The following is a 144,179-nucleotide window of genomic DNA, read 5'->3' on the forward strand; positions in this document are numbered from 1 at the left end:
AGACACCCATCCACAGAGAGTGTTAGATATTTTCTTCAAGCTATTGCAATACAGCCTAGGGCAATCTTGAAGAGAAAGCAAGCACCTCCTAGCATTCTCAACATGACAAGCTCCAAGCCCCACAGAAGCCATATTCATCAGCATCTCAAGAATGGAACAGGTACACTTAAAACATTAAAAACATGATTTCATTCAACCCCAAGTCCAGAGAGGCTGGCAAAGTGGCTCAGCAGGTAAAAGCTTGCTATGCAGGCCTGATGTCCTCAGCTCCATTCCAGAACCCAGGATGGAAGGAGAGAACTCACTGTTGGGGGGGGCTTGGGGGTGGTTGTCTTCTCACCTACACACACACACACACACACACACACACACACACACACACACACACTAATAATAATTATAATAATAATAATAATTTTTAAACATTTTAAAAGAAGTTCATAAGTAGATATGATTGGTTTGTAGCTCTTTGGTGTTGCTGCTTTTCAACCTTTCAGAAAGCCATCTTCTTTATGCCAGAATATTTTCCACCCACCTAGTCACAAAATGCCTATAGACACAGCTCCAAATGGTTTTCATATTCCTCTCCCTTACTCTACCTTCTCAGAGTGCCCCCCCTGAATCCTACTTACCAATGGCTTCACCAGTAGTCTCACATCCACTATGAGAGTGATCACCAGTCCATAGTGTTGTCCCATGCTTACTTGTGTTTATGTGTTTATGTTCAGTTGTCACCTCTCCCATGGAGCCAAGTACATAGAAAGAGGGACAAAACCTGAGTTCTCTTGACATCTAAGAGTTTGACTCTGGGTGTTGGAGACCCCACTGGAAACATGGCACAGGTTTCAAGGGGGTGTGAAGGCACCTGAACATTGATCCCATCCCTTTCTCAAGGTAATGGTTGCTCATGTTGCTCATCTTTAGGACAAGACTCATTATAACACTGGAGATAAAGCCACATCCAAGCTCTAGTGTTAATATGGTGATTTCCCTCAGAACATGATGGTAGAATTTAATCCCCACTAAAAGGTATTAAGAGGGTAGAAATTTTAACTTGACTGTAGTGTTTAGAAATGAGGCCATAGGATGGAGATTAGGCATCAATGTATTATAGAAGTTTCCACAACTGAATATGAGAATACATAAAAAGGAGAGGGACCAGAACCAATGCACACCTAGATACAAATGCACACCTATACACATTCCCCGCTTCTGCTCAGGGACTCAGGCAACAAGACCAGTCACCTGATACAACTTGACGTTGTGTCAGAACCATGAATCAAAAGAAACTTCTAGAAAATAGGCAGCCTACAGGGTTGTATCATTAGCCAAAGAAAATGAACTAAAGTAACCCCCAAGTGTGTGTGCTGTTACAATCGGTAAAGATAAGGTCTGCACAAATGCTTTGTAAACTGCTACGTGAGAGGTGCAGGTGCGACTTCTGTTGAGTGACAACAGGACATCTGCTTTTCAGCTTCTGCCATCTGCAGACTCGGGAATATTCACAAGCCAGGAAAAGTGCTACATGACACTGTCATGATGACTACAACTCTCTGGAAAGTTGGCAGATAAAGCACCATTATTGATCACATACACTAAACAGTAAATTGGGTGGCCTGGAGCTCTCAAAAGCATACTGTACTACCTTGAAGCTTGACAATGAAGATTGCTTACAGCCTATCTGACAGTAGAAGCTACTTTAAATATTCTGCCAAAGACAGAAAAGTCACGACTGAATGCCAGCAGGAAAATAATTTGTCAAAATCTCAACAGGAACAATTTTCAGTGTATTAAAACTCTGAGTATTATATGCTTGAGTTACCCTCAGAACAAAACTCTACACATGAATAAACAGATAAACGCAAGGGAGACAGGCCAGAGGGTTGTACAGCCCATTCTCTCCTGGAACTCTGCTAAGACTGGCAAGAAGGTGACCATTACCTCTGTTTCCTGATGAATCAATCCAGCAACTTGGCAGTGACATCAGAGAAAACAATCAACAGCCGGAAGAATGATGTAACCATCCGACGGGTCTGTGAGTTGTAAAACCATCTGTCCTTCTGCCCGGGCATCATTGATTTCTATGTGACACTGCCATAGCCTTGGGGAAATTGCTTTGTGAATTATTAATATGCTGGATGAGGCATGAGAAACTTTGAGGTCAGAATGGGTGTGTAATGACTGAGGGTCAGACTGCCAGTGTGTAGGGATGAACATAAATTGGGTGTCATCGTGATCCTAGGACCTTTGTCCCATCCTAAGGATAATGAGAAGATGTGGAAAAGGAGGACTATACCAAACTGGCCATTCTGCTGGTCATCTGTATGCTCCAAACTCCCCCCTGACTCTTCTCCCTCTAAATAGCCATGTATAGTTTCCCATTTAAATATCAGAACATGTGAGTGACTTACCTTATCACCGTTCTCACCCAGTCATTATGTCTCTTCTACAATGGCTCTCCTCTCCTGAATCCACTTTGATGATGCTAGTACTCTGGAGATGCTGCAATAAAGAAGATAATTGTCACTGCTTAGCTAAATATTATTGGTGTCGTGTATATGGTAGAAAGAGAATAAGAGGCAAAATGAAAGGAGTGAATATGTTGAAAATGAGTGCACGATACAATATAAATCCATCAATAAATGAATAAATAAATGAAACTAGTAATGTCCATTGGCTGAACAATACTCTAGGGTTCCTGAGAAGTTTGAAGCTTAAACTGTGAAGAGGACCCAGAGAGGTGTGATGGCTAGGGGTGCTTATTGAGACACATTAATAGATTTGTATTTTAAAGTGTGGTGGGTGGTGAGATATAAGTATGTTTAAATGTTTAGCTGAAATGATGTGGGAGAAATAATACCCAAGGTTCAAAGGATCATTGGTAAGAAGTGCTCCCATCCGAAGGATGGATGGAAAAGGGGAACCAGAGCAAAGAAAACAAAGGGCTAGACAGGAACAAGACTCATACAGCAAAAGAGTTCATGCTCCGAACCACATATCAACCAGCATGAAGTCTACATGCTCTAGTAATACAATCCACATCCATTCCTTTTCTGTTCCTTGTGGTGGGTTTGAGAGAGCAGAGGACTGCTACCCATGTTTTAAACTTGAGATAATCAGATCATGTGACAATTATTTTAGCTCAGAAGAACCAGACCCTGTAGTCTCATGGCTTCATTTCTAGGGTCCCATTCTTTCTATAACATCTACTTAACAGAGTATTGACATCTATGCTGCCAAGTAATTCAGTGACTTCCAGATTCTGAGCATGCCCATTAAAACAATTACTTTTTTATTCTAATTCAGAATCCTCTTAATATGTATGTAAACAAAAGCAGTTTGTCTATCTTGGGATTCTCTGATACATTTTGTTCAGTTTTAATTTACTTAAATGGAAATGAGACTAAAGAATTCCCCCTGTGAGATTGTTGGGCCAATGAACTTAGATGATGAAGAAGTGAACAAATGCCTACTCATGCCAAGATGGGGCATTGTAAACAGACCAAAGAAATTGTTCTACTCAACTCTAGTTCTGTGAACCAGTGATCATGGATTACTCAAATCAGCTGCATCACCCAAATGTCCACCTGGTATGTGTGATGACATCCCCTGAGTTCCCTGTACCACTTTTAGACACCTTTTTGGAGACTCTCTCCTCTCTAGTCAGTTTCCGGGGGTTTGGGGTTTTTTGTTTTGTTTTGTTTTTGGTTTGTTGTTTTTGGTTTTTCAAGACAGGGTTTCTCCATGCAGTTTTGGTTCTTATCCTGGATCCCACTCTGTAGACCAGGCTGGCCTTGAACTCACAGAGATCTGCCTGGCTCTGCCTCCCAAGTGCTGGGATTAAAGGCATGCCACCACCGCCTGACTCTCTAGTCAGTTTTCCTACATTTACAATGTAGTAAACATTGATTTTGTTTCACAACCTTGGGAAGGGGGCTTGTTAATCTTCTAAGTTTCAGGAGCTTCCTGGGCCTTGTAAGTTTTGTCTATTTCCTGGGCCTTGTAAGAACCATTCCCCTCTTCTTCCAATCAGAACAAGAAACTACACAAAAGAGTCGATTCCCTTTAGTTTCTGCAGAGCCACAGTAATATCTTAATATGCAGAAAATTTCAAGTACTCTAATAATGGGAAAAACTATTGGATTCTATTAATACAGGAAGCCCAGATAATTTTTATGAAAAGTGAAAAGCTTCCATGTTGACAGATGATAGCCAAGGAATTTTAACATATATCAAAAGGGTACACATTTTCATGATGAAATTCTGCTATTTTGTTATTTCTAATTCTTCTCCTATAGCTTTCCAATAAGTTAGTTGGTATGTTCACATGTTTCATGGGAATAAAAGTTCTTCTTGGGATCTGGACATTGAGAATTAAGCCTATATCTTGAATAATAGTTTCAGAGTTCAAGAGGTATTCAGGAAAGATAACTAAAGTCGACTGGATTTTATAATGGGAAGCCCTTTAAACCAGACCTCAGAGGACTTAAGAGTATAATTCAGCATATTGTTTTCAAGGAGGTCTCCCTGACAGCAGAGCAATCCTTAGGGGAAAAAAGCCTTGGCTTTTCTCCAAAATCAGAAACATATGAGACAAGAAGAGACTCCAGAAAACATGGAGACATGTTGGGAAAGTCTGGCATAAATTAACCACAGCCTTACTTGTTCTTTCAGCTTTACTTTCCTGGGAGTCATAATCAGGCAATGGCTGATTCTCCTATTTGCTGCCACTTTTCGATAATGGTGAAACCCCAGGAAGCCAGGAACCTGAAATTCAATCATTTGACTAACTTCAATAAGTAGTTAGCTCCCCTCCTGACAATCCAAGAAATGAATTCATCAACCTGAAGACAAAGCCAGTGAACCTCTGTTTTGTTTTAGTTTTTTTTTAATTCCCTTTGATCAGAAGTTTCCACCTGTGTTCTCATCCTAGCTCACTAACTAACCTATGACTCCCAGAATGAAATACTTTTTCCTCTTGCTATCTCAAGTTTCCAGTCCGCAAAGTCAGAGGACCAGGCCAGATGGCCAGAGGGTTTTACTCCAGCTAGGACTGTAGAGCCCTACACATTTCTCCTCAAATACTTTTGTCCTCTTCTTTCCAAAACCTTGACTTACTCAGGGTCTGTAGATTTGAAACTGACAGTTCCTGCTAAGTATACGGGATTCTTGTCCATTCCTTAAGGATGGTGTACTCTGTTGATTGCCAGAGGGGATAATGGTTGAGCTTACTTTCTCTGAGAAAGGTTGTTTTTAATAAAAATGTTCTTAATCATGAGCTCATCCAAATGTCAAGTAAACCCAGGGTTTTTAAAAATATCTCTCAAGGCTCTTCAACTCTCCAGCTTCTTCATCAAGTTGAGCCATCTTGACATGCTTTGTCTTTGAAACCCTTTCTAACACCTTTTATGCCCATCTGGATATCAGCTTCTTCCTAACCATGAGTAGGGCTTATTTTCCCATTTGCATTCTTCTCAGGAGTCACTTTATCTAATTCACTTGGCAGACACATCCTCCAAGTCCCAAGTCTCTACCGAGTATAATACAGTGTAGCCCCGTGAGGAAGACACTGAATGCTGTAGCCTGAACATCTGTCAGTGGTAACTTTTATGTGGGCAAGCATCATAAAATAGACAAATATATGCATATGTAATAAAAAGCACCTTTAACAGGTGAAAATTTAAAAGAAAATTAAAGAAAAATTGGAAGATTGGGTAACAGAATGAAAGATGTTCTTGGATTTATTAAGCCTTTGTTTTACAAAGGGTATAACTCAAATGATACTGAAAAAACAATGGTATTTGTGACAACGTGGATGAACTGGAAATGACAGTATATTAAGTGAAATAAGCCAGACATAGAAAGACTAATAGCATGTGATCTCATGTTTATGCAAAAGTAGAGCATATAATGGAGGGCACCAGGCTAGTTGGAGAGGATTGAGGACATGCTATTTAGAGGATCCAAAATTTTAGCTGGACAGGAAAAGTAAGTTCAATTTCTGTTAAAGAATTACTTACTAATAATATACTATGTGCCTGAAATTTTTCAGGAAAGTATATTTCAAATGTTATTACAACAAAAATAATTATGGGAGAAAATACATGCATTAAATAGCCCAAGTTAACTGTCATGTGGTGTAATCATATTTCAATACGTTGTATCTGATAAATGTATACAACTTTTGCAAATCAAAAGTATAAAGATAAATTAAAGGATTAAGAAAAAGAAAGAAATGTAAACAATAAATTCACACAATCTGGTAGAGACTTAGGACTCTACCAAGGACAAATGTGTGTGTATAGCTATATATGTATCTGTATAAGCATATATACATAACAAGTTATATACACTAGTGTATATATCATGCATACACTCTTGTATGTCCACATGTATTTGAGTTTGTCATACCAAGACAGAACAGTTTTGCCCCTGCCTTCCTTGTATGGAATTTTATTAAAACAGGAAGTGTCGCTCCCGGAGACAGGCAGAGAGAGAATGTGTCTTTGAAAAGAAGCAAGACTGGAAGGAGAAGTTCTTTGGGAAAGCGACAACTGAGGGTCCTCTGAGGAGGGAGCGCTTGAGATGCTCTGGAAAACCTGAACACCATAGTTCTGTGGCCCACCAGTAGGTGCTGACTTTGCCACATCCCTGAAGCCTAAGCGTGGTGGAGACAACAATTTCTACAGAGAAAAGCCCCTGTGGTCCAGGGCAGAAAGAATCCAGAGGGGCATGCCAGCACTAAACATCTAAACTGTGGGTATCCCAGTGAGAGAGGAAACTGAGAACTTAAACCTTCCTGCCAGTAGAAGAGCTCGAGAGACTTGGAATAAAGTAAACAACTCCAATGCCTGGATTTAGAGACACTGATGTCTCACCGCTGCTGTGTAATATGTGTGATACTGAAATGTTTATACTGTCCAGGGTGGAGATGCTAAAATTAGTTGTTTCTCAGAGAGAACACGGGGATGCAAGACAGGGATGTATTTTATTGCTCATGTATTAACAGAAGGACTTTTGATCAAACTTGGAGTAAATAGATACTATTATTTATATGGTGCATTGCAATATTATTAAGAAAGCAGCAGCAACAAAGCCAAATGAGAAAGTCTCTGTCACCATGCCTAAGATTTTCCTTTAGTACTAAACATAAACAACTCATAGTAGCACTGTCTTGAGAGAATGTTCACCTTGGACAGCCAGCCAAGGGGGAAAAAAGCATTTGTCAGTGATGTATGGCCAAAGGGCTGCCAGTGTGCCTGTGATTGCCAAGAACATGAGCCTGCTGCCTCCAGCTCCCCCTGGTTCCCCTAGTGCTTTGTATGAGTCACAGTAAAGAGTCACCTGGGGTTAGGGAGGGTTAATTCAGTGTGTTCCTGGGTCATGTAGACATGGCTCATCACTTGGGTTCAGCTTTCTCAGCATTGGATTCTTAGGCTTTTCCAAAGCCATGGGAGAAATCAGACCCAAACTTATCTGGGCTCTTTCTATGCTCCAGAGGTCAAAGAATGGGAGCAAGATGAATTGTGTCTGATAAATAAGAGCTTGTAGCATCCATTTCCAGAAAACAAAGGTCCAATGAAGTGCAGACCACTTTTATCATTCAACAGAAGCAAGTTCCAGACAAGGAGATGGGTGGAGTGAGAACCTTTGTCTAGCCGCCACTCTGCGTGGACCTCCCTGCCATACGAATTGAGAAACTACATGCTTTGAAGCCCTGAACCTCAGCTTCCTCATCTATAAAACAGGATGAATGATCATGATCATCAAGATTACTTCCAGATCAGTCAGCAAAATTTTCAGTTTATATCATTGTATAAATATAGTCACCTTATTCTTTTAAGACTGAAAGTAAAAGAAAAAAAGGAGGTTGAAATTGTCTTACGATAAAATGGATCCATTCATCTCTGAAATGACGTATTCCCCCCCATCTTGTTTTGTAAGATTCCTTCTCATTCCCTTTTATATTTTTCACCTTTCTTCATTCTGACCCCTCTAACACCAAATATACATCAGCCCTGGGGTCATGCAGAACCCCTGTGAAGGAACGCTTAAAATATTTATTTTGGCAGAAAATAATGAAAGTGCTATGCTTTCTCTTTGATAGAATACCTGTATTGCAAGTGATTGATGGTCTCTGTTTTTCTAAATTTTTTTGAAAATATTATAGTACAATCATATCATTTCCTCCTCTATTTCCTCCCTCCAAACCCTTCCATATACCTTCTCCTTGCTCTCTTTCAAATTCATGGCCTCTTTTCTCATCAATTGCTATTACATGAATATATGTATATACATATGTATTTTTAAATACAGCCTGCTCAGTCTGTATAATGTCACTTGTATTATGTTTTCAGGGCTGACCATTGTGTATTGGATAGTTAGTTGATGTGCTCTTTTTGGGTAAAACTATTTCTCCTGTTCTCAGCACTTCTTAGTTGCCTGTAGTTCTTTCTGTAGGGTTGAGGGCTTACAGTCCTTCCCTGGGCCACTTTGGCATATCTGTTGCTGACAAGCTTTAACCATTCTAATTAACTTTTCTCTTTTTATAGTAGAGCAAAAAACCAGAAGTAAAAATTTTAACCTTTAAGAATTCTAAGTAATTCAGAAATCATTTCTAAACAAATAAAAAACCAGCAACCTTGGTAGCAGGTGGGTAATAAATATTTTCAACCTCAGTAGAGATGAAGATGACCAGACATGATTCAAGGTAATGGTGTGAGGAAAATCAATATGGACAAAGGTTGACTCAGGGTGGGAATTGGGAATTTCCTGAAAATTTGTTGCCTTAAAAAATATTTACATTTAATATAAGTCTTATTTTCTCCAGTAAACCTAATAATCTTAAGAAAACATTTTTGTAATTTTTTTAATTACTTAACAAAACTTTTCATCTTTTTGCATAGAACTTTGATCTTAATCTTGAAGGAGCAAAAACATGCAGAATCCTCTTGAGTTTGATAGGAATTTTCATTTCTCTCTGACAGAGCTTCTAACAATGCATGGAGAACATTCTTTCCTTCACTCTCCGTGGTTTCTATTTTCCATGCACCTCTCCTGAGCTGAGCAAGATGTCTATGCAAAACAGAGCTGAACAGACACGGGACAGCCTACCTGAGCAAGACAGAGCACTAGGAAAGGCATCTGTTGTTGGGACAAGATGAAATATCTTAGGAGGCAGTTACATGTAGCTTAGAATCCATCTCCTGCACTGCCTATGTGCACTTAGTGTTATGGTTGTGTATTGAAAGCTTGGCCACTGGATGATGGATCCAATTACTGACTAGATCATGAAGACCCAATAGACCCAATCATTGATGGCTTCATAAGATGATGGAATTGTTGGGAAGTGGAGACTAACTGGGGAAAATAGGTGATGGGGATGTACCCTATACCCTGCCTCCCCCATATCTACCTGCCTTTCCCCTCTTCATCCTGTCCACCATGAGGAGAACCACTGTCCTCTACCATGTGCTCCCTACTGTGATGTTCCACTTACCCATGCAGGGATCAAAAAGTCACAGATCCAAGTCTCTAAGGACCAAAACTTCCCCAAGAGTGAGCTAAAGCCAGTCTTTCCTCAGCTTACATTGATTTTCCTGGGCATGCTGTCAAAGGGATACAAAAGTTGTGATGAGCAGTAGCAACTCTGAAGCTCAGACAACCATTTCCTTTGATGGACAACACTTCCGTTTTCAAGGTGCTTCAAGGATCATAAATTCTGTGAGCAATGGGTCTGACACAATATATGGAGGCATGAATTGAAGTCATTGTCCCCTGGCTACTCAGTTCTGAGTTCATTTGCTTTCATCACCACCTCCAGCCTCTGACCAAGGCTGGGGCTGCCTTTTGAAGGCATTTTTAGCCTTACTCTATTTACTATTGGGAGAGGCACACATCGGAGCAGCCAGAAAACAATTTTGTAATGTGGGTTCTTACATTTATGTGGCTTCCAAAGTTGAACCTCTGGTTGCCTGGCTTGTAAATCATGTGCCTTTACCCATTGGACCATCTCACGAGGCCCGAAGGGATGCCTTCAGTTGACACACATAGCAAACATATAAAGGACTTTTAGCTATGCATAGTTTAAAGAACAGTTGGATTCTTACCAACCTTCTAACTTGCCTTTGACTGAAGCCCAGATTACTGCACTGAATCACTGCCTCCCTGTCATTTCTGGCCCCTGTCCTTACCCATCCCCCTCTTCCTTGCCACACCACCGCTTCTCCCATGTACAACACTTTCTTAGAAAGATTTCCCTGGACATCCAGCTCGCCATTGCTGGGCCCAAGAGTTACTTCAGTTGTCACTGACCCCTGACAGCCTGGATACCCTTGCCACCACTGTCCCCTAGCCTCCACAGGCTCTGAACTTCTACTTCCTTCTCAGCCTCACACAAATTGTCAATCAACCAAGTACAGTAAAAGGCTCTGGGTTTAGAAAACCCAGACTTGAGTCTCTTCTATCCCCTTTATTGGCTGTGTTTAGGTTAAACCTTTAAATGCTGCCTTTCCATCCATAAAATAACAACAAAGTGATAATACTAATTATCATCTCTCTTGCTCTGCATACCTGTGCTGAGGATCAGATAAATGTACAGGAAGTCTGGAAATCAGTGAAGTATGCTAAGAAGTCTACCCCATCATTATTTGTCCCTATGGAAAGGACCTACTAAAAGAGTTTATAGTGACTGCCTTGTGCTACAAGGTCATTTAGTAGAGAGACATGCACAATACTAAAGAAAGTCTTTCCAGTATTATCAAGATTCTGGACAGGATGCTTTTGGATGGTGTTTCTCTATTCTCCTTGTTCCTTTGTTATCAGCACATATACTGTGGCCACTGTTTCTCTTGCTTCCACAAAAAAAAAATCTAATTTTATGTAGCAGTAATAACTACAGAAAAAGTCCCACCTCCCTGGCTTATATGTAGAATGAACTGGTGCTTGCTTGCTCCTGCGAAGCAAATCATAGAGCTCTGATGCCTGCCAGTTTGAAAACATAAAATAATGAAGTTAGTTTTAACACTCACCCAAGAGGTGGGACCTGAAGCTCTTAAGTTGGTTCCAGCCATCTGTTAAAGTGGGCACAGAAATCCCCAACTGCATCCCACGGGCCAGCAATAACATCAAGGATATTCCTCTTCAGTGCTGGAAATCTGGAAGAGAGCAATTCACAAATCCATAGATGGGGGGGAAAGCAGATGTGCCCTGTCAAGTCAGGCAATGTGTACAGAGAAAGGAGGAGGTTTAGCATATGTGCAGGTAGGAAATGTCCCCAAATGGTTGTATATCCTCCATCCTGCCAAAAGTTCAGGTTCTGTTTCATAGATTTGCCAATGTCTTATCTTTGGCTTGAAGCTTAACATTTTATAACCATCCCTTACCCCCCCCCCCACATACCTGATTTAGGGTAGGTCTTGTGTCTTTATTTTGAAGTTCTCAAGGATAGGTTTTTCTTTTTGCCACCATTTAACTATTCCAGTTTTCAGTGGTCTTTGGCTAGAAAATCAAATATAATTGCCTAAGACACATTGATAATTACCTAAGACACCTACTTTGCAAGTGGAAAGGAGCGGGGCTTGCCAAACATGGTAGTAGCCCTCCTGTGTACCTACTGGATCATGCAGCCATCATGCTGCTCAGATGCTGAGACAAAGGAGGCCTGAGTGACTGACTGACCACCAGAATTAGGGGCTAGGTAGGAACTTGTCACGTAGCCAGAATGTAGGGAGCAAAGAAGACCATGGTGTGGTGTACCCAGAATGGTACTTTGGGGTAAGCTCAACCAAATCTGAATGTCTGTGCCACTAACTCTTGGCTTTCCAAGTGTTTGTTAAAATTAGTAAATACCAATGAGTGACTAAGTTCCTTTATATCCACTATGCTGGATTTTTCATTGAATGCAGTTATCTTTTAAAATAAGTCATTTGTTGATGAGTGATAGGGTTATGTTGTGAGAACTTCATCTCTAGATGGTTTATGTCAATGTGTGAATGTGATAGAGAACATTAGCACAGCCCTAGATACCATGTAGGTCAATTCCCAACATGTCTCCTGATGTGATCAAGAGAAGCACTAAATATGTACTATGTGGATCCTCCACTGCTGTGACACAGCATGGTGCTTTATAGCAAGCAGTTTGCTATCAGGGGCACACTCTAAAGTAACCATAAAAAACATAACATAGTAAATAAACCAGAAGCACAGACATCCGGGACCACTGCCAAATATTGTGCTTTATGCATAGTTATATTGCTGCAGTATTCTACAACTGATAACACAGATTTGCTTACAGCAGCAGCCCCATAAACACATGGATAATGCTTTGTACTACAAAGTACGAGAGACTCCTAAGTCACTGGGCAATAGGAATTTTTCCATTTTTATTTTAGTCTTAGGGGAATCCCTCTGATACATGCTGAGCACTCTCACTAAAACACCATCAGACTGTGTTGGTTGTGTGGGCATGGCTAACCAGAATATGCTGATCTCAAACAGTACAAACTCAATGTTAGCCAAGCAGCTACTACTTAGCTATATTAAACAGTCAACAGAAAGCATCAAGAAGAGTCAGGACTCTCAGAGTGGTCATATGAAGTCTAGGGGCCTTAACCCAGCATCTACAACAACCACTGTCAGCATCTCCCTCCTCTGGACCATCCTTTCCCACTTCTCTTGAGCTTAAATCTCTCCTACTAGCTTTTCAATTGGGTCTCTCAGTAATTTCTCCTCCTTTTCACATGACTCCTTCTTTTATGTAATATTGTATGTGTATTTTGAGGCAAGGTGATAAGCAGAGAACTCGATGATTGAGGCTAAGTTCAGCCTGAGAAGCCTTGGGAAATGTTCAACTCATCTGTCTCCTCAGAACTCGGTTGGAAGAATCCTGGCATTAAGATGAATTCCTTGACTGCCTTTAGAGAGGTTGCAGGATTCAAAACTGTCTGCCTACACATATACTTTGAGCTATATTTCCACAAATGAAGGCTATTAGAAAGGGGTAGGAAGAAATATCTGAACATAGCTTAACCTGGCAAAGCAGAACAAATTCCAAGTGCTGGAGAAAGGATTGCAGAAAGGTAATGCAGGCAATGGAGCTGACAGCTAGGTGAGGCTCTGGGAAGCAGCCTGCAGGTGGGGCTTCACCGCTGCCCAGGAGCAAAGCCTCTGTCTTCCTCAGAGACCTGGGGTGATGAGAGTGCAAGGAATCCCTAGCCTTGACTTCAGGCATAGTAAGTCTGCCCTCATATACTTTGTATATGGGGCTCAAAGGAAAATATAGTTCACTGTTGACACTCACTTGGACATAAAGGATTAAGACCTTTCACTCCCATCTTGTTGTTCCAAACACAAACTAGAGAAGTGCCTTCAGAAGACAGTAGTCATTTTATCTGAAGTAAGCATCAAAATTTGTCTCTACCATGTGATGTTAATTCAGACAAGACTTTCTGAAATTTTAGGCATCTCATCTATTCCATTTTAAGTTAAATTCTATTAGAAATTCCCCACCACATGAAGACAGTCATTGGGAGAGGTTGCATATGTGGCATCATCTTCAAGCCAAAGACCAAGTTGATAAAAATCGGCTGAAGAGAGTTTCTACGTGAAAAATATGAATCATATATTTCAAGAATCTTACAGGATGTCTTTGACACCTTCAGGAAGCTTGGTATCACAACTTACAGGCATGATATGAGAATAATTTAATTTTTAGTATATACTTGATCACATATTCTTCATTTAGTGGTAGTGTCTGGAACATAGCTGAAGCTATGTATACCTTCTTAGTATGTAATTGTCATGGTCTATGAATTGAAGATGTGCTGTCTTCAGTAGGACTCATGAACCTTGGAACAATAGCTCATTTTGTGTAAAAAGCTAGTTTAAATTTACAGTCTGCCTGAAGGTTAGAGTAAGTACTTTTTTAAATTTTTACAGTTTTAAACCTTTATTGATACAATATTACTACAAATCTCATTTGGGCACCAGTGAGCTGGCTCTGTGAAGAAAATATGTGAGGTGTGCTGTTGCTGGAGAGCTTCTCTCCAGGTTCCCCAAGCCCCGCAGTCCCACAATCCACGTATAAAATAATCACTCAGACGCTTATATCACTTATAAACTGTATGGCCATGGCAGGCTTCTTGCTAACTGTTTTTATATCTTAAATTAACCCATTTTTATAAATCTATACCTTGCCACGTGGCTGGTAGCTTACCAGAGTCTTTACATGCTCTTCCCCTGGCGGTGGCTGCAGTGTCTCTCTCCTCAGCCTTCCGCTTCCCAGAATTCTCCTCTCTCCTTGTCCCACCTACTTCCTGCCTCGTCACCGGCCACCAGTGTTTTATTTATATAGAACAATATCCACAGCACTTGCCCTTTTTTCTTTTTTCTTTTTTTTTAAAAAGGAAGGTTTTAACTTTAACATGGTAAAATTATATATAACAAAACAATTACCGAGGAAGAATTATAGTTACAATATTAAAGAAGATGTCCTATCTATCTTATATTTGTGAGTTTAAGGTTTTATATCTAACTTATCTTTTATCATAACTGAGGAAATTACAACTATCTAGTTTTCAACCACATCAAAGACCTGAGAAGGAACATAATGGTACCTGAGAAATGGTAGATGGATGCAAGCAACTTTCGGGAATCTTGCAAGAGTAGACCAAGACAGCTGGCAGCCTGGACAGTCACCTAATGTTTCTTAGCATTGTTGGTGCATTCAGATTGGCTACAGGCCTAGAATATCTGACAGACCATTTTCAGAAGCAGGAATTTTGAGAGACCATCTTACCCTGTCTTGGCAGAGTACAGTGGTCACTTTCCTTGTGTCCCGCTTGTCCAGAAAGGACAGCATTGCATTTGTACTGTCAGCCATCAAGGCAAGGGCAGTTCTTTGCCCAGTAGGCCATTTTGTGCCAAAAAGACAAACTTCCAAATGGAAATGTCTTAGAAGCCCAACATTCTCTCGGGATCAATTGGTGCAGCCAGGAGCAATTGTGTCTCACATCAACAGAATTTTAAGTTATTTAAATGCCATATTCTCTAGGTCTATGAAGTGTTTGAAGATTACCTATCTATCTGAAATATATCTATGTATACCTAGAAGACTTAACTAACATGGTTACAAATATGATTATCATAAATGACTAATTATTAACCTATTTTTAATTATCCATTACAATTTTAAATGAGTTACATAAACACAATACCTCAAACAAGAATAGAAATATATATATACAGTACAACAAAATTAACTTCAAGTTTGTATCAATAAACTAAAATTTATACCAATGTAAAACATTTTAAGCATAAACTAAAATCTATATCAATGTAAAACATTTTAAACAAGTTGTTCTTTAAAAGTAGGTTGATTAATCTATCCTTTTATCTTATCATCTCTATATCCTCCTATATATCTGTATCATATCCCCTTTTCTTTTTTAGAAAGAGATCACATTTATAATCAACCTATTTTAAATAAAAATATTGGTTTTTCTCTGTCCCACACCAGAGGGCTCTTCTGATTTGGGACACAAGAATCTCTTAACCATTTTTTTTTAAAAGCAATATGTCTGGGTTTAGAGGGGGAGTGAGCCAATTCCACCTCTAAAGCCAGCTTGGTATATTTGGGAATTTGGGCGTAGCATCTCTTACTACTTTCTGCTGGAGGGGGGCGCTGTATCTTATGGGGAAGCAAAGAAAATTTTAAGCCTATGGGGTAGTCCTTGAGGCTGTATTGTGTGAACCAGTTGCCTTGAAACCGCTCTGGATGTTGGATCATCTGGGCCATGGTGTCATCAGAGACCTTTCAGGGGGTCTTGGCTGGTGAAACCTGATGTATCTTAATCTGGAACAAATCCACAGTCTCTGGCTTTCTGTGGAAACAAAAGCAAAACCTCTTTTCCAAAGTAACATATCCTTAAATCTAAATTTTGAAGTCAAGTTACCTTTAAAATATACATATTGGTTTAATTCAACATCTTTTTTGATCAAATGTTTTTTTGCAGTTAAAAATCCCAAAGACAACACAATCCAGATTGTCTGTGTAATATTCATCTTTACGTGGCTTTTTACATTAATTTTTTTGTCTCTTTCAAGCCTATGTATATTTTACACACATTGTAAACGATGTTATCTGAATCAGTCTTTTTGTGAGCCTGTTGCTTTAAACTGCATCCTTCTAAGCCTGAAACAGCGCTATGGCTGCTGGCTCCGCCCACTTCAGCTTCCCAACATGGCGGTGGTACGTTTTCAGCCAGCTCTGGGAGTCATCAAGTCTCAGAAATAGTGGGTCTAAGCTTTTATCAAAGCAGCATGTAGCCCAGAAACCTTTTTTTAAAAAAAATACTAGTAAAGACTAAATCTACTACACAGCATAATGTGCCTCTGGCAGACCCCTCATTCCCGCCACACGCACACGCCAGGAACCCGCCAGTGTTCAAACCTGTGTTTTGCGGCATCTAGCTGCTCATATGAGACAAGAAGCAGGAACCTGGTTTTAGCTCTGTTTAGAATTGGTTATTAAATATTCTCAGGTTTAAGGTGGAAACTCGAGCCGTTGGGCGCCATTTGTTGCTGGAGAGCTTCTCTCCAGGTTCCCCAAGCCCCGCAGTCCCACAATCCTCGTATAAAATAATCACTCAGACGCTTATATCACTTATAAACTGTATGGCCATGGCAGGCTTCTTGCTAACTGTTTTTATATCTTAAATTAACCCATTTTTATAAATCTATACCTTGCCACGTGGCTGGTAGCTTACCAGAGTCTTTACATGCTCTTCCCCTGGCGGTGGCTGCAGTGTCTCTCTCCTCAGCCTTCCGCTTCCCAGAATTCTCCTCTCTCCTTGTCCCACCTACTTCCTGCCTCGTCACCAGCCACCAGTGTTTTATTTATATAGAACAATATCCACAGCAGTGTGCAGGGTAGGCAACATGAGCATGTTCCCAGAACCCATATAAAGAGGGCAGAGAGAACACTCCAAAAAAGATGTGATCTAGTCTTCATGTATCTGTCATGGCCTACATGCCCATAACCACAGCACACATAAAACCAACATACTAATCACATCAATCCTTTAAGTAGCAAGGCCCGAACAATCATATCAATAATTGGGAAGTACAAATATGCCAAGAAATTGGGAAAGGAGAGTCAGAGTTCGAGAAGAAAGTAATACAACAAAAGAACTGGGGTGTCCAGTGTGATGGCTGGCAAGTAATTTATTTTATTTTGATTGCATTTGAATCTTGTAGTTCTCATAAAAGCAATGTGTTATATTTGTAGATTTGTCCTTGTGTCTCCTTTATAATCAGTGCTGCTAGTTCCATTGTGTGATATTATTAAATACATGTACATCTAATCATTAAAGAAAACTGAGTCCTTCCCTTCTCCAACCCTGCCAGGAGCCATCAATTTTGTGGAGAGCTATACTTCGGCATCCTTATCACAATTTTTTTTTTGGTTTTTCAAGACAGGGTTTCTCTGTGTAGCTTTGCGCCTTTCCTGGAGCTCACTTGGTAGCCCAGGCTGGCCTCGAACTCACAGAGATCCACCTACCTCTGCCTCCCGAGTGCTGGGATTAAAGGCGTGCGCCACCACCGGCCCCTTATCACAATTTTTAAGAGTTTTCTTCAATAGTTTCCTGTCTAGGCTGTTAATTTTTAGGGGAGGGAGGCAGGTAGGGTAGAGGTTGTGACAGAAACCTTCTATGTCCCTCCTTTTCAGCCTTGAGTCTGCAGTCATCAATACCACTGCAAAAGTAGCTTCCTTGCCCTTTATAGTCAGCAGGAGCATGACTGTTATAGAGTCATAAAGTCTAAACATTGAAACTAAATTTGAATGGAATTTGGAAAGACTTGTAAACAAAATTAACATGGAAGAACTTGAAAGATAAATAGGTTTGAAATCTGCCCAACACCCCCTTTTCTACCCAACCAGAGACCCATCACTCTACCAAGTGGGACTGGCCACCACCTTGTTCCTGCATTTCCTATGTTTAAAGGGTGAAAGAAAAGCCATGCTTGAGCTGAGGAGATGGCTCAGGTAGGCAAAGAGCTTGATATCCAAGCATGAGGACCTGGATTAGAATCCTCAGTACTCACATTAAAAGACGGGAGCAGTGATGTATGTCTGTAACCCTAGAATGGAGTGAGGAAGACAGCTGATATTGACATCTGACCTCCATGAACACCAACATGCACACATGCAAAAAAGTTTAGTCCTCTCCCCAAGAGATGGGGGGGAGAAAATTGTGTTGTTCACTACTGTAGCTCAAAGCTAGTAACTACCCAGGTGATGGAAAAATAAGAAGAAATTGACCCAATTCTTGTACCATATGCTAAAATTAATGATCTAAGGGACCACAGACTCCATTCTAAAATTAATAAGCTACACAGAAGAGAGATTTTTTTACTCTGGTTCAGCAATAATGTTTTAGATACAACACAACACCCATTATATAAATGAAAAGAGAAATCAGACTTCATCAAAAATGTTAACTTCTGTTCTTTTCATGAATATTAAAGGACTGAGGTATAAGCTATATACTAAGAGAAAATACCAGAAAAGCACGTTTCTGTAGAGTGAATTATATCCAAACCACACAGAAGATTTTTTAAAAAACTAACAATATGAAAAAAGGAATCATAAAATGAAATGATTTGTATACACACATCACACAAGAAAACTTAACAGCAACAAAAAAAAAAGCATGTGCTCAATGTATTTAGCCATCTCCCTTAAGACCAAGGGAAAGTCAGTAAAGAACTCAGATAGGAATCCAAGCTTCCACCAACTCCCCAGATAACAAACAGTTCATTATTCTATTAGCATAATTCTTGGACTTTCAAGACAATCCACAGTCTCAGGAAGATCAGCTGGAGCCTTGGGGTATGGGAGAAGGCAGGTACAAGGGTCAGGCAGGTGCAGTGATGGTAAGATGGCTGAGGAAATCAAGTTTAGAGGGAGAGTGATGATTTTTATCCTCCCAGTATACCTATTTGTCTAAATATTTCAACTTGTATACTTTTAACATGTGCAATTGACTGTGTTTATGACACTTCATACATTTTTAAAAGGCATGTGGCAAAAGTGGGGTTATATCATCCCACCACCCACTTTATAAGACCTATGCAACCTTGGGATGCTTAGTCTTTTGAGTAAGATGAAATATCACTATTCCACTTCAGACAAAATAGTAGACACCTGGCAGGGCTGGAGTAGCTGGCCATACCCAACACTCTACACCCCGATTATCTCTGTTGTCGAGTATACAATTCTCTAAGAGGGATTTTTCAAAGAGATAGATTTCCTCAATTTTAGCTCCTGGCTATCTATTCATACTGTCACGACTTCAGAGGCTCATGAGTGGGAAGTATTTCTAAGACTTCATTATCCATTTGTTGAGGGGGCTGCTCAGTATGTCGACACATGGGCACATGCACATACATGTGTAAATTTCTAGCTGCAAGTCCTACATAAAAATAGCATAATCTTTATCCATGTTTATGTGAATAGGGGGATGAATTCTGTGAGGTGAGAGATATATAGTTATGCAGACCTGACCTTTGTATGTTAGACTCAAAGTTCTCCAAAAGGACAGGTCCTCTCACTGTGTGCCACCACCACTCAATGCGACTTCCAAGCACAGAGGGTCTGGGATGACAGCCAGAGCCTTACTGCCTGCTCCTACTGTTCTCCTTGATCAGCATGGTGGATGGAACATAATGTCTGTCCACGTAGGGATCCTATTTTCCTCTGTTAAAAATAGTGTTCTTCTTCTTTCCATTGGCTCCAAGATAACCTTTGATTTTTCGGTAGGAATAGACAGATGATTCCTGTAGGTATGATGATATGTGTGGTTGTTGTAAGCAGAGTTATTTTGATAGACATTGCCAGACACTGGCTCAGATTTTCTTGCAGCTTCAACTTTGGAGCAAAGGCCATATAGGAAGGAGCTTTTCGGCATCCATTAGATGCTTCTGCATCTTTATGAACACCCCATTATGGCTGCTGCTCCCCTGTATAGGTCAGTTAAATATAACCCTATTTCCCCAAACTGCTCACTCACCACAGCCTTTGACATCTCCTCATGGCCTCTTTGAAACCCCTTTATCCACAAACTCCTCTGGAAGAAAATTGCTTCTCGATACTAAACTTTTTGAAAACTCTAGCCCCAAAAACATTTCAATTCGAATGAGAGTATTAATTCTCTTCATTTCAGGCTATGATCACCAGTTTTTTTTTTTATGTTCTGGAACATGGCCTAGGAAGGCATACCTTCAATGAAGATGCCTCTTCTAAATCCTGAAGGCTGTGAATAGGAGTTTAGGAGAAACCACACCTATGACTCTACACAGCTGGCTGACTGAGTAGAACATCCATGACTCTTAAGTGTTGGAACGTTACAAATCAAGAGCCAAAGTATCTTGCACTTTCTTTAGATCCTTTTATAACCATTCGTGGCCCACCTATGTGTTAATTCTATGATGTGGTGGTAATCTAATTGTATTGAAATATTATTTTGATTTGTACTGAAATATTAATTTGATTGTATGTTAATAAATAAAGTTGTCTGGGGGTCAGAGCTATTAGAGCCATAGCAAGAGTGTGGCGGTGGTGGCACACGCCTTTAATCCCATAGATATCTGTGTGCTCAGGGTCAGAGCTATTAGAGCCATAGCAAGAGTGTGGCGGTGGTGGCATACGCCTTTAATCCCATAAGATCTCTGTGTGTTCAGGGATACAGTCAGCATTGGAGACATATGCCTTTAAGACCTAGGGGGCTGTACATTCAGACAGTGACGAGGCAGTCATGTGTTTGGGTTTATAACCAATGAGAAGGCAGAACAACATACTTTAAAAAAACGAACCGACAGGAGGTAGCTCTCTTTTCGCGAAGCTGGGACAGCAGGAGGAAGGGTGAGATTTTAGCTCTGAGCTCTGACCTCTCGGCTTTCTCTTTTACATTGTTTCTGTGTTTCTTATTTAATAAGACGGTTGGTTACATCTACATCTGGCGCCCAACGTGACAAGAATCCATTAAAAACTGCTTGGCTTGGCGGCAGGTCCGCTTTCCCGCAAGGGCGGCAGGCGGCCCGCGGCGGCGGCGGCGGCGACGGCGGCGGTGGCGGCAGCGGCGGCACACGGCGGCCGGCGGCGATCGGCTTCTTAGTCCGAGCTGCTGGCGTCCTAGTCCGGGTAGCAACTTCTAGCCCGGGCCTAGGTCTGTGAGCAGCTTGCCTAAAGCCGGTGCTACAAACAACTCAGACCTGCCCTGCCTGTAAAGCCAACGCACGTGGTCGGAGCTTAAGGAAGCCAGACCCAAGCCTTGACTCGGCACAAGAGGGAACACGTGGCTGCATTTAAGCTTTAGCCGGCTACGCTTTCTTGTGCGTTCTCTCTTCTCTCTCTCTCTCTCTCTCTCTCTCTCTCTCTCTCTCTCTCTCTGGATTTACACCTGGGACACTAGGTGGCTGCTTTGAAAATCCCCTCGGATTTCTACTGTTCTACGCAGATTTGGTAAGTCATAATATATCAGATATTTTAAAGGAAACTATCTAAAAGAGAATTTTTTTCCACATTAAAAAACAAATGGGTTTTATGTGTACATTGGAAGAAAATTGGTTTTTGTTCGAAATTTTAGGCAGTCTGGCAATGGAACAACTATATAATATTAGTATTGGTGGAATTATGCACCTCATCACTATAATAATCCACATTTTAATATTTAAAAAGATAGTCAATTTAAGTGCCAGGATAACAGCGTTAGAAGAACTTGTTAAACCTGTAAAAATTCAGACAGAAGAAATTAACAGTGAAGTTGTTTCAAGTCGGGATCATAAGGTTGCAGAAAGAAAGCCTGTTTTCACACAGTCACCCTTAATTTATCCTGTAACAGTACAGCAGATGCCTGATCAAATGGCTACACAAAATACTTGGGCTCCAATTGAAATGTTGGACTTAAAAAGGTTTAAGGAGGCAATAGTATCTTATGGCATGCATTCCCCATATGTAAAGCAAATGTTAAACACTTGGTCAACATATAATAGGATAGTACCACAGGACTGGCGGGACCTCGCACAAGGTGTTCTGGAACCCAGCCAGAGACTTCAATTTCTGACTTGGTTTAAGGAGGAGGCTAAAAACATAGAAAAACAGTGGAGGGATAAAGGAGTACAAGTTTGCCAGGATCAGCTTATGGGCGAAGGCCAATATGCTTCAGCACAAGCACAATGTTTATATGATGTCCAAACCCTAATTTTATGTCGAACGGCAGCCTTGAATGCATGGGACAAAGTTGAGGAACCAGGAAAAAAATCTGAGTCATTTACAAAGGTGAAGCAAGGCCCAAAAGAGTCTTTTACAGATTTTTTACAAAGACTGGCTTCAGCAGTAAAGAGAACGGTCTCGGATTCAGAAGCTGGTAAGGCAATAATTGAATCTTTGGCCTTTGAGAATGCGAATGCAGCATGCAAAAGAATAATCAGGCCATTAAGGGCAAGATCTGCACCTATGGAAGATTGGATTAGAGAAACAATTAATGTTGAAGCTGATGAGCATGATGATATGTGGGTAGGAGAAGTAATTTCAAAAGGTTTGAGGAGTGTTAGATGTTTTGGATGTGGAAAGCAAGGACATTTGAAAAGGGACTGTAGACAGGTCATTTCCAGAAACAATGTTTCTTCAAGGAACAATGGCAACAGAATGCCCCTTCCTTCTGGAGTATGCAGAAGGTGTGGTAAGGGAAAACACTGGACCAACGAATGTAGATCAACAAAGGACAGACAGGGTAATCCTTTGCCTCAGTCTTCGGGAAACTCCCAGAGGGGCCTCAGGCAGGCCCCCAGTGCAAATCCAGTTCAAACCTTTCCGGCAGCCATAGAGGAAATGCCTGCTCTGGAGAGCGATTAAATAACCAAATGCCTATTGGAATAAATCATGCTGGTCAGAATGATGAAACAGAGAGAATAGAAAATTCAGGAGAAAACATAAAGAAAATTTTTTGGCAAACTTCTATTAATGAACAAAGACCAAAATTAACGATAAAAATAAATGGTGTTTTGTTGTCTGGTCTGGTAGACACAGGTGCGGACGTTACCATAATTGCACCAGAATTTTGGCATCCAACTTGGCCTCTTCAGGAGGTAAACGTTCAACTATTAGGAATTGGGACATTATCTCAGGTGAAACAGAGTGCAAGATGGCTCGAATGTATAGGTCCAGAAGGACAGAGAGGAAAATTAAAACCATATGTGGCTAACATAACTATGAACCTGTGGGGTCGAGACTTGTTGCAACAATGGAATACTCAGATTAACATCCCTCCAATCTCAGAAACAAATCATAAACTAGCACATGTTACTGAGAGAAATATTAGAAGATATTGTTCTAATGAGTGGTCACCAGCCATCCATATTATACAAGAACAGGGCACAATAACTGATGATCTTCCAAAGACACCAACAGCTCTACCTTTAAAATGGTTAACAGACAAGCCTGTATGGGTCCAGCAATGGCCTTTAACAACAGAGAAACTCCAAGCTTTAGAAGAGCTGGTAGAAGAACAGTTAAATGCTCAGCATATTGAAGAATCAACCAGCCCTTGGAATTCTCCTGTATTTGTTATTAAAAAGAAATCTGGTAAATGGAGAATGGTAACAGACCTTAGGGCAATTAACAAAGTAATTCAGCCAATGGGTTCTCTACAATCTGGGATGCCTTTGCCTACTCTGTTACCAAAAGGATGGCCTCTCATAGTTATTGATTTAAAAGACTGTTTCTTTTCAATACCCTTACAAGAAAAAGACAGAGAAAGATTTGCTTTTACAGTGCCTACTTATAATAATTCTCAACCGGTTAAAAGATTTCAATGGAGGGTCCTCCCACAGGGAATGTTGAATAGCCCAACTCTGTGCCAATATTTTGTACAACAGCCATTGGAAGTGATACGTAAAAAATTTCCTAAATCTATAATTTATCATTATATGGACGATATTTTACTAGCTGACTCAAATGCAGATACTTTAGAAATAATGTTTGAAGAAGTAAAGAAAATTTTGCCTCGCTGGGGATTACAAATTGCTCCTGAAAAGATACAAAGAGGAGATTCTATTAATTATTTAGGATATAAAATAGAGCTACAAAAAATTAGACCCCAAAAGGTGCAAATTCGGAGAGATAGACTACAGACTCTTAATGACTTTCAAAGATTATTTGGAGATATTTCTCATCTACGAACTATTGTTGGGGTAAAAAATGATGAACTGACTAATTTGTTCAAAACCTTAGAAGGTGACAAGGACTTAAATAGTCCAAGAGAATTATCACCTGAAGCTGAGAAAGAATTAGCATTGGTAGAAAAGAAAGTGCATGAAGGACACGTGAATCGTATTGATCCAAAGCTGGATTGCATTTTGGTTATCTTACCTTCTAGGCGTTCTCCTACTGGAATATTAATGCAGAGGGAAGATATTATATTGGAATGGATATTTTTACCAAATAAACCAAATAAAAAATTAAAAACTTATGTGGAAAAAATCTCTGACTTGATTTACAAAGGAAAAATGAGACTTCGTCAATTAGCAGGCATAGACCCAGCAGAAATTGTCGTACCATTAACTAAGGAGGACATTGAAAAATTATGGACAGAAAGTGAACCTTGGCAAAGAGCTTGCAGTAATTTTTTGGGAGAAATTAACAGCAAATATCCCAAAAGCAATAGAATTGATCTTATAAAGAGAGCTGATTGGATCTTGCCTCGAATTGTACGGCAAAAACCCATATCTGGAGTTCGTACATTTTATACAGATGCCAATAAACAAGGAAAGGCAGGTTACAAATCAGAAAATTTAAGTAAAGTGGTTCAAAGTCCGTATAATTCAGTTCAAAAATCAGAATTGTATGCTATTCTGTTGGTATTAATGGATTTTTCAGAACCTCTCAACATAGTAACTGACTCTCAGTATGCTGAAAGAGTGGTGTTACATATTGAGACTGCAGAATTTATCCCTGATGCTTCAGAATTAACTTCACTATTTATTCAATTACAAGATACAATCAGGAAAAGGAATCATCCTTTATATATAACTCACATTCGATCCCATACTGGTCTGCCAGGCCCTCTAGCACAAGGCAATGAAGAGATTGATAAATTATTGATAGGAAATGTGCTGGAGGCCTCAGAATTTCATAAAAAACATCACGTTAATAGTAAAGGTTTAAAAAAGGATTTTTCCATAACCTGGCAACAAGCCAAAGAAATAATAAAGAAATGTCCTACTTGTTCCTTCTACAATCAGACGCCATTACCAGCAGGATGTAACCCAAAGGGTACTCAGAGAAATGAAATCTGGCAGATGGACGTGTTTCACTTTGCAGAATTTGGAAAATTGAAATATGTACACCACACTATCGATACTTATTCAGGATTTCAATGGGCAACTGCTTTGAGTTCTGAAAAAGCTGATTCTGTAATCACTCATTTGCTAGAAGTTATGGCCATTATGGGTATACCTGCACAAATCAAAACTGACAATGCTCCATCATATGTCTCTGTTAAAATGAAACAGTTTTTTGCTTATTACAATATAAAGCATATTACAGGCATACCACATAATCCTACAGGTCAAGCAGTTATAGAAAGATCAAACAGAACTCTAAAGGATATGCTAAATAAACAGAAATGGGTAACAAAAACCCCCAGAAATAGACTGCATAATGCTCTTCTAACTTTGAATTTTCTGAATGCCAATGAGAAAGGAACAACAGCTGCAGAGAGACATTGGATAATAGAAAAAACAACAGAATTAAATCAGCCTATATACTTTAAGGATGTGCTGACCTCAGAATGGAAACCAGGGTATGTATTACATTGGGGACGTGGTTTTGCTTTTGTTTCTACAGGAGAAGATAAGCTGTGGGTACCATCAAAATTGATAAAGGTTCGATTTGAACAAGAGAGACCTCTTAATTAGAGGAGGTGATAGTTCATCAACCAGCATGAACATCCAATTTAAACTAACTTGTATCAATAAAACATGCCTTTTCATTTCATCAGATAATAACTTGCCAAAAAAGGAACATCCCCAAAATTAGTCTTGGGGAAAGGTTTTTGTTTTTGTCTTTTAGGAGAATGAAGGTTAAGGAATCTGAAGAACACTGGACAAATGAGACAACTGAAGAAAAGGGACAAATCATCTATCCCAAGAAACAGAGTGAAACGGTGTATGGGTATATATTATCTAAAAAAAAATTTTATGTCTTCCTAAATGTTTGTTTCTGCTTTTCTCTAAAGATTTAACACTATTGGTCTTCTAACAGTCCCAGTTCAATTAAAATTTAAAGCTGACTTTGGAGTTGGAGAATGGCTCTCTCCTTCTTTAAAATCAAGCATGTTGTTAAAAGGAAAATGCAAACTCCATGTATCATGCCAGAATAAGAGCCATCTTCTGCTATGGTACAGGACAAAAGCAAAATTAATTAAGGGACTATTCTATTACTAATCTCAACTCTTTGATTCTATTCTGATTCTTTAAACTTTTCTCAAAGTATAAATTTTATATCAAAATTTACAAGATTAATATATATATATATACATTTTAAACTTTGTTAAGATATGAATGGTCACATAGAGTACTAACTAATTCTAGAAAAAAGGCTAGCTGCATATATATGTTTTTGTGTTCGAGTCTCTTATCAGTTTTCTGCAGGAAATCACGGCCAGGCCTAACATCAACTGAAGTCTCCAGAAAGAAGATGGGGCCCCACAACAACAACAATTCCACGTGGACAATAATAATATCATTAAGCTGACAAACATCATCCATAGATCAGCTTTGAACTACAAGGTGCTCAGAGCAAATTTGAGATGACTAGCTGAGATGATCCAGTCTCAAAGACTACTTGAATAAGGACTTGAGATAAACCCTGAACTTTGGCATTATACACAGACTGGATAGTGAAGGATATAGTTACCTCTCTTAGAATTTGACAATTAACCTAAAATTTTTCTTTCAGGATAAAGAAAACTTCGCCCATACCCAGCAGGAAGCAATTTTAAGAATACGACGCCCACATTCCCAAAGAGGTGGTGTGGGGCAGGTGGTTTTTTGGTCTTTTTAATGGGTTCTGGGTCTGGGATAATTTTCAGTATTTAGGGGGGTTGGTTACAAGTTATTGTCAAGGGTTAGGAAAAAGGCTAAGCAAAGGAGATTAGATTTAAGGTTCTTGTTTAAAAAAAAAAGAAAGAAAGAAAGAAAGAAAGAAAGAAAGAAAGAAAGAAAGAAAGAAAGAAAGAAAGAAAGAAAGAAAGAAAGAAGGAAAGAAAGAAAAAAAAAAGAAAGAAAAGAGAAAGACAATTACTAGTTTTAAATACTTTACATTGGATTGAATTGTTTTATATTGTACACAAATTTGAAACTGATATTGTTAGAAAATGCTATATGTATATTTCTAATTGTATTTATTCCATCCATTTAACAATGTAATGCAAATTTCTGATCCTTGAATGTTATTATTATCAACTATTAGGATATAAAGAAATGAAAGCTAGTAGTTAGACATTATCATAGAACTTGTAGTCATATTGGATATGTTTTAAAAATTGAGCAGAGATGTTTTAGACAGGTCATCTTCAAACCCTTCAGAGATCTACAGAATATGGCATTTAAAATGTTTTAATAACTTAGAAAATTTTTCTTTTTTGAGACATGTCGGCTCCTGGCAGTACCAATCTACTTTAGAGAAAATATGGGCATTGAAGAAACTGCATATGGAGTCAACTTTCATTCTGGCAAAAGTTAGCCACTGGACAACAAAGTATCCTCGAATCAACAGGACAAAATGGACAGACAGATCACGAAACAAGGGACTACTGATTCTTGCCAAAACAAGTGTGGTTATGGCTTTATCAAAAGGCATCTTCTGAGGCCAGGACAATATGGCCCCATCCCTGAAGTGGCCTTCGCATCCGGAAAAGGTACGGTGCCCTTTTCTTCGAAGGCAGCTTAACAGGCAGAGGGCCGATGGATTCTGTTGTACAATGGAACAGCAGCTGAAAGCTCATGCCTCTCAAAAGTAGACTGGCATTTAATAGAGGGATGTGGAGAAGAAGGGGATGCTGAGATGAAGCCATATATACACAGCCAAGAAGAATGGACAGCTGAATTAAAAAACTGTCAACAATTTCCAGAATTTAAAATCCTGAATCATGACAAGACACTAGTGGAATTCAGGTGTTTCTGGTACGTGGACTGCTCTCACCCAATGTGAGGTTGAACTGTTGACCTTGTGTACATCCTACTTCACAAATGAGTCTGTCAGATACACTAAGCCTATAGGCTGAAGATGATGCCCCAACACTACGGAGAAACCTCAGGTGACTGCCCAGGCAGCTGGCTGTTTCTGTCAACTCAAAAAATTTTTTGGAAGTTGCTTGCATGCACTTCCTGTTTTTATTTTTGTTAGCTAATATTATTCCCTTCTTGGGTCTCTGAGGGAGTTGAAGATTAGTTAGTTATGGTTGAAGATTAGTTAGTTATAGTTGAACATTAATTAGGATAGAAAGTACATTAGATACATCTTGGAATTACCAAAATAGGATAGATAATGGAATTATTTTCTCTGATTCGTCAAATACCTGTTTAGGTATTTATTACTTGTATATATTGTATATAGTTATTGTACTTTTGTATATAGTTTTTCTTTTGTTAGTCATAACCTTTTGCTTTTTTTCTTTTTATTAAAATAGAAAAGGGGAAATGTGGTGGTAATCTAATTGTATTGAAATATTATTTTGATTTGTACTGAAATATTAATTTGATTGTATGTTAATAAATAAAGTTGTCTGGGGGTCAGAGCTATTAGAGCCATAGCAAGAGTGTGGCGGTGGTGGCACACGCCTTTAATCCCATAGATATCTGTGTGTTCATGGTCAGAGCTATTAGAGCCATAGCAAGAGTGTGGCGGTGGTGGCACACGCCTTTAATCCCATAGATATCTGTGTGCTCAGGGTCAGAGCTATTAGAGCCATAGCAAGAGTGTGGCGGTGGTGGCACACGCCTTTAATCCCATAAGATCTCTGTGTGTTCAGGGATACAGTCAGCATTGGAGACATATGCCTTTAAGACCTAGGGGGCTGTACATTCAGACAGTGACGAGGCAGTCATGTGTTTGGGTTTATAACCAATGAGAAGGCAGAACAACATACTTTAAAAAAACGAACCGACAGGAGGTAGCTCTCTTTTCGCGAAGCTGGGACAGCAGGAGGAAGGGTGAGATTTTAGCTCTGAGCTCTGACCTCTCGGCTTTCTCTTTTACATTGTTTCTGTGTTTCTTATTTAATAAGACGGTTGGTTACATCTACACTATGACTATTAGATAACTAGTTTAAGAATCTATTATTAGACCCCTAGCTTCCATTATTCCAAAGTCTAAGAATGCCACCACACACCTTCTGGAGTCTACAGCAGAGATTTCCTGCTTTGCTATAACATGCCTACCTGATGGTTCCACCCATATATTTGAGCAGTGCCTTGATTTAAGATTTTCTTTTGTTCTGTAACTGTAAAATTACACTGTCTTCATTAAATGGTTACAACATGGGGATGTGGCATTGGGTGTAATCTGATCCTGTGTTCCTGGGCTATAGTCACTCATACTCTGGCTCCAGGACAAACTGTTTCTTACTCCAGATGAGGTAAGAGCTGTTTCTGCATCAACACAAGTCATGTGTCAGAAGCTGACTAAACATACCATGAAGCCTCTCACTCGCTGCAGGGACGTAGATCTGCTTTTTGCACAGATTTTCTTAATTATCCAAGATTCCTCTGTAGTAAAACCTAGGCCACTGCTTCTACACAGTTTTGTGACAAATAAACTACAGCACAGAGGGAACACCCATCATTGTGCATAAAAAGGTGTTACTCTGGCTACTAGCATGTAAGTCGCACTCCTCTTGACTCTGAAGAACTGTAACCACGAAGGAGGCAAGAATAAGTGAAGGGGTGTGCACAAAAACAAGACTCCTTCAGAGTCACAAATCCACCACTTCAAGTTGAGTGACCTTGTAACTTGACTAACACATTTGTGATTCAGTTTCTTCAATGTAAAAGATGGTGCTGATGGTGATGATGATGATGATTGTACACTTCAGAAGATTTTGTGATGCTCAAATAAACCTTTTTTAAATGCTCAGAAGACTTCCTGGTGGCAGCACTCAATGTCTGCTATTATTAGACTTATCAAGGCAGAACATCCAACATAATAGCCTTGATTAAGGTCTGATTCATATTTTTATTTGGGGTTCTAAAATGTATTTGATCTCAGGACCCGTGTCTTCCATGATTAGGCCCTTAAATTCACTTTTTTTTTTGCTGCCTTTGATCATTTATTGTCATTCTATTAGGCTCTATTTCCATTCAATTACTTGACAAGCTCTGACTCACCATTTGTCCTGAAAGATAGATGCTTCCTACAGAAATGGGGAATGAAGAAAACACGGTGCGTTGCCAGGGACATGCAGTGAGCCAGAGAAGCCTAGGAGGTCACAGGGAGAAAGAATGTCAGTCATAGTGACTGAATCCAGTTCAACCCTCAAGGAATCCACAAGAGGAATGTGTGCATGTAGATATATGATATATTATGATGTACTATGATATACTATGGCTGGCTCAACTGTTTATTCTTATTCACATACATTTATCTATATTATACATGTTCTGTTTCTATAGAAGCTTGTGAACACTTCGGTGGTCATTTTGTCTTTGCCTCTTAGATCCTTCCTCATTCCAGCCAAGCCTTTACTTTGTAATTTCCAGTTTAAACTCACAAATCCCCCACTGCAATCAGGATAAAATTAAAATCCTTGGCAGATTACAAAGAAGACATGTGCGCGCACACACACACACACACACACACACACACACACACACACCATCCTCGTGTATTATCTGAGTTTTCTGTTGTCTTTTCAACTTTCCTTGCTACCTACCTGTTGGTACCCAGTGTCTAGCCTTCCGCCCAACTAAATTAATCTTTAAGGGCATATGGACTTCCCTCTTTATTTAGAACTCTCTTGCCTTCGACCTGCTTCCACCAGCACATTAATTACTGTTTGTTTGCTTGCTTGCCTTTAAGACAGGGTCCCACTCGGTATCTGTCTGACCTAGAATTTATTATGTAGCCTAAGTTACCTTCAAATTCATGGCCATCCTCCTGCCTCAGCCTCCCAAGTGTTACATTATAGGCATGAGCCATTTCACCTAACTAGTAAGTACATTTCTCTTCCTTCAGAAAGCTATTTTCTTGTTTGTTTTATATCAAGGAAATATCCTCAAGGCCTCCTAGTCATTCAATACCTATTTACCTGCCAGTCAGTGAGTTCTCCTTTTATAGTCCCTGCACAGTCATCTGTCAGTGTTTCTCAGTGTGTTTTTCTTTCACAATTAGAAGCAAATCTGTAAGCTGGGAACTCGCATGACTTTTTACATTTTTCTACTTAGTAGAAGAGCTGGGTCAAGCTACATCCTTCATGAGTTTCCTTTGTTTTGATTGCTCTCCTCCATCCTTGTCTGCTCAGTCAGGTCTTACCATGCAGTGGAGAAATGGAAGATGGTTGGAGTGTGCTTTGAATTGTTCTGGCTCCAAGTGCCCTGCCACCTGGTCAAGCTCTATTACTGAGCACATTTCCCTATCTGTGAAGTACCAATGCTGTGAACTTCCTAGGGAGCTTTGGTGTGGCCACTGAAGTGTCAGAGGCATTTGCAACGAAAAAATAAGGAATCCAAGCTCTGATAGTGATTGAGGATTCACTCTTAACAGGAGAATCCAAGTGCTTCTGGTTGCAAAGGGTAAAATCAACAGCACATGACAGTTTTAAAAGGAGTAAGTTTGGTGCTGCCCAGAAAAAAAGAAGCCAGTGCCCATACACCTCTTACCCTTCACTGTAAATTTTTAATGATTCCTTCCATTATAATGACTTTAGAATATCTCAGGGACCCATGCAGCAGATACAGAAGTCATTTATTGCTTACCAGGAATGGGAATGAATTCTATAAGATAGGTGGGCTTAGAATGCATGTCCCATCACCTTTATGCATTGTAGACAAAGCACAGTAGGTAAAGGACTGACTCTTGTGACCTAGGCTTGAAAGTCTGTGAAACAGCCAAATCTACTACATACTTACTTCAGGTAAGTATGACAGATAACAATACTATGTGTGTGTCATTTCACCTCAAAAAACAAATTCAGGTGTCCAGAAAAGTTTGAGTAGAAGATGGAGGATATACCAAGTTCACAAAGCAATAGCATGAGATGCCCACCAGACTCCCCCAGCAAAAATATCTACTAATGATAAGTCACACGTCATACCTAGGACCAAAAAGCTCTAACAGTACTTGCTGCATTCATCTTCATCATAAAGCAACATTCCCGTCATCATCAAACCAATTAGACAAATGAGACATCCAACCCATTAAGTTATATCATCATTATGCAAAACCCCTTCCCTCAACTCCACCTCTCCACTTGTTCTTACTTAACCCCATCTAAACACCTCTCCTCCCTCAATCCCACCTCGATACTTTTTCTCCTATATGCCCTAGAATATTTTCTATCACCTTGTCTTGTTCCTCACACCTCCTTCCCCTCACAGCTTCCCCACACACCTCCACCCTCCAGCCTCCACCCCAGCTGCCTGCCTGCCCCTCACAGCTCCTGTGTGCCACTGGCTCTCCAGTTCCCTCTTATCTGCTGCCTCTACTATCGCCCACAAGAAAGCAGTGCTCAAAATATTGGTAAAAGTGGTTGGCACTAGGAGACACTGTCTGTAAAAAATCAAAATAGCTCTAAAGCTCCTTAATTCTTAAACCATTATGCTGGAATCACTTTTCACTTGCATTCTAATAAACTTTAAAATGTCTCAAGGAAATTGTTTATGGGACCAATAGTCACAAGATTTGACCCCACCCCCAGGAAAATGAGAACATCAAATAAAAATATTTTTCATACTTAGCTATAGGTAAATAAAGATGTAAGCGAGTGGAACAATGTGTATGAAAGAAACAAGTTGGCTCACCAGGAACAGTTGTCCATCATGGTAAAGAAGAGCATCATAGGCACTTCTATGACTAATTGCTCTCTCTAGACTCATCCAGACAGTTCTCATACACAGACAGCATAAATAATGCAGATCAGCCTTGAAAACAGAAATTTCTAAAGGGAGCCCTTCTTGCACCATTGCAGAATTCTGCAGTGTTAGTGTGGTCTTCAAATGCCAAAATGCCATCAATACCTGCTGTCAGAGTCAACAGCATTAGCTCTGTGCCCTCTCCTTTCCTTCACCGGGTGGGTTTTTATGGGGATAGCATATCGGGAGCATTAAAGAGCTTCTGTTTGCTGATACTTTCTCTGAGCTTTCATTAGGGATCTTAGACTTCACGTGTCCAAAACAAACTCTGACCTCCACTCATTAAGGATGAAATGAAAACCTACAACAAGCATAGCCTTCTCCATCTCAGTGGATATCAACTCAGCCTTCCATGACTTCTAGCATCGAACCTTACTGTCTCTCTTATGTCTTCTGCTTGGCAAATAGCCCATCAGAGAATCCTGTCTGCTCTTGTCCCAAAGTAACCTAAAAACAACCACTGATCCCCATGTACTGTTCCTATCCTAGCCAACAGCATCTCTGGCTTATACATATGACTTCAACATTGCACCTTTGTCCCCTACACATGGATTGCCTGGATGGCATCTAGAAATATCCTCCTAAAGAAATGGTTCTCAACCTTGCTAATGCTATGACCCCTTAACACAATCCCCCATGTTGTAGTGAGCCTAACTGTAAAATTATTTCTGTTGCTACTTCATAACTACAATTGTTCTTCTGGCATGAATCAATAATGTAAATATCTGATATCCAGATAGTTTTAGGCAACCCCTGTGAAAGGGTCATTTGACCTCCAAAGGGATCACAACCCACAAGCTGGGATTCACTGTATTAGGATAAGTCAGAGCCCATCTCACCCAAACTAACAGCTGGAGTCCTTACAATATCCTATGTATTCATTCTTGGGGGAGAGGAGAGATAATGTAAAGGACCATATAGACTGGTTGCTGTAAACAATGGAAATATATTGCCCTGCTATTCTAGAATCTAAAGTCCAGGATGACGGTATGTACAGGTTCTCTTCTGCTGGCTGTGATGGTAGGTGTTCCCATGCCTCTCCACTGTCACGTATGGCTTGCAGGTAACCACTGGCATCCATTGTCTCATAGAAGCATCACCTAAGAACTAATGGGCTCATCACCATATAGCAGTCTCCCTGGGCATGTCTGCATGTATCTAAACTCACCTAGTCACTTCTCAGTGTAAGCCCAGCGTGAATTCATCATATCATCTGTTCAGTGATTGTATTTCCAAATTCATTAGGAATTAAACATATGGGTTTGGAGGGAACCACAATTCATTGTATCCTAATAACACCTACAGGAAGTGATCTCTCAGGTCCTCTTATGCTTTGGATCCTCTACTACTTACTGCCTTTATACTGGCCCAGGCATAGAGTTCCTGCATTGAGATTTTTGTACTAAGTGTTCCCTGGCCTTGGGGACCATCTTCTCCAGTATCCTTAACTTTTTCCTGTTAATTTGCTACAAATTCCACCTGCTCAGACTGAAAGCTAAATTCTCCAACATGGCACCAGTGTGCTATATACTGCTGTCCCTTCACACCACACCTGATTTCTGTTAACCTGACACCTAACTTCCATGTACATCTGTCTCCTCTAGCTAGATGTAAGCTCCATCGGGCGTGGGGTATCTTTGTCTTGTTCACTGGATCACCCTAACTTCCACACACTGGAATCAAGGTAGGCGTCAAAACATATTCATTGGTAAATACAGGATATAAAAGTCCACACTCTTCTGATATGTTAACAAAAGTTCGCAGAGAAAAACCACACCCACAGTAAGCATTCTCTAAGGTTGAATAACTAATCGGAACAGGTCTATGAAAAGCATGTACCCTCTAAGCTGTAATGCACCTGCATGATGCTTCCCCTGCTATCTTTTTGTTGTTGTTGTTGTTGTTGTTGTTGTTGTTGTTGTTGTTTTGAGACAGGGTTTCTCTGCGTAGCTTTGCGCCTTTCCTGGAGCTCACTTGGTAGCCCAGCCTGGCCTTGAACTCACAGAGATCCGCCTGGCTCTGCCTCCCGAGTGCTGGGATTAAAGGCATGCGCCACCACCGCCCAGCTCCCCTGCTATCTTTAAAGTGTCCTGATTTATAATTTCCTTTGTTCTTTCGCTATAAAAACCATGGAATTGTTATCATGATGGAACACGGTACTTAGGATGACCTCAGTATATGCTCCTGGGCCATGTTCATGCACACTTAGCTCCAGAACACAATTATTTATCCCCCCTGAGGTGAGAGCTGTGTTTATGTTTATTTCATCTTAAGATTCATGAGAAAAAAAATCATCACATACTGACCGGAGCTCTTTCTGAGTGGAATCCTAAAACAGTAGTCTTAAGAATGGAGAAATACAAAGAAGAGCCCCAGAAGATGCAGCCACACTTGGGATGTATGTTCGACATAATTTGGGGAAACAGCCCCGGTCCCAAATCTGTAAGGGAGAAGACCCACTACCCCAGGCAAGGCAATTAATCCAGAAGTTTTGGCTGAAAATTGGCAATAATTTTTCCATTTAGAATTTTGATTTAACCATTTGACTCCAAAGGCAACCAGAAATCCCCACTTAAGTTGTCATTCTTCACTTTATTGGGGACCATACAAGAAACCTCAAGGGTAAGGTATTATTAAAATGTATGAACTGACTCCTCCTCCAAGAGGCTACAATGCTTAAAAAAAAAAACTAATTACATTTCAAGGTTTGACAGCCCTTTCTGTAGGAAGCTGTGTGCATGTAATAACATTTTATTTTAAGCAAAATGTTCTTCAGTGCAAAAATAAAGAAATCTGGTTGGGAAAATGAAAAAAAAATGACTTTAAAAAAATTCTCCATGTAGGCAGATTCAGAATGCACTAAAGCCAGACGGGATCTAACATTTCTAGTGGATAGTTTCATCCGCATGCATATTTCCCAGGCACTTCTGGCATATGCTCCCCAGAAATCAACACTCTTACCTGCTCTCCTGTGACCAGCAACAGCTGTTTCTGAGATGACTATGCAGCTTTCAGAGGCAATTGTTATTGGATCCCGGATAAGGATCATTACAGTGTATCCTTTACTTTGCTTGAGCTAACTCGGTGTCAACCAGATATATGTATGTTCAATGTATTTTCAGAGTCACAACTGCCTGACTTGTATTATTGCCTTGCATTTCCAATACATGATAGCAGGATTTTCTCCATGGTAAGAAAAAGGCTTTTTTAAAACACCCTTTACATAGTGGTGCTAACAGTAGATACTTACATGGTAACCATACAGGTGGCTTCTACTACCAAGGAAAATAGTAAGCCAGAAAGCCAACAGAATAGTATAGTACATAAGCAGTATATCTTTGCTCAAAATTATAGTATATAATGTGGGCCTTTAAAATTGCAAATAATTGCTGACATTTAAGTTAAATTAGTGCTTAGTCACTCTCTCTCAATAGAGACATTTATATGGTACCCAGGCTTTCAAATATAAATATATTCAGGTCATTGGATTTTGTGCTACATTGATTTCTTTAGCTCATTCACGCAGCATCTGTGAAAATTACTCCTATCGCTCTCCTTATGTGTTGGTGCATTGCTTCAACCCTGTAATTTTTACAACATGTAATTCAAATCCTGCCATTAATGGTCACTTAAAATAAACCACTTCTCTCTTTCTGAAATCAATCAGCTTCCCCTTCCACCCCTTCTCACACTGACAAAGAATACTCAGATGATTGTGAAGACTATGGGAAAGTAGTTATGAAAAGTGTAAATATTTACAATGACACTCTCATCTTGCAAAGTAATTGCACCCAACCATTTTCAAATTTCTTAAAAAAAACTGTGCTACTGTAATATTTCATCCCCAGAAGGAGTATCAGAGCACAAGAAAGACACAGCATGCCAAGTCTATTATGTCCTGTCATGCCACTGTTTCCATCCACTACCCTGCCATCTCCAAAGAGTTTTTGCCTGGATCCTGGTGACACTGGACACAGTCAATTAAGAAAATATTTTTATCAAGCAGAGAGTTACAAAGAAAAATGACTTGGAGGAGGGACACAGAGAAGAGAAATGCATGCACACTACCATTTTTCTATTTCTGGACTCATGGGTAACACACACTTGGTAATCAAAATCTGTCAGGTACCAACTGTGGTTTTAGAGGAAAGAAAACAATTTGAGTCACAGAAATTACCCTTTATCTTCAGTGTGAAGAAGTCCATGAAGAAGTTTGAATGTTCTACACAGAGGAAAGAAACATACCAAGCCACTCCTAACCCAGACCCTGGATCCCATTGAAAGTACACAGCTCAAGGCAAGTAGATTATTCACTTCATCGACTAGCAAAGTCAAAGTGGAAAGGCAAAGGACATATCTGGCATTTTAAAACATGAAGCATAATTTATGGAGTTAGATCTACATATAACTGACTATTCTGATTTTCCTGGGATAGATGCTTTCCTGAAACACAGACTTCTAATCCTAGGCAAACCAAGATGGTAGTTGTGGTTAGTTTTAATTATCAATTTGACACAATCATCACATAGGAAGAGAGTCTCAATAAATAATTGTCTAGATCAGGTTGTCTGTGGGCATGCTGGAAAAAAGATTTTAAGAGGGTCCAAATTTCCATGTAAGGTTTTCCTTATTGATCACAGCACTAAGGCTTTCCACTTTGTGCTGTAATTTCCTGATATTTTCAGTCTTTTTCTATTTTCAGAGTCCATTTCTGTCTCATCTTCAAAGAGAGCCATTTCATCTAATCATCTATTTGATCTATATTCTAATATCTTCTAAATGTTTTATTAGCAATTTCCTGTAGACTCTGAGTTCTAAGAGGAAGTAGAACAAGATGATCAAGAACTCCAGCCTTAATTGGCGACATGGAGTCAAGTTCTAAGGTACTTTCTCTCTGTATGATGTTAGAAAGAGTGGTGTAATTCTCCATACTTCAGATTCTGCACTTTTAAAATGCAAATGATCAAGGTGCTATTTTATACTTTATACAGCGTTTCTTGGGATTCAATCATTTTATATGCTGGAAATTTTAATTCAGTTTCTTGGCCATGGTAAATGCTTAACATCTGTTAGCTAATACTACTTTAATAGTTGAACTAGTAACTCTTATACTTCTAAAATTAAAACTTAAGGTTTAACTTAAAATTAAATTTTTGTTAATCAAAAATGTATATAATTTCTAGAATTTTATATATGTAATATATTTACATATATTACTTGAAAGTAATGGTAAGTGATTTTTGTTGTTGTTAGGAAATGCAGAGTATTTATATAGTGTGACATAATGTGGTAGTGTGAGGTGTTCACAAAAACTCATTAGGATGTTCAGATCTGTAACTCAAAGGAGAGGCTTGGGTTGATGGTTGACCCTCTACAGTGGTGATGAATGAGGTCTAGTTTGTAGAGCTAGAAGAGTAGATGTGAAGTATAGACAGAAAATAGAGGATCAATCTAATCTGTAGATTGTGCCTAATTCCACACACAGTTCTGTAAGTTGAGGATATAGACAATCAAGCTGGATCCCAACAATGTGAATGTCGCTGATCATCTTATTTGAAGTATAAGAAAAAAGACAAAAACGGGGACAGATATGAATGGACAAAGGAGAAATAAAAATAGTAATATTGGCAAATCTTTTTACCTCATAAAGGAAGACAAATTGTGACAAAGAATGTGAATATTGAAGAAACACAACCCTACCCTCCTCGCATGAGTGGAATCCTTTGGAAGACCTCCAAACCAGGACAAGCAGAGTTGAGGCACTGTGGAAAGAAATGTCAGGACAAACTGACAGTACAAAAGGACAGCCACTGCCCCAGAAGAGAACAGTAATTGAAAGTGAGTGTAGAGACACGAAGATCCAATATTGACATCGTCAGTAGTAAAGATTGGTGGAGAAGAGATAAGGGGTGATTGAGGAATTGCCCATGGCATGATTTGTTTTGAGCAAGTCACTTCTTTGTGACAGGTGTCATTTGTGCAGCTGAGTTGGAAAGTATCACATGAATTGGTAGAAGGCTCCAAGGCTGAAAGGACAAAGGGAATGGCTGAAGTAGTTTAGATTTATGGAATATTCAAGCTGAAAGGCTCATTGAGGCCATGTAATTGAAAGTACTTCATCATGCTGATTCATTAATTCATTTGGTCATACAATAATATTAGTATTATGTACAGTGAACATTTTTATAGTAACTTTACCTACAGGGTCCAAAGTATACATTCTACTACCCTGACTTTGAATAAGTATATTTCTCACATTTTTTCCCCAGAAATCTTTCTCATTCTTTGATCTCTATATAATCAATCATACCGGTTAGCATGGAAGTGATACTTTTCCTGTGAAACAGGATTTCCAGTCCTAAGCAAACGAAGTGATACCTGTGATGGTTAGTTTTAAATTGACACAACTAGAATCATATCAGAAGAGAGTCTGAATGAAGAACTGTCTAGATCAGTGGTCTTCAACCTTCCTGATGCTGCAATCCTTTAACACAGTTCTTCATGTTGTGGTGACCCCCACCCATAAAGTTATTTCCATTGCTACTTCATAACTCTAATTTTGCTACTGCTATGAATCATAATGTAAATATCTGATATGCAGGATATCTGATGGATGACCCTGTGAAAGGGTCATTCAATTCCCAAAGGGGTCATGACCCACAAGTTGAGAACCTCTAATCTAGATTATGTGTGCCTGTGCACATGGCTATGAGGGGCTTTCTTAATTGTGCTAACTGAAGTAGGAAAGCTCACTCTGAATGCGAGCAGCACAACGTTACATTTTCTTTGTTCTCAACAAATCATTCAGATTTTAGATCATTCACTTTCTGCCCTTCTTCTGACATTCTTTGAAATATTACAGATTCACTAATGCGTCATCAATCATCAAGAATATTTTCCAGGTGTTTATTATTAGCTCACACTCAAATTTCATTTTCCTTGAAAGTCCAAGCTATCATTGTTCCTGTCCATCATACCTTTCCATCTCTAACTCAAACTAAGTCCTCATGTGCAGAGCATCAAAGAAACGAATCTGGGTTCATAAAATTGTAAATATTACTGACCAATGAAGTAATACAACAAAGGTTGAAAAGTGACATTGTATATAGTTATACTTCCTATTAGCTCTCCTACTAGGAATATTTTTCTTTCATTAGCAAATATGCTTTCCCTCTAAGTGTTAATATTTGGTAGTTATTAAGGAATGATAAATACACAGAATTTACCACACTAATACATGTTCTACTAGAGAACTGGAATTAATATAATCTTGCCATTTTACTAGCATAGGAATGGGTATTATGGAGGCTGGGGGGATAGTCCAGTTGGTAAAATGATTATTAATCAAGCATAAGGAGATGACGTCAGCTCTCCACCAGCAGCACAAAAGCCAAGTGTAACAGCACAGGTCTATAAGGTCTATAAACCCAGTTGCTGGGGCCACAGAATCAGAGAAACCCCTGAAACTTACTCACCAGCTAGTCTTGCCCAAATGGTGAGCTCTCATTACAGTGAGAGACCCTATCTACCATAACTTTTCATTGTTATGATAAAACTCCATGACCAAAAGCAACTTATAAGGCGGAGTCCACCATGATGAGGAGACATGGCGGCAGGAGAAATCTGGGAGATTATGTCTTTAACCTCACACACAGAACAAAGAGCAAACTAGAAGTTAGCGAGACTATAAACTCAAACCCACGGACATATTTAAAGAGACACATGTCACTTAAAGCCCCTTGGCATCCTTTGTCCAGCATGGCTCCACATCCTTAAAGTTCAATAACCTCTTCAAATGACTCTACAGAAGGGGACAAGCAGTCAAAGGCCTGAGTCTATGTGGGGGTTTGTCTCATTCAAACAACCACATTCTGTGGCAAACACTAAGTTGAAAAGTTAGGAAGACACCTGACATCAACCTCTGGCCTATGCACACACATGAACACATATACAAGTACACACACACGGATACACACATATACACAGGTATTATGCAACTAATTTTAAACAGTCTAGTGCTCATAACAGATCATGACAATGTATTGTGCATTTTAAAAAAAAAAAAGCAAAAAAAAAGAAGTTTTTGCTCCAAAGAAATGAAATACCTGTTTAATCTGATTTAACCATTATATGTGTTGTGCTCATGTGCATGTACATGGGCATGTGTGAAACTTTAAATGGTATTCCATTGGTATGTGCAATTTTGTTTTGTATATTAGCTAAAAATAAATTTAATATGAAAGGTATTTTGCAAACACTAAAAAGAAATAACAAGCAAGTAACATCTGCATCCAACAAAAGAATTAGACTGTCCTTCCCCATCTAGCCTTGTGTGACAGAATACTTTAAGAACTTTCTGTTTTGTCCTCAGAGCTAACAATAAACAGGATCTAAACAAACAAACATCAACAACAAAAAAGGAAGCTGCTGACAAAAACAAATAGGCCAGAGAAGGTTCTATAATATCACATAGAGGTAAAATAATGAATTTGGCAGAACTGAAAATCTAGAAACACCATGGCCCACAGAATCACCTAAGTAGGGCTCATAGTGGCTCACTAAAGTGGCAATTACAGTGCATACATGTTATGGTTGTTAGTGTCTTGTGGAACAGAGTGGGTATATCTCTGTAGCACAAATCTTAACAGGTCTTATTAATAAAATCAAACCTGAAGCTAGGTATTGGGGTGAACACTGGAAGATCAGAGAAACAGAACAAGCCACAGCTACCTCACCTTGCCAGTTCCTCAGCTTATCCTATTTCCTCAGAATTGAAGCTCCTGAGTCCTCATCCAGAATGAATCTCAGCTGAACTGCTGCTGAAAGCCTAAAAGCTTAACCAGCCTAGTTTTCATGCCTTATATGCCTTTCTGCTTTCTGCCATCACTTTCTGGGATTAAAGGCATGAGTCACCATGCCTGACTGTTTCCAGTGTGGCTTAAACTTACAGAGATCCAGATGGATCTGTGCCTCTGGAATGCTAGGATTAAAGACGTGTGTGCCACCGTTTTCTGGCCTCTCTATCTAGTGGCTGTTCTGTTCTCTGACCTCAGATAAGTTTATTACAATATCACCACATATCGCTGTCTCTTATGCCTGCTCTTTGGACAGGGTTCCTCCCATTGAGTTGCCTCGCTCAGCCCTGGTATGAGGGTTTGTGCCTAGTATTATTGTAACTTTTTACACCATGTTGGTTGATATCCTTGGGAGGCCTGCTCTTCTCTGAAGGGAAATGGAAGAGCAGTGGGATCTAGGGGAGAGGGGAGGTAGGGTGGAGACATGGAGGAGTAGAGGGAGAGGAAACTGTGCTCGGGATGCATTGCATGAGAGAAGAATAAATGAAAAGGTAAAGAATAGAGAAATTAATCCCCCCCCCCCAAAAAAAATCTAGAAGCACATCGTTTTAGAGAAAAGAAGAATAATTTGAAGAGCTGAGGTAAAGGAGGCATCCCATCAGCCTTCAAATATCCCAAGCACCATCAAAAGATGTTTGGAGTTGGGAAAGAAAGGATTTCAACAACAAACTTCTTTCCTGGTATGTTTTGTTATTCTGTAGCTTATAATCACCTGCTGACTTCTAAGAAGCCTGCTGTACATCCATAGAGGTGGAGAGAGATAAATGTACCAGCTCCATCAAATAAGAATATCCCAGAGGTATCATGAGGATCACTGTGTCCACAAGAAAGCAGGATGGAGTGGGGGAGGGCAGGCCAGTCCTACTTGGACCAAAAACTTCAAGAAGAAAAATAAGACCTAGTATAGGTGCCACAAGAAACTACACAAATATGGTGATTTATAAAAATAATAAATGATAACTTTTTAAGTAAGTAGTACAAAATATTCACAAACTGGACCATACCAAGTAGCTCTTAATCCTCCTGGGCAGCCGGTCAGATATCAGCAGGCTTGAAGGTCACTGAGGATGGAATGGACTCACCCTCAAAATCATGAGCTTGCAAAACTTGCTCCAAAGAATGGGATCTCTATTGTGTCTCTCCCAGGATGGATACATGACACTCTGAACAAAAATCCCTATATAATTGGGACTTTCTAATGAATAGCAAAGACAAGTCATTGCCTAATCCCTTAAGAATTCATCCAAATGGGCCCGTCAATCACCTGGATAGGAAATGCCCCAAGAACAGCTGTATAATCTAGAAACTTCAGAAATAGTGTAAAGCCTGCCTAAAAATGTTGGTGAGCTCAGTGATCTTTCTGGCCAATGCCCACTTAGCCTCTTGAGAGTGTTTTCTTCCACATGATCTCTCTAGCCATGGCCCACTCTCCTCCCTTGGGATCCCCACTTTTCCCGGGATGAATGCTGCCTATCTTCTCCACTGTACCCTGTGTCTCTTCTGGATTCTTTCAGCAGAGATCACAAAGACCTAAGGGCCCAAGAGAGTCCAGAACAAGATGGAAATAGCAATATAGCTTCAGAGACAACAGCTTTTAATTTTTCTACATTTACTTTTTGTCTTTCCTTTTATATACAGTATTTATATTTAAGTACCAGATTTCTATGCCATTTGTCAAGACCAACTTACTATTCCTCTACTCTAATACTGCACAATAATACCATTAGATGACTTTTTGTTGTTTTATTTACAGATTTCTCCATTCAAATTTGTAGAATGCTAGGGATCAAGCTCAGAGCTTTGCATATACTAGGCAAGTGATCTACTCCTGAACTACATCTCTACTTATCTCTGTACACTCTTAACTAAAAAACTCTCTCTTTATATCAGCCATATATAAAACTGTACCATGACCACTTCATCTTGGCTTCTTTCTTATTCCATCAATAAACAGCTGAAGATGTATTTCAGAAGTAGCATGCTTACCTGTTATACATAAAGCCACTGAGCTCAATTTTCAACATTGCACAAAAAATAGATAGCATATCTATTCTAAATAACTTTACTTTAGAAAAAGGCTATATTGTTTTTATGTAAACAAGATTTCCTCATAGTTTCAAGATTCATAATTCTGTGTCAACTAAAGAAGACTATAGAACATAATCTCATTTTCATTCTCTAATAAGAGCCCAATCATGCTGAGCTTTATGTGGCTGACTATCTTAGGTGCTGTGAAGAGCACTTTCTATTGCTGTGGAGAGACACCATGGCCAAGGCAACTCCTATAAAAGAGAGAAGTTAATTGGTGACTTGCTTATAGTTTTAGAAGGTCAGTCCGTAATCACAATGGAAACAAGCAGACAGACAATCACTTTGCCAGGAAACTAATCTACAGGAAAGCTGATTCATCTGAAGATATGCTAAGGCAATGGGAGGAATCATTATCCTCTTAAGGTATTTAAACCTTCCAGGAGTCCCACCCGGAGGCAGTTACTTAAGGTACCTTCACCATGTAGCACCATCAAGTCTGCTTGCTATTCTACATTTTAACCTTAAAATATGTGGCCTTTCCTTTTCTTCTTTTCTATCATTTCTTTGGACACTGTCCAAAAATCTTAAGTATGTTTTCCCTGGTACTCTGGGCTTTCTCACTGTTTCTCTGACCTCCATGCCTAACTTAAAAGGCATGATTTTTTTCCTTCTTGTCCACATCCCTTAGGCAGCTCCCAAGATTCACAGCTTGTTTACCCTGTTGTTTTCCTTTCTGACTCTAATAAGATGGTGCTTGATCTTCCCTCTAAGTCTATTTAAAATTTTTTATCAATATGACTAAAAGCCCATGAAAGGGAACCTCAATTTATCAGTAACAATGGTTGTTTTACCTGGATGTTCTGATTTGTATGCACATGTCTGTCTGTGCATACGTGCCCTAAGAAATATTGCATGAGACAGATCAGAGAGTGAAGGGAAAATCCTGAAGGACAATGAAATTCAGCCCTTTAATTCTGCTCCATTGTTGCAAAAAGCAGGAGTAGGTTTAAACATTCACAAGTTAACTGAAAAGTATTCAAGGATGCTAGAAAGCAGTAGTTTTAAGTGGCTTTTCCTGTATGTTTATTATTGAAAAATTCTGACCCTCCCACAAACTGAAGATAGGGGCAATATCTACTTCAATGATGTAATTCAAAGACACAGCTTCTTGATCCTTGACAAATATATTCCTGAGTTATAGAGTTGGCAAGAAAAGGAGACAGGATTCATATTTCAAAATTATGAAAGAATTAAAAAGTGTAAGTTTTCTAATGTAAATGATCTACAGAAGGGAAGGTCGAATACCCAGTGTCATAATGAAGCCTATCTAAGATTAATGAATGGAGGGCTGGCGAGATGGCTCAGAGGTTAAGAGCACTGACTGCTCTTACAGAGGTCCTGAGTTCAATTCCCAGCAACCACATGGTGGCTCACAACCATCTGTAATGAGATCTGGTGCCCTCTTCTGGCCGGCAGTCATACATGCTATACACATAATAAATAAATAAAACTTGAAAAAAAAAGATTAATGAATGGAGTTTGCCTTAAATGTCCATGTGTGATGATCCAGCTACGCCACTATCGAATATTCTCAGAGGATATTATAGTCCACCTCAGAGATACCTGTTCATCCAGGTCACTGCTGTACTACTTGCAATAGCCAGAAAATGGAAACAGCCTAGATGTCTATCAGTGAACAGATAATAAAAAATGTGGTACATTTGTACAATGAAATATTATTCACCTGTTTAAAAAAAAACCAGAAGATTGCAAGATAAATGGATGAAGTTGGAAACAATCACTCTGAATGAGGTAACCCAGACCCAGAAAGACAAACATTGGATATTTTCTCTCATTTGCGGATGTTAGCTTAGAATAGACAGATATTTGTGTTTCATTTGGAATTCCCACAGAGGTCAGTAAATGGAGGAACTGGGGCGCTTTTGGGGGAGGGGAGGTAGGATACAGTTGCCCAAAAGGTTAAAGGAGAATAATGGAACAGGGAAAGTTTAAATGGTGTGGGGAGTATGAGGCCATAGTAAAGGAAGGAATGTTGCGGTGCATAACTAAGACCTTCAAAAGAGTTGTAAAGAAACTTACTAATGTAGAAAATTCCTAAAATATATACATGTTCATATATGAGAATAGTTAAAATACAGTTATCTTTAACAAATCAGAACATCCAGGTAAAACAAACATTGTTACTGATAAATGTCCAACTGACTAGCTTTAACTGTGTGGAAAGGTACAAGGCACTCTACCAGAGGAGAAAAATCACCATCCGTCTTACCCAGCTGTAAACTCTGCAAGCAACCATAGCAACTGACCTGACAAGATATGGCTACTGGTACAACAATAGCATGAGCATCATGGGAGTAATCAACCACTTTCTGATTTAAGTCCTGCTCCCTAAGATGAAACCCATACCTGGCACTAGCATCAGGGACAAAAACCTATAGCAAGACAGTCATTGGCCCTAGGGGAGAACCTACTACTTTCATTTTGTTAAATGAAGGGCATTAGATGGAATCCTAATGATGTATCATTATACCCATAGATTAATGCTTCTCTCTATCCTCACAGAGGAATTTCTTTTTGCAGTTGTTGGCAATTCACAGAGACACTCATAACTGGTCAAGGTGCAGAGAAAAAGACACTACAGAATTCTCAGCCCTAAAGCAGACATCTACATCACACCCTCGCCTTCTGGGCCTCAGGGATTATTGTGGAAGAGGAAGAGGAAAAGACTGTAAGTGCCAGAGCACATGAGCAAATACAAGGAAATGGGTCTCTCTGAAAGTTACCCATATGAATTGACAATGGTTTTGACAGCACGCAAATGGCCTGCACAAGCTCAAGCCAGAAAAAAAAAATCCAGCATGGAGAGGGGAGGCAGGCAGGAAGCCCCATTCGTGGTTGATGAGATAATGGCAAATGATTGCTTGCATAAGAGGAATAGTCAGTCTTCTCTAAGGGTGTTGTACATGGCAGGCAGACCATGCTTCCGTGGAAGACCACAGATCCAAGTGTACACAGGTAGCACAGATTAGACTTGATAGCTTTTTGCTTTTTTTTTGTTGTTGTTGTTTTTTAAATGGTTACACACAGTTGGGCTGCTAGGAAATGGGGATCTGGGAGTAGTTTGGGGAGGAGAATGAATATGATCAAAATATGCTTTATAAAATTCTAAAATAATTAATTTAAAAATTAGGGAAAAATCTGTGCATGTATCTGTTAGGTGTGTATCTTACCGTATCCCTAAAAACTTCAGTCTTTTAGTTTCCTGTTATCTCATTCTTACCTTTAAATCTTACAGTTCTCATGAATTACACAGGGCTGTAGCTGGAGGGCTTCTCTCCAGGTCCCACCAAGCCCCCGCAGTCCCACAACCCACATATAAAATAATCACTCAGCTGCTTATAGTACTTATAAACTGTATGGCAGGCTTCTTGTTATCTACTTCTTTTATCTTAAAGCAATCCATTTCTATTAGTCTATAACTTGTCATGTGGCTCCTGGCTTACCAGTACCTTACATCTTGCTTGTCATGGTGGCGGCTGGCAGGTCTCTCCCTCAGCCTTCCTGTTCCCTGAATTCCCCTCTCTGTTAGTCCCGCCTATACATCCTACCTGGCTACTGGCCAATCAGCGTTGTATTTATTAACCAATCAGAGCAACACATTTGCCATACAGAACATCCCACAGCACAGGGCCCCAAACCCAACAGGTAGATACTGAATGGATTAATGAATGAGTCATGTTGAAGCTCTGATATAATTTGCTACAGTAATTGCTGGTTCCCGTTGTGTGTCTTGCAATACTTCACAGATGCCTCACAGCTCCCCTGAAAATTTAAGAAATTCACTCAATGTGTGTTCAGAGACATCACCAGTCTGATATTCTGCTATATCCTGAGAATTAATGAAGATGGACTGACCATGGAGTCCCTAAAATTACAGCAATTAGAGAATCATCAAGTGTAATGCAAATGCTCTGGGAGGAACACTCTTGTCTAAAACAATAAAATGATTTGGATAGCTCCTCGGTGTATAAAAGGTAGCATCAACCTGTTTCACTATTGCCTTTACGAGTCTTCACTGTGAGACCAAAGAGTCTTTACACTTCACTTTCCTCCACACCACCCACATTCCAATTTCACTGAGCAATTGCTCGCTTTCAATCATACCCCACTAGCCGGGGCATATAATCATTCTTTTATTCTGAAACAAAAAAATAACATTATTTACTGTCTCTGTGCTAACTGTATGGGCACAGTACTGGTCTTTGTGAAAAGAGGTTCATTCCTTGAATTTAGAAATAGAGCTTAATCTGAAATATGCAACTAGTTTGTTAATTGTCATAATTCTCCAAGTCCCTTAGAAATGTGGCATGGAGTAGGCGAGGACTGTTCAGCAGCTAGAGGCACTCCCTGCCAAGCCTGGGGACTTGGGTTTGAGCTTTGGAACAAACACGTTGCAAGCAGAGAACCTAAGTCTGACTTCTGGATGTATACACCATGGCAAATATCCCCTTACACACATACATGCACACACACACACACAAATAATGTAGATTTTTATTTTATTATCTAGAAAAGAAATGTGAATTGAAGTGTGTGCCCCATACACACAATACCCATGCCTCTGTTAAAGATTTTACAAGGCTGATTGATTAGAATTTCATGATTATAGAGAATGAGAATATTACATATTCACAGCCAAATTATCTCGAGCTATCTTTAGTCTCCTTAAGAGTCATTCATTGTCCACTCCCACGTCTGACCCAACTTCTTTCTCAATGAGGAATTTGAGATGTATGAATAAACTACTAGAGTCTACCCTTCCCCCAGCTACCATGCTAGGAATGTCATTGCATACCATGTGACCTGCAGAAGTTCGCCTTCCTTTGTTGTAACCACCTACCCTGTGTCCCCACGATGTATTTGGTAAATGCCTTAATTTATGCCTATAGAAAGTTCACAGAGCTGATTTCACATTGAAATGTGCTATTTGAAGCCATCAGAAACGTGGTCACTCATATTTGGCTCAGAATAAACTACCTCTTCTTCCCTTTGAGGTGAGAGTTGTTTTTACATCAACAGAGAAATTATGCTGTTGGAGCAAAAACTAGGACAACAAATTACACTCCCAGTTTCACCTTGATACAAAGAGATGGAGTGCCTGGGCTTCTATATGGTGAGTCAAGAAAGAGGAGCCTCTGTAGGACCCTTCAAATGGCCTTTAATGTTATCTCTCCCTCTCTCTGATTTCTTAAGGAAACACATTCAGTAATTCCTTGTATGATCCCCTGCATGGTCCCCTTTCTTAGCAGCCCTTACCTTCCACTGCTAAGATGGTTCTTTTGACATGGAGCTCCCATATCCTTAAATAGTAGCCTCCTTGAGGTCAGGGAATGCATTTTAATCTCATTGTTACAGCCCAGCACTGTTGTTAAGTTGAAGAGAGATTTAATACAATTAGCTTGATTTCCTATTAAAAGTGCACCTAAAGTCAAATGTATCTGAGTATCAGGGAGAGAGAAAGAAGTCCTTGGGGCTGTTTGATTCTGAAGGATAACACAGTGTTTGCTGAAAGAAAGCAGTGCAGTACTCTGCATCAGTACCATCAGTTTCTGCCATCTTCGTCTTCATTCCCTCTATGGTACAGTACCATTTGGATATAGATAATTCAAGCCCCTTCTCTACAAGGATGTGAACAATGTCCTTGGGATAACTAAAGAGACACCTGCAATTTTTCTGACACTCTTTGGAGTCACCTGATGCCTGGGTATAAACTGAATGGAGAGTGGAAGAAGAGAGCTAGAGTGGCCTAGTCAGAGTATGCAAATTCAAATGTCAGAGTCTATTCCAGCCACTCATGGAGATCTTTATGATGCTTAACTGGGTGGCCTAAGCCTCACAAGACAGCCATATTTCCCTGTGCCCCCACCATCCACTACCAGAGAAGCAAGCAGTTTACATTGAGTGCTCTTTCTTGGCAAGGCATGGTTCTAGGCACTTTATCTCTGCTTACTCACCTAATTTCCATAAAATTATCACATTTCCATTTTGCATAATAAAATGAGTCAAGGAAATTCATATGATTTGAAGTAAATAACAAAACCAGGATCTCCATGGTGACCTCTGTCTGCATCTTGAAATGGCTGTTTCTGGCCCACTGGGATGCTCCCTACAGGATGCCTCTTGCTAGGATATTACAAATGCAGACTAGCTCTCATAGAACCCCCACAATGCAGAACAGGCTATCTGCTTCCTCTCTCCCTGGTTCTAAAGGCTATGATGGCCTCCCAGTGTTCATAACTGTAGCTGTATGCCCCCTGCACTTTTGTTGGGATCTGTACTCTGAGAGAGATCATTCATTAGTCACAATCAAATCAGGAGCTCCTTATTAGGAAACTCATCTTTTGGTGGACCCAGAGACATGGCACTGATCCCCATGTCTATGTTAATTTGTGTTCATTAAGTAACTTCTATGTCACCCCAATAAGCTCTATTTTGACCTGGCAAAAGACAAAATGATTAACTCAATCATTTGAAACCCCTAACACAAATTTTCAGCTACAATTAGAACACAGAATGAGAGGGAAAGTCAGTGACCTGTGCTCTTTCTAGTGGTGTTCAACATTGAAAGATTAGGGAGAGTGGTTCCATCCTGTGAGCCCTCAAAGACTAACAGGCTGTTTAGTCCAGTGCCTTACAGAATACAAATACCTGTATATTTGGAAACACAGCTCTGAAGTCCAAATTAGAGCAAGAAGTGTTTGTTTACATATGCAGAGTCAAAGTGAGGACAAATGCAAGCCTCAGTGCACTTCTGGACAATGATTTCCACATGAATATTTTCCTTGCCATTTCTGAGTGGGCTAAGGCCAGGCTAATGGTCTCAACTCACCATTGGAGACACATACAGCTTTAAAATTAGAGCTCAACTCACACTCGCCAGGGAAATTAATTGCTATGCCATAGAGCCTCTGAAAGTACCCCTCTTGGAAAGCACTGTGCTTGGGTCTCATTTCTGAACACTCCACCAGACTCACACAGCCATGAAAAAGAGATTAGAAAGAATTGCTGGACTAGAACCTTCGGATCTCCCACTTTGTGTCATTCTAAAGCCCACTTGAATTCTAAACAAAATGAAGATCTGTAACATAGAAAAGTCAAATCCCAGCTTGAATGGTTCACTGTTTCTCTCCCAAGGCATTATGTGCATTCTGTGTGCAACCACACATTTTTGAATAGCATGCCGTTTACCTATTACACGGGTCTACATTTGATGTTCAGGGTGATAGCTTTTTCTTTCAAGTTCTTGTATGTTAGAACAGTCCTAGAGTGGCTGTGATCTTTTGTAAAGTGAACTAATTGCTGAAAACGTGTGTGTTTACATCTAATTTAATGTTACAGAATTAAATCCAAGACCAAGAGCTGCCAAAGCCTGTGTCATGAAATACTTGACCATCCTAACCCTGTCCCCCTGAGAGGCATTCTTTACATTTTCATTAGGAGGAAACTCTAGTATAGTACCTTATGTTTATGGAGCACTCTTCATCTTATGAAGCACCTGGACATATATTATCTCATTTTGCCCTTTTCTGATCTGTGTATGAATGTTTGGGGTGATGTATGTATATGGGGATGTGTGTAAACACATGTGTGTCCACATGCAGAGGCCATAGGTAGTCTTAGATGTCTTCCTTGATTGATCTCCTCATTATGCACTGAGTTGGGGTCTTTGACTTGAACCCAGAGGTCTCCAATTAAGCTATTCAAGCTAGCCAGGCTGTTTTATTAATTCTACCCCTACCTCCGAAGTGTTGGATCATAGATGAGCTGCCACACATGCCCAGAATTTATGTCTGTACCTGCGACCCAAGTCCTGGTACTCAGGCTTATACAATAGCACCTTTGCCACGTAGCCATTTCCCTAGCCTCTTTGCTTTCTTAACACCCTCTGATGTAGGCAGAGTAAATGACCTACATTTTCTAACAGAGAAACTGAGGCTTGGAGGAAGTAAGTGTCTGATCCAAAATTTAAAAGATAATAAGAATAGATTAAGATCCTTGTTTACACTAACTAGTTCCAAGGCAGAAATGTCTGGATTCTGCCCCACCTAACACAATGCGGTGGGGTAGGGCAGGGGTAGGGGTGGGGATATAGCCAAGGCAGGCCTGGTACGCCAAGGATTTCTGTTTCCTGTCTTCAAAAGTCAAGTGTGGGGGCTGGGAAATAGCTTAGAAGATAAAATCACCAGTTGCTATTCTAGAAGACCTGGGTTTGATTACCAGCACCCACATGGTGATTCATACTCATCTGTAATTCCATTTCCAGAGGATCCAATGCCCTCTAATGGCCCCTATAAGCACTACACAGGTAGTGAACAGATACATATGTAGGCAAAACATCCACAAACATACAAAAAAATCACCCCCTTATTAGTTGCCCAATGCAGAATGATCAGCCTTGAAGTCATATGCATACAAAAACAAAAACAGATTTATATATTTGTGTGTGTATATATATGTATATATTATACATTATACATAAGTATATGTATACATTATACATAAGTATAATATTATAAATAAAGAAAATAAGGCCATCAATTTGAGAGGAGGTGGGGACAACATGATGGGTATAGAGAAAAAAGAGAAGGGGGAAATTATATAATTGTATTTCAATTTTAAAAATGTAGTAAATAAAAATGTGAAAGCAAAAATAAGTCAGGTGTTCAGACTTCTTGAGACCACATCAATTTCTTGTGGAAAATACCCCTACCTTAATAAATTGATATGACCCTGTTTAATGTTTAATTACTAGAAACCAACTTGTCCTTTCAGTTCCCCTATGACGATAAGGCAGAAGTTACCCAGAAGAGCTCACTGCAGAGAGTAAGCTGAGGAGCTGATGGGTAAAATCAGACCATGATTGTGACTACCCCCAACCAGCTGCCATGTGGGTTCTGTGCATGTTGGGTTTTGTACAGATGTAGCCCATGTATGCTTCTGCGTTATTAGCCTATCTCCTTACGTAACTGACCTTAAGCTGTTATGTAACAGTGCAAGGCTATGATTCAGTGTACTGTTCTTTCCCACTCAGTATTATTAGAAGCTATTGGGGAAACGCTGCTGGTGCTCTCCAGAAAGGAGTCTTTTAATCTTCTATTTAAAGACCTTGTGTTTTCCTGTGATGAGGAATAAAAGCTAAAGCTGCCACATACAAGACACAGCATGATAATCACTATTTTTGTGACGTCTGGTCATCGCCAGAACAGTTTATGTGGTCGACAGATAAGAAAAAAACATTAAGTACAATTACTACGTGGTAAACACACATCGGGTGTGCCAGATAATGTATTACTAAAGATATCAACGTGGATGAGTTGAGTCACTTAATTAAAATTTCCTAACAAGGCATAAAAGAGGAAACTGAGTAGTATCCCTGGGTGTCAATGTGTTATAAATATTAAATCATCTCTTATGGGATTTTCTTCCTAAGATGTGAACAGTAGTATACATGTGAATATACCTTTTAAAATTGAAATAGTAATGCTCAATATAAAGAATATTATTAATAGGTGTTGATATACCTTTGGGGGAAAAATGTCCAAAAGGAATTGTTTATGAGGTCCATGAAAGGGGGATTTTAAGAAACACTAACAAAGGGAGTTCACTAGAGTTTGTTAGCATTGCTTTTGGTCCCGCAGTGGCTGCTCATGGATGCCATCGTGCATTTGCAGCACCCATGACTTCCTTCCCTAGTTACCCAGATCCCTAGAGCAGGCACCATGAAACTTCTCTAGGCTTGTGCTCTGAACTCCCAACTCTTTGTCAGAACGCTCAGACTACCTCCTTTCTTTATTGTTAAGCAATTGCAATCTGGAAAAGATTCGTTCTTCACAGATTTATTTGACATCTGGTGGCTTATTCATTCAACAATGTCATGCCTAAAGGAAGATTTCTCCCTGTGTCCTTCACTGTCTCCTATCACCCCATCCATGTAAAGTTACCTATCATGTTGCAATATCATAATAGTATTAGAACCACTTAAGGGCTGGTGAGACGGTTCAGTGTGTAAAATGCTTCCTTAAGCATGAGGGCGTGAGTTGGGATTTCCAGAACCCACAAGAAGGCCTTATGCATCAACATACCTGTAACCTCGGTGCTGGGGACAGGGGTGGAGACAGAACACCCTTGGACTCTCACTTGGGCCAGTTAGTCTAGGTGAAAAGAGTGAGATCCAAGCTCAGTGAGAGGCCATGTCTCAAAATAAAACAAATAAAAGAAGCAACACCAACGTCCACTCCTGGACACAAACTCCTAAACATTAATAAGAAATCACTGTTTCCCTGGAGAACTTCTGGTGTTTAACTAAAAGATCATTTTGTTTTTCTGAGTCATTAACGAATGGTTCTAACAAATTGAATTGGGAACTGTACTAGCAGCTCATTTTCCTTCCAGCAGATTAACCTGGGTGCTGGGAGGTGCTGGGGCCAGTTCTTTGGAGACTGAGCTCTGCTTCTTTCTGACAATTCATTTCTAAAGCAGAGTCAGCTCATAAGAAAACAAGAAGAGTAAGTCACAGCCCAGAAAGAATGATTAGTTCCAAGAGGTTGCCCAGATCCGCATATATAGACACTGTTCTCTCAAGCAAAACAAGTTTTCCTTCTGCTTTGGTGTGTTTGAATTTTTCATACAAGTTCTCACTGTCTATCCCAGCCTGGCTCGGTACTTGTTATCTCATAATCCTCCTGCCTCAGCCTCTGATGTGATAGGATTACAGTTTTGTGCCAACTCACTTGATTTTAAAAAGAGTTTTAAGACCACATATCTCATGAGTAAACAGATAAAGAAGGTTCATTGGCAGCTTCACTGAGTTAAAAGAGGATCACCCCAATCTGTATCCAAAGGAAAGAAAGAAGGAGGGAGGAAGGGAGAGAAGGGAGAGAGAGAGAGAGAGAGAGAGAGAGAGAGAGAGAGAGAGAGAGAGAGAGATACTAAACTTGGTATGTTCTTCTTTCAATGCCCAAATAGAATAATACTGATACTTCCAACATCATGGGCAAAAATAAAGAGAATACTGTTAAAGAATGAACACAAAATAAAAGTATAGGAGAGTGTACTTACATGCCAAACCCCTAATGAGGTTCAAATATGTGATTTGTGCAGGTTGTCTGCCAAATGGCACACCCTTGAATAAACCTTGACTGCAATGAGCAAGCAAGAGAGGAAAAAAATGCCTTTTGCTTGAGAAAAACTAAAGCAAATAGAGTATCTAATATCTGATATTTCTCAAAAGTAATACAAGAAGCGATGGGAATAGGGAGGGGAGGGGTGTTGACATTGACCATGAGGTAATGGCTGACTAAAACCCAGCTATATTCTTCTCTCTGGTTCTGTGACTTAGAAAATATCCACAGTATGTACTCACCAGGAAAGGACCTATGGACAGCAACACAGAGGGCTGTGTCTGCTAGCTAGACTGGTCAGCAGGGAGTAATCTAAAATGTTCAAATGGCCTGTGTGCTGACTGGCCTCCTTAATATCAGTGCCTTAATCTACAATACCACTCTTTAATCCAGATCCTGTACCCATGTGTCAGAGCCAATAACTACAGATTACTTACAGCCCTCTCTTTTTCTTAAGATGGTTGCTGAGGCTGGTTCTTCACTAGACACAGAGTGGCTTGATTGATTCATCCTTCAGAGTATAAGCAATTTCAGTCACAATCCTGATCTCTGAGATAGGGACTCGTGAGGAGGACTGAGTCCTTTACCTTTGAAAGGTATAGGATTTGATCAGCCTTCTGAGTGATCCTGCTGCATGGATATTCTACCTGTCTTGGAGTTCTACCTGTCTTGGCTAGCAGAGACTTAGCCTGTCCTTTGCTACAGAATATCTTTCAAACAATATTTGTGTAGGAATAGAGTTGAAAGATAAAAATGATGTTTAGGGAAAGCACTCCAAAGACAAGGCGGGTTTACGTTCCATTATAAAATACTGAGGTTCCTAAAATGCTAAATCCCTCTGCTATAACACAACCAACTCCACATATAGGGAGGTTCTGGCCCTGTTCACCACCAGTCCATTTGGGAACTGGGTCTCAGTGAACCACTATAAGATATGCTGATATCCGTCCTGCCTTCTGAAACAAAATAAAGAGCTTTGTCTCTGACCCAGGGGTTTCATATCTTGCCTTAATGGAACAGTTACACAATAAATTATCATGTAAGTAGGATATAATCTGAGACCCTTCACTGATCTTGCCACTGCTAAGGCTACAATGGTAAATCAGGTATCAGGTGTGGCTGACAGGAAAGTGACCTATACTGAGATTTACTGAAGAAAAAATCTTCAGCTAATTTCATTAGGAAAGACTCAAGTTAAAAATTAACACTGACTGCCAAGTAAGCTCAGAAACGCACTGTAACATGTGCATGTACCACCAACACTCACATTTTCAGGGTACTTGTTTAACTACTGGCTATATGGACAGCCATTAATGAATATTTATTAGATGTTAAAACTCTACATGATTTTAATGGACTGAATATCAAGAAGGAGCATCATATTAGTTGCATTAACTTTGATTTTTATCTTTTAAAACTAGTTCTTTAAGTTATATAAAGGAGCCTTGGGCAGTGGCTCAGTGGATTAAGCACTTGGAGCACAAACATGAGGCCAGGAGTTTGGATCCTTAGACTCTAAGCCCCTGGCAGTGGTGGCAAGTGTCCAGGACTCAGCCAGGGCCCCCTCTGTTCAAGCTGGATAACAAGGTGAGCTCTGGGTTTAGTAAGAGACCCTGCTTCAATAAAATGGAGAATGATATAAGAAGACACCCAGCTTCAGACATAGACACACACACACACACACACCCCAAACAGTACAGGAAAGCTAATAAACTTTCATCACTACTAAGAGAATTAAGTCTAAAATAATAATAAAAATGGCTTAAGAAGTTTAAAGTCTCATGGTCTCATTATTTCAAATTTTTTGCATATTTCTTGTGTAGTTAATATGCCCCAATTTTGTGTATAATACTCAGGTTGTCAAAATAATCCAGAGATTTATGCAAAGTCAAACCAGGACCAGTGTTCCTGAACTGCAAACAAATCCCTGCTGTGCTCCCCACCATGCATAACGGTGACTCTTCTTAATGGGTTAAATGAACAGATTTTGTGAAAATAAAACTACATACACACAGAGCATGACTTTAGATTCGCCTACCATTGTTTTGACACACCCTTTAGAGTTTCATAGTCAGATATAAAGAACTGAAACTCTTAATGCTCTCATCCCTATCAGAAGAGCGGAATATCTCAGTTACTGAGATTTTCGTGAAGTAGAGAAGTGTGCAAGCTTCAAACAGGCTTAGCATTCTTCTGGAGTCTGTAAAGATGAGATGTTAACTTATATTACTACTGTAGCTATGGACTTTTAAAAAGGGCATTAGTGACAATGACTATTGAAGAAGTAGAAGTTTTTCCTTTTATTTTCTACTCAACCACAGCCATGATTTATTTATTGCTTGAAAACTGTCATAAAAGAAAGTTAACTGATGTTTGTACTTCATACATATCATAGAACTCCTTAACCGAGATGCAGATTGAATAACCATGGCTTGCTTGATGCCAGTAGGGTAAGTAGAGAAATCAACTCTAAAGAAAGTGACTGGGGTATCATGAAGAATGAACTTCCACAAATTTGTAAAAACAGAAGAATCCAGTGAAACAATTCCTGTCTATGAGGAAAAGACTAGAAAGATCTGAAGTAAAAGGAAAGATGTAGATGAAGAAATAAATGGGTAAACACTGCTTTTGGAAAACTAAGCAAAGAAAAATCAACAAGTCACTTAAGGGAATACTGTAGCTATGATGTTTGGTGTGATTGAAATGTCAGGAGAAAGCTGAATATTCACAAAGTGGAGATGCTGAAGAAGAAAAGTGCTTAGGGTAATGAAAATGGGGGTTCCTGGGTATCTGTGGTCATCAGTGGATACAGGAGAGGATGGAGAGACCGTGGAGGTGGACATTGATGGCTTTGGAGGTACAGGATGAGGAAATCTCTGTGAACCGCTTGAACACTAGTCCAAACAGTGTGTGGATATAGAAGGAAATTTTGAAGAGAGCTAAGGTGTGAAATTCTCATAGAGGATGAAAGAAGAGGCTTCCTAGGGAGCTACACTATCTTGCAATCATAAGATTACTGCATATCATCAACTATACAGCTTTGGAGTGTACTGTTAATTATTTTCACATGCATGGTTCTTCTTAATTAAATAAGTGGTTCACTGAAACGTCTCCATTGTACTACTCTAGGGTCACCTGTGATATCCAGGTTGTAATGTAAGTGTATCAGTGGAGGAATATAGAATATTCTTCCAGAGCAAAGAAAGCCAGGAGCCTGGGTTAAGGACTCTGGGGGGTTGAACAAGACTTGGAAGGCAGAGATAAATCTTGAAAACTAAAACCAACTCTCAAAAGATATCCTGGTTTCCTTTTGCCAGAGTCACTTTTTTATATCAGGAAGGTAAAAGACATAAGGTCCTAGCTACTTTTATTTAGTAAGGGTTTGTTTATATTCCATGGGGGGAAAGTTCAGTGTTCCTATCAATCTATCCCTTTCTTAATCCATTTCCTTCCTTCCTTCCTTCCTTCCTTCCTTCCTTCCTTCCTTCCTTCCTTCATTCATTCCCTTCCTTCCTCCCTCCCTCCCACATCCTCTCCCTCCCTTCTTCACCCAACTTCTCTCTGAAGGAAATGAGATAAAGCATTATGAAAACTCAGAAACTTCTGATTGCAGGTTTATGCAGTTCTCTGATACAGGGATGTCTGCCCTCACCTTTGGAGACTAAGGGCCAGGAATCCCCACAAGATGTTCCACAAATAGTTAATTGGTATTTGCCTAATCCAGAAACCTGATATTACACACACACATACACATACACACACACACACACACACACACACACACACACACACACACACGTACGTACATTAGAGGATTCAGGCTCTTAAACATAAGCTTCTAAAACTCCTGAGGATCAAGATCTGAAGTATATCCTTCAGACTAACAAACTTACATTACAAGTGGGCTATCACAAGTGGTTCAAGATTGTGGACTGTGGAGACATTTGTCTGAACCCGTGATTCATTAAGAAGAGTCATGCCACTTGCTCAACTATGCTCGCAGCAGCATTATTTGTTATAGCCAGAACCTACAAACAACCTAGATGCCCCTTACCTGAAGAGTGGATAAAGAAAATGTGGTATATTTACACAACAGAGTATTACTCAGCTGTAAAAAAACAAAAAACAATGACATCATGAAATTTGCAGGCAAAGAGATGGAACTCATCCTGAGTGAGGCAACTCAGACTCAGAAAGATAAACACAGTATACATTCACTTATAAGTGGATACTAGATGTAAAGCAAAGGATGACCAGACTATAACCCACAGCTCCAGAGAAGCTAGCTAACAAGGAGGACCTTAAGAGAGACATATGGGTCGACCTGGGAAGAGGAAATAGGTGAGACCCCCTGGGTAATCTGGGGGTGGGAGAGGGGCAGTAGAGGAGAGAGGATGGAGGATGAGAACATGAGGGAACAGGATGGTCGAGCTGGGGAAGGGACAGATGCAGGTGGGAGGGGCTTGGTCCTGCCTCAGCTGAATGTACCAGGCTTTGCTGACTCTCCATGGGAAAACTTATCCTTTTGGAGAAGGGAATGGAGGGTGGGTTGGGATGTGGGATGAGGTGAGGGGGATGGGAGGAGGGATGAGAGGGTGAACTGTGGTTGGTATGTAAAATAAAAAAACTTACATAAATTTTTAAAATTATATTTTAAAAAAGTCATGCATGTGAAGGTTTAAGGTCTGCGACATGAGAAATGCACAGACCAGGCAGTGTAAACAAAAACCATTTTGTCTCTGATTTCTGGAGCCTAGGAAATCCATGATCAAGGCAGATCCAATTCCCTGTTCTTACATGGCCACTGCTTACTGTGTCTTCACCCAGTGAAAGCAGAGTCTGATCCTCTCACCCAATTGTAGACTCATGACTTCCATTCATGAAGCTCCACCATCATAGCCTAACTATTCAGATTGCAATGGGGGGAAGAGGTAATTGGACAAAAATATACAGTCTGTAAGGTACACTGAATACCAAGCTATCAAGTACCACAGCCTGGCCAATTTCTCTTCCAGATGGAAGACTGTCTTTTGGAAAGGTTCATTTAGTTTCTAACTTCAATTTCTGAAATCCGTGGGAAGATTTTATAGATCCAGACTTTTAGCTCATGTATTCACAGATCTTTCACTTTGCTAATTAAGTACCAGAAATTTTAACATAAACAATAGTTTTGTTTTTGCTGTTAATGTAATAGGAGGATGACAGGTATTAGGATTATTGTTTATTCAGACCAAGGTACTGTGATAGTGCATCCAGGTACCCCTGTGGCATTTAAATTAGTGTGTGGTATCCTGCAATTCAGACAAACCTATGCCCCCAGCTCTGAGCAAAGCAGCAGGACAGAAACATCTCTGCCTGCCAACAGAGGTGTTTTGGTGTGTGTGTGTGTGTGTGTGTGTGTGTGTGTGTGTGTGTGTGTGTGTGTGTGTTGGGGGTGGGGGGTAATTTTGTAAAGTTCTCCGTCTCCTTCCCAGTGAGAAAGATTGGGATGATTGTAATAAGACGCCATGTTTGTGAGGTAAATTGTTTTCATCTATAATCATTTGTGCAGGTATTTTTTTCTGTTTCTTCAATTTTCATGAAAAAATTATGGATATCTTTGCCTTTGTATCCTCTTATCTCTTATAGCAAACTTCTAATAAGAAAAAAATAAAAGGATTAGCAAACAGCTCTGGAAATAAATTTACTTAAGACTAAGTGTGCCCTTATAGTCTCCAAGAGATTTATTATTAATTGTAGATGTAGCCAAGGTGAACTTAGGAGGGATTATGCTCAAATGTAATCATTTATAAATTATTCATAGCAATTAGGTTTTGAAGCTTTTACTTATAGATTCTTAGTTTCATATATCTCAGGTCATCTAAGTCAACTATATACCAGAATTTTACAATAATTTTAAAGATGGAGGTGCAGACTAAACAGGTCAAGGGGTTTCTTATCTCTTACAACCACCCTCTCCCTGATTGGTAAGAAAATCCTTGACATTGAACAAAATTCACTTCCACATCAGTTACATCTATTGATCTGAAGTCAAGCCTATGGTCCATCATAGGACTTTAGAGATTTTTCCTACTAGAGAACTCTCGAAGTAACTGAAGGTCAGTGCCATGTCTATTTTAATTTCCTCTTTAGTTAGTTATAGATCTTAACACCCAAATCGATGTTCTTCATGCTATTTTGATCAAATCTATCTTTCCCATGATCTTGGACAATGATGTTCCAGCCCCTGCTCCAAGATTAAACTACACCCACATCTCATGTGTTTTATCCCCCAGGCATGCTAGACACATTGCCTCAGACATACAAGGTAAGAAAATGTAAGAGTGAATTGTTAGCTACAAAGCAGTTGAAATTAGAAAGGGATCACTGGGTATCATCGAAACATTTCATTATGAAAGCTTCATTAATTGTTAGATTCAATAATCACTTAAATGCCATTAAGATTAAAAGTAATCTGTAGCTTAATTTTATTTTAACATCACAATAATTTCCTATGCCTGAAGAGAAATGAGAGGTGACCATAATTTAAGTGACATATTAGAACTAGGTGACGCCAAAAGCAAAAGTCACAAATATCTTGAAAAACGCAATCTGTATTTGTAATCAGTCATTTGCATTTTAAGCAAAAGTCAAAGGCATCAATGCATGGTCAGAGCCTATAAATGTTTTAAAATGACCCCTAAGCTACAAAGTGAAATTTTCATCAGAATTTTATAAGGGATAAAGAATGAAGTTGGTGTTCTGGGGTCCACATCAGCCCTACTAGCCTGGAGTCGAACATTTCAGAGCTTCCCATTGGCAACTTTTCCCCAATTACTTATTTACTTCTGGTTTGTATCCTGATTCTTCATCCAACAGGCTGGTATTTGCGTCCCTCTCTTGTTCCTAAGCAGTCAGTTCACCTGTTATTAGTACAGCATCCCAAGTATAGACCATACCCATTGTTACTACAGCACCCCAAGTACAGACCACACCCATTATTATCACAGCACCCCAAGTACAGACCACACTTGACAGAGCAACATTCCTGTAAACTTTAGCACTGATAAAATCACCAGAAAAAAAATTGTCCAAATAAAGCCTCCCTTAGGATCCCCCCAAAATAATCAAAGATCCACACGTTTTAATTTCTTCCTTCTTCCTTCCAGCTTCGACTCTCTGAGGCACGTATGGGAACTCTGCTGCCTTGACTACAGAAGGCCGGGAAACAGAGGGGAGAGTTGTACAGCTCAATAAATGCACCCCTGGAGTGAGGTGTTCTGGATACAAGCCCCTCAAGTGAGGAAAGGGTCACTCCTAGATTCTCTTGAAGAAATGGAAAATGGAAATGTCTTTTTAAAGATCAAACTAAGAAGCACTGACATTTTCCTCTACTGGTGGATTTCAGTTAGTCATTTTTCTAAAAATATTCCCAGTACCAGCTGTGCCTTAAATGGTCCTCAAAAGTGATACAGTCTCCCTAAATACTACTGAGATATGACTAGAGGTCAAGGCTTACAGAGTTCAATAAATATTAATGAATTCTCAAACTAAAATTTTCCTATAGACCATTCAGCATATCCGCATTTTGTGTCATTTCCTACAGGAGATGAAATTCTAGACACAGCCAATGCTTATCTGATACCAGTATTGGAAATGATAAAACATTTATCATTGTGAAACTGCTCATAAAAAAATTAAAAATAGCAATTTCATTGTTACAACTTCAGCAAAATCAAGTGTATTCATTTAAGTCCTTGATGCTTAAAAAAAAAAATCTTAGGGAAAATTGTTAATACTAGATTTTCTAGCCTATCTGTCCTATGCTAAAAATGAACTGAGTAGAGAACTTAGAGACAACTTTGGCAACAGAAATTGACATCATCTCGGACTCTTCAGAAAGAAACACAAAAATAAACACTGGCCACATGCCTGGGCCATATAAAGATTGGACCCAGTTCTGTATAATGATGGAATGTTCAACACGCTCAAGCAATTCTGCTATAGATTAGCAAATCTTAGAAGAGATATTTATATTGAACTTTTTTTTTATTACCATAAACTCCCAGAAAGGAGAGAGAAGGCAAACATAACAGTGGTTGGAAACTGGAAGCTGTTGGGCAAGCGACAACTTGCGTGTCCAAAACAAAAATCCAAACTCTCCCTCAGCTGGCCAAGGGTAAAGTGACAGCCTGAATGATACAGATGTTCAAAGCCAAGAAACCAGCACTGGGAAGAGCTTGTGCAGGCGAAGGGTGACGATGAGGAATTTTATTTAGAGGCACATGAAGAATGTTACCTTATATTACAGACGCGTATGATACTGGAGGTTGATTCTCCATAGAGAATGAGGCAGAGGATCCCAGGACTGAGAAGAATGCAGGCATAGAACTGGAGCCCCCTCACTGTAAAGCTCAGTGTGTTGAATACCGAGAACCTCCTGGTAGTTATGATGATCAGCTCTTAGACTGGAAGATTTTATCAACTTGACATAAACTAGAGTCATCTGGGAAGAAGGACGTCAACAGAAAGAGTGCCTTTATCAGACTGGCCTGTGGGCATGTGTGTGAAGCCTATTCTTGTTTGCTAAATCATTTAAAAGGGCCTAGCCCACTCGAGTTGTACATACCTAAGTAAGTGGGTGTGGGCTGTCCAAGAAAGATAGCTGAACAGGAGCCAGTGTGACTGTGAGGAAGCCAGCAAGTTTCTGCTTCGGTTCCTGATTGAGCTCCCACCCTTGATTTCCTCAGTGATGAACTGTGACCTCAGTGTGTAAGCCAATGAATCCCTTTCCTTCCCAAGTTGCTTTTTGGTCATAATATTGGTTACAGCAACAGAATCAAAGTAGAACAGATCCCAAGTTCAGCCCTCATTGTTCTCCAAGAAGAAGCTGAAAACTCTCTAGGAAATGAGATCAATCTAATGGAAAAGATCCAAGGACAATGATTTCACAACTGGTGCTTTAGTAGTCAGGTCACCAGGGAAAACTTGGGCTGATGTGTTGTGGAATATTACTTCAACTATGTAAAGGTGTGTTGCATTTGTTTATGTTACATTTGTTTAACTAGGCAAAAATGTGTTACATTTCTTTCACCTTGCCTGCCTAAGGTACCTGATGGGTCTAACAAAAAGCTGAATGATCAATAGCTAGGCAGTAAAGGGATAGGTGGGGCTGGCAGACAGAAAGAATAAGTAGGCAGAGGAATCTAGGAATAAGAGAGGAGAGGAGAGGAGAGGAGAGAGAATGAAGGAGAAAGTGAGAGAGACGTCCAGGGCCAACCAGTTAGGCAGCCACCAGCTGGCCACACAGAGTAGGATATACAGAATGAAAGAAAGGTAAAAAGCCATGAGGCAAAATGTAGATGAAGAGAAACAGGTTAAATTAAGTTATAAGATCCAGTGGATCAAGCATAAGATAAGGCCAAGCATTCATAACTAGTAATAAGTCTCTGTGTTATGATTTGGGAGCTGTTTGGTGGCCCAAAGAAAGCCTGCTACACTGATGCTCTGAACTCTGATTCTTACAGGAGCACAGAAGGACCACTGGTCACCTCTGGAGATCCTCTAGGATATGGTGGGGGAGGAGAGGAAAGGTAAGGAGAGAAAGGTACAGAAAGAAACAGAGAGGAAACTTAGCAGGAAGACCACTTGAGGAAAAGGAAAATTCATAAGAAAATAATATCCTGGGGCTGGAGAGATGACCCAGCCAGTAAAATTACTGTCACACTAGACTGAAGACCAGTATCCAGGTTCCTAGAACCAAGAGAAAAAATAAGAGAAGGTGCTTTAAATTCCTACAATTGTATCCTGGGGAAGCAGGTACAGGAGGATTCCTGGAGGTCACTGCCCAGATAGTCTTGCACAATCGATGAGCTCTAGGTTCAGTGAGAGGCCTTGTCCCAGAAAATAAGATGGGGAATGATAGAGGAAGATGCTAATATAAACCCCTAGCCCCCACATGCATGCCCATGTGCACACACAAACTCACCATCTATCTACCCATACAAGTTGTACCTGCAAACTGCACATGTACAGATACACACAAAGAGTGCCACACATACACAATATAAATTAATATCCTAAGAGAAATAAAAGTATTGCACCTGAGAAACAAGACTACAATGGTCTAATAAGGAATATTTATGGTTGCAGTTTTCACACCTTCTGTTACAGGAGTCTTCAGTATTCTTAAAAAAAAGAATATTGAGAATCCTGAAAAGCTTTTGTTTATGGTGGTTATTCTATCATTGTTCTTCATATGAGAGCTTAAAAGAAAACCTGCTAAGTATTTGCAGAGTGGTTAGTATATTATACAAAATACTTAATGCATAGCATAAATAATGCATTTCTATGAAGAAATAATAAATCCAAAACAAAAAAATTATGTGCCTTTGCATTACATTGTTTTCCAAATATCTGTAGCACACAGCTTAATGAAAACAAGCTGGACCCTTGCGTCTACTTCTGCATTCTATCTGTTGAATACTACACGAGGTCGTCTCTGGAAAACTGCACTCAGAAAAAGAGTTAGAAAGAGACAACCATCTCAGAGCTATTGTCAGAACTTGTTGCCTTGTTGACTCTTTGAAAACTAGATGCTCTCAGCAACCAACTAAAAGCAAAGGCTTGGAATAAGAAATTTTTAGAAAAAAAAGGATTTAGAAAAATGAAAAGCCAAACTGTTAGAGAAGTAAAATCACTTTAAAGGGACAATGTCATTCAGCTAACATAAGGAATTTCAAACTGAGATAGAAACGACAACAAAACTGTGACAGAAATGACTTGAGACATTTGAAAAGCTGACGGCATGAGTTCTAGACCCAAGTATTGTCAAATGCCCAAGTGAACGAAAGCAGACTTACACAAGGTCATAGCAGGTACAGACATTACTGAAATGGAGCTGAAGAAAATACCATACATGTAGGAGGAAAAGTAGGCCCTGCCTAAAGCAACAAGAAAAAGAAATTCCAAAGTTCTCAAAAGCAATTCTAGAATCTGAAAGGAAATTGAACAATGGCCTCAAAATTCTGGAGGATAATTACAAGCAAAGACACAAACACTGAAATTCAAGATGTCAGGGATTTTTTTTCTTCATGCATCCATTCCCAGAAAATGTGCTCAACGAAACAAGTGCTTAACTACATACAAAAGCAAGCAAGAAAACAACAATTAAATGGCATGGGATTCCAGAAAATCAGGAGGCCCGACTTAATGGGGGGACAGAAAGAATACCCAGCTTCCTGTGTAAAAATTGGTCACAGGTACTAAGGGCAATGTCTCCAAAAGGTAGGCCTGAGGAGAAGGTGCCTACAAAAGACAATATTTAAATAATCATGAGCAAGTTTGGGATTAAATGTGGGTTGACTTAATGGAAAATTAAGCAAATTTGCAAAACATGGGGCATTCGGAAAGATAATTGAAAGACAAGGAAAAGAAAGAATTGTGATCATAGCTCACTAACAGAAGCACAAGTTTGTCCTTGTGTAGTCTTAATAATAGCAGATCTAACAAGACTGTGAGTATTGAGAAAAGCAAGGGAGACAAATGAGGCTCTGTGAAGTAGGACAAGAGAAAAAAAACATAGCTAATTTGCCAGTGTCCATGGTAAAAATTCAGTAGGTCATATCTAAATCAGACTTTCAAAGCTTTCATATAAACATGGTATTTGTACACATAAAATAAATTATAAAGCTTGATGTAGGTATATTTAAAGAGGGACCATCTATAGAAAAGTAATGATGCTATTTTTTTATCCCAGCATCCCATGACTATTTAGTTGACTCTTGAATCGTGTATACATTTGATTATAATACAATGCCTACAATGTTAAAGATGCTTTAAAAACAAACCAATAAAATCTACCAACTATGAAGAATTAGGTCAAAAGAAAGCCGATATGACTTTCTCATCTTGATGGATACTCGTAAGCATTTGAGCATTTAAGACCATTGGGAACACTTGTCACAAAACAAGGTTAATGTGCTTGGGTAGTTTGTTCCTCAGAGAAGTTTAAAAAGCTAAGATAAAACTAATGTCCCTGGTCTATGTTCACTGGGACAATGTATGTTTGCTTCGTAATGCAACTTTGACAATCTAAAAGCTTAAAGAAGTATCTTGTAAGGTAATCATTGCAGAGAGGATCTTGCCTTCACTGCATACCCTAGGACGATTGCTGCAAAGATGCATGTATACTAAACTCAATAAAATTCTTGCATGTACCATCTTAAGGATAAAGACGCTGAAGTTTCATTGCATGGACCATGGAATCACCTCTGTGTGTCTTGGGTTCCAGTACACAGCAACTCTTGTCTTCACAGCAAATGATAATGAAACACGGAAAAGAAATTCACCCAACTTACATGCCATCCAGATGATTCTGCACTTACTATCGTAACATTCAAGGCATCTGATGATGAGATTGGTCGATATCAATTCTGTCACAGCCTAGTATTTAGAAGATGCTTTCAGCAAATATTCACCAAGTGCTCCAGGTCTTGGGCTTTAGAAAATATGGTATGTGTACATTTCATTTAGATATATGCTTGAACTATTTCTTTGAATTAGTCACACCTTTGTAGAAAATGGTCTCAGTTCTTCCCATTAAATTCCACCCTGCCTTGCTTGTGTTAATCATGCATGCTTTTCTGTAAGAGAACTGGAGTCACACAGTGCCTGGGAAGAAACCATCATCAGATTTCCCAGGGACAGTGGCAGAGTTGCCAGGCCTATACTTTTCTAAAAGGTAATTCCTTTCTCTCATACAGTGAATTGGCAGCTGCTGCAGTGGAGCACTCTGGTGAGCTGGAATCAAAGAAAATGGGAGGCTAAAACATAAGGAACAGAATGCAAGGACATTCTGGGATTCACTTCTACTCTCTGTCATTGGGAACAAGACATGACAGGTCCTGTGCCACACAGAGACAACCAAGAAATAAATTAGGTCCTTTCATAATGGTGGGTGAGACAAGACCTTAGGGGTCTACTCTTATGCAAGGGTAAACAAGAAATAAATTAGGTCCTTTCATAATGGTGGGTAAGACAAGACCTTAGCGGTCTACTCTTATGCAAGATAGAGAAGCTGTAAGGAAAATAAAAAAACCACAGGGGTCTAAAATGAAAGACCTAGCTATAAGGATCAGTACTTGGTCACAAAATAGAAACATTAATATCTACTTTTGAAATATCCATACAGAGAGGGTGCCTGAACTGGCTTATCCTAGTAATCAAGTCTGAATACCCTGTCATCATAGAGCCTTCATCCAGTAACTGATGGAAGCAGATGCAGAGATCCATAGTCAAGCACCCAGCTAAGCTCCAGGAGTCCAGTCAAAGACAGGGAAGAGGAATTCTATGACCTAGGGGCATCAGGATCATGATGGGGAAATCTATAGAGACAACCAAACCAAGCTAGTGGGAACTCATGAACTTTAGACCAACAGCTGTGGAGCCTCCATAGGACTGGACTAGGCCCTCTGCATAAGTGAGACAGTTGTGTAGCTTGATCTGCTTAAGGGACCCCCTGGCAGTAGCATCAGGATCCATCCCTGGTGTATGGGCTGGCTTTTAGGAGCCTCCTACCTATGGTGGGACACCTCCCATAGCTTTGAGGCGGGGGAGGGGCTTGGACCTGCCTCTTCTGAATGTACCAGGCTCTGCTGACTACCTATGAGAGGTCTTACCTTTTCAAAGGAGGGAATGGGGAGTTGTGGGGAACACTGGGGTGGTGGGAAGAGGGAAGAGAGGGGTATCTGTGATTAGTATGTAAAATGAATAAAAGATTTTTTAATAAAATAAATAAATATCCACACAGACTTTTCAGAGTTGTTTGGAATGTAAAATAAAACATTGACATCCCTAAAGCACTGGCTACACTGTTAACCACCATCAAGATCACAAGGCAGGCCAGTCTCACTTCTCAGCAGAGAGCGCTCTGCAATGGATACATCAGTCAATCCAGACAACATTCTCTACACAGGAACTGAGCAGAGACATCCAGAAACCTCCCACTGGGACAAGTTGAGTTAGGGCCATTTCTTCCCAATTCTTGCAACTTCCATGAGGAAGTCTACAGTAAGAAGGATGGTGTCCCACACACATGTCCACATCCTAATCCCTGATACCTATGCTTATGTTACGACTTCCTAACAGTGGGGACCTGACCACTGAGCTAAGATTTGTGACCTAAGAGAATGTCTCAGACTGTCCAAATGGGCCAACGCTAACCATAATTACCAGAGAGAAGCGGGAGGCCCAGAGGAGATCTGACAACAGAAGAGGCTGAAGTGATGCTGTCACTAAATGAGAGCCCCGAGCCAGTGAACGTAGATAACATCATAAGCCAAAAGTCAAGAGCCAGTTCCCCCTAGACGCATCAGCAGGCATGCTCCTGCCAGCACCTTGCCCTTAGCTCAGTGAGGTATTTTCAGATTGTGGAACCACATGATGATGAAATTCCTGTTGTTTAAGTCACAAAACTAATGAGAAATCATCCCAGCAGCCACTGGCACCCCACACATATTCTGAACACTCTCAGCCCTGCTCCATTTCCCATGAGTTCGGAGAGATGCTAGGCAAAGCTGCTTCAGCCAGGCCTCATCCTATTGCCTTCCCCTGTAGGAGCCCCTCACGTGAAGCAGATGCTCCCCTCTGACCCTCTACACTATCACTCTTTAAAACGCCACCCCCACAAAGAGTGGGTGAGATGTGTCTGCCGTCTTTTAGTGCTTCCTGTGTCTAGGTGAGTGAGCTCAATTCTGAAGACATGTTGTAAAACCCTGCCAGAACAACATTGGTAAGCCATACTTTCAAGTCTAAGTCTTGCCAGAGATAAAGCTGATGCTTTCATCTCCATCTATCTCCTTTATCTCCAAAGTGATTCGGAAATCAGGAAAGGGGGATCTAGTTTTAGATGTTTAAGTTCAAACGCTATACCTGGGAGCAGAGTAGGACTTGGTTCCTAAGAGGAGACAGAACAGAGTCAAGAAGATTCAGACTGCTACTGTGGGAAGGCAAGAGGGTGTCTCACTGAAGCGGACATTTATAAAGCTCACCCAGACAGTAGTAGAGAAGTGAGCTCCTGAATCATATTCCATCTCTGCTGATGCTGGTTGACACCGAAGGCAGGCCAAAGACCATGGGTGAAATAATTGGCAGAGCTGCCTTCTGGCCATTAGAGAGAACGTTGCTGGAGCGAGTATTGGAGGACAAGAACCCACCTTCCCCCCAGTTAAGGTGAATCTACATTCTGTCTCAAAACACAAAAACAAAACAGATGGTCTTCAAAGCCAGACAAAATACTACAAGAACATGAGCTGGCATTTTCAGGCTTCTAAGAGGAAGCAGTTACCCTCACATTTTCCCAGTAAATTTCACAAGCTGGCGCACTGATGAGTCCATCATTAAAATTCTATTTCAGGCCACAAAGAGAATTATTCAGGGCAAAAATAAACACGCAGAGCAGTTCTTTAAGGGTCTAATACTATTGATTTTTTTCCTCTGTAGACTTGAATTTCTCTTGACTCAGAACCAGATGACGTGAATGGGAGATGTTTACCATTCTCTCATAGGCATGGAGCTAACAAAAGTTTCACATTTTCATTTCATTTTATTTCTCAGTCAGAACATTAGGAACATATTGATGGCAATTATCAATCATTGCACAAAATCGAGGTGTGGGTTGGTGGCTGGAGAGGCTGGCTCTAAAAATTTCAGTCATTATCATTCCTGAAGATGGCTGAGCCTGAGCACTTGATTCTAAGTGCAGTTTGAGGGAGCCTCGGCCCCTTAAGGAGGGGTCTGTGGACCAAAGGAAGTCACATGACTTCAGAAGGGAGGAAGCCACCAAAGCTAGGAAACAGGTGCTTGCTGCCTCCCTGCCCTGCCTTCACTGATTGTAGCTTTAGAAATAAAGCTAACCCAAACCAGAAAAAAAATGATCAAGGGGAGTAAGGAGCAGGTGCTCTTGGAAGGAGAATTCAGAATTCCTGGAGATGAGGATGGAGACCATGACAGTGGTCTGCAGGTGACACAGAGGCCCTGGTGGATGAGGGAAATGGAAAAGAAGGAAGAATTAGTTCACCCAGGAAGAAGAAGGAACACCATGATAATCTTCCTTTGTTTCTGTTTCCAAATTTTCAGTTTCCTGTTTATTGTAATTTCTAAAGTCTTATTTAAACAGACACCATGAAAATGTAGATAGCATCTAGCAAAGCATACTATTTACAGTTTGACTTGATGTATGACAGAAAAAGTGTTGCTATGGAAGGGGCAATTGCAGGCTGACTTACCAGTTCTCCGACAAAGAGAGGAGGGATTTAGTGTAAGTTCATTTAAGAGACTTTTAGATTGTAATTAGAATAATGTAGTGCTGCGCCGACATTGGGAGAGGGTTTTTTCACCTTTCCATAAACTTAAATGAGAATTAGACTCCGAGTACAATTCCTTCTACCTAAAGTTCATGGGGTTGGCTTTCAGAATGCTGATGATACTGGACTTTCTCACAGAAAAGCATGAAAACTTTAAGATACATTTTATTGTTTTAAATATTTATTTTATTTTTAGTTTCTATTTATGTGTGTTTAGACTGCATGAATATATATAATATATATGATATATATTATATACATAATTTATATATATTATTGAGTATACAAGTAAATATACATATATTGACTTCTACACAATAGAAATGTATAATTGACTATAAAAATATTTATAAATATCTTATTTGTATATTTATAATGTTAATTATAATAACTTATGTAATTTAAGGTTTGTAAGTTACAATAAACTTATTCTCATTTGAATGAAAGTCCAAGATGAAGGTGGCAGCAAGTTTCATGTATAGTGAAGTCTTGTTTCCTGCTTCATAAGAGGTTGTAAGTGTAACCTCACAGGGAGGATGGAGGGGGCTGCCTGGATCCCTACATAAGGCTCTAATTTCATTCTGAAGGCTCAGCCTGATACCCCAATTATCTCTCAGAGCTCTGCCTCTCTTTCATAAGCCACTACTGGACATTAGGTTTTCACACGAATGTGTGGAGAATATGAACACTCAGTCTCCAGCACCCAGAAAGGACAGATTGTAATAAAGCTGTAAACCATAGAGAACGGTGTCTGCGTCAGCTACCTTTGCCTGAAGGCATGTGAGTTACTATATCAAACATGTGCCTGGGCCTTCATCTGCTCCTTATTGAACAAGACGTGCTGAAATAAGACTGTAATATGAAATTACCATTACCTCCTCTCACCACATAGACAATGTTCTAATAATTCATTTATATTGTAGACTTCAAAATGATCAAACTAGTATTGAACTTTTCAAACGACTTCATCACAGATTTCATCAAAGTCTTGGTCAGGGTTTCAAAGCCTTCTCACTGGAAGGAAAAGAAGCCAAGCAATGACAGCCACCAGGAATGCTGGAAAACCCTTCCCCACCACCTGCGAGCCACAGAGATTTGTTTTCTCAAAACAGAATTATTACAGAGTCCAGAGATATGCTCACTTCCTTTGCATTTGCAGCTGAAAGTCCAGGAGTCTGATTACTTTAAAATTTTGTTTAATGTTCCACAGTTAAAATTTAGGGATGTTCTGAGAAATCGAGGTAGTTACGTCCCACCAACCCCTTCTTGCCAGTTGGGAAGTTGGCTGAAAGATTGTCTCTCTAAGATAGATTTTTTTCCTTTTAAAATTATTTATTTTTAGTATAAATTCTATACATATATATTATATACATATATATGTAAACTATGGCAGCAGCAACCTGCAGCTCATGGCTTAGGGCCAGTTCCCCTCTGAGGAGTCTACCTGTTCCCTCTGGATAGTAGAGCTTATGCCTAGACTTGTTTTCACTTATTCTCTTCCTCTTTTCTTTTAGGGGAGTAGGCAGGAGTTAAGAAATGGAGATTGAACCCAAGACTTCATGCTTGCCAAGCAAGTGCTCTACCAGTGAGCTATAGCCTCCGATCTCATTTTCACTTTTGAGACAGGGTCTCACTGAGTTCTTAAGGCTGAGCTTAAACTCAGTCTGTAGCCCCAACAGGCCATCCTCCTGACTGAGCCTCCCAAGTGGCTGGGATGATAGACACAATCATCAGGACCAGTAACTTGTCCTTGTTCCACTAGTAGTTGAGGATGGCTAAATCATCTCTGCCAGGCCCTAACATCAGCATATTTAACTTTTGTCGCCAAAATAGGGGACTAGAGGGTCTTTTCTGACTAATGAAATATAGACAGCTGCTAACTTTTAAATGTGTCATGTAGGTCTTGATTCCAGAAAGCCTGAGATAATCAGAAAAAATCTGAGGGATTTCCATTGCCACCCACTATAGATCAAACCTAAGTATATGAATGATAAAAAGCCCTTCCTTTTGGAGTGTGATGAAAAAGATTCTGTGTCAAAATGAACTGTTTTAGTTTGCTATTTAGTTTACTATTTTAGGTCGCTTTTTTGTTACTGTGATAAAAAACGCTCTGACCAAACATATCTTAAGGAGGGACAGGTTCATTTCTTCTTACACTTCCAACACAGCTCATCATTGAGGGAAACCAGGGCCGGAACTCAAGGCAAGAACCTGGATGAGAAACACTGCTTGACGCTTCACTCTCTGGCTTATTTATGGGCTCATATTCAGGCAGCTTTCTCATGCGGCCCAGGCTCACTTATGTGAAGATGATGGCACCCATAATGGGCAGGATCTTCTCAAATCAATTGTCATTTAAGACAATCCCTTACAGATGCAGCCAATCCCTCAGTGGCATTCCACCAGAAAGAGATAATACAATCCCCCAAACAAAAACACAGGTGAGAACCTACTTCATATAAGTGTAATAAAAGAATCATCATGGGACTGGAAACAACTGGGCATTTGTATAAGGGGGAGGTGGTATTTTGTCCTTTGCCAGTTAGGAAAACATTTCTAGGCATGATGCCTGAGCTGAAACTGAAATGATGAGAGAAAGATGCCCCATGAAGACATGGGGAGCCACAAGTGTGACTGACTAGGAGGAGGTAGGGAACTGGTAGGGATGCAGTCCTCAGCCAGAAAAAAAATGAAGTGGAGATGTAAGTTAGACTCCTACAGGCTGTAGATAGCTCAAAGAAGGGAACCTGAGAAGTACATTAAGATGAGGAGACAGAATACAGGACCAAAGCCTATAAGTCTTTTTTCACATTATCAAAATTTTCTATAACCCTCAGAATAGAATAAGTACAATAAATTGTTATTCACAAATTTCCACTCTGCATAGTCTCAGGCACATGTGAGTCTTCACAGCCTCTTTGCACAGCATCTCGAGACACTCCCAGAGGTACAAACACTTCAGTTACCAGTACTTAAAACAAAAATCTGAATTCAATGTCAAGAAATATACCAAGAGGACTGGAGAGATGGCTCAGTGGTTAAGAGCACTGGCTGTTCTTCCAGAGGTTCTGAGTTCAATTCCCAGCGACCACATGATGGATCACAACCATCTGTAATGAGATCTGGCATCCTCTTCTGGCCTGCAAGCATACACGCAGACATAACACTGTACATAATAAATAAGTCAATCTAGAAGAAGAAGAAGAAGAAGAAGAAGAAGAAGAAGAAGAAGAAGAAGAAGAAGAAGAAGAAGAAGAAGAAGAAGAAGAAGAAGAAAAGGAAGGAAGGAAGGAAGGAAGGAAGGAAGGAAGGAAGGAAGGAAGGAAGGAAGGAAGGAAGGAAGGAAGGAAGGAAGGAAGGAAGGAAGGGGGAAAGAAAGAAAAGAAATATACCAAGACCTTTTAAAGCCTTTGGTACATGGGTCAGAACTGACTCAGAACCAGGAGCAGAATATACAAAGCTAAATACCAATCACACACACACACACACACACACACACACACACACACACACACAGAGTATATAAACTAGAGAAAGTGTCTTGCAATTAAAATATTAACTATCAACATGATTCTGTTTCTCACTACCATTGAATTTGATCTGGTCAAAGTGATGGATGTGAAACTAGGAAACTGATATAAAAGTAAGGGTGAATCATCCCAGATCATTAGATTATATAATTCAGACTTTGAAGATTAAAAATAAAGAATGAAAATAGTTAATAACTTCTGTCAGTGGGAGGAATTATTTATGTTGGTACAATGGCTATAATTAAATAGATAAAGATGAATAAGAGCATGAAAACGCAGTATTCCCATGAAAGCTCGCAGATGGCAGGAAATTCACAAATTACCTCATTATGGTCTTTCAATATTTATTAAACATCCTGTTTTCCAAATGATGCCACTCACAAACTTCCAAGAAAACAGAATTAGGTGGAGGACCTGGCACAGTGTGTGGACTTAGAAAGCAATGAGAAAACTGAAATTTGTCATCAGGTGGTCTCCTCGCCTCCCCTTAAACTCTCCTTTCCAACACAGTTCAACTCTCAGTTGTTGCAAAGGTACTGGGGATGAAACAGTGAGTTATAAACAAAGACATAACCATACTTCAGCCTCCTGTCAAAACTGCTGAGTCATAAATCATATAACTGTTACACAGGCCCCAAACCAATCAGATTTGTCTCTCAACTAGTGGAGCAACTGAACTGAACTGACTCATTCACTCTCACAGTGAACATTAGGCTTAATCCTCTAATGGTAGATGCCGTCCTGCCTATGGTTCCTAGCTTCTTTTGGAATGTCCATGTCTTACATGATTTCAAATGTAAAAGGCTGATGGAAGCAGTAAACCAGTGAGAAATCCTGGGGATTTACACCAACTTCAGCAGAAATCCCCCCAGGAAATACCCTAGCCCCTCTTTCTCCCTGGAGTGGAGAATTCTGGGAAATGTTTATATGTTTCTGAGGGTATCCATGCAGAATTGCATTCTCATCTCTGCATGGTTGCCAGCATTTACAAGAGAGTTTACCTTCTCTCACTCACTTCTCCATCCCCTTGGTGTTCTCTATTGTTCCTAAATAAACTGCTTGCACCCAAATTTTGTTTCAGAGTTCATTTTGAAGACACTCAACTAAGATATCATACACTGAGATACTTGCATATCAGAAGAGAAAGTATTACTCAGATGGATTTTCCCAGTACTACTTGGTAACGAAAATAGATGTCATCGGCCTGAGACCATCAACACTTCTTCCTCAAGACTGGTCTCTCTGATACTACAGCCTGTGATCCATCCAACTTCTCACATCAGTCCAGACATTTCAGTTATTCCCCATTCCACATCTGGAATGATATTTCATGTATTGCTTGTACCAGTTATGTTCATCAGCGTGCTTTCTGGGTATATAATGGGCAGTGCCCTGGATGGAGCAGCACTGGGGGCCAGAACCAACCCACTCAGCAAGTAACACCTTTCCTCACTGTGGCTCTGAAAAAAAATTGGCAAGCAGACATATGAGACAAGGAGAAAAAGATACGCACAGTAGTAACTTCATTCTGATGAAGTTGATATCAAACAAGGCAGTTTGTATCTAAACAGGCATGGGAGCTTTTCATAATAAATTCCTCACAAAACCAACTCATCGTCCAAGATTGTAACTGTAAAACTTCCCTACATTATAGTTAAAAGTTCAATTTTCAATTAAAAAAAAAACCTGTAAGGCATATAAAGAGCCTAGGAAGCAGCCCAGCACAGCAAAGGACCTGGATTCTATTCCACAGCATATCCTAAACCAGAGCAGTGGCACGCAGGTCCATCATCCCTGCAGGAAGATCAAGAATTCAGGGTGATCCTAGCCTCACTCTGCTCCTGGCCACCCTGGACTACATAAGACCCTCTCTTCACCCCACCACAACAATAGAAATATTAGATCTTTGGCAGCTCTCACTGAACTGAACACAACATTTTAATGATGCCAACTTCCATATTATATGTATTAACCGTAATTAAAATAGCCAGGCCAGGGAGGGAAACAGTCTTAGAAAAATAATCTCTAAGAAACAGAGTGAACTTTCATGACCATTTCCAGAGATTGAGCATTATAACCAATGTGAACATGCACATCATGTTAAACACCTTAACAACTCAAGATAATGCCATAAATTATGTAAATCTTAGCTGCAACTTTTAAAACCAGTTTCCCTTCAGTTATACTGAAGCATTTGCTGTATTTCAAGGTCCAAATTATTTATCTCCCCAGAGCACACATACCAATTCCTCATGCTAGAAACAATGGGAAAAAAAATCAAAAGAGAACAGAGAGTCTAACCCACATCAGCCATAAAACAAAGTAACAAGCCTTTTTGTAATGTAAAATGTTTTAATATGGACAGGGACACATGTAGAATATGTTTCAGAGTGGAAATGACAGAACTACAGGAGGCAGTAAGGATATAATTCAGGTCTCACAAAAATAAGATGTCTTTATAAAGCCTGCAAAGACTCCCAGAGTGCATGGCAGCACATTCGATTAGTGTTGCCAGGTAAAATACAGGACACCTAGTTGCATTTGAACTTTGGATATGTAACAGTTATTTTAGCATGACTATACCCCAAATACTACATGGAATACACACAAAAGGTTACTCATTACTCCTCTGAAATTAAAACTGAACATGAATGTCCTGAACTCTCACAGGCTGTGGATGTTAAGGCTGTAATGCACCCTGTTCTCTGGACCTAAGAGATTAACAGGCTTAATGTGCTGCATGGGGCAGAATGGCACCACTACTGTTGGCCGAGTCTTGGTTTTATGTTCTCTTTCATCTAGTTCAGAGACATGTCAACTGCCAATATAATTCTCTAAAGCATAAAGCCATGTCTCCGGCAATCTGATATTCTTTATTGTCAGCTCCTGTCTATCAGTCTCTTCGGTATCATAGGCAGGCAGTGTTCCAAACAGTTTTGCATGTGACTCTGTGTAGATGGTGATATGATTATTCTAATGTTACTGATCAGAGGTCAGATACCCAAATAGTAAGGCACTATCCAAAGAGCCAGTGGTAAGAGGAGAGGCCAGGGGAGAATCCAGTCAGTGTGAGCTACAGACCAGCACTAAGCCTCATAGCTTATTAGTTGTTTTGGGGGGTGTTTATTTATGGATTTAAGCCAACTACTTTGAAGTCAAGTTCTCCAAACACTCAGAATCATACACCAAATATAATTTTAACAAAAACTGAGGATATCAACTGTTTCAAAAATATTTGACTGAATCTAGTTTTGTTTGTTTGGGCTTGGGTTTCTGAGACAGTCCTGCTGTGTGATGTTGTCTGACCTCAAACTCATGAGCCTCCTGCCTCGGCTTCCCAAGCACTGGGATTGCAGATGTCTCCTACCACAAGCTCAAGTAAATGTCTTTGCTATTTTATTAGCCAGATTATACCATCAGTGACAAATTTTATGAATGCAGCTAGTTATGCATATAGAACTATTGTCAGCATAGAGAGGGAAGGAACCCATGAGCTCCCACCCCTAACTGGGGAGCTACTGATGGATTGTCTCAGGGTGTGAGTCTGTGGCTCCACACCTGTGCATATTTAAGAAACACAAATTGGACTCTGTGGTTATCAAAAATATATAAAAAAGAACAAAAGAAAAGGACATGAAGTTTGGAGAGGATAAGAGAGTTGGGCCAAAGCTAAGAGGAATTAGGGGGAAGGGTGGGGAGGGGGGAATGTGATCTAAATACGCAGTATGCGTGTATGAAACTATCAAAAACTAAAGGTTTCTATTAAACAAAACTACATTCATGTTGCATGAAGAGATCTAACTGCTTTGCCTCCCAGATGTGATAAAGAGGTCCACCTTCTATCTAATCAACGTGGGATTGTGTAAAATCCACCCATAGAAAGGTCCTTCTAATCTCATATCCATGAAGAATTATTTATACCTTTTCAGTTATCTCTCTCCAAATTTCATCCATTGTCATGGTTTGATTGTAAAATATCCTCACCAGAGCATGAGTTTGAACCCATGGCCTCTAGCTGTTGAAGCAGTTCTGGAAGGCTACGGAACCTGTAGGAGGTGGAGCCCTGCTAGAGGAAGTGAGGGCTGTGCCTTGAGGTTTTACATCCCAGCCCCACTTCCTGTCCTCCCTCTGCTTCCTGTGCGAAAATGTGAGCGCTCCCAGCTGCACAGCGCTGCCACCGGGGAGCCACATGGCCTGCTTGTCTCCCCCTGCATGACGGATCATTTCCCCTCCAGTCATAAGACGAATAAACCCTTCCACCCTTGAGCTGCACCTGAGCAAATATTTGGTCACAGCAACAAGAAGAGGAATGGACACTCCCAGTCCCACCGCGTCTTCATGGAGAGGACACGAAGAGCTTAGCTCAGCCCGAGCTTTGTCCTTGCGATTTGTCTGCTGAGGCCCTCCCTAGAGCTTGTGCTGTAGGGGCATGTATAATCCTGTCATCAGCTCACCGGGTACTTATTTTAAGCCTACACTGTCTGGGGCATGGTAGTAAGGACGCTGGGAAAGCATGAAGGCAGGGAGGATGGAAGAAAGGAAGGCAGGCAGGCGGTGACAGTCCCTGGTCTAAGGTGGTGTCTTAGCTTTCTATCCACTGTGATGCAATCCCTGACAAGGGTAACTCAAGAGAAGGCTACGGGCTTCGTTCTGCTAATAAAGCAGCCTGTAGAGTACACACACAGTAACACCCAAAGACGGTGGAGGTGGATACCGGCAAAGCCGCTGACACCTGGGGCCCTTGTGGACACGGAACTCTGTGGGCTATCCAGAATAAGGTGGTCACTATTTTCCACGAGGACATTATGTTTACGGAACCTCAGACGCAAACTGTTTGCCCTCCCTCCAGTGTACACAAAGTTTTAGCATTTCTTACTGTCTCATGCCCTTAAGACACATGAGGTGTCCCTTCTGAAAACCGAAGCTTACTATTGGGACGAGCTTATTGTCTAGATTTCCCTGTTAATTAGGTCATGTTATTTGCCCAGTGAAAATTCTCCTGTACTGTCAGTCACCCAGAAAGATAAAACTCACAGTGTAGATCTAGGTTAGGCTCAGAATGAAACTCTATTACCTTTATAGGATTATTTTTTTCCTGTCCAGGGAATAAACTGGCCAGTTATGAAACCATTTCATTCTGACAGGTACAAAAAGTAGTATGGAATTGTGTGAAAGACAACGAAAATCTTGTCTATTAATGTGTCTGTGTTTATAAGTTTGACCACATAAAAACTTAAAACTTTCTTATGAACATTATACACCAATAAAACCTAGAGAAACAATCACAAATGGGATAAAAGATGTAGGCACAGGTAAGAGATAATGCCCTTCATTTGCAGGTAGATTTATTTACCACTAAATAGGAATAGCACAATAGAAAATGAAAAAGGTTGCATAGTAAGGAAATGTTCAACTCATTCATAATTAAAGGAAAGTGAATTAAAACTAATATGCCATGCATTGCCTTGACGATTGGAGATGAGCTGAATGATGGCAGCATCTCACAGGCCTAAGGTAGGGGCAAGTAACTGCTATTGTAGGGAGGACAGAATATTACAGCTGTTTGAGGACACCCTGGCCATATATCAATCAAGTCATTTCAGTCTGTACAGCATAACCTAAGAAATCCCAGAACGTATCCAAAAGGTGTATTTGTAAATTTTTGCTGAGAAAATAAATACAAATCAGGCATAGGAGCATGCTCCTATAATCCCAGTATTTAGGAAAGTGGATCAGAAGTCCAAGGCCATCTTCAGTTCTCAGTGAGCTTGAGTCCAGCAAAGGCTACAGGAGACCCTGCAAGAAAAGGACAAAGCAAGCAAGCTGGTGAAGGGAGGGAAGTGGGAGGGACGGAGGGACAGAGGGACAGAAGGAGGAGGGAAGAAAATGTATACAATAGAGTGATTACTCTTTTAAAATGTGTCTGTATACGTAAATAGGAAGTACCCCTGCTGTATACAGCCAAATTACCCTAAAGAGCACTGATTTCATCTGCTCGCCAAAGCTAAAGTGGGTGGGGCCTGTTTAGTACTTGGATGGGAGAAAACATATATGAAAATGTATATATGCAGTAATGTGGTTGGTATAAAATAAAATATGATGTGTAGCTAGTTGGTGGAAAGATGCTGTTGACGTGTGGTTAAACTAGGAACGGTGAAGTAGGCAAAATGGCCATTCTGGGCAGAGGAATGATGGGGCAGTAATGAATGAAGTATCAGGAAATTTCAGCTTCCCCTTAATTCCATTTGCCTTATGTAAATTTCCACAATGACTTCTAGGAATGTCAAAATCTACATACATCCATGTTATCATCAATACGATTGCTCAAACATGAGCTGAACAAGGACAATAATAGACACAGTAAAGGGGATGGTGGGAAAGCCCAAGAGGCCTCAAACCTGTACAAAGAACAGGCAGCTAAGGAAAACTTAGAGTGGGAAAAATAGTCCTCCCTAGGGAAAGCACACCAATTTATTATCCAACATCGTATTGTCAGCCCTGAAAATATACATATAAGTTGCATTATATACTCTGAGTGGGTTGTATTCATGTATTAAGGAATATGTATGTGTATACATTCATGCATGCAACATCAACTAGTGAAAAGAGGGCATGCCTTTGAAAGAGAGCAAATATGGACATATAGGAGAGCTTGGAGGGAGGGAAGGGAAGGGAGAAATGATGTAATTATATTAATCTAAAAGATAGCATTTTTAAAAATCCTCTCTGCTCTGCCTAGGCATCCCTTTCTCCCTGTCACTAGCAATCACTGACTTCACTTGTTTCCACAGTTCTTGCCTTTTTTAGAATGTTACCGAGTTAGACTTACACATTACCTGGCCTTCCCAGACTGGTGTCTTTCACTTACTATTAAACATGTAAATTTCTTAACTCATTTTTTTTTTTAAATACTGAACCATCGCTTCTTGTCTGGAGACACCACCGATTATCCATTTGCTTGCTTAAGGAATCTCTGGCTTCAAAGCTTTAACAATCATGAACTTGAAGATAACTGTCCTTCTTGAGTTTAATAACTATCAGTGAAGCTGTTACAAAATGCGTGTAAGCAGGATTTCATGTGGAAGTGAGTGTGCAGCCCCTTTGGATAGACAGCAAAGGGTGCGATGGTTGGACTATGTGATGGAAGTGTTTTCGGTTTCGTGAGACACTTCCCAGCTGTCTTCCTGAGCTGAAACGTTTTGCCTTCCAGAAGCTGTGACACAGAGCTCCTGTCACCCATGATGCTCGCTCCTGTGGGTGTCCACATCACTGTACCTCCAACAGAATGGCAGAGGTATCTCGGGGTTAATGTCATCATTTTCTTTCTCTGTTGCCATATGATGTAGTACTTCTCATTTGCTCATGTGATGTCTGTGTGTCTTTGATAAGGTCATTGTCAAACTCTCTTAATCTCTCCTTTTTCAAGTCAGGGATTTGAAATTGAGATGAGAGAAAAAGGAGAGATTCTGGGGATGGTGCTCTAGCTTTAGCCTCCAAAATGTCAATGTGCTATTTTTTTATTTCAGTTTTTTTGTAGGGTTCAAAATACTAATTTATGTTTTTATATATATAAATAAAATATAGATTGATTTTATGTTAAAAAGTTCACATATGTGTACATTTATTTTAATGTGTATTTTTGTATATTTATAGAATGTTTTTCTTATAATGAATTTTATATATTGCATTTTTTCTAGAAACTAACAGTCACATTACAATTTTAATTATCACTTAAAAATAGGTTCAATTATTCGATGCAAACATTACTTCATCAAATATCCAGGAGTATCTGAGGTTCTGAGGAAATAATCATAAATAAGAATATCCTTGCTCTGATGGTTTCTATTTTAAAGAATGGGTAACACACGAATGATATATGTTAGAAAAACAAGTGGAAATAAACACCATGAAGCATGAAGAATTCAGGTGATGTCACTGCAGGGGTCAGGCTTTTACACAGGAGCACAATTTGGATTTTGAGCTGGTAGTTGGATAAAGATAAAGAGAGGGAGCTGAAGATGCAGAAACAGCAGTGGATGAAAGAGATGAAGTCCTTAAGTCTCTCATTCATTATTTCATTTATCTTGAGATTTTTAAAGAGTGTGTGCAGATTCTCTGTCTCCTTCTTCCAGGTATTAGGGGAAGGTTTAATTTCATGGTCAGCTCTTTGATTCTAATCAGTGCATTTGCAGTGAGATGAGGATTTCGAGAGTCTTGTGAAAGTTTAAATCTCAGCTTATCAATCTTACCAAAAGCAATCTACAGATTCAATGCAGTCCCCATCAAAATCCCAACACAATTCTTCACAGACCTCAAAAGAACAATACTCAACTTCATATGGTAAAAAGAAAAAACTCAGGATAGCTAAAACAATCTTGTACAATAAAGCAACTTCTGGAGGCATCACCATCCCTGACCTCAATCTCTACTATAAAGCTATAGTAATAAAAACAGCTTGGTATTGACATAAAAACTGACATATGGACCAATGGAATCAAATTGAACACACTGACATTAATCTGAACACCTATGAACACCTGATTTTTTAACAAAAAAGCAAAACTATACAATGGAAAAAAGAAAGCATCTTGAACAAATGGTGCTGGCATAACTGGATGTCAACATGTACGAGAGTGCAAATAGATCCATATCTACCACAAAACTCAAGTCCAAGTGGATCAAAGACCTCAACATAAATCCAGTTACACTAAACCTGATAGAAGAGAGAGTAGGAAATAGTCTTGAATGCACTGGCAGAGGAGACCACTTCCTAAATATAACACCAGTAGCACAGACACTGAGAGCAACAATTAATAAATGCGGCCTCCTGAAACTGAGAAGCTTCTGGTAAGGCAAAGGACATGGTAAACAAGACAAAACAACAGCCTACAGAATGGGAAAAGATCTTAAACAACCCCACATCTGACAGAGGGCTGATCTCCAAAATATATAAAGAACTCAAGAAACTAGACATCAAAATACAAAACAACCCAATTTAAAAATGGGGTACAGAACTAAACAGAATTCTCAACAGAAGAACTTCAAATGGCCGAAAGACATATAGAAATTGCTCAACATCCTGAGTTATCAGGGAAATTCAAATCAAAATGACTCTGAGATACCATCTTACACCTGTCAGAATGACTAAGATCAAAAACACTGATGATAGTTTATGTTGGAGAGGATGTGAAGCAAGGGGAACACTCCTCAACTGTTGGTGGGAGTGCAAACTCGTACAGCCACTTTGGGAATCAGTATGGCGGTTTCTCAGATAATTGGGAATCAATCTACCTCAAGACCCAATGATATCACTCTTGGGAATACACCCAAGGAATGCTCAATCATACCACAAGGATACCTGCTCAACTATGTTCATAGCAGCATTATTTATAATAGCCAGAACCTGGAAACAACCTAGATGCCCATCAACCGAAGAATGGATAAATAAAATGTGATACATATACACAATGGAGTACTACTCAGCATTAAAAAACAATGACATTTTGAAATTTTCAGACAAATGGACGGAACGAGAAAAATATCATATCCTAAGTAAGGTAACCTGGACTCAGAAGGATAAACACGGTATGGATTCACTCATAAGTGGATAGTAGATGTAAAGCAAAGAATAACCAGACTACAACCCACAGCTCCAGAGAAGCTAAATAACAAGGAGGACCCTAAGAGGGATGCATGGATTGCTCTAGGAAGGGGAAATAGATGAGATCTCCTGAGTAAATTGCCTCCTGAGGGGGGCAATCAAGGGTAGGGGATGAGGGATAAGAACATAAGGGAATGGGATGTTTGAGCTAGAACAGGGACAGAGAGGGAGAACAATGAAAGAGATATCTTGATAGAGGAACACATTATGGGAATAGGAAGAAACTTGGTACTAGAGAAGTTTCTAGTAATCCATAAAGATTACCCCAGTTTAGACTACTAGCAATAGTGGAAAGGGTGCCTGAGCTGGCCTACCCTAGTAATCAGATAGTAAATACCCTAATTGTCATCATAGAGCCTTCATCCAGTAAGTGATGGAGATAGGTGCAGAAATCCACAGCCAAGCACCAGGCTGAGCTCCAGGAGTCCAGTCAAAGAGAGGGAAGAGGGATTCTATGAGCTAGGGGCATCAAGATCATTATGGGGAAACTTACAGAGATAACCAAACCAAGCTAGTAGGAACTCAAGAACTTTAGACCAACAGCTGTAGAGTCGGTATAGGACTGGACTAGGTCCTCTGTATAAGTGAGACAGTTGTGTAGCTTGGTCTGTTTAAGGAGCCCCTGGCAGTGGGATCAGCATCTATCCCTGGTGCATGAGCTGGCTTTTTTGGGAGCCCATTACCTATGGTGGGACACCTTATACAGCCTTGATGCAGCAGGGAGGGGCTTGGACTTGTTTCAACTGAATGTACCATCCTTTGCTGACTCCTCATGGGAATCCTTAACTTTTTAGAGGAGGGGATGGGGGTTGGGTTGGCAGTGGGGAAGGCTGTCGGGGGAGCTGGAGGAGGAATGAGAGAGGGATCTGTGGTTGGTATGAAAAATGAATAAAAATTTTCTTAATAAAGAAAAAAATCTCCGCCTATTTGTGTGATATCTCCCAAGACCACTTCCCAGATGTATAAAGACTATATTAAAAACACTGACTTTAAAAAACAAAATAAAACCAACAACTTTTGCTGCACCTGGCGAGACCACCTTCCAGGAAGGTCTTAGCCACACCATGAATGTGAAATGATGTGTTGTTATAACACAGCTCTGAGTGGATGTGAAGTCAGCCATCTTTTGTATTCTCAAAGGATCATCCTCTGTTTTCTTATTGCATGTTACTTAATTAATGAACCTATTTGCTTATTTATCTCTTTCTATGTGATTATTTTTATACATTATCATGTTTCACCATATATTCTTAGGCACTATTTTTCAAGGGTTTCATATTCTGTAGATTAAAGTGGATAAAATTGTTCCTTAATTTTTTGAATTTCCTACATTAGAATATATTCTACCTGTGATCTATTTAATATTCCATACTACTTAAAATTCTACTTCCTGGAGTTTCTGACCTCCACAACCCCCCACACCATCTCCTAAAACTCATAGTCCTAGCTGTGACTCCCATCTGCCCTTTTACCACCTCCACATTCTCAACTCTTGCTCTGATGGAGCAGCTCATGACCAGCTGTCCCTGGCATAGCTCCATCGTGCAATTCCTGTGCCAGATGAACCTAAGGCAAGCTAGAATCTCACATCAGACACATGGCAAAGAAAGAACTCCACGTGCTCAGGTCACAAAAAAAAGTGTAAAATGCCAAGATAGTATGCCCGTCCCACCCCGAAATCCCAAAAGTGATCTTCAATAAGAATTACCTAGATAAAACACAGGACACAGAATTTAAGAGGACAACCATAAACTTTATCAAAGAATTCAATGAGTTTAAAGATGACATAAAAAAAATTCAATAAACTTAAAGATGTCTGAGTGATACCCAAGAAAACACAAATATGCAGTTGAATGAAATAACTAAGACAGTTCAGGATTTTTAAGCTGAATTCAGTAAAGAGATAGAAATATTGAAGAGAACTCAAGCTGAGAATAAGATGGGTTCAAAAAACTCAATCCAATTAGAAAACTCAGGGGGAAGCTTTATAAGTAAAATGGATCGAGTGGAAGACAGACTATCAGGCTGGGAAGATAAAGTAGGACATTAAGAACACATGGGGAAAAGAATATGGAAAAAGATAAAAGACACACAAAAGAGACACAGAAGAACTAACAGATACTATGAAAATACCAAATCATCAAAGCATAGGCCTAGATAAAGGAGAAGAATCCCAGGTCAATACCACGGACCAGATCTTCAGCTGGGTCATAGAAGAAATTTTCCCCAAATTAAGAAGGACACACCCAGGCAGATACAAGAAGCACACCTAATAACAAATGAGCAGGAACATGCAACAAACTTCCAGTGGCATATTATAGTAAAAACAGAACAAAGAGAAGGGACTGAGAGCAGTGAGAGAAAACCACAAGTCACATACACAGGAAAGCCAATAAACATAACAGCTGAGGGGTGGAGAAGGATCAGTGGTGAAGAGCCCTTCTGGGGGACCTGGGTCCAATGCCTAGCACCCACAGACTGGCTCACAACTCTGTGTAACTCGAGTTCCAGGGGATCTACTGACCTCTTCAGCATCCACAGGCACAAGACCCATACATGGTACACAGATATAGAAGTAAACAAAACACCCTACACATAAAATAAACAACAACTGATTACTCAATGAAGAATATGAAAGCCTAAAAGAACCTGAAGCAATGCACTTTAAGTTAGAGAAGACCACAGATGCCAACATAGACTACTGAACCCAGGAAAACTTCCATAGTTGAAGGACAATGAAAAATTTTCCACAATATAAATAAGTTAAAAGAATTAATGTCCTTAAAGCCACCCCAAAAAAGAATACTGGAAACAATACTTCAGGCAGAAGAGAAGAATGAGTGTAGACAGGAGTCTATAAAAGGAAAAAAAATGAACTATAATTATTAAAATATAAAATAGGACTAAGAATACAATCAGAAAATAAAACAATCCCGCATCTTTCAGTAGTAACATTTAATAGTAATAACCTTTACTTCTCAAATAAATAGACAAGGGCTACCTGAATGAATTAAGAAATAAAATCTAATTTTTCTGTTGTCTACAAGAAACTTACCTTGTTTTCAAAGTTAGGAGCTGTGTTAAAATGGAAGGTGAAAAAGAAGTATTCCATGCAAATGGAAACAGGAAGCAAGCAGACTTTGCTATCTTAATATCTGGCAAAATAGGCCTAAAACTAGACCAAATTAGAAGATACCTAGAAGACACTTTATTCTAATCAAGGGAATAATTAACCAAGAAGACATTGTGATCCTTCACACACATGCATCAACCTCTGGGGCACCAAAAGCATAATATTGGACAGAAAAAAAAACAGATGAATTCTAACTCAGTAATAGTAAGTCATATCAATATTCCTCTTTCTCCAATAGGCAGGTCACATGGACAAAAATTAAATAGAGAAACAATAGAATTAAGTGACATCATACATCAAATGGACTTAACAGAATCTGTCTCTGTCTCTGTCTCTGTCTGTCTGTCTGTCTCTCTCTCTCTCTCTCTCTCTCTCTCTCTCTCTCTCTCACACACACACACACACACACACACACACACACACACACACACACACACAAACACACACACTCTACCCAGTAATGCATGGAAGCATCTCTAAAATAGACTACATCCTAGGATGCAGAACAAATCTTAAATTCAGAAAAACTTAAATAACTCTGTGTGTCCTATCTGACCACAATGCAATAAAACTTAAAATTAACAGCAAATGAATCTCTAGGAATTACATAAACTCATGAAGATTAAATAACATATTTCTAAATGATAAATGGGCCAAAGGAGAAATAAAAGTTTTGGAACTAAATAAAAATGAAATACAATACAATAAACCCTCAGGGACACATGGAAAGAAGTCCAACAAGGGAAATTTATAGCTCTAAGCTCCAGCATTAAAAAGTAAGATCACAAATAAATATCTTAACAATGCAACTAAAAATTTAAAAACCCAAACCAAATCTGAATAAAAAGAAATAATAAAAATCAGACCCAAAATTAATAAAATAGAAACAAAGGAAACAAAACAAAAAAAAATCAAGAAACCTAAGAGTTGGGTTATTTGAGAAAATAAACAAGATTGACAAATTCCTGGTTCAACTAACCCAAAGAAAGACAGAAAAGGCCCAAATTAACAGAATCTGAGATTAACAATGAAACATTACAATAAGCACCAAAGTAATTCAGAATACTGTAGGGGAATTACAGTATACCTTAAAAACCTATATTCTATCAAGTTGGAAAATTAAAGAACTGAACAAATTTCTAGATTCATCAAGACCACCAATGTTAGATCAAAAAAAGATCAATAATTGAAACATAACAAATGAGAAGATTGAACCAGTAATCAAAGGCATTTGACTAAAAAAAAATGCCCCAGCCCAGATGGATTCACAGCAGAATTCTACCAGACTTTAAAAGAAGATAGACAACAAATTTTTTAATTACTCAAAAAAGAACAAGGAAACATAAGGAGCACCCCTAAATTCCTTCTAGAATGTCAGCATCACTCAAATACCAAAGCCAAGTAAAGCCAAGAATAAAAGAAAACTACAAGTCAGTGCCCCTGGTGGACACAGATGCAAAATTCTCAAAATATTTACAAGCCAAGCCAGATACAGACATGTCAAAATGACTATCCACCATGATCAAGTTGGCTTTATCCAAGAGAATCAGAGATGCTTCAACATACTAAGTCAAAAGGGTAGTAAATCTTATAAATAAATGTACTTGAAGAAAAAAAAAACCTCACATGATCATCTCAATAGATGCAAAAAGGGCCTTAGACAATCCATTGAAATACATCCCATCCTTTATGGCCTCCAACATTTTTTTAAATTTCATGTTATATTTTTTTTTATTTCCTTGGATACTTTTCTTACCATTTTAACCATTTTTATTTCCCAGAAAGATCCTACTTGCTTCCCTTTACTTGAAGACATTAAGTGGGTATGGTGTAAAATTCACTTTCTGCCTTACAATATTTCACAATATGGTTTTTCCCCCCTGTTTAAACTGCCATATGTGAAAGAGAATTACTGGAAAGAAACTGTGTGTGCAAATACAGACTGATTAGAATTACAGTGATGTGGAAAGGTTGAAATGTTGCAAGTCCAGTGCCAATTAATTACTTTATCTTGGGATAGTTTTTGTCTCCCTGAATAACCATCCCTTGTCCACCTCTGTGTCACAACTAACAGAAAAACTAAGCATGACATCAGATACCATGTGAGGTCTATAGCAGAGAGTCTCCCATCTTACTGTGATTGCCTCTCTGATGTTTCCACCAATGTTTTTTTTTAATTGCCTTAATTTAAGACTTTATTTGTTCTGCTACTATGAAATGTCATCAAACTGCTTCCACAAGGGGACATAGTACTACATTTCCCAGATCTTGGTAACTCAAAGTCGGTGCCAGAATAAATTACCTCTTATTTCTTTGAGATGAGAACTATTGTTTGCCATATTTTTTTTAATTCCTTCTGATACAAAATCATTTTCTAAAATATTTTATTTCCATTTCTTTTTGTTGTTGTTGTTTGCTTTTTTTTTTTCAAGACAGGGTTTCTCTATGTAGTTTTGGTGCCTGTTTTAGAACTCACTCTGTAGACCAGGCTGGCCTTGAACTAAGAGATCTGTCTGTCTCTGCCTCCCAAGTACTGGGATTAAAGGTGTGCACCGCCCCCGCCTGGCTATTTCCATTCTTAATGACAATCATTCTTTATTTATAAACTATATGATTCTGTCTTCCTGTAGACCCTTCAACACTTATTTTTTGACTTCTCTGGATACCGAACTGTTAGACAATCTAGTTTTGAATAGCCTCAAACACCAAGGAGACTCAGGGAAGTGGCAAGTGAATTGGGCTGAGTTGAGTTCCTATGTGTGTTTCCTGTTTATTCTTGCTTCTGTGTGTGCAGATCTAGTCATCTACTTGGTGTGACTACTGCTTCAGCTACCTAGCCTGTTGCATCTGCCTTCCTGCTAAATGCTTCTGTCTGTTGATAAGGTGGGTGATTTTTTTCCTTACACCAAACAATATGCTAATCTTCACAGGAAATGTTCTGCTCACCCACTTCCCACTGGTCACAGCAGAGACTGTTTTTCAGCCTCTGCACTGAATCCTGAAAGTCCATGTCGGCAATGCTAATATTGGCTTAAAATGATATGCTCCCTGGCTTCCCATACCACTTCTGTCCCTGGGCCTTTAAAACACAGAATATTTGTGAACATCTTTAGGGAATCTTTTAATGCACTTCCTAGAATTCTGAACCACTTTTTATTTTTTATAAAGGGAGTTATGAGTTTATCCTTTGTGGTTTCCTCTAACATACCACCAGCAGAACACATTCCACATTCTTCTATGATCCTGATACATGGATGATTTCCATGTCTAGTCCCCCGCCCCCTGACCCGCAACTCCCACCCCCATCCCATACTTGTGCTAGAATTTAGGCATCCCTGGTAGTGACTAAACAGAGTTTCAGTGCTTGTTCTTATATTAATCTTCTTTCAGAAACTCACCAGCCCTTGTGAATATACATGATGCATTGCTTATAAAATTACGGGAGAAGAGACAAAGAACACTCAGAGTGAGTCTGAGTTAGTCAGTGCCATGGGAGCATGGTGATGCCTCAAGTTGTCTGAAAACACATTTGGCCACCTGTCTGGACTAGACTTGGTTGTTGGGAGAGGTTCAGCAAAACAGGAGACCTAGAGTCATTTCCAGAATCAAAGGGACCAGGAATAGACCAGGAAGTTCTTTAGAAAAGAGTTAAACAGAACACAGAGGGCAAGATTGTCAACATTCATAAGAGTTGGCAACTCTGAGAGACAGAACTAGGCAAGAGACTAAAAAGGGAATTCACCTGGGGAAGGGTAGCACAGTGAGGAACAGAGAAAAAGCAATGATAACAGAGATACTGGAAGTAAGTTGAAGCGTGAAGTGCCAGGATTTCCAAATTAGCTTCCCAGAAAGAACTACGTGGCTTTGCTGTCATAGGCCCACATTTCAGGCTTTTTTTCAACTATTTCAAGCCAGAAAATGATAACTGGTCATCATTATAAAGATAACTGGTCTCACAGAACATGAGGGTGGGTAAAGCATTCTTTCAGAGACACTAAGGTACCACTTCTTGACAGCATCATCCTGGGGACTGTGATGGCTATTCTTGGATGTCAACTTGATTACAGCAGTAATTAGCTAAAACCCAAAAGTAGATGGCACACCTTTGAGGACTTTCTGCTTAATTTGAAGTGGGAAGATCTGCTTCTAATTCAGATTTTGAGGTGGGAAGGCAAACCTTTAAGTTGTATCTTTAATCAAGATCTAATCTGGACCATACCTTCTGCTGGAAGCCTATAAAAGGATGTGGGAGAAAGAAGCTTTTGCTCTTTGCATGCTTGCTCTCACTAGCAAGTCCATTTCTTCACTGGCATTGGAGCCTCCTTCTTCAGGATTCCAGCATATGCTGAAGACCAGCTGAGACATCCAACTGTGTAAACTGAGAAACTACAAGATTCTTGGATTTTTCCATTCACATCCAGCCATTGTTGGATTAGCTGGACCACAGCCTGTAAGATATTCTTATAAACCCCCTTTATGTATAGAGTGAGAGAGGAATTCATTCTGTAAGTTCTGTTACTCTAGAAAACCCCGACTAATACAGGGATTGAATAACCACAGACCTTTATGGGGACGCTTGGACCATACTTAAAGCATAGCACTAACTTTGAATTTGAGACCTCCGGGGATATGTCTCCACATGGTCCTGGGAGATTGTGTCTCACTTGGTAACATCAGCTAAATGGCTGATACACAAATCCCTGCCATGATGTGTTGCCATCTGGCATCCTCACCAGAAACTAAGCACTGGGGCCCAGCTGATACCAGAATATGAACTCAAACCATGAACTAAACAATCCTTTTATACTTAGTATCTTCAACTATCTCATGATAGTGTAAAAGAGTTGAATATTAGTACCAAGTAATCTAATTCCAGAACTCAGACCTACTGTAGTATTGTGTTGTCAGGCTCTAAAGGAAGGCAGACACCTTCCAGCTACAAAGATACAAGTTTTCTGGGCCTCCAAAGCTAATCAGATGACAGTCCTGCAGCTTTCACTACTGCCAGCATTACCGATGAGTTGTGCTAACATTTCCATCTTTGCTCAGCTACACTCACTGGGATCAAGTTTGGTCAGTTTACACACAATAAGATCCTTGTATAAAATCCTTTCCTCCATCTTCTACAAATTCACAAAATGTCCAATGCACAGTCTTACCTTCCCATTTGCAAATCTCACTGAAGCCAGGTATTAGGTAGATCTGCTAAATACTGGCTGTCTGACTTGAAATCAGGAAAGTCAAAGCATCAACTGATTTGGAGAAATAATGCAATGGAAAGGCCCCCAAATGCTAATTGTGATAACAGCTGAAAAAGGACAAGGTACCTGTGGTTAAAAGCTGCAAGGGCAAGCCTTCTAGAAATCACATAAACAAGCAATACTAATGTGATAAAAGGGGGAAGCCTTTTATCTTTAACAGCAGTTTTAATTTGCAGTTTATCACTGTTTTCCTTGGTACCTGTCAGTGCATCCTTTTATGCACCCACACCACTCTGCATGCATGTGAGCTTGAATGCAAATACAGAGGCAAATTGGTTCTTCTAATGCTATGTTTTTCCTTGCAAAGAAAATTGTCTGACAAAACAAATAGCTGTGCCTGACTATGATATGTTAAGGCATTGTTCTAATACCCAGACCCTCCTTCAAGCATTACATCAACTGCTCCGTTCGGCACTTGGCTGACCTCTGAGGCATCTTCATCTCCAGACTTTGGGAAATGAAGTTTCTTCCACACAATAAAATGATGTCTGTCACAGTGTAAGATCTGTTGTGCGCTCAGAGGGCAAGGATAAATCCTAGCAAAACAGCCATGCAGTGTCTGAGACGAACACTATGGAAACTTAATATATCTCGTGCTAAATTATAACAGACTAAAGCTCCTTTGACACACATCAGAACAAGGCTAATTCCATAAGTACTATGTAGATATGAGTTTAGTTAAGGTTTTTGCTTACTTAAATTTTATAATTTTCTTAAATGTGTGCATATTTAGGGGACATGTTAGGAAGTTCAACACATATAGAATGTTGTATTATAGAAATCAGGATATTAAACATTCCAATTTTTTTCAATCATTGGTGTGTGTGTGTGTGTGTGTGTGTGTGTGTGTGTGTGTGTGTGTGTGTGTTTTGTCAAAAACTTTTTCTTGAGGAACATTTTGGAATCCTGAATGGTACTTCTAGCTTGTGTCCTGATGTTTTTGTTCCTTTTTCTTTTTTTCAACCTCACAAGTGACCCAGCTGAGTGACTTGTTCTTTTATGAGGAAGACCATTCCAGGGAATCAAAACTGCTTCTTTGTGGGCGAGGTATTGGTAAATCAAATACAACTTACTACATTACATGTAGAGTTTGGCTGTGGCTTTCATGAAGAGCAGTTTATATGCCCTAGCATGTATGATAACTAGTCACCAGAAGAGGAAAGCCCTCAAGTCCCTGAATAGGTGACAGTGTCATTATCTTATAAGGGAGATAGATTCATTAACTTAGAGACTGCCATTTTCGTTAAAGTTTCACATCATCAAGAAAGAGGTAATTTTATCTATACCTCTGATAATGGTTTAATATCTAGAATATACAAAGAAGTCAAAAAACAAAGTTAAAAAAAGACCCATTCAAAAGAAAATAGGCCTAGAATCTGAACAGCGAGTTCTCAAAGGAAGAAAACAATGTGTAAGAAATGTCCCAATTTTATTTGTCCCTACCAATGGGAGAAAATGCACATCAAAATAATTTTGAGATTTCATCTTACCCTAGTTAGAATGGCAAAGGTCAACAAATAGCAACAACAAATATTGAAAGGGATTCAGAGAAAAGGGAACACATACATGTGTACACATATACACGTGTATGTAATGATAATTTATTAAAAGAGAGGCCATAAATTTGAAAAAGAACAAGGAGAATGTCTTAGTTTCTATTGCTGCAAATAGCACCATGATCGCAGCAATCTTACAATGGAAAACATTTAACTGGAGTAGCTTGCTTACAGTACGGTTTAGAGGTCTATCATCATGGCGAGAAGGCAGGCAACATGAGGGGCAGACATGGTGCTAGAGAAGGACCTGAGAGTTCTTACATCCTGGCTCACAGACAAAAGGAGGTTGTCCGTGACACTGGGCATGACTTGAGCATATATGAGACCTCAAAGGCCCCATCCCCACAGTGACACACTTCCTCCAACAAGGTCACACCTACTCCAATCAAGCCACACCTCCTAATGGAGCCACTCCCTTTGGAGGCCATTTTCTTTCAAACCACCACAAGGAGGTATGAGGGAGGTTGGAGGGAGGAAAGGAAAAGGGGGAATGATGTGATTCTATTATAATCTCAAAAAATAAAAGAATCTTAAAATATTTGGAAAAAACAAAGAGGCAATTTAGCCTCCAAGCATGTTCACACAAATATTCATTGATCATCTTCTATGTGCCAGGTACAAAATGCTACCTAGTACATCAGTCAACCAGTCGCAAAGCCTCTGTATTCTGCCTTCAGGAATCCTGCTGGAAGAGACAAGGAATAACAAATAAACTTAATACTATAATGTTGATGTGAAGAAATAGTCATGAAGGAAATAAAGAAGGTTTAAGTACACAAAGTGACAGACCAGAGTGAGTCAGTTTGAACATGAATTCGTCCCTGAAGGATATGACATCTGAGTAAAAATTTAAACACAGCATAGTCTCCTCATATCCACTTTCCATGATTTCAGTTGTTTGTGGTCAGGTGCAATCAGAAAGCATTACATTACAAATGTCTGAACACTGAACCAACAACCAGTGAGCCTACATGGGACTGACCGAGGCCCTCTGCATATATATATATGACAGCTATGTAGCTTGTTCTTCTTGTGGGACTCCTAACAGTGGGAGCAGAGGCTGGCTCCAACTCTTTTACTGACTTTTGGGACCCTGCCCCTCATACCAGGTTACCTTGCCCAGCCTTAAAATGAGGCGAGGTACTTAGTCTTACTACAACTTGAAATGTCATGTTTTATAGTTATCCATGGGAGTCCTGCCCTTTCTGAAAAGAAACAGAGGAAGAGTGAAGGGGGGATAGAAGAGAGGAACTTAGAGGAGAGGAGGGAGAAGAAACTGATCAGGATAGTAATTAATTGATTGATTGCTTGATTGATTGATTGATTAATGTTTTTAAAAGGCTGAACATATTCAAAAGCCTAACTGTATCATTATGAACTCCCATGCTCCCCCCGTATAGTCCCACCATGGACGCACACCACCCCTTTGTCCAGCACATCCACACTGTACATACCACTTGTCAATCAGCCACCATCATGGTCGTGAAACTGTCATGATTACAACTGTGCTTTTATTTTAGTAACCTTTATTTTACTTGATAAGAACCTCAAAATGCCAACGGTAATGTTACTGGCAATGTTATGCAACATAGTTATAAATGTTGTATTTTTTTTTTTTTTTTTTTTTGGTTTTTTTCGAGACAGGGTTTCTCTGTGTAGCTTTGCGCCTTTCCTGGAGCTCACTTGGTAGCCCAGGCTGGCCTCGAACTCACAGAGATCCACCTGGCTCTGCCTCCCGAGTGCTGGGATTAAAGGCGTGCGCCACCACCGCCCGGCATAAATGTTGTATTTTAACATTGGTTATTGTTCATCTTTGTCTTAACCAAATTAATGTTTAAGTTACTGCAAGTATTAGTGTGTGAAACTTACATATAGGAGAAATGTAGTACATACAGGATTTGATACTCTCTTGACTTCAGTCCCAGACCAGAGGTGTAGGATATTTCTCCTGAAAAAGAAGAAGACTTTCAAGATGCAAAATTCAGTTAAGCTAAGAACTACAAAGCAAATTCCATGACGGGCTCCAAAGCTACACAGAAAAACCCTGTATTGCAAAACCAAAAGAAACAAAAAACAGTGACAAACAGAAGGAAGAGCAAATTATAAGTTTACATCTGCAAATAAGCTTGGCTTATCACAGAAATAAGCACATAAGCAAGCTATAACTAAACCATGTATATAATATAACATACCATAACTAAAGTTAGTGGATACTTTCAATACATATTACAGATGGAACCATGCAGTGTTTTATTTTCTGTGACCTTTTATTTTCCTAGACACATTGTCCTCTATTTCATACTTTTTTAGCCTGTGGTAAAAAGTCTTTTCCTTCCTTCATTCCTTTCTTTCTTTATTCCTTCTCTTTTCTTCTCCTCATCCTCCTCATTTTTTTTCTTCTTCTTTCTGATTGGTATATAACTTTTAGTGCCTCTCTTTTTGGGCTACTTTGGACTTCTTTCAGATGATATGCAATGTTGATTTAAATGTTAACTAAACATTAATCCAAATACCCAGATAGATCTAACTTTAATTTTAAGTAGATGGGAAGAATTTATCCTGCTGTGCTACCACATCATAGAATAGAGATAAAAATAATGAGCCACACAATGCCAAGCAGAAGAGTGCTATCTGCAGAGAACCAACATGACTTAAACCTTCCAAAATATGTCCATTTAATCAAACAGCAGATGACCTGGCAAATGTACATAATTTCTACATTGTCATTTATGAGTTTAAAAAGTTTTTTTTAATCTAAGTTGTTAAAGTGAAAATATGAAATTTCAAAGGAGGATTTAGTTAAATTTAAATCTATCTTGATTGATTTGACTTAGATTTATAACCAGTGCAAATGATACAATTTATATCACTGAAATTTGAAGATATATAAAATAATACCAGCATCTAAAGGCAACAAATCATCTGGTACAATCTGGACAAATGTGAGCTGCATGTGGGAGTCATGATAACAGGTCCTACACATCTTGTTCTAGGAGATAGCCTGGTTAGTTTCCTTGATCCATCCCCTACTCATATTCCCCAAACCCCCAGTTCTTGCCCGGGGCCCACAATCAGTGTCTCAGCCTAGTTTGAACAGCCCAATTTGTCTCAACCACAACCTTCAGGCCCCTGTCAGGACATGCCATTCACTCATCCACTTGCACCACATCCAACCTCTCAGCCCAGCCATGTCTGGGACAACTTGCTCTAGGGTCTATCCTAGTCAATGAGTCTGATCTTCAATTTCACCCACCCTCCCCAACCCCCAAGTCTAGCCTAGAATGCACATACAGTGCCCCAGCATCATCTAGATAGCCCTGCTTGTGTTGCTCATAACCTATAGGTCCCTTACTGGCCACACCCACCTTCTCAGTCCAGTCAGGTCCTGTACATGTTGAGCCAGAGTCTATCCAGTTGAGGCCACATGATCCTCCCTCCTTATTCTCCCTCCTTAATGTACCATACCCAAGCACCATATCACCTCCAAACTCCAGGCTGGGACCAGGACACACATCTCATGTACTATTTGACACCCTATTGTCCACCTAACTTTGTTCCACCTAAGCCATATCCAACCTTCAGGCCAAAGTGAGTCCCGTACATCCTATATTTTGTCCCAGACTGCTGTGTCTATATTAGACACAGAACTAACAAAGGAAGTTTTCAGGCCCAGAGATCATTGCAAAAAATACAAACAGTGTGAAAACTCAAGGCAGTATTTTAGCCCTTCCCCTCAAAATCCACCAGTCCTACCAAAACATTCTCCAATTATAATTATCTAGAAAAACTCCAGGATACGGTATTTAAAAGGTCATCAACATCAAAGAGTTGAAGGAATTTAAAGATCACACACACACACATACACACACACACACACACACACACACACACACACACATACACACACACACACACAGAGCCCATTATATTTAAAGAAAATAAGTTACATTTCTTGATGGCCTTCCCCCTAGCCCCCCAAAACTACCCACAAATATAAGGCTGACTGAAGTAAGGAAGGCACTGAATTGAAAGCTTAACTCAATAAGGAGAAACACTGAAGAGAATTCAAGATGAAATGAAGATGGATTGGTAAAACTCAATAACCTGCCTGGAAAACTCTAAATAAACCCTTAAAGTCAAATGAATCAAGCAGAAGATAGAATATCAGGACTCAAATGAAATGAAGATGGATTGGAAAATCCCAACTAGAAAAGTCATGATAAAGCCTTCAAACTGAATGAATTAAGCAGACGACAGAATATCAGGACTCAAAGATAAAGTAGAGCAACTACACCATATAAGCAAAGATATGAAAAGGCCAAACCTTGGAATTATGGGAATGGGTGAGGGAGAAGCATCCTTGGCCAGAGAAAACTTCCCCCAAATAAGGCAAAACACCTCTAAATGAATGCTAAGGCAAGACATCTCTATGTGGATGCTAAGGCAAGATGTATCTATATGGATGCAAAAAGTACACAGAACCCCAACTAGACAAAACCAGAAAAAATGGGGGACACATATCATAGTTGAAACACGAAATATATAGAACAAAGAAAAACTATTGAAAGCCTCAAGAGAAAAAAAACAAACAAGGCACATATAAAGGAAAATCAGAATAACAGCTGATTTCTCAATGGAAACTATGAAAGCCAAAAGAGCCTAGAACAATGATTCCAAGTTCTAAAAGACACAACTATTAACCTACTGTACCCAACAAAACTATCTGCTATCGCTGAAAGAAAGAGAAAAACTTTCCATGAGGCAACAGCTTAAAACTTTTCACTTTACTTACATGAGACCAAACCTAAACAAAATGCAGGAAACAATACTTCAGTCTGAAGACAGGAATGAACACAGCCAGTAGGTAGAAAAAAAAATGGAGCTATAATACTAAAACAAAAAAATGCCATTGAGAAAACAAACATCAACAGAGTAGCTAATCAATACATAACTTTCCATAATAACTTTAATATTAATGTCCTCAATCAAAAGACCCTGCTGGCTGAATGGATCAAGAAACAAACTACATCTAACTAATGTCTGCAATAAGGCACCACCTTAGAGTAAAAGGATAAACAAAAGTACTCCAGTCAAATGTTGCTATCCTAATATCTGACAAAATATGCTTCAAAGTAACCTAATAGGAAGAGATAAAGAAGGACACTTTGTTCTAATCAAGAGAACAATTAACTAAAAAAACATTGCTATCTTAAACATATATGCACCAAATTCTTTTTTTATTTTTTATTTTATTTTTCTTTATTAAAAAATTTTCTACTCACTCCTCATGCTATCCACAGACCCCCCCTTCCCTCCTCCCACTCCACAGCCCTCTTTCCCAAGCCACCCTGCATCCCCACATCCCCCAAATCGAGTTCTCCATGGGGAATCAGCAGAGCCCAGCTCACCGAGCCTAGGCAGGTCTATGCACCAAATTCTAATGCTCACAATTTCATTAAAAGTATACTACTGGAAATAAAGATAGATTAATATTGATCCATTAATAGTAGGTAATTTTAATATTCTCCTTTCTCCAATAGACAGGTCATATGAATAAAAATAAGCAAGAAAATACCAGAATGACATCCTACGTGAAATAGACAAGTGTCTACAGAATATTCCACCCAAACACCAAAGCATTCTCCTCTGCAGCCTATAGAAGCTTCTGTAAAATAGACCACATCCTGGGACACAAATCTTAGCAAATTCATATAAAGTAAAATGACTCCATGTGTCCTATCTGATCATAATGGCATAAAATTTAAAATCAGCAGCAAGCAAATCTCTAATAAGCATACAAATTCATTACTGAATGGTGAAAGGGTTAAGAAAAAAAGATTAAATAAAATGAAAATACAACCGAATGAAACATCTAGGACACATTAAGAGAAGTCCTGTGAGGGAAATTTATGCCTCAAAGTTCCCACATTAAAAAATTAAAAAATAGCACAAATAAATTACTTAGTTATGCAACTCAATACTTTGGGAAAACAGAAACAAAGCAAACTCAAATCCAGTAGACAATAACAAAATTATTTATTTTTTTATTAATGAAAGAGCCAAAATTAATGAAATAGAAACAAAACAATATAAAGAATCAAGAAATCTAAGAGCTAGTTCTTTGAGAAGATGAACAAGATCAACAAATTTTTGGTTCAACCAACTAAAAGAAGGAAAGGATCCAAATTAACAGATTCAGACATGAACAGGTAAACATTACAACAGACATTAAAGAAATTCAGAACCATATAAGAGAATGCAAAACCAACAAACAAAACAAAACATAAAACCTGTACTCCATTAAGCTGCAAATCTAAATGAAATGGGCAAATTTCTAGATTCAGTCAAGCCACCAAAATTAAACAAAGAAAGGCTTAATAACCAGAATAGACCCACAACAAATGAGGAGATTAAGACAATAATAAAAAAGCATTCCTACTAGAAGTTTTGGCCCCAATGGATTCACAGCAGATTTCTGTAAGACTTTTTTTTCTCAGTAGGGATTTTTATTTCTGTGATAAAATACCATGACAAAAAGTAACTTAGGAGTAAAGGGTTTATTCCAGCTTGCAACACTCAGATCACACTCCATGAAGACAGACAGGGCAGGAACTAAATGCAGAAACCTGGAGGCATGAGCTAAGGAGAGACCATGGAGAACTCCTCCTTACGGGCTTACTCCCCATGATTTGCTCAGCCTGCTTTCTTATAGCAACCAGGACCAGCCTTCCAGAGATAGCACCACCCACAGTGAGCCCTCCCCAATCAATCATCAATCAAGGAAATGCACCACAGGCTTACTCACAGGCCAATCTGGTGGGCGCATTTTCTCAATGGGGTTCCTTCTTGCCAAATAACTCTAGCTTGTGTCAAGTTATCACGACTTTCAAAGAAGGTGTCTACCCAATCCTTCTTATTTTATTCAAAGAAATAGAAACAGAAAGAGCAGTCACAAATTCCTTCTATGAAACAAGTATTAATCTAATCTCACACCAAAACGAGGTAAAGATACATATAAACACACACACACACACACACACACACACACACACACACACACACACACACGGCTGGGGCGGGGAGAGCAGTAAGTACAGGCCAATACTCCAAGTGAACACAGATCAAAAACATCTCAATAAAATACTTGCAAACAGAATACAGACAGACATTTATCATGACAAGGTTGGCTTTAACCTTAAGATAGACAGATGATTGAACACATACACGTCAACCGATGCAATAAATCAGATACATTGACTTAAAGACAAAATTCACCTGATCATATCAATAGATACAGAAAAGGACTGACAAAATTCAACATGCCATCATGATAAAAGGCTTAGAAAGAGCAGAACTAGAAGGAATATAGCTCAAGAAGATAATAAAGGCTATCTATGACAAACCACAGTCAACATCATTCTAAATGGAGAAAACCTTGAAGCAATCACATTAAAATCAGGAATGAAACAGAGCTGCTCACTATCTTCACTTCTTCTCAATATTGTGCTCAAAACACTTGCTGGTAAAATAAAGCAGGAGAAGGAAATTTAAAAATACAAATAGGAAAGAAGTTAAACTATCTCTATTTGCAAGCTGATATGATTTTACTAATAATAGATCCAAAAAAATCTACCAGAAAAAAAATTCTAGAAATGATCAGTAATTCCAGGATTTGATCAAACTAGCAGGATAAAGAGTTAACTTACAAAAGGCACTAAATTTTCTGTACACCAACCACAAACATACAGAGATCCTGGACACACTCTCATTCATTGTAGCCTCAAAGAAAATACCTAGGAATAAACCTAATCACAAAGGTGAAACACCGCTACAATGAAAAAACCCCAGATGTCACATCCAGCCTCTCCACCCATCCAGATCCTGCACATCCGTCTTCTGTAGGGTCAGGCCCATAAATGTAGTTCTCCTCCCTCATTAAGGAAACTTCCCCTTCCAATGGACAGACACTATCACAGAAAACCACAGCCAATCAGGATGCAGAGAACAAGTGACTGTGTGGTACCTGAACTAATTAATGTAAAGCATGACTCCTTTACCTAGGGCTCAGGGAACATCAAGGAAGAAGAGGTAGAAAGCTTGAAGAGCCAGAGGAGCAGCATGTCTGCTGTTAGACTGTGTCTCTTAGAAATGTCAGGGAAGCTACATCAGTGAAGTCTCAACACAATGGCTGCTAAACAAGACCTGAACAAAGACCATACCAGCAGACATGTTAATACAGAAGGGGGAATGCTTACAGGGTTGCACCCTTAGACAAAGTCATATAGGTAACTAAGGAACTCTGAGTGGGAGAAAACAGTCTTCCTACCAAAGAGTCTCCCAGTTGGTTATCCAATACCAAGTGGTCAACCCTGAAATCATACACATACAGCTAACATTATACAGGCTGAGAAGGCTGTGTTTATTTATTTAGAAATATATAAACATATGCACATGCACAAACACACATTTGTAACAACAATTAAAGAAACAGAGACCAAAAGTCATTAATTTGAGAGAGAGTAAGGTGGGGGGAAACATGGGGGCACAGGAAAAAATGGAAAGAGGAAGACAGTATAATTGTATTTTAATTTAAAAACACTGAGTCATGGTAACACAGAAATTGGTAAAGTAAGCAAAAATACAGAGCAGACAATGTCAAAGTTAAATGCTCACTGAGCACACTCAGTGTTCTGGATCAGTAAATCCAGACAATGAGAAAATAAAGCAACTTTTAAAAGCATATGTCTCAAATTAACATTAATTAAATATTAATTAATATTAATATCAATATTCAATTTTAGACACTACTGGCTTAAAACCTTAAAAGCTTACATTCACTAATTACCAGAGACAAATCACAGAAAAAAAGTTGAAAATGTAGAAAGAAAATAGATATCAACAAGATAAATTATTGCAAAGAAATGTGAATCTTATTTCAAAGTGTAGAAAATTACTTTGTATAAAATGAAGTTAACCAAAAGTTATTTTAATCTCAATTTCAAGTTTAAACTCCAAAGTTTTGAAAGTGTATCACAATTAGAAAGAAGGGCTCCATATTTTTTAAGGCATCTGTAAAAATGACAGTGGCTCTGTGTGTCTTACTTCCAATCCTTAAGAGAATAACCTCAAGAAGGTCAAGTTCATCTATTGAAGCCAAGTCACACAAATCACAAGTGACTGTGTAGCCAACAGACTGGCTTTGGGGGTCAAGGTCATCCCTTGTCATTTGAGGCTGAGGAAAAAAAAGGGGTCTGGAGGTACAGGGCAGTACACAGAACGCTGTGGCTCAGGGCAGCTCAGAGACTACTCACTGCAGCCAGACTTTCATTTATAGACAGTTTAGTCTTAGACAAAACATCTGATCACTGTGCCGAAGCCCCCTCATCTTCATCTATTTTACAGGAGAATGGGTAAATGGTCCCGGAAGAAACAGTGCCTGGCACACAGCAAATCAATCAGGTGATGTATGTTATTGACATAGATATCAGAGAGCCCAGCTATAAGTTGTGTCGAAAGCCACAATTAACATGAAAAAATGAGGGTTGGGAATGGGGGGGGGGGACGCTCAATATACAATGTACACTTGTATGATTTTTTTTTTAGTTTCACCCAGGAAGAAATAATTCTGATAGTTAAGAATAGTGAAGTGTGAGGTGTGAAAAATCTGATTGTTCTGAAAATAACATTGGTTCCTACCTCACCTCACCCATTCTATTGTGAGGTCCCTTCACACACAATTAGATTTTATCAATCCATTTGCTGTCCAACCTGTAGGCTCTAGCACAGACCTGGGACTGAAAGGAGCGTCCAACGGGTGGAATTGAACTGAGCTAAAGGAAAGATGGAAGGCATTTTGAGATAACAGGACTGTAAAGAAGGTCAGAACTCAATGTACTTTTTAAGGTTTGAAAGTCTGTGATTCAAAGAATGCCCTACCATTTACTTTGTAAAAAGAAGGGGAAAAAATCAAGAGGAGGAAATGGTAGCAAGAAAATAAGAGTTAGACTTTTTAAAAACTCGAGATACTGGCGGTATGTTTACATGCACATGTCCAGCAGATGGTGAGAAAAGTGACTGCGCTTGGAGGGGAAGACTAGGAATAACAGTTTGGACCTTATCTACCTAGAGGGAGGTGTGAGCAGAGGAAACAAACAAACAAAAATAATAATAATAATAATAATAATAATAATAATAATAAAATCTGGGACTAAACAGGGAGAAATGAGAGGCCAGAGCAGGAGCTGGGGAGAGCAGAGAGGCTGGAGAGGTTTGTGGAGTCCAATCTGGAGGGGACAAAGCAGACCGCAGGAGGTGGAGACGTTCATTTCCGAGACCCGATGGGACAGGGCATCCTTAACCAGCCATCCTGTATCACCTCAGCCTTCCACACAAGCATTCCCAGAAAACAGCATGGCAGCTAGACGTGGCCGCTCTCTTAGCCCTCTGCACCTTAACGGAGAGCAGCATTTTCTCTGTGTGTCATTCAGTGCTGAAGGAATCGACACTGACAGTCTGATGTTTTTCCATAAATTTAACTAGAGCTGAGGTGGAAACTGACATTCTTGCAAGGTAATAGCAACATTTTAACTCAGAGAATTCTCTCCCCTAAGCGGGGATTGGCTTTGGTAAGGTTTATTTTTGCTAAGCCATCCTGTTGTGTCCTTAACCTCAGATTCTCAGTAATTTAATTCGGGCTTGAATAAAACTTCTTTCTGAGGAGACCGGAACAGTAACTGAATGTTAACTGCCTCTGATGGGGATGGAAGACTCTGAGGAGAATGGACCTAACCAAAGGTGATGCCTGAGAACTCAAAAGCAGCCCTCAAGTTCACTGAAATAAATCAATCCCACATGTGTTTTAGCTTGCATGTGGAACCCAGGGGAGGGGAGGGACCCCATCAAACTGAAAGGGGGATTAACCGTGGGTGAGAAAAGAGAAAAGAAGGCAGAGGAGACAAGACAAAAGTGAATACACTCAAAATATCATATGCATGTATGGAAGTAACATCATGAACCCCTTTGTATAAAGAATATACTACCCTGACAAAAATTTAAACAGAATTTGAAGGCATATAGAAAAAAAAATGACAAATCATCATCTTGTTTCATTGTCAGGCCCTGAACAACAGTTGTTCAACAGGCTCTGAGAAGAATTTGGACAAAATTTCTAGAGACGCGGAAGATGCTGGGCTAGGAGATTCGCCTTGCCTAAGAGCGGTACTTCATGAAGATCTTTTTGTTTAACACTCATTTTCATGAATTTCTTCAAATATAAACCCCTGTTATTAAAATGTGAGGTTTTACTTTGTAACTGACTCCCCTAGACTTCCAGGGTTTGGGGAAACCTGACATTCACCAAGACTCTTCTCATTGATGGGGCAGCGGCTGGTGTTGTGGACAAGACAACTCTGGAAATTGGAGTCGTGTCCTACATGCTTAGCTCACTGGAGGCATGTCTTCATGACAGGACCACTTTTCCTTCCTCTGAAACTATAACAAAGGGCCTTCCATCCTAAATAGCAATTCCACAAACCCCCCAGGCTGTGGTTAGTCAGGTTTGATCTTCCTGCCTTCCACACCACAGATACCAGGAAAGACAGCACAGGCAGCATCTGGGATGGACTTCATGATAAACAGCAAGAGCTGCCTCCATACATCCCTGTATTCAGAACAAACCTGTGATTTGAAGACAACTTGGTGCTTTCTATTGATAGTCACAGGAGCTAATGTTTATTGAGTGAATACTATAGTTTGACAATACTTGTGGTTTTTCTTACCCTAATTCACCTTTTATTTGTCATATTGATGGAAATGTTATCTCCATTAAACAAAGATAAAAAATAAGGCCCTACCAGTTAGGAAACTCTCTGTAGGTCTTGAAGCTAGTTGGAATAAATTATAATAATAGTAATAACATGCATAGATTGGCTTACAAAAATATATAAGAAAAGTTTTGGGGTTTGGATGCACTGAGATATGCAAAACACTAGATCTTTTGGGGGATGAGGCTGTTTAAGCACAAATGATGATAGATAAGAATGGTAACTATGGATACAAATAAGGATGGCTGGATTGGGTGGGTGGTTCAGTAAGTAAGAGTACTTTCTGGGAACTCATGAGGACCTAAGCTTGGAACTCCAGTGCTTATTTGAAAAGCTGCTCCTGCAGTAATCTCAGAGATGGTAGGGTAAAGATAGGAGGAAACCCTGTTAGCTTATCCAATCAATGGGAAGTCCCAGGTCCAGCCAGAGACCATCTCAGGGAGTAAGGTGAAAAGCAGTATAGGAAAGTACCTACCATCCTCCTCTGGCCTTTATGCACTTCCTTACATACATACATATAACATGTGCATGCACACATACCTATACACACACACACACACACACACACACACACACACAAATAAATGAATAAATAAATAAGGGTAGCTTACAGTGTTTCCACATAAAAGTGGCAATGTGAGCATCTAAACCTCAGCCAGTACATGATGAGCACTTTTATATACATAGAGACTAGCCTACAAGGGCAGATTTCTGAGAGAAAGTGTCCCAAAAGCATGATGCTGCCTGTATCACTGGTGTGCTGTCATCACTGAAGCCTGATTTCACCACATTCAATCCCACAGGCTGGTTTTGATTCTATATAGAAGCTCCAAAGGGAAGGATTTCTGATAGTGTTGGGAGGCTGGAGTTTAATCAGAGAATCCTGGAAGCATTTTTGCCCAAGCAGGAATAATTAATGACTTAGCAACAATACCTCATTCACTTAGAGAGCAACATATCTAACACTGATTTCCTTAGCCCTTTGCATGGCCTATCAACAATCTGTACACTGAATATGCATTATTTTCAGTAGTCAAAACACAAGCAAAAGAAGTAAAAATCATCAAATGATCAGATATAGCCATTCCAAAAAGTAGTCTACTAGGCATAAGCCTTTTATACAGGTTGTTTTCTTCTGTTCTATGAAAGCATCAGTGCTCAAAAAGAAATAACCCAAGAATACTAATGGGAGAATGATCGCCACCAATAAAATGGTGTAAAAGGAATCACTACACACACACACACACACACACACACACACACACACACAGATTAGCATCAAGGTTTCTAAGTGTGGCAGGCTTTCTTTTGGGCCACCAACCAGCTCCCAAATCATGGCACAGAGACTTATTATTAGCTATGAATGCTCAACTTTATCTTGTGCTTGTCCTACTTGCTCTTATAACTTAACAGGTTTCTTTTCAGCTACATTTTGCCACAGGGTTTTTTACCTTTCTTTCCTTCTGTATGTCCTACTTCATGTCTGGCTGGCTGGAAGCTGCCTGGCTGGCTCAGGCCTCTCCCTCTATTTCTCTTTCATTCTCTCCTCCCTCTTCTCTCATTCTCATTCTCTCTGCCCACCACCCCCACCCCATCCCTAAACTGCCTAACTATTGGCCATTCAGCTTTTGATTAGTGCCTTTGGTGGGCAAGGTAAAGTAGCAACACATCTTTACATAATTAAATAAATGAAGCATAAACAAATCTAACACATCTTTACACAGTTAAGGTAATATTCCACAGCATCTAAGAGTGAGGGTCTTGGGATGCCATCACATATTTGAGGAAAGCCTGTGACATGGCACACAGAAATTCAGTCCATAAAGGCATAAAGAAAACAAGCGGATATCAAAAGAACAAACCAATTCAGTATTTCTTATGCAGATAATACAGCATAATCATGAAAAAATACGACAAATGCAGGACATTCTAGGTCAAAAGAGGGCCTCTAGGAGTTAAAAAATGCAAAAGTAAAAAGGAGAGATAGAAAAAAAGAAGCTTTAAAAGAAAGAAAACAACCCACAAAAAAGAAAATTTATGATGCACTGAATTCTAAATGAGAATTCCAACAAGCGAAAACAATGAAAAACTCAAAATAATAATTCTTTTAAAAAAAAGTTCAGAAATCAAAGCATATCTATTTTCAGATTGAAAATTCCAGTGAGCTTCCCTGGTGCAAGAGGAAAGGGAAACACAAAGGGAATCTTGCCTAGCAACACCATTTCCCTTCCTGGAAGGCTATTCCACAGAAGTTCATGCTTTCAAGCTAGGCTCTAGCCAGGGAAGAATAAGAACCGGCCCGGGCTACTCAGTGCAACTCTAGACCACAGAACAATGATTTATATGTCTCCAAGAAAAAAATGACTCTCAATCTAAGTGTCCCTAAGAAAGGGAAGCTAGCCAGGGGCGACCTAGCTAAGGGCACAAAGGCAGAAATACTAATGCAAGGAAAAGCCCAGAACCAAAGCTGTGCAACCCAGGTCTGACTGGAAGACACCAGAGACAGAGAGGCCAAGATGAGTCATAAAGGGTGATATGCAGAAAGGAAGAGAACTCTGAGACAGAAAGTCAACACAGTAAAGAAAGTGGTCTCTGGACACTCAAAGCATACTTTTATATTTCTAGCAGAGATTTGGGGGCAGGGGGCAGGGAGCTGAATTTATAGTAAATGTTTAAAATTAAACTAAAATACAATCCCTTAAAGTATGTAAGAAAGAAACAATAGAATATTCTGTGGGTTAGCAGAGGAACATGCCACAGTCATAACATAGGGTCTGACTATAAAGTCTATGTGAGCTTTGTGCATAGGAGAAATTAATACTCTATATTATGTATGGACTGAAGAAGCAAAAAGATTTCAAAAAAAATCCAGTTTCCTTTAGAATCTATCATTTCCCAGTATAGACAAATAACAAAGAAACAGTCCAACCAGTTAAAAGTATCTTAACTGAGTAGAAAGAAATACAGAAGAAATATAGAAAGGCATGAGCCTAGAGTTCACTTTCCAAATTAAGCCTATGGAACCATTTGGCCTTCAAAATCATAGCTATACACTAATTAATAAAAATAAAACTTTATGCTAAAGGAAGGCTTTCTGATTGTTTTGGTCATTTTTGGTTTGGATTTTGAAATTTGAATTTTTTTTATTTTTCATGTAGTCTTTGGTTTATTTTTGCCCCATATGATATGGGTTTAGAACAGAGTGGGCCTTGCCTGTCTCAGAGAGTAATTCTCCATTGATTGTGCCCATCCCCTCCTTCAATGCCCCTTAGGTACTGTAACTGTTCATGATCCTTCCCCAACAACTCCAATTTTTATGTTTATCTCTGTGCAAAGCTTACTAGTAGACCATGGATATTTAACACAGCATTGATCATCCTTGTAATGTCTATTGTCTGGCTCAATGTCTAGAGCAAAATAGAATGTAATCACTATGTGTTCATTATCTTAAAAAGGAAGGTGAGAAGGAAGAGAAAAAATAGAAGAAAGGGAGAGGGGGGAGGAGAGGAGAGGGAGAAGAAGGAGGAAAGAGAGGGAAAGAAAATAAAGATGATAATGGTCCAGGAGAGGAGATATTTATAGGCAATTATCTGAACAGTCAGCATTCCTTGGGAGAATATACTACATTCGGTAATTCCAAACCTTAGTCCAGTATAACAAAAGGAGGTGGAAGTCAGGAAAGAGCAGCCAGTGAGTAGAAAAGGAAGCAAGGGATTTGGAGTCAGAGAAGGACCTATGGTCAGAAAGTTCACAAAGCAGGCCATGATCTGTGCTGACAACAGGGATACCATGCTAGAGAAGGACAGAGGAGAATCACCCGAAGGCTTGGCATGCTAAGATAGATGATGATGATGTCCTCGACAAGAGCCATTTCCTGGGAGAGGCAGACAGCGAAGCTTCAGGGGGTGAAATGTATGGCACAGCATCAACTCAGAGAGAAGTTGCATGGGACAAGAGTGGCCACGAAGGCAGAGCGAGCCCTAAGTGAGATGTGCGTAAATAGTACTGAGGCAGTTACATACCAGTAGTCGTGATGCTGAAGACAGGAAGAGAATGGTGACCGAATAGGAAGCCGAATCCTCTGGAAAGGATGATGGGAGCAAGCTGCCCTGACTGAGAAAGGAAAATGAAAGGGAGATGGGCCCCTTCTGGGACAGCAGAGGGAGGTGGTGGGAAAACTGATGTTTGTAAGATGAAGCACTCACCTGATTACAACTCTTTTTCTTTGAAATGTGCAGTAAATTCAGACAGTGAGAGAAACCATTTTTCTTCTAAAAGGAATAAAATTAAGTTGTATAGTCAGAGAGGGAAAATCCACGTTCTTTTAGGATAAGATATATATTTGTTGGGGGAAAATATCTCACCATGGTGCCAAGCTGTGGTACGTGCCTCCAGGGAATACTAAAAGATGCTCTATGTGTATAAAGAAACACATGATTTTATTTAGGACAGAAATATTACCTAAGAAACCACTATAACACTTGAGCTTGAGCACCAAACACAGTAACTCGAGTAATTTCACAGGACAGTTAATTTCTGAGTGTCAAAATACAGCTAACCATGTATCTTAGGTGTTTATGAACTTTATTGTCTTTAATTCTCACAATCTTGGGCATTAATATGTGCCTTTTGAAAATGAGAAAACAGGGCTGGCACTGTGGTTCAGCAGGTCAAGGCCCTTGCTGTCCAAGCTGAAGAGCTGAGTTCCATCTCCAGAGCCCGGATGGTGAGAGAGAATTGACACCCACCACTTGTCCTCTGACCCCTACGTGTGTACCGTGACATACATGCAGACACATACAAAATAAACACAGAGATAGGTAAATAAATGGTGATTTTTTTAAATGAGAAAATATACTTAAAAAGTGAATTCAATCTATGTTACACCATCAGTCAATGGTTGGAAGGATGGGGATGGAAAAACTGTATGATTTCTAACTCTATCTATGTCTCTGTATTCAACTTCTATTGCTTCAGAAAAACTAAAAAATCTCACTTTAGCTACTACTTCTAATTTCAAGACATTTGGACATTTGAAACTTAATTTTCTAACTTACTCATAATCAGTTATTCACAGATCCTCCTAGACTGACACATGCTAGATTCCCCATCTCCCTAAAAACACACACGGAAGAACTATGCTCAGGCTCATTCATGAAGGAGCATGTGTTGGTTACTCTTTTCTCATCACTGTGACCAAATGCCTGACCAAAAGCAGTTTGTGAGAGAAAAGATTTATGTGGGCTTATTTATGCTTGAAGCAGAGTCTATCATGGTGAAAAGGAGGCAGGGCAAACCATGGCAATATGAGCATGTGCCTAGGACTCCTCATACCTCTGCTGGACCAAAAGGCAGAGGAGGGGAATTTTGGTGTTCATCTTGCTCTATTATTCTTTTCTTGTCCATTCAGTATGAGCCCTCAGACAATGGAATAATAATCACTCGGGTTTGGGGAAGATTTTCTCATCACAGTTAATCCTCCCTGGAAAGGATATCACAGAAATACTGTGAGCTATCTCCCCCAAGAGATTCTAGATCTACTCAAGTTGACAGTGAAGGATAACCGTCATAAGTTCACCTAAACATACCGCTTTTAAACTATAATATTCTACTCCTAGTCCCCAAAAGCTCAGACCCATCTCATAAATCAAAATGCAATTTGTCCATCTAAAAGTCCCCCAAGTCTCAACAGTTCTAATAGTTACTCAAAGACCCAAAGTCCAAATTCTCATCTGGGATGCAAAGCAACTTCGTAACTTCAATCGCCTACAAATTCAAAACACAAGATACACACGTCCAATATATAATGGCAGAGAGTCAACATTCCCATGCCAGAGGAGAAAAGTGGGGGTACATAGGGAAATATTAAGCTAAAGCAAGACTGACATCCAGCAGGGAAACATTAAATCAAATCCTTCAGTTCCATGTCTGCTATCTCCAGCTCTTGCTCGAGTTAACTGGGCTCCACCAGCCTTGGGGAGCCCCTTTCTTCTGAATCTGCCACCTTCAGCACATACACCCTCCCTGTTGGGCTGGCTACATTTGGTGTGTGCAGGTTTTCTCTGGGAATGTCTATAGTCCTAGGGACAGCACTGAAACTTACCTTACCGTTACTTTCACAGCTTCCTAAAATGGCCTCTCAGGGTTTCTGTGCTGGGAATCTGGCCCCATCATGCATTGCCTGGCCCCAATATCCTTCTGAAATTTCAGTGCAGGCATTTTGTGGGTCTATAAAACTAGAACTATGTGAAAAATATTGCCAAGTTCTGTAGCAAGCTGGGGTTGTGTTCTGACATCCTTCTATCATAATGTAGGTATCTTGGTGGGTGAGGCCAAGAAAACAGTTCCCTAAGTAGTTGCTTTCCAATGAGGAACCACGCTGTGATGGTGAAAGTTAACTATCAACTTGACAGGGATCTGGAATCATTCAGGAGGCACCTCCAGGTTCACTGAGGAGGGATCACTTAACCTCTGAGCACAGCTGTGAGAGATGTGTATTAAAAATAGACTGGTTTTCCCCTCATATAGTATATCCTGATTGAGGTTTCTCCTGAATTCCTCCTAGTTCCTTCCCACCTCTCCTCTCATCCAGGGAATGTCTCCTTTCTGTCTCCCATTAGAAAACAAATGTGTCTCTAAGGATAATAATAAAATAGATAAAATAAAATGTAATAAGATAAAACAAAACCTAACACATCAGAATCGGACAAAACAAACACAAGTAAAAGAGCCTAAGAAAAGGCACAAGAAACAGATGCAGATGCAGAGAGCCACTCATTCACACACTCAGAAACCCCATAAAAATACTCAACTGGAAGTCATAATATATACACAAAAGACTTGTAAGTTAAATAGAGAGAAAAAAAATACATAACATACTATAACACAAAATTTAATATAAATAATAGTAATACAATTTTTTAAAGAAACAAAAGAAAAAAGGTCCTGACACAACATTATATGACAAGGAACCTTCAAAGATGCCATTGAGTTTCTCTTCAATTGTCCATCTACTGCTGGACATGTGGCCTACCCTTGAGAGTAGTTTGTTTCCCCAGTGAGACTTCCTTGGAGAAAACTAAGTACATTTACAAGTGGTTATCAATTGGAAACAGTTTCTTGGTCAGAGATGGGGACTTCAATCCACTTCTTTCAGCTCTAGAACTCCATCTGGTGTAGCCCTATGCCCTGTGCCTGCTGCTTCGGTCCCTGTGAGTTCATGTGTGCACTGATCGTGTTTATTAGAGGGCCTTCTTTTGTTGGTGACCTCCATCCCCTCTGGTCCTTTCTGCCTTCTCTTCTTCAGGGTTCCCAGAGCCCTGTGGGATTCGATGGAGACATCCCATTTAAGGCTGAGTGTTCCAAGGTCTCTCGCTCTCTGCATGATGTCTGGCTGGCTGTGGGTCTGCATTTGTTCCCATCTGCTGCAGAAGGAAACTTTTCTGATGATGGCTGAATAAGCCACTGATCTATGAGTGTAGCAGGATGTCATTAGGAGTCATTTTATTGCTACATTTTTGTTTTGTTGTTTTGTGTTTTGCTTATTGTTTTGTTTTATTTAGAACAGTAGTATTTGGGTTTCTCCTAGGTCTTTGGGTTACCTAGTCTCAGGTTCTTCATCAACCAAGCAGTGTTGAGTATGGGTTCCATCTTATGGAGTAGACCTTCAGTCAAATCAGATATGGGGTGGTTCCTCCCACAGAGTTTGTACCACCATTGCACTAGCGTATCTTGCAGGCAGGACAGCATTATAGATAGAAGAGTTTGTGGATGGGTTGGTGTTTACTTTTCGCCTTTGGTAGTGGACAGGGTACCTTCCTGTACCAAAGACGCTAGCATGTGAGGGATTTTCTAAAGTAGGTTAGCTGAAATGGTAAGACACACCCTAAAAGTATGCAACTTCTTCCCTGGACTTGGGTCTCAGACTGTGTAAAAAGGGGGAAACTAACTGAGCCCAAAATTCCTCATTCTGCTTCTTGTCTACGAATGCAATGTGACCAGACACATTGCGCCATTAAGCTGTGAGCCACAGTCAGCTCCTCTCCCTTAAGTTGCTTTTGTCATATGTCATTACAACAACAGGAAAAGTAAGATACCATGTCACCAGCGTTCTCAGTCCAGACTCTCTTTTCAAATGAATTTGTATTTTACAAGCTGGAGCTTTGCACTGGGTAGGCTTTTGCCCTTGAAGCAAATCTTCCTTTATTGTTTCAGTGCAAGTGGGAGATTTCTTAACTGCCAATTCCTTTAGCATTACAAATGCTTTCTCTATACTTTCCAGCCCAAAACATTAAGCTTGATCAGAACTAGAAAACTATCAGAGCCACGGACTTCACTGGAAGCTATCGTTGCTGAAAACAGATGTGCATTAAAATAGCATTTTCTATCCAAGGTCGCTGACATAGCGGGCACACAGGAAGTGCTTGGTCAGCATTTTAAAACTCTTTCCTTCATAGCATGTCAAAAACAACAACAAAAATATAATCATAGTAATGGTGTCCACGGTAAGCCATTGAAAATAATGTTAGTAATCTGACACATGCCAGCTGAGAAAGGATCAACATTGGTTCCATGCTAGCCTGAGCTGCATAGAAATCCTTGCATCAAAAATAAATAAACATCACAACTACAATAACAAATAACCTATCACCCAAGCACTTAGGAAAGTTGTTGGTATCATACTTTGTTCTATGGATTCTCAATATAAGTTACTGCAATGTACATGTCTGTGAGGTGATGTCACCTTGACTTCATAGTTTACATTTCTTCACAAAAGTAGCAAAGAACGCAAATTTCAGTGGAAAGGATTTTCAAATATTTCATAATAAACACATTAACCACAACTGTCTGAAGCACATACATCTGCAGTGAAAGATCTGTCTCCTTAACACATGCTTTCTGATGGTCCAAAGTCCAATCAACTCTGAGTTAATGGTCATGGGACTAAGTGATAGTACATGGGTAGGAAATGAGATGTTCTTTCTTTTCTTATCTGAATATCACAACTCACAAGAACCAACTATAAAGTGTTCTGAGGCAGTGAGAAGAACAAAGTCTCAGAAACTAAACATCCAAATGCCAGGTACAAGGACCAGGACATTAGGGAGAATGATGCTTCTGGATGTGCTTAAGAGTGAGCCAGAAGCAAAACCACAGTTGACTGAGGGAGTGGTAAATGACTAAATTTCTTTCCTAATAAGCCATGCTTGGTACTATGTAAAATATGGGTAAGATTCAGAGATGGGCTAAATGACAAAACTATTTATTCTTCTTTTTAAAGAGAGAGAGAGCCTCAACTTCAAACTTCCACGAAAACAAAAAAGATCTCCCATGATATGCCAGCAATTGCCAGTTGTCAGAACATAGTCCAAGAAGGGATTCTTATGAGAAGAATTCTGAGTGTTTGTGGGAAAACTCTAAGAAAGCACAACAAGAGTCTTGTAACCTCAGTTTCTTCAAAAACACAGAATTGTTCTTGGAATGTGCTTCCCTGCTGCTCCCAGGTTAAACAGACAGTAGTGAGTTGACTTCAGATTATCCGTTACAGCTGGTATCGTGATTTGTTTATATGCCTCTATGGAAAAACATGTTTTTGCCACATGCAACTTGTCCTTGTGATTGTATACATCTTGAACTCATGAGAACTTTACTCAGGTGACCTTTTTTAACCCTCAGATTGATGCTCTGAATAAAGATAGCTATTGCATGAGACTTCAGTCCACCTCATTAGATTCTATTCCCCCAGGTTCCACTTCCTTTAGGGCAATAAACAGCTAGTGGGCAGAATGTACCTTCTATAGGGCTATCATTAGTGCAGGCTTCCCTACCCGTGAGTTAAAGACTCAAAAAGACCCCAAACTGCCCTTTGTGTGTTCCACCAGGCCCCTGAATCCATCATCACAAGACACTCAACCACCCTTCATCTGTCCTAATAGATACAAAGAAATCAGAAAAACTACCAGTAAAACTGCTCACAAACAGAAAAGACAAAAATAGCTACACAATGTTGAGAATCAAAGTGGCACCAGACTTATGATATCAGCAGTGGGTGTTGGAAGGCAATGAAGTAGTGTCTTCAAGTAACCAAATGCCTATCTATATTATGTTTGTGAAAAAAAAAAAAAGACTATAAAGCAAATAAGGATTTATAGACATCTAATTAATGCAAAAACTATGTCAGGACTCTAGGCAAAAGCTCTAATGTTTTAAATTATTATATAAATTATCTCTTGAAAACTATAAATTCAAAGCAACCCTTAAGAAAAAAAATAGCACATGGATTATTTATGGAACCTGGAAAGCTATTTCCAAAACATGCATGGAAGTGAAAATAGGCAAAACCAAAAAGGAGGGGACATTAGTAAGTAATCTGTTAAAGAAACCTTCATGTCATGTCAGTATAGTAAAGTTATACTTACTAAATACCAAAACATTCTATAAATGTATACCAAGTAAAATGTCATCTTGACACCAAAATAAGCTTATAAGGCAACACAGGAAACAAAGGTTAAGTATCATATACAAATGCAAATCAGTCTAAGACAAAAGTGATATTCAAATAAGAAGACAAATTAGTATTTAAATAGTATAGTGAAAATGGTTATTGACTATGTATGAAGTTAAGGCGCTTCTTTATGTTATGAACACAAGGAAATATCAGAATAAGTAAAAGAGCTTAAATGCTGTTTACAGAACAAAATAAGTCTTCACAATATTTTGGATATAAATAGCCTTTTTTTGAGGTAGAAGTCTGAAAAACATGTACAAGAGGGAGATTTAGCCTCACCAAAATATAGATTTTCTGTGCATCAAATAAAAAGGTTTTGAAAGCTAAAGACAAATAATGACTAGGAAACAAAGCTTACAATAATTTACCATAAAGAAGATAACCAAGAGAGACCATATTGGCCAAGCACATGGATCTCTTTCCCAATAAACACACCCTTAAGCTACAAATACTTAAGAAGGGAAGATAATGTTCTTCTGCTCTTCTCATGCTAATATTGTTACCAGAAAGTGCTAAATCATTCAGGCAGACACCTGTAAAATTGCTGTTGGACTCTATGTTAGCCCTGGAAGACAAAGATGACCAGATACTGAGATTATACATTTCTGCTCTTTTTTTAAATAAAAATCAGGCCTGGCAAGATGGCTCAATGGATAGAGATATTCTTCTACCAAGGCTGACAAGCTAAGTTTCTTCCCTAGAACCTACATGCTGGAAGGAAAGAAGAACCAATTCCCAGAAGTTGTCTCTTAACCACAACATATTACATAGGTGCCATGAAACATGCCTGCACACACAAAATAAACAAAAATACAACTAAAGTCTTTATATACGTGTGTGTGTGTGTGTGTGTGTGTGTGTGTGTGTGTAATAGTGTGACTGAATAAAGATACTCTGGATGCAAGATAAGATATGAGACTGAAAAGTGCCCTTCAAACAGCGACCTGCCACCTTCTGACTCTTACATCCCCTGAGGCCATAAGGGGGATCCAAGGCTCTACCCTGAAGCCGTTAAATCTAACATAAACTAAAAGCAAAGGAGAAGAGGAAGAGGAACTTTTCTCTACTTCAAATCAAATGAGCTTCCACAACATACAGCTTCCCCCTCAGCAGCAAACATTTACAATTCCACTGGCTCCAATTTCAATTTGGGATTTATTAAGATGTTCTTTTGTTTCTCGGTAGACAGCCCTAAAAGCAGACAGTGGTACTAGACCCTCTTATTATATTTTTTAAAAAGTGACCTGCCTTTTACCTTGGTGAGCATTGTAGAGGGATAAAAATCAAGCAGAATTAATAAAGGGGTAGAGGGTAAGGTATAAAATGACTCCCCACTTTAGTTCAGCACAAACCTAGATACCATCTTGGCCCAAAATCAAATCATAGAAAAATAAAAGCTTTGCTCATTAATTTTGCAGAGATCATCAAAACAACGTACCTTGCTGTCTTGGTTAGGGTTACTATTGCTGTGAAGAAACACCATGACTAAAAGCATGAGAGGAAAGGGCTTATTTGGCTTACTCTTGTCTTAATTAGGATTTTATGGCTCTGAAGAGACACTATGACCATAGCAACTCTTAAAAGGAAAACATTTAAATGGGGCTGGCTTACAGTTTCAGAGGCTTTAATCCATTATCCTCATGGCAGGAAGCATGCAGGCAGATGTGGTGCTGGAGAAGGACCCGAGAGTTCTACATCTCCATCCATAGGCAGCAGGAAGTGAACTGAGACACACTTCCTCCAATGAAGCCATACCTACTCCAACAAGGCCACACCTCGTAATATGGCACTGAGTCCATGAGGCCATTTCTATTCAAACAATCACACTCTTCCACATCATACTCCATCACTGAAAAAAGTAAGAACAGGAACTCAAACAAGACAGGAACCAGGAGGCAGAAGCTGATGCAGAGGCCATGGAGGGGTACTGTTTACTGGCTTGTTCCCCATGGCTTACTCACCTTGTTTTCTTATAGAAATCAGGACCGCCGGCCCAAGATGGCACCACCCACAATGGGCTGGGTCCTCCCCCATCAATCACTAATTAAGAAAACTCCCTACAGGCTTACCTATAGCCCTATTTTATAGAGGCATTATCATAATTGAGGCTCTCACTGCTCAGATGACTTCAACTTGTATCAAGTTATCTGACATAAAACTGGCCAGCACACTTACCAACACATTAGAAAAAATAGTAGTTTTTAAATGGATATGAACACTGGAATCACCTTCAGAGTTCTGTCAGAACACTAATGCCTGGGTACAATACCTTGAGAATCTAATCCAGTCGGTCTAGTGGTCAGCATGGGAATGAGAACTTTTTACAGCTTCCCAGGTGTCTTAGGTAGGGTCAACGCTGACAGATAAGCAGGTGATTCTAATATAGTTATACTCAAAGTTGAGGACCACTGCCTTAGAAGCTAAAGTGTAAACTCCTTGGTGCACTTCAGAAGTGCTCAGTTATGAACTTTATAAAACAAACTACAGGGGAAAAAAATCAAGAGTACTGATACAAGGGCAGTGAACTATGCAAATACTGGGGTCAGTGTAAGAGGACCCAGTGTAAGAGGAAGTCTAGAGATGATGATAAAAACATCATACCCTACGTTAAAGACAACATTATACAAATAAAAATGGGAGGGAATGATACACCCGGAATGTGTAGTCCATATTTAGAATAGCCAAGAGAGAAGAAGAAGAAGAAGAAGAAGAAGAAAGGTCCATGGGGTGCCTATAGCACTGGGGCCTTTTATCCCTGGTCTCCTATCACACCCCTCATTTCCCGTGGAGGCAGGTGCTATCAGGTAGCTATGTCACAATAAGGAAGCTGCCTCAGAGACATAACTTCCCCAAGGTTACCCAGGGCCCATGCTTGTGCTAAAGTTCACATCTGCCCAAACCTCACACTCTATTTTGTCCGGATTATTAATGGAATTACTAAAAACAGACTTAAAATCCATCAATGTGTCAGCTACTTCTTCCCATGAGATAGGCACTCCCCGTTATCATGTGCTAGCACTTGTCTCATTATCCACCTCTCCATGTCTGGATGAGGCCAGGAAAATTATGCTAATTTTATTACTAAGACCATAGAATTTCACATTAAACTCACACTCGTCATTTTAAGAGAGTTAATCCTACTATAGAGAAGTATGCTGCATTTCCTTCGTGCTCTGTAAGGATGTTACATTTAGAACTTAACTTCCCTTGATAGCACCATGGCATGGATGTTGAATTTTTTTTTCTTGCCATTGGCAGATTTGGCTTATTAGCCACACTTAGTCACGTAAGTGGCATGTCCCCAAGGCTGCCTTTCTTCCACACAGGGCCTCACTTTCTGCTTCCCCTTGCTCTAAAGTTGCCCATACATCCGTGCTAAGTAAAATGATTTTGTCAACCTGAACATGAAGGTTGTGTTTCTGTCATTCAGTAGCTTTGGATTTATGCCACTTTGATCTAATCATTTAGTACCAGAAGCTTCAAAGTGCTGCTTTAGAATTTTCTATCAATACATATTTTATAAGTCCGTATGCTTTCCTGGCTTATAATCACATTCTTGAAATTAATTTGATGCCTAGGCCCCTCTGGTCACCATCCATCTTATTTGTAAATGTCACTTCTCAGCAGCTCTTTTCCCTGGAAACTATAAATACAAGTTCCATTCTGGTGTGCTCTCTCTCTCTCTCTTTGATGAGTCAGTTTATTCTGACCTCTTCTCTTTCTGCAAACCGTGAACCTACTCTCTGGACATCCTGTTCCGTGCCTGTTCTGTCTGATTTGCCTGTACCGTATTGGTTTAGTTCTTGGCTGGGTACCATGAGGGTGGTGTTTGGGGACCCCTTTCATTCATTCATCATCATTATTATTATTATTCAGAGAAATAGAAGCAATCTAACTTCCTCAGCCCCGAATCAAAGGCACTTTCACCTGCTTGGGGCTTTTGATCCACCAAATAGCTGAACATTCCTAAATTTACTCCCAGCTATCCAATTTCTTTGTCAGACTGAATGTCTACTGTGCCTTTCGATATGTGCCTCTCGAGTGGATCAGAGAGAAAGGAAGGAATAGTGTGCAGACCCCCTCCTATGGCTCTGTCCATTTGATTAGCTGGCACTCAGAAAAAGGCTCTGGGTTACTGGCTTTCAAAGTCCCTGAGCCTAAAGCAAGAAATAACTAGCCAAAGAGATAATCTGTACTTTAGAAGAAATCCCAGGCATTAAGCCTGGGCAAAATGCCATCATGTTAATTACTGAACCACAGTGAAAAGGAATAGGATAGGGTAGGTGGGCAAATGGGTGGAAAGCCAGCCCATAGCAGAATTCACCTTTCTCTAGCCTGGCAAGACAGTCCGAGGAAGAAATCAACTCCATTTCAGCTTTGAGCCCTGTCCATGGTTTAACCCTCCACATCTCACAACCTGTTTATCCACATAGAGCTACCAACATATGCCCATTGCTCTGGGAGGAGATGTAGATCCCAAGGAGCAGCCATCTTCAAGGGTAAAAATGAAAAGAAAACACAACAAAGGAGTAAAAATGAGGGGAAGTGATCAGAGGCACGAGAGTCCGACAGAAGACATGGCTAAGGTCAGCATTTGCACAATACCAAATAGGAAAGGATTTAGGACTTCGTGCTTCCACGTTCCCCATGGATGCCAACAATGACATTGTTCTTGCTTTCGTTAGAGATGATGAATGAGGCTATGAAAAGAGAGAACACAGACTCAAGGGCACTATATTCATGTGAACAATTCTCGAACGAATCTGCACAGCTCATTTCTTAAAGCAAGGAAAATACTCCAAGTTTTCAAGGCAAGATGTGTCATAGCAGAGGAAAGAGTGGAGCTTTAGTCTTACAGTCAGAACCTGTGGCTTCAGAGCCTGAGCACCTTCAGAAGTGTGTAGAAATTAATCACTGAGAAAATCAAGTGCACAGAAAACTTGCTCTCAGGAGAAAGATATTGCCCATTGGTCAGTGCAAACTGTATGACAATTTTGCTGCCATCAAATGCTGACTCTACATTGGGTTAGGTGGAGTTAATAATAGAATAGTCTGTGGGCAGAGAGTAATGTATCAGCACAGGGAAATTCTTTTAACCATGATTGAAATGAGCATTTTAGAAGTCTGTTCAGAATATTCCATTCATATCTAATAGAGGAACAAGATGAACTCTGAAGTCATTCATTGCTCATTGATCCAAAATGAAATCTTTATCAGATGGTTCTCCTGGAGACAGAATTATATGTTGCTTTGCATGGTCTCCATAAATGTTATGTGTATATATCAAGCTGCTTGAAAAGTCAGGGCACCTCCAAAAACTAGATGGTTTTGCTCCCAGCAAGGTTAATAGTAGCTTTTGTCTCTGTTTCCTTAGAGATGCCCTTTACTTCTATTGATCACCGTGTGTGGCTTATAACAGTCATATGTCTGAAACCATGAGAGGACTAGAGGTCGTTACATGATGAAAGTCAGACTTCTGTTTTTGTCATGAGTGCTAAGTTTTTTCATTAGAGTGAAGCCTTCCCTAGTGGGTAGCTAGCTGTTCCAGCTTTAAGCTGGAAGTACCACCTCCAGTGAGGCTTCCAGTAACTGTCACACCTACCTATGGCCTGCCCCTGAGGTGGGGCTGAAACGGGAGACTTTAAGACCCGAGTTCTGAATATACTGGCTCTCTTGGTTCCTGGTGATCCTGGATGCTGGATGGTAGGCCAAACAGAGTTCTCCAGAGAACACTACTGGACTGCACTTTGCCTCTCCAGGATCCTGTAACCAATCCCGTTACTTGTAAGTTACCCTAAAATAAACCTCCCTTTTAACTACATGGAGTTGTCTTAATAAATCCCCCAATATCTGGTGCCCAATGTGGGGCACAAACCCATGACCCTGGGACTTCCCCATCTTGTTTACCCTGATGCTCAGCAACGTAGACCATCAGCAAAATCTCAAAAGAGTTTTGAAGCCAGTATTTATCATTATCATATTAACAAAGGACCACAAAGAGTGCTTAGTGACTTCTTTATTGTCGGAGGTGGCCACTGATCAGAAACACTTTCTCACAGAACATGTTTAAGAGAATGTATTCTATGTGTATATATTTTATATGTATATAACATATTACCAAACAGAAAAGATCTCTGGGACTATGGTATTGATTAGGAGATAGAGCAGCAATTAATGGAGGGACAGACAACAAAAACTTAATAAATGCCTGCTGATACCTTTCACTTTTAATTTTCCAGGGAGAAATTTCACATGCCTTTACACAGCTTCCCTCAATGGCAGCACACAGCAGTACCTAAATATGTATGGTACAGTATTCTATGAAAGCTGGTGAGATCAACACAGTGTACAGAATAATGCAGGATTTGTGCTTTCTTTTGCATTTTCAGTTGGGAATAGAAGTATGTATTGAGTTTTCCAATTATATCACAAGCATGGGCTCACATGTCCACTGTCACAGGCAAAACACAGAAAAACTGCCCAGAATAATAGTTTGTGTTAGCGTTTTACACCCATACCCAGGTAATTCCCCACTCCTTTCCAAAATGGACTCATTCTTCATTTTGATAACTTATCAGTACTGTACAATAGGATCGTACAGTATGTAACCTTTAGAGTTGGGCTCTTTACGATTTCCTTGAAATTGACCCAAACTGTCATGTGTATCAAGTGCTTGTTCCATTGTATTTCTCTGGAGTAACTGCCTGAGAGCACAGTTTCCAGGTCCACAATAATGAAATGTTTGGTTTTAGAAGGAATTGCCCAGATGTTCTTGCAGAACCACAGTACTACTTTCCATTCCTAATGTCAATGTGTAAGCAAGCTGGTGTCTCACATTCTTGCCAGCTCTTGATGCTGTCATGTCCATTTCTAACCTTTCCCAGTGCTGATATGCATACAATGATAGCCTGTTCATCGCTGCCTTTTCTGAGGACCTATCGACACTGAACACTGTTTCATGCGCTCATGTTCCATGTGCATAGCCTCTTCAATGAACTGTTTGTTATTGTCTTAGTTTTCTTCTCTGCCAATGCTATAAAACACTGACCAAAAGCCAGCTTGGAGGGTGTCCCAGTCACTGTTCTATTGCTGTGAAGAGACACCATGACCAAGGCAACTCTTACAAAAGAAAATATTTAGTTGGAGGCTAGCTTACAGTTTCAAAGGCATAGTCCATTATCATCACAGCAGGGTGCATGGCAGCAGGCAGGCATAGTGCTGGAGAAGTAGCTGAGTGCTACATCCTGATGCACAGAAGAGAGACACTGTGCCTAGCATGGGCTTTTGAAGCCTGAAAGTTTACCCCTGGTGACACACTTCCTCCAACAGGGCTGCACCCACTCCAACAAGTCCACACCTCCTAATCCTTGTTGTGCTTTCAAATAGTGCCACTCCCTGGTGACCGATCATCCAAATGTATGAGCCTATGGTGGACATTCTTATTCAAACCTTCACAGAGAGGAAAGGGTTTATTTTATTTTACACTTCCAGGTAACAAGGCAAAGACCTAGAGGCAGAGACTGTGAAAGAATGCTGCTAGCTGGCTTGCTCTCCACAGCTTGTTCAGCCTGCTCTCTTATACAATCCAGGACCACCTGCCCACAGGTGGCACCACCCACAGTGAGCTGAGCCCTTCCACACCAATCGCTAGTCAAGAAATTACCCCACAGGTGTGCACTGATCATCCCTGCTCCTACTCCCGCTCCAACTGCTGTACCTGCTGGTCCTTCATGGGTGCCCTCTCTCTGGTGCTACCCTGTTTGCTGTGTTACCTGCCAGCCACAGGCTGCTGTGAAGCCCTCACGGTGGCACCGATTGCTAATCCCATGGCATGGGATTTGGAAAGTGGTCAGTGAAAGTTAAGGCAGGAATCTATTGGGAAGTGTCACAGGAGAAGCTTTTGCAATGATGTAAGCCTTGTTTCAGAGGTTGATAGAAAGGTGTATATGGTAGTTAATTCTAATCAGGATGTGTAAGGTCTGTGAAACTTATATGAACTATGTTTCAGTTAGAAAATAGATATATGATGTCAAGAATAGCCATAATGTGTGATCAGATGACAGAATGGACAGGAAGGAAACACAAAAAAAGAGAGCTGCTACATTTTAGCCTTGATGTTTCTGCAACAACTGAAAACTAATGAAGCAGGTAAAGTACTGATCTGGTGGTCACAACCCTCATGTGTAATTCTCTGATATGTAAACAACCAGGGGATGAATATAAAATATTTCTGTTGCATTAAAAAAAACTGAAGCAGAGACTTAGGGGCCCACAGCTTGTCATTTTGGGCAGTGTTATGGGGAGACAAGTTTGTTTTCATTGTATCTGAGAGACAGAGGACACAGGGAAAGAAGAAACATAGATAGGAAGGGTCCTCCCCTTACTCTCTGTGGCCATGGCATTCATTTTAGCCTGGGGCATCCCTCAAACCTTTATCCCTTTGCACAGTTTCAAATTGTAGGGACAGAGTAGCAGGTCCAGCTGCTCTTCAAACCGTTTTTCACTCTTTACTTTGTTTACTTTCTGCTCAGTATTTTTAATGTGTACATTCACTGTACACTAAAGCTAGCCCATGATGAATGAGTTGCAGTAGGACAGAATCTCTTCTATTTATGAACATTTAATATTATTTATTAGCCACACTAGTGATGCGCCCACTAATGCTATAGGTCAAAATAATGATGGGCCACACTGCAATTGCTATCATGACATTGAGTGGTTGTGTAGGGTCATTAAGGACTTAGCATAAATGCCTTTGAACATTCTGATTTGTCTTGTGGGTTTTAACCTCCTTGGAGGGAGAGGGCATTGAATAATTATTGACTTGGTGTTGTAAGTGAAGTCTTGAGGTGGAGAAAGGATGAACTATTTCTCCTATGGAGGGATCTCAAATCCTTCTTTATCTACTATGTTTGATGTGGACAAACTATGTGCTGCTCCTGGGTTTGTTCCGGTTCCAGCCTCACCTGGCACTATGAAATATTTGTTTTATTTTACATATGTATGTATGTATGTATTTATTTACCTATCTATTTATTTGTGTGTGTGTGTGTGTGTGTGTGTGTGTGTGTGTGTGTGTGTGTACTTGTGTACAGGTGTGCCTGCATTTAACTTAAGGTGTCTGCATAGGCCAGAGGCATTGGATTTTTCTATTCTTTTTCATAATCATACCTATACTTTTTTAGTAGAGTTTTGTTTTTTGGTTTGGTTTGGTTTGCTTTCGTGTGTGTGTGTGTGTGTGTGTGTGTGTGTGTGTGTGTGTGTGTTCCAAGTTTACCAGCCTCTCTTTCTCCTCCCTTGTTCCCTTTCTTCTTCTCCTTTTCTCATAACTTTGGGGTTTTCCCTTTGGTCAGCATCTGTCTAGAATGGTGGCTTCCATGAGGTAAACTGGGGCAAAGTGGCATCCCATGTCACTCAAAGAATTTCTGTGCTTTAAAAGCTTTTGATAACAGGTCCCTGCAAGACCACGGTATATGATGGGTTGACCAAAGACTTCTTGAAGGTGACTTTTCCTACAATCCAGGCCATAGGAACACCCCTGCATGTGAAGAGAGAGTTAACAGGGATGGGTATTGGGAGGACTAGCCAGGAGCAATTCTTTGCCAATAATGTCCTATATAGAAGCAAAAAATAAAAAATGTTAAGCTGCACTGAGTTCTTCCATTTTATTCTGTAATTTCTGCCCACCATAAAGATGCAAATATATTCCCCTACATTTTCTATCAGAAATTTAATGATTAGATATCTAAATATCCACATTTAGGCCTACCTTAAGTTATTTTTAAGCATCAAGAAAAATAGAATGTGATATTTTCTCCCATGAGGGTCTCCAGCTGCTCCAGCATTCATTAATGGTGTTTTCCCCCATTGAATTAACTAGATAAATATTACTAACTCCACCATCTCTGTTAACCTTGGCTAATAGTTAGTGGTTTGCATACATACAGGTATACATTTGGGCTTCTGGATTGGATCCATCCATGTACATCTTGTCCTTGAGGTAGCGTTCCACTGTCTTGATTCTCATGACTGTCTAGAAGGTTTGTGAAGTCAGCTGGAATAAGCATTTCACTGTTTCTTTTTCAGAAGTTATTTGGTAGTATATTTTTCTTACTTCTGTATAAACTTTGAAAACACACTTGATGATTTAAAAACATGCTGCTAGGAATTATGAATCCTTCAATAAAAATATTATGATACACTTGCTGCTTTTGTGTTACTGTAAATAGTATCTTAATTTTTCCAAATTGTTCATCTGTAAAAATACAGTTTTTTTGCATATTGATTTCAAACTCTGTAATTCTGTTCACATTAACTATAATTCCAATAGAGATTGGTCCATAGTGTCATCTGTGTTCCTGTGCTGCCTCTAGACAAATTTGAAATACTCATTGCTAAAGTCCTACCAGTTTCTGTAGGGGAGTGTGCCACCTCTCACTGCTTCCTAAATACACAATCATGTCCCAACCACATTTTTCCCAACTCTTACACCTTTTGGATTTTATTTTCTTACCTCCAATAGGATACTAAACTTCAGACATTTTTGCCTTGTCTTCAGTCTTGGAATCAAATTGTATTAATTAAACATATGGTTTGAAGTTGTAATTAGAAGTCCCTTATGAGATAGCGGGGACTTCCATGTCTCGTGTTCTCAGGGACGCTGAGTTTTGTCAAATGCCTTCACTGCATCGATTGAGATGATTTTATTACTTTCTCCTTTTTCCTTTTAATGCAGTACTTACACTGATTCATTTTTTTAATGGAAAACTCAACCTTGCTTTCCTGGAACCAATCCCACTTAATCATGATTTACTACCCTTTTAAAATATTACTAGATTGAATTTGCTAATATTTTGCTAAAGATTTTTATGTCTGTTGTCATAAAGGGTACCATTTTCTTGTTTTGTTTTGATTTTGACAGATTTTAACATCCAGACTATATTTGCCTTTAAATTGGGAACTATTCATCTCTATGTAGTTTTCCCATTAAATACGTCCTCCAAAAGAGTTTGGCCTGGGGGGTTTCTTTATAGAATGGTTGTTAATCATACAGTCCATTTACTTAATGATAAAATAATACCTCTTTTTTCCTGCTTTCTTGCCAATTCTGACAAATCATTTTTAAAGAATTTTTATTTTTGTCTACATTGACAAATTTATTGTTTTTTAAAAAATGTAAGTCCTCGCCTGTCAGTGGCCTTGGGATCTGTAGTAATGTCTCTTCATTTTTTTTCTTGTTTTGTTTTTGGTTTTTTGTTTGTTTGTTTTTTTCAAGACAGGTTTTCTCTGTGTAGTTTTGGTGCCTGTCCTGGAACTCACTCTGTAGACCAGGCTGGCCTCGAACTCACAGAGATCCACCTGGCTCTGCCTCCTGAGTGCTGGGATTAAAGGCATGCGCCACCACCGCCCAGTGTCTCCTCTGTCTTGTTGCTCTAGTTTTTCTCTCTTCATCTTTTGAGTGGTCTATCATTAATCTTCACATATCCTCCAGCTTCTAAATGTCCAGATTTTTCTCAATTATTCACCAATTTTCTATTTCACTGATTTCTACTCTATTTGCTTTGGGTTTTTTTTTTTTTCAGCTTTATTCAGGTTTTTCACCTTTTTACAATTTCTAAAGTAGGAGTTTAGGCCACTGATTTAGGCTTTCTGTTTGAGCATACGCATGTAAAGCTGTAAGTGGCCTTCTAAGCATTCCGTTTTGCTGCATCAGAAACTGTTGCAATGTGCTCAGTATAGGTGTAGTCTGTATTTTAATGGTATCCTCGCATGAAACCGTACCTGATCTACAGTCACAGGTTCCATCTAACCCTTGTCTTGTGTTCTTCTAACCTTGTCCTTTAACTGCCACACGCTGTGGAAGCCCAATCACACATTCCTTCTTGTTTGTTTAAACTCAATACTTTAAAGCTTTAGTGTGGTCTATGAAAAGAAGTTAAGAAAAGCAGTTTCTGTATATCACCCAGCCATGTTTATCTTGTCTGGCACTCCTCATTTCTTCTTGCAGATCTGGGGTTCCATTTGGATCTTTGCAGCTAATTCTCATCTGTGTTAAACACTTTTGGATTTCTCACAGTTCAATTCTGCTTGTAGTTAATTTCTTCAGATTTCCCTACTGAACTCTCAGATCCAAATGTTATCTTCACTGAATTCAATATTCCAGTTTGGTTGGTGATGATAGTGTCTGTCTGTCTGTTTGTTTTTAGTGGATAAAAGGCGTGATTCTTTGTCTTCTGTCTCCATCACTTCCTGGAGAGAAGCCAGTAGCAATTTTTCACCCATATACCTCATCTCCCTAGGGCTGCTCTAATGTTTTGCCCTGTGACCCTGGTTTCCTGAAGTTTGTCTATGAAGACCTATGATGCTTTCTTTGTATCATTCTATAGCACTAGTCACATCATGAACTGCCTAGGGGGTCCAGCTTTTTAGCTCTCATTTTCTGCCCCACACTTGAACTACTCACTGGGCTCAGTGGAGATGGAGATGGGTGACAAAGACTTATGGTGAAGGAGTAGTAATTCAGGGAGGGGGTGGTGGTTTAACCAGCAGAGGGGTGAGGGGAGGGAAGTGATAGTTCACCTATTAAAGAAGGGGTAGTTAAGGGAAGGAGAAGTATTTAAGGGAAAGAATGATAGTTAAGGAAGGAAATGGTAGTTAAGGGAAGGAGTGGTAGCTAAGGGAGAGAGTGGTAGCTAAGGGGGGAGTGGTAGTTAAGGGAAGGAATAGTAGTTAAGGGGGAGAGTGGTAGTTAAGGTAGGAAGTGGTAGTTAAGGGAGTGAGTGGTAGTTTTATCTGATTCAAAATGTGGACTTATCTTGATTCTATTCCATTATGCCAGTCCACCAAAAGCTTCACAATGTAGTTGGAGCTGGCTTGGGCATTCTAATCCTGGCCATGGCAGACCCTCTCCCCTTCCCTCAGTCTCAGTGAAGAGTGGGAGCCACTTGGGCCATATCTCATGGGAGTGGTTTGCCACTTTCTGGAGTTGGATTTAAATCCTGGCACTCTGGAAGCTGAGGCAGGTGAATTCAGAGTTCAAGGACAGCCTGAGCTTATGTAATGAAACTATCTGAAAAATAAAGAAGCCATTCCAGGGCTCTCATCACTCTTCTGCGGCATTCAAGTTCTGCTCTCAGTACCCAAGTTGGGCAGTTCATAATGGTCTGTAACTCCAGTTCCAAAGAGATCCCAGCTCTCTGGCCTCCACAGGCACCCACATACATGTGCACAGATCCGCAGACATAACTTTTAAAACTATTAATGTATACATTCAAATAAAATGTGAGCAAATTCATGCCCCCACCACTGTGATTCATGTATGGGAAATTGCCATCTCTAACACTGGTGGGAGTGTTCACTGAGAAGCCTTATAGTGTGAGCCAGGAGAATGAGCTCTGTGGTGTACCACCTGCCTGAATAAGCTACCTCCTCTGCTTTTTGAAGGGGTGATCTTTGATAGTTTGCTCAACTGTGTGCTTCCATTGTCCCAGTGACTCACAGTCGGTACTCACGTTTAAACATGCTGGACTTGTGGCTATGCTTCTGGCACCCCTAAGCAATCAGTAAACCCTATGACTTTGTTAGTGATGATGTATCTGCCTCCATTGTCCCTTACCATCTTCAGACACATAGGTAGGTGGGAAAGATGACAGGCTGCTGCCTGCTAAAGTCTTATGCTGCCCAGTGTGAGTGGCCATGCTGCAAGAGAGGCTAGTTTCACTCACACATTTGGCCACCCCTGGAGGTCACTGTCCACCTTCCCAGACAAAGGAGTAAACAAGCATGTAAAAGAAGACTTGCAGAGGCCAGCCCCCACCTCCCACAGACCCACCTCTTATCGTTCCCGAAAGCAGAATTAAGGAGCAGAACCAGATACTCTGCACACCTGTGAATGAGGTCACACGAAAGCTTAGCACTGGTCCGAGTTAGATATGCGTTATCAGCTTTGGAAAAATGGCCAGTCACAGGATGAAAAGTACTCTCAGAACATAACTGTAGGCCATGGATTTCATATGCCTGGCAAAGACTGACACTTTTTTGTGAGTCCTTTTTTTTTTTTTTTCCTCCAAACGGCAGGTAGAGCAAGGGCTTATTCCTACAAAGGCCAGGCCTGCCCCTACACAGCTCCATCTCTGACAGATCGGGTAAATCTGGCTGATTCTAGGGCTAATGTTAATCCCACCAGATGAGAATAAGACCACTACCACAATATTTAGACCAATTTGAAGCAAGTTTTACTAAATACTGACAAGATCCAAACCCAAGATTCCCAGAGAATGGCTGAGAATGACATTAGTCAGGTGCCTATAAAGGTAAAACCTTCATGGCTATGTATTTCCCACCTTCATCCAATCAGGGGCAAGCATACATCCTGACATACTTCCTGCCTATGTACCTCCCTCATATGTGTGATCAAGCACATCCTGTGCAGTTAGGGCAACCAACCTTGTTTACAGAAGTGAAAATACATGGCCTATTATCTTTCATGAACAGCCCCCTCCAGGAAGTTATCTGTCCTTGGGCAAGTGAGGCTCACAGGTTACAGGCATTTGTTTTAAGGATCTCTTCAGCACAGTGATTAAAACATGAAGCAGAACTTTACCCCTTACAGTAGCCTCGGGTCCACTGACTTCTGAGCTGTGTCTTTGCCCATTCCTTTCGATCCTACAGGGTTAGAACCCACATGTTGAAAAGAAATCTGTTTATGATGGCCCCAGCATTTCACGTTTTAAACCTCTCTCTGTCTCTGTCTCTGTCTCTGTCTCTGTCTCTCTCTCTCTGTCTCTGTCTCTGTCTCTCTCTCTCTCTCTCTCACGTGTGTGTGTGTGTGTGTGTGTGTTTGTGTGTGTGTGTGTTGTGTATGTCTGTGGGGATAGGGTATATATGTGGTGTGTGTGTGTGTGTGTGTGTGTGTAGGGCACACAGATCAGAAGACCACTGTCACCTCTGTCTTGCTGAGGCATCTCTCCTTGTTTCTGTTGCTGGTCTGTGTTTCACACTAGCTGGCCTGTAAACTTGCAGTCAGGTCTCTGGTCTCTTCCCCTCTATTCACCAGAGGAGTGCTATGTCTTGGGGTGTGCCACTACATGTGGCTTTTCATGTGGATTCTGGGGATCTGATTCTGATTGGAAGGTTTGTAAGGCTCTACCACCTTCATCCCCTGAGACATGTCCCCAGCCCTTCAATTTTCTTTATTCATTGTTTTCTACTTAGTCTGGCTTTTAATTGCATCCCATAGTGTTCCAAATGTCTTGCTTTCATCTCTTTATTCCCATTCATACTCTATTTATAATAGTCTAGAATATTCTTCTGTTTAGTTACTACATATGTGAATTTTTTTCATCCCTCAAAACTAATAAAATACTTCAGCCAAGATAAGTTATTTTACTTCAGGGGAAGCCTTTGTTCACAGCCCTAAGCTCAGTGCCTTAGGTTGTTCCTGGAAAGTATTAAATCCTAGGTATACTCAGAATAACTAAAAGATGGACATTATAAAACTGAGTTCTACTTGCTTAGGAAGGTGTCAGTCCTTAGGTCTGTGACTCATACATTTGCCTTCAAGGCACTAAGGGATTGATGTATGCTAATCAATAGTAGAAAGTAACTACTCTCTTTTCCTTAAAGTGTAGTGGTGGTGGGGGGGTGGTTATGTGTGGTGTGTGTGTGTGTGTGTGTGTGTGTATGCTGTGTAGTGTCTGTGTTTGTATGTTTATGGTGCATGTGTGTTTGGTGTGTATGTATGTGTGTGTGATGTATTTTTATTTTTGAGTATGTGTGTAATAAATGTGTATGTGTGTGGTATGTGTGTGTGTTTTTAGTATATGTGTGAGATGTGTGTGTATTGTGTGGTGTGTGTACGCATGTACATATGTGGAATGTGATGTGTATGTGTTTGTCTGTGTATGTGATATATGTATTGTGCTCTCTCTCTCTCTCTCTCTCTCTCTCTCTCTCTCTCTCTCTCTCTCTCTCTCTGTGTGTGTATTTATGTGTATATGTGTGGTGTCTGTGGGGTTGATCATCCTCAAACCATAAATTTCTTGAGTCAGGACAGAATTCAGATCACATTACTTATTGTAGAAAATATGTGCTCACTGATAACTAAATAAATACATAACTTAAGAGACTCTTAAAACTTTGAGGTTCCCTTCAGCTTGTTCCTCAGTTGGTGCTATACTGAGACATGAACAGCTCCCTTCTCTACCCACTGCCTAAGTCAACACTGGACTCAGTTCTAAAGTCCTTAGTGAGATGAATGTATTTTTACCGCTCCAATTTAACAAGAAATGCCACCTGGTAGGTACTAAACTCCTTATAAATGTTATATATAAACAGCTAAGAGAAATGACTGGCCAACTCCATAAAGAAAAGAGAGGAAAGAAAAACAGCCTTGTAAGCCGGCTAAAAAAGAAACACTGACTTTCAAACAGAAAAGAAAAGAAAGTAAATAATAAAGTCACATTGTGTCTTTTCTTTAATTTTGGCTGATAAGTTTGGAAAAATAAATGATTGAGAGAGGGAGAGAGCCAACATGTCAACCTATGAGTGATAAGCAATCAGCCAACAGATGGCTCGAGACAGATGTATGCTGTAAATATCTAATGTTTTATATACCTGTGGAAATGTGCCCATAACACCTCCCGATGACAGTAAAAGTCACGGAGGATGGGATGACAAACCCAAGAACAACTCCTGTCACACTCATCTGTCGTGAGCAAGACAAGTCTGAAGGGAAAGCTGTGTTGGAGTCTCACCCTGGTTGGGAATGGTCTGTCTTCCCGCCCCTCCCCAGGATCATGCCGATTCTTAGGGTGTGCCTCACTCCCCAGACCTTGTGTACATCATTGCTGCAGCAGAGAGAAGGCAGAATGCAGTCTAAACATTCACATCCGAGAACAGGCATGTGTTTGGGATCTCTCTTGGAAACACAGGACTAGAATTTAAAAGTTCAAAAATTAGCCCAGTACAGTAATAACTTCCTTAGTCTGTGGCAGAAGAGATCCCCACCTTGGGATCAGACCAGATGGTAAAACCCATCTCTAGAGGTTTCCAAAGTCATCTCTTCCTCTGACTTCAGATAAAACACATGAATACACTCTGTACAGTGATAAGAAAGGTGTGGAGAATTGTTATGCAGAGAGGGACAGAGTGAGACAGACAAAGTGAGGAGAGGGAGGGACTTCTGGTCAGTACAAAATGACAGTGACGTGAACGTGATGATACACACGATGCAGACATAAGAGCTTATCCAAACCTGTCCTCCAACTGTTACTATGATGTAACTGGACCAATGCTAGATTCCAAGTAAATATCCTGAGACAGAAATCAAAACACAAGGAAACAAAGCCGTGTTCAAATGACCAACAGACATGTCCTGTGTTGAGGAAGAGGACAAAACACCCCTGTCCACCTGAGTGCTGAACATGCACTAAAACATGACCTGAAAACATGCAGCTTGAGACATGGCAACAGAGCTGACATTTGCACCTTACTCAGCAGTGTGGCTGCATGCCAGCTCTTTCTTACTCACGCTCTGATGGACTTGTCGCTGGACCAGAGCTGCCTGCTTGCTGTTTGGCAGTGACACAATGCTCCATCAGTCAGGTGACAACCTCACTTGAGAACTCTGCTATCTTCTCAAACTATGATCTAGCCAGGTTTCAATGACAAAGGAAATACTTTAAAAAAAAAAAAAAACTCAGAAATTAAGCCTAGAAGATTCAGGGAGAACTCCTGGTCTTCAGACCATGTTGGAGGCCAAAGAAGCTGGACTCCAATGTCAGCAAGGGATGTCAGCAACCATCACAGTGGCAGCAACAGGGTGGACGAACTCTTGAACATGTTGAAGTTTTGCTTTCCAACCTCCTCATTTCTGGGCTGTTGCTGAAAGATGCAGCCTATATTAAAAATGTGTCATCTTCCCACCCTAATTAATATAGTCAGGAACGTCCCTTACAGGGGGCATGCCCAGAGGTTGCCTCATAGTCAACTCCAGATCTAGTCAAGCTGATAACCAAGATGAAACCCCACAATACTTCTCATAAAGACTATTTCTACATAGTTGAATCACATTAAGAAAATATCTCTTGAACTATTCGTTACCAAAGTGGGAAAGGAAGTAAAAAGTGTCCTGTGGGCAAAGCAATGACCTGACTTAGGTGACTCCATGATTCTCTACTCTTGCTTTAAATTCTGTCATAACAACCTATCCTACATAAAATACAGATTTCACAGAACTCTCAGGGAGAGGACTCCTGGCAACCTTGCAATCTTTTGTCTTTTTCTTTTCAAACACTAATCCCCAACCAAAACCTGGAGCACACCATTTGGTTAGAGTAGCTAGCCAGCAAGCCTCCTGTTCCCACCTCCCATGGCCTGGAGCTGCAGGTACACAGGCCACTTTTACATGGGTCCTGGGGATCTGAACTCATGTCTTCATGCTTGGTAAATGATCTCCTCAGCCCTTGAAACATATTCCGGGTCCTTCATGTTCCTCATATACAAATCAAGGCCAGAAAGTCCTATTTTAGTATTAGGACAAAGACTAACTTTAGGCAGAAGTTGACCATCTAGTAGTAGCTGAATCCTTTAACATCACATGTTGAAACTCTAACCCCTAGTACCTCAGAGTGTGATTGTATTTGAGATGGGTTCCTTTTGAACAACAAGGAAAAAAATCCTAGCAATTTGTTAAGGCACATAAAATCAAGAGTCATGTAAACTATGAAACTCAAATTTAATGGCAGACGTTGAAACTTAAGCACTTTACTCATGGGGTGAACAGAGAAACAAGGGCTCTTAAGGAGGGAACTGAGTTAAAGTGGGGTCACTGGAATGGAACCTAATCCATGTGACTGGTCTCCTTATAGGAAGAGCCGTGGTAAAAGCAGACACAGAGTGAAGGAGGGTATCTTAGTCAGTGTTCCATTGTGGTGAAAAGACACCATGACCACAGCAACTCTTATAAAAGAAAGCATTTAGTTCTGGCTTGCTTACAGTTTCAGAGGTTTAGTTCATTGTCATCATGGCAGAGAACATGGCAGCACACAGGCAGATATAATGCTAGAGAAGGAGCTATGAGTTCTACATCTGGATCCACAGACAACAGGAAGAGATAGCCGCTGGACTTAGCTTGGGCTTTGGAAACCCAATAGCCCACTCCAGGGACACACTTCCTCCAACAAAGTCACACCTTCTAATCCTTTGTTTTTTGCTTGTTTTTTTTTTAAATAATTTATTTTTTTATTTTATAATTTGATTTAATTTTATATATCAGCCATGGATTCCCCTGACCTCACTCCTCCCACCCCACCCCCCATTCTCATCTCCTCCAGGACAAAGACTCCCCTGGGGATTCAGCTCAACCTGGTAGATTCAGTCCAGGCAGGTCCAGTCCCTTCCTCCCAGGCTGAGCAAAGTGTCCCTGCATAGGTCCCAGGTTCCAAACAGCCAGCTCATGCACTAAGGACAGGTCCCAGTCCCACTGCCTGGTATTTTATGTGCATTGGTGTTTTGTCTGCATGTATGTCTGTGTGAGGGTGTCAGATGCCCTGGAACTGGAATTACAGACAGTTGTGAGCTGTCATGTAGGTGCTGGGAATTGAGCCTGGGTCCTCTGGAAGAATAGTCAGTGCTCTTAACCACGGAGCCATCTCTCCAGCCCTTCCATATCTTTTGGAACAGGCTTTCTCAGACCACCAACTGCCAAATCATGGCATGGAGCTTCTAATTAGTCATAAATGCTTGGCCTTAGCTTAGGTTCATTTCTTCCTAGTCCTAATAACTTAACCTGTTTCTCTTCATCTATATCTTGCCTTAGGGCTTTTTACCTTTCTTTACTTCTATATACCTTACTTTCACTGGTTTCTCATGTCTTACTGGCAAGTGCCTGGCTTCTGGCTCCAGGCATGTTCCTCTCTTTCTCCCTCATTCTCTTCTCCTTCTCTCTCTTCCTAGGTTTCTCCTCCTACTTATTTTCTTGCCCACCAGCCTCGCCTATCCCTTTCCTGCCTAGCTATTGACTGTTCAGCTTTTTATTAGCCAATCAGTTGCCTTAGGCATGCAAGGTGAAACAAAAGTAACAGATCTTTACATAATTAAACACACACCCTTACATCATTAAACAAATGCAGCATAAACAAATGGAACACACCTTTACACAGTTAAAGCAATATTCCACAACAATCCTTCTCAAGTAGTGCCACTCCTTGATGCTAAGCATTCAAATACATGAGCCTATAGGGGTCATTCTTATTCAAACCACCGTGTCAGGAGGGCCAGTCTAGGATGAAGCATCTAGATGAAATGATCCTGCTAAGATTTTAATATCAACTTTAGCCTCCAAAGCCCTGGAAAGTGAATTTCTGCATGCAGGTAGATGGAAGCCATCGCTCCTATCTCCTCCTTGGGGTCACAGAGTTTAAATTGTCTGTCATTCTTACCTTCTCTTAGAAGTTCCTTTCTACATATAATCAGTGGTCAACATTCCCATTCTAAAAAACCAAAAGTAAAATTGTATCATCGCCAAACTTCCAAAGCACAGTCCAGTAATCCTTGGCTAAACTTTTTCTTCCACACACTAATAACAGATATTATTTATAAAACAAAACCTCCACCTGAAAGTGTAGGAGTGATTACTTGTCCCTGAGAAGGACATGGGGGCAGTTGGTTCGAAAGGGGTGTAAAAGAATGAATCCCTCTTTACGTAACTTTTATATAATATCCCAAGCTCACCTTCAAGTGGACATAGAGTAGCCATCATTTCTAGACCTCTGCAATTCCAGTTCTCTTTAAAATTCTGTTCACAAAGAAATATTTCATGTTAAAGCAGCAATAACCCAAGCTGAAGGCAAGAATACATGACCTTTGGGTAGGACCTCATTCCTTTCTTCAGACAATGCCTCAGAAAATCCCAAAACTGTTTATAGGGGCTGGAGAGATGGCTCAATGGTTAAGAGCACTGGCTGCTCTTCCAGAGGACCCAGGCTCAATTCCCAGCACCCACATGGCAGCTCATAACTGTCTATAACTCCTGTTCCAAGGGATCTGACACCCTCACACAGACATACATGCAGGCAAAACACCAATATACATAAAATACAAATAAATACATTAAAAAACTGTTTAGTAAAGATACCCTATCTTTGGGTGTCCCTGTGAGCTGAAATTTTACCTCACTGATTGTAATCCCCTCCAGTACCCCTCAGGAACCATCAATGATAAGACAGTGGTAGCTTCCAACCTGACCAAAGTCCTATATATGACAATTGTAAAAACTATGATCCCAGGTTCATCTTTGAGAAGCCCAAGCCCACACTCCTGGTATTTCTTTTGAGACCCTTTTGCTGCTGGTCCACAACGTTCACCCTATATTCCAATATCTTTGATAAATCTCTAACTTTGCAGCATAGTCTAGCTATGTCATTGACTAGCATAGGCTAGTCCTGAAATTCTTTGCTTCACTGAAGCCACAAATCCTAGCTTGGCTTGAGTGCAGGATCTTAACATGCTTGAGAGACTCCTTGGGCTGCTGAGGGTGACAGTGGAAGGTTGGCACCCTCTTGATCTGTACCCCAAAATGCTGTCAGTGAGAACCTCAAGCAAAATGGCAGCCATGGAAATGGGGGTGAGGATGGTGGAGTCAAGCTAAAGATAAGAGGAGAATGGAAAATAAATCAAGTTCAATAGCAAATTGGAACGGAAGTAATAGTGAGAGAAAAAATAAAAAAAAATGCCAAAATGTAAGCCTGACTTATTTGTCACCAGTCCTGATGGCAAACAGTGTTTCTATTTTCCCACTTTAAATACCTAATTAAACTGTCACTTTAAAATATGGAGCAACAATCCTCTGTTGTTGGATGTCTACTTATTAAATGATCGGCTTTTGCAGAGATGTGAATATTATTTAGAGGATCCCTCTTTTCCCCTCAGAATGGTTTCTCGTTCAGTGAAATGTTAAATTACTCACAAAAACTTACTAATTAAACTGGCTGTAACTGCCACTATTAAAATGTGATGGCCAACGTAATTGGCCCAAAAGCAACTGCTAATGTCTCATTCATAAAGGGAAAGCAAATTAATTTTATAGCTTCCTTTTCAAATTCACAGTGCCTTCCCCTCCTTCTGCTCCCCATCTGTCAGTCCCAGCCTGCACTGGCTCTTTCTCTGCCATTCTGCAACTCTCTTTCCTGGTTCTGGAATTAATGGAGGCGGTGGCAGAAAGGACACTCAGAGCTTTACCCCAAATAGCTGGGATTCCAAGACAATCACACATAACCCTAAAGATGATGACAAAATTTAAATGCAGTGTATTCACCACCAGTATTAAAAACAAGCACTTTCTATTTCCTTATTTCAGTACTGAAGCCGCTTAAGTCTATGGAATACCCCCTTCCTGCTGTTGGATGTCTGGTTGTTCTCGTTTGCTTTAGCAGAACTGTCAATATAGAGAGGATGCCTCTTTTCCCTGCAGAATGGTCTCTCACTCAGTCAAAGTCATAAATCGTGATTGTCTCACCACTCATCTCCACCATTATCCCCTATTTTCCTCTGCCAAATACACACATGGACATGTATGTGCACGCACATATATGTAAGTATACCAAGCTACCCCATCAGCTGGCCATAAACATCTTTCTACAAGTCTTCACCACACTTCCACCTTTAATCAAAACTTTTATTTCCATCTGACACAATTCTACTCCAACTTCAGTCTACCTGCTTAGTCCTCATGCCTTAAAACACTTGTGATAACTTCCTTAAGACCTGCCTGTTGCACTCAATACTTTCAGACATTGATTGTGGTCACTTCAAGCATCTCTTACTATCTGCTGAGGCTACCAGACTCTGACCTGCAAGTTAGATATTTTTAAATGTCAAAAACAAGCTAAATTGAACAAATGCATAGGAAGTAGCTTACCTTCATATAAATCCAGCTTCCTCCTTGTGAGCTGTGTTTCTATGGGACTCAGAAGAGGGAACCTGCGGAGTCCATATGATATTACATAAACTCCTCCTGGAATTCCAGCACAGTAAGTCTCATTAGCAGAAGGGAAATTTGACTCCCACAAACCCACAACTCCTGCCTTCCCCACGCCAAAGAGCCACAAGATATGATTATGAACATGGAAAAACTAAGAAAATTAAGTACAATAGTAACAATCCTGAGCGGTCAGCAATTCTAAAGCCTATAAATAACCCACAAAATCAATATCTCTAAGATGTAATGAGAAGCAAGATAGACTTCACCTAATGGGAGAAGAAATAATTCAAATACCCCATTGAGAAATTATGGAGACACAATATATCACGTTTTTATTAACTCTGAAGTCACAGTTCTCTGGAATTGTTTTGATTCCAGATGTCAATGCAAAGCCTCCTGGGTGCAAAGAAAATTCTCAGCACTAGTTGTCATGAAGTGTCCCCATGCAATTTAGAAATCCATTTTGCTTAATCTTCACAATAAATGTCGGGTAAGCCGAACGTGCCTATTTTCTTCTTGAGAAGAAGCCAGAGCAAATCAGAGACATCAGCGTGATAGGTTCTAAAAACCCCAACACACTGGCCAGTTTTCCGTCAAAAATGCCAAGAGACACTATGGTTAGCTTAAGCAGGAGGGGACTTTGTAAACAACAGAATCGGTGTCACTGACGGAATTCCTAGAGACCCCAACTTTCTTGCTGCAGAGCCAGCCATGAGCCATCGTTGCTACAAAGCAATCAAACTGGGGAACTTAGCTAGCAGTCCACTGGCCTCCCCACTTTGGCTTACTTTGGGTCTCACGGAGGAATGAATTGGGGAGCCCTGTCACAACACCCTATACACTCAGACATCTCCACCATTGCTTACGCTCCTCAGCCACAGACACAATGGCCCACATCTGCAATCTGATTCATGGGTTTGGCAGAGCCTAAGATACTTACCTACATTCAAAACTGTAATGATTAAATTGATGCTTAGGTTTGAATACTGGGTCTCCTCCAGTCTGTGGGTCCAGTGCAAGTTTCATAGCAATAAAATGTGATTCTTTTTTTGAAGATCAAAAACAGTATGAGAAATTTTCTGGTTGGTTCTTAATGCATGTGAAATCAAAGGTATCAATAGCTTTCCAACATCTGTGGAAGAGGAAGGCTTACTATAAAAGATGTGGGTTGAATGGGCAAACCTACAGAGTCAGCCCTGGTCTGTTTCTGTAGAATATCCCCCATGCCCTGCTTCTCCAAACTGAAGGTCCAATACAACAATGTAGAACACACTAACTAAATGCAAGCAGACGTTAAATGAATTGTAAACACCTGACCTCATCCCACAAAAGAGATACTCAGGAGCTTATTAATCCCTGTTCCAATCACTGACTACCATGTTCCTCCTCTAGTTCAGATGTAATCTTGCCTTACATCCTACCAGCTATCAGGAAATTATATACAGAGGCATGCTGTGTAACTACAGAGGTATCTTCTAAGAAATGCACCATTTGGTGATTTCACCATGGTGAAAATATCATGCCATGTACTTAAACTAAGATGGTTGTGACATCGATAGGCAGTGTAACTTGATGGGGAGTCATATATTCAATTCATCATTGCATGGCACATGACTATATTCATTCAATAAAAAAACTAGGGGAAAGAATGATTGAAACTGTGAAACTCTGGGTTTGTATTCCCTTTGACTGAACTCCAGAACCTAGGCAAAAGCTGCCAGCCCACCAGTCAGTATCCCTTGGGCATCCAGGCTACACAAAGGGTATGGGAAAAGGGTGCTTCACAGCCACTCAAGCTATCTACACAAGCAGTTCCATTTCAGCTGGCCTTGGAAGACCACAGTTTCAATGTGTCTAGCATTAAAACACTAGGAATTCTCATGGCCTTTAAACCTTTCAGACCAGCAATCTCCGATTCCCACTTTCTGAAGCTGCAATTACAAAATGAATCCCTAAATTGTGTACTGGTTCCTCTACTCCCCAGCTCCATTGATCTAGTGTAAATTTCTTACCAATAAAGTGTGATCAGTACCACGTGGTTTTCTGAAGAGTGGTGTGTGTGTGTGTGTGTGTGTGTGTGTGTGTGTGTGTGTGTGTGTGTGTGTGTCTAGCTGGCACTTGATAACTTGACAGTTATCAGATAGCTCAACATCAGAATAAAATTATTTGAGGCATTAAAACACAGGGCAGGATGAGTGGTAAAGAAGAGTTTGCAGTAAAGAGAAAAGACTCCGAGGGTGTTTATATGAAGAGTCCAGTGTGAGGGAGCACAACTGCTCAGGCAGCCCAGGGAAGCACACAAAGCCTCCCTCACACAAGCACTCTTCCGGGAACCCAGCTCACAGCCTTGTGACAGTAACCAAGAACCAGCATTCTTGACGCACTATGCCACAGGGCAAATCAAGTCACCCAGCCTGGTGTACAGACTTAATAAATAGCCCATCTTCTTAAAGTAACCGTGTTAAATTCTTTGTATCGCTGATCTCATAAGACCCCAAGATAATTCCTTGGCATGGTTTTGTTATTACCATGTCTATTTCACAAAGGAGGAGATGGAGGCATAGAAAAATTAGCAACTGACCTAAGTCTACACTAATCAGTGGTGGACTCAAGATGCACATAAAGATGAGCTTGCATCTAGTGCCTAAGCTTAGTGCTCATTTCTCTATCCTAGACAGGGAAGCAGCTGTAGAAAATGGAATCGATTATCGTGATTTCACTCTCAAGCACAGCCTGAGTTATTAAAAGTGCATTATATTAATAATCTCTCAACAGTAGAATGGGACTATATAAAGCATTTTCAAAAATGCTGTCCCTATGAGACACAATATAAATATTTCTAGGACAAAAGGCAAAACCTCTCTTACCTCAGAGACAAAAGTCATTAATCCAAAATGCTTAATTATTTAGAAAGACTAAAGAATACATAAGAAAAGGAGACAAGATAATTGCGAGGCATGAAATGACTGCAGAATAGTCCCTAAAGGAAATCAGCAGTCTTCAAAGCAGACTAAAATTCAGCATAAGGATTTCTAAGCCAAGAGATTAACAAAGGAAAAAGAGTCTGGTCCCCAGAGCTCAACACTGTTTTAAAAAACACATTAAGAAGGGGCAGAGAGACCGGCTGCTTGGAGATCCAGCGGGAGAGTAAATCAGGATGGAATATCTCACAGTGAGTGGAATCATTGTAAGGATGAGGTGCTTGGCACAGGGAAGGCCCAGGAGTCAAGGGAGATGCTTTGTGTCTCACATGGGAGAAGGAGCCATTCTTAGAATTCAGCTCCCTGGATGAGGGCTCAGGCAATCTGAGTCACAACCACAGTTCTCTAGCCAATTAGTAATGTAATACTGAGTGGGAAGCAGCACTTTTTTGCCTCAGTGGCCTTGGTAGCCTCTAGTAGTGATGATCCAAATTACAAGAAAGGCCATTTGGGTTCCTTTTCTGTTGCTGTGATAAAACACCATGCCCAAAAGGAACTTACAGGAGGCTTTACTTGGGCTTTTGGTTCCAGAGGGGGAATCCACAATGGTGAGGAAGGCCCAGCCACTGACTCTTGGGCTAGCTGATTGTTTCTTTCATCCACACACAGGAAGCAGACAGAGCAACCAGTAAGTGGGTGATACCATAAACCCCCAAAGCTCCCTCCAGTGACATGCTTCTTCCATCGAGGCTGTATCTCCTAAATGTTCTGTAACCTCCCTGACACCACCACCAACCAGGGTCATCAAGTGTTCAGATATGTGAGTCTACAGAAAGACATCTATAGAGAGACCTATCACATCCAAACTACTTCAGCCCTCTTGCTACAGAGTCATCAAACTGAGCCTGTCCCTTTAAACCAGTCAGGAGAAACTGGCAAGCTGAAGAAACCATGAGGAAGATGACCTTCTCCTGGCTTCTGCCTGGAATTAATTTGCAACCTGTAAGACTATAAATCAATTTTAAATAGGTTATGAGTAGTCAGATTGGAAGGGGAAATCAAATGTTCTTGTATGAAAGTTTACTCTATTTTTTTGATCAAAAGGCAGACATCAAGAATTGGAAGGGAGAAAAAAATCCTAGAGGAGAGGAAAAAATTTACTTGCCAAAAAATACCATTCTGGCAGAA

The 144,179-nt window shown here is 40.0% G+C and overlaps 2 long non-coding RNA genes across 2 annotated transcripts; both read right to left on the reverse strand.

Annotated features, from left to right (window-relative positions):
• Nucleotides 1-9,437: 9,437 nt before the first annotated feature.
• LOC121832098 (uncharacterized) lies at nucleotides 9,438-96,700 on the reverse strand. Its single transcript, XR_013042102.1, has 4 exons — nucleotides 96,630-96,700; nucleotides 11,401-11,499; nucleotides 11,031-11,156; nucleotides 9,438-9,608 (listed from the first exon to the last, which is right to left on the reverse strand). It is a non-coding gene; the product is annotated as an uncharacterized LOC121832098 (long non-coding RNA).
• A 41,122-nt stretch (nucleotides 96,701-137,822) lies between these two features.
• Nucleotides 137,823-141,194, reverse strand: LOC143267188 (uncharacterized). Its single transcript, XR_013042103.1, has 3 exons — nucleotides 141,011-141,194; nucleotides 140,008-140,103; nucleotides 137,823-137,886 (listed from the first exon to the last, which is right to left on the reverse strand). It is a non-coding gene; the product is annotated as an uncharacterized LOC143267188 (long non-coding RNA).
• Nucleotides 141,195-144,179: the final 2,985 nt, after the last annotated feature.

Source organism: Peromyscus maniculatus, chromosome 9 (genome assembly GCF_049852395.1).
Source record: "Peromyscus maniculatus bairdii isolate BWxNUB_F1_BW_parent chromosome 9, HU_Pman_BW_mat_3.1, whole genome shotgun sequence".
Lineage (NCBI taxonomy): Eukaryota > Metazoa > Chordata > Mammalia > Rodentia > Cricetidae > Peromyscus > Peromyscus maniculatus.